Genomic DNA, 110,827 nt, shown 5'->3' with positions numbered 1-110,827 from the left:
AATAAATTATTTAAAGAAAAAAAACTTTTTAAAAAAAGATCTGTCTTTCTACTTCAAAATATCCAGAATAAAGGGCTTCTTCCCACTTCAAATAATTTAATTAAGAAGACTGTCTCTCAGAGGTGTATACCAGGTGTTTGGGTTTTGCATAATTCCAGATGTAGTCAAGTTGACAACTAAGAGTAACCATCAAATACTCTTCCTATTTAGTAATATTAATTAATTCACTTTACTTGAAGAAAATCATTTGCTGTGGTTCGGATATAGTTTGAATGTATCCCCACTAGGGTCATGTGCTAGAAAACTGGTCCTAAATAGAGCAGTGTTGAAAGATGGTAGAGGGCTGGAGAGATGGCTCAGAGGTTAAGAGGCCCTGAGTTCAATTCCCAGCAACCACATGGTGGCTCACAACCATCTAGATTGTGATCTAATACCCTCTTCTGGTGTGCAGTTGTACATACAGACGGAGCACTATACACATAATAAATAAATCCTTAAAAAATAAAAATAAAAGAAAGATGGTAGAACTTTTAAGAAGTTGGTGACTTGGTGAAAGGTTGGAGATGTTAGAAGAGATCCAAGTAAATTTCTTTGATTGAGTTGGTTATGACAAAAGAAGCAAGCCTAGTTCCCATGCTGTTCTGTTTGTTTGTTTGCTTTTTGTTTTTGAGACAGGGTCTCTCTGTGTAGCCTTGGCTGTCCTGCACAGGCTTTGTAGACCAGGCTGGCCTTGAACTCACAGCAATCCACCTGCCTGTGCCTCCCAAAGTGCTGGGATTAAAGGTGTGTGCCACCACATCTGGCAAGCCTAGTTTCCAAATCTCGCATTTCCAGCCTCTCCATGTGCTCACTTCCTAATGCTGGTCGCCCTTTTTTAATATCATACAGGAGCCCCAAACAATGGGCCACCTGCTGTTCAGCTATCAGTCTCTACAGCTCCATAAATGGCCAGGTTCAGAATATGTTTCTCAGCCATTTGAATTCCGTGTTTTCAGAACTCTGTTTAGTTCCATGCCCCATTTAAGTGGGGAATGTTCATTTATTGTTATTTAAATTTTTTAGTTCTTTATATAGTATAGATACTAACCCTCTGTCTAGTATATAAGTGGTAAATATTTTCCTCACTCTCTAGGCTGCCTATTTTTTAAGTGTTTCATGAGGTCCCATTTATTGATTTTTTTGATCTTCATGCCTGTGCAATCAGTATCCTGCTCAGAAAGTCTGTTCCTATATAAATGAGTTCCAGCATATTACCTACTTTCTCATCTTCAGAGTCAAGGTATCCTGTCTCATGTTGAGGATCTTGAGCTATTTAAAGTGTTTTGTGCACAGTGAGAGGTGGAAACTGACTTTCATTATTCTGTATGTAGCTATCAAGTTTGACTGGCGCCATTTATTGAAGATGTTGTCTTTTGTCCAAAATGTTTTGTTGGCATCTTTGTCAAAAATCAGATGGCTTAAGAGTGTGGGGTGCAGCCTTATATGTGGGTTCTCAAGTCTATCCCATTGATTGGTGAGTCTGTTTTTATGCTTATGCCATGCTGCTTAATTATTATAGGTCTATTGTATAGATTAAAATCTGAGATGGTGATACCTCCAGCAGTTGTTTGTTTGGTTGGTTGGTTTTGTTTATTTGTTTTGTTTTGCAATTCAGGACCGTTTTTGCTATCATGAATCTTTTTATTCCATATGAAATTAAATATTTTAATTTCTGGGAAGAATTGCATTGGGATTTTGATGAGGATTGTGTTGATGAGATATGGATTTCTTTTGGTAGGACAGCCATTTTCACACTATTAATCCTGCCAAGCATGATCATTTCCATCCCCTGGTATATTCTTCAGTTTCTATTTTCAGTGTCTTAAAGTTTTCATTGTACAGGTTTTTCACTTTTTTATTCAAAAGAAAGATATGATTCAAATTAATAAAATTAGAGAAGAAAAATGAGACATTACAACAAATACTAAAGAAATTCAAAAGATCATAAGAACATTCTTTTTAAATCTGTATCTTAACAAACGTAAAATATAACCTACAAATATTAAATCAAAACCAGGTGTGGTGGCACACTCCTTTAATCCCAGCATTAAGGAGGCAGAGGCAGGTGGATCTCTGTGAGTCAAGGCCAGCCTGGTCTACAAAGCAAGTTCAGAACAGCCAGGGCTACACAGAGAAACACTGTCTAAGGGGGGGGGGGGGTAAAATTACATCAAGATGAAGTGGGAATGAGAGCCCATGGCCACATGGATCTAGTTCAGATTTCTACCAGACCTTCAAAGAAGAAATAACACCAATATCTTTCTATTTCATTAATTTCTGTTCTGATTTTTATTATCTCTTGTTGTCTACTTGGTTTTGGTTTGGTCTGCTAGGATTTCTCTGAAATCTTAAGCTGCATTACAAAGAGTTTGGGTTTGTTTGTTTTGTTTTGTTTTGCTCTTTCTGGTTTTTAATGTAAGCACTTAGACCTATAATTTGTTCTTCTAGAACTGCTTTTATGTGTTCTAGAAGTTTTGTTGTGTTGTGCTTTCGTTTTCATTTAGTTCCAGGAATCTTAAAACTTCTTTCTTGGTTTCTTGTGTGACCCAGTCATCATTAGCTAATGAGTTGTTTGATCTCATGAGTCTGTGCACTCACTGGAGCTTTGTTTGCTGTTGGTTTCAAGTTTTATTGCACTGTGGTCAGGAAGGATATACAATTACTTAAATTTGTCTGAAGTTATTTAAATTTTCCCTTAAGATTTGTTTTGCGCTCCAAGGTGTGGTCTATTTTAGAGAAATTTCAGTGCACTGTTGAGTAGACTGTATATTCTTTGCTGTTTCAGTAGATTATTCTAAAGGTGTTCGTTAGGGCCATTTGATGCATATCTGTATTTTCTCTGTATTTTTGTACAGGTAACCTGCCTAGTGGAGCATGTTGTGTATTGGAATCACTCACTATTAACATGTTGATGTTAATCTTTATTTTTTATTCTAGTAGTACCGATTTCATAAAGTTGGATGCACCACAGTGATAGGTAGATAGATAGATAGATAGATAGATAGATAGATAGATAGACAGACAGATAGAGATTTAAGTTTAGAATTCCTGTTTAGAATTAAGTGTTCTCTTATCTCTTCTGGTTAGTTTTGTTTGAAGCCTTTTCTGTCAGTGTTAGGATAGCAAAGCCTGCTTTCTTCCTCATCCATTTGCTTGGAGTACCTTTTTTTTTTTTTTTAACCATCTTTTTCTTAAGGTAATGCCTGTCTTTAAAGACAACGGAAAGATGGATTGTTTCTCAATCCATTCAACTAACCTGTGTCTTTTGATTAGGGGGCTGAAACAATTAAAAATTAAACTTGTTATTGGAAAGTGTTTATTTATTGCAGTCATCTTTTTAAGACAGGGTTGCTCTGTGTAGCTCTGGCTTGTACTGAACAGATATAAATCAGGCGTGCCTTGAAATCACCTGTCTCTGCCTCCCAAGTGCTGGAATTAAAGGTGTGAGCCGCCAGGACCAGCAATATTTGTTTGTGGGGCCAGGAATGCTCTGGGCCTGCATGGCCGGGAATGCACATAATCTGATGACCCCCACCTCTGCCACCCTTGAGGTGGCCAGGTTTCAGGTTAAAAGTCCTCTCTCCTTATACGGGCATATCCAACCAGCACCTGGAATTCCTCCTCACACAAATGAAGCATTTCCAGCTGCAGGGGGCGCACACCCGTAATCTCAGGCACGTGAGAAACTGAAGCAAGGGGATTACTGTGAATTACAGGCTAATTTGTGCTGCAAAAAGAGACCCTGCCTCAAAAGAAAAACCAACCAACCAACCAACCACAAGAACAACAACAAAAGCCCACAGGTGTGTTTGTGTTGGGTTAAAGCCTGTGGGCTCCAGAATGAGTGGGCCTCAAAACCAAGGACTCTGAGAGAAAGCAAGGGGGCAGGCATCTTGGAGGGCTTGGTGGGGGCAAAGGGAAGGGGAAGAAATGATGTATTCATATTGAAATTATAACCAAGTTATGATTTCAAAAAGTGTTTTTAAGGGGGCTGGAGAGGTGGCTCAGAGGTTAAGAGCATTGTCTGCTCTTCCAGAGGTCCTGAGTTCAATTCCCAGCAACCACTTGGTGGCTCACAATCATCCATAATGTGATCTGATGCCGTCTTATGACATGCAGGTGTACATGCAGATAGAGCAGTCATATATATATATATATATATATATATATATATATATATATATATATATATATATATATATATATAATATGTAAAGTTTTTTTTAATATTTAGAAAATACAGGGGCTGGAGAGATGGCTCAGCAGTGCCGAGCACAGCTGCTTTTCCCTGGGGTCTGAGTTCAAGTACCCACAGGGCAGCCATCATTCATCTGTAACTCTTAACTCCAAGAGATCCAAAGCTCCTGCTTCTGGATTTTGTATGCACCAGGCGTGCACATGGTCAACAGACATGCAGGGAAAACACCCACAAGCAAGTAATAAAATCAAAATCAAACAAACAAACAACAAAATAAACTAAGCACTGAGCTAGAGAGAATGGGGTGGTAAAAAGCTGAGTGGCCGTTGCACACTCTTGGGGTTCAATTCTCAGTGACCATTTGCATTTATGTCTCCCAGTCTATGCTACCACAGGGCAATGGTTCCCAGAGTTGTCTACATGTGTGTACTTGGGGAGGTAAGAGGTCATTCTTGGCTGTCATTCCTCAGGTGCCAGCCACCTTGACATTTTTATAATTAAAATTAGAGGTATGTGTGTATAATTGTCTGGGAGTGTATCCTATTGTGTGCCTGTGGAGGTCAGATTATAATGTGTGGGGGGTCAGTTCTGTCCTTCCATGATGTGGGTCCTGGGAATTGAACTCAGATTGTCAGGATGGGTGGCAAGCACCTATACCTGCTGAGCCAATTACCTGGCCCCGTGTATGTGTATTGTGTGTGTGTGTGTGTGTGTGTGTGTGTGTGTGTGTGTGTTCTATCCAGGGTCTCACTAAATATCCCTGGCTGGCCTGAGACTCTTCACGTAGAATGAGTTAGTCTTAAACTCACAAAGGTTAAGAGCCTCCTAGGTGCTGCCATGCCTGGCCTCACGTGCTATACATAAGAACAATGGTAAATTCTTCCAAATAGAGAATAAATTATATTAAATGCCCTGGTTTTCACTTTGGCAGTGTCAGGGATTGACCCTGGTATGTCATATATGGAAATGCACAGTGATGCCGCTGTGCTGTGCCCCTAGCCTCCAATTCCCTGCAATCACTTTAGGGTACAGGAGCTATTGGTAACCCTGCTTGCCCCCTCTTTGACGCTAGCATTACTCACATACCCAAAAGAGGCAAAGAGTAGAAACAACAAGCCACTGTCTCCTATGAACACAAGTGCAAAACGCCACAAAATATCCAGTCATCGTCCAGGTGTGCTGCAGCAAGCCTACCACGCCAAGACGTGGGAGGCAGAGGCAGGAGCGTCAGGAGTTCAAGACTAACTTGAGCTTTATAGTGCGCTCGGCGCCAGCTTGGAGAAAGCAAGCTAGGGATTACAACCACTAAAGCACATCAGCTCAAAACACAAAAAAGCTGATACTCCGGTGGCTGCGGCTTTGCATAGGCAGTATCCTGTAGCCAGGCTGTCTGCTTCCCCTCTCTTGCCTGGTCCAGGGCCCAAGCCCATGGACAAATCCTGCAGGGCCTTGGGTGCCTGCAGGGTCATGTCAAGGGATGACCAGATAGAAGCAAGAAGGCCAACTGGACCCACGACTTACTGCACAAAGAGGTCGGGGGAGATTAGCGGTCTGGAGTCCCAGGCCCATTTCAAGGACTGCTACAGGTAAGGAAGATACATCTTTATGCCTTCTGGCTGACATGCTGTCCCAGCCCTGGAGTACAGACCCCACTGGAAAAGCCATGGAAGCAGGGTACACCCGGGGAAAAGGTGGGGTTGCAGGGATGTGAGGCTCACTGGAAAGGGGTGGGGCTCGCATTAACAAGGGGCAGGGTGGGAGTCTGAAGCTGAACTGTCCCGTGCTGGGGCAGCCAGCTAAACTGAAGCAGTAAAACGTGATGGACCATTTCTCCAGATCTTCTGATCTCAGCTGAAGCCAGGTGCTGTGGGCTTTGGGTCAGGAGGTCAAAGGACTGTAGGGCAGGAGCTGCTGGTGGTGGGAGGAGAAATCGGCGTTTGAATGGACAAGGGTAAACTGTACACCGTCCACAGGAACATTACGCTAACATGATGGTTTTCGAAGCATGCCACAACTACCTTATGTTCTCTGGCAGTGCTGGAGGTCCAGACCCTGCGTGAATGGCCGCAGAGGACCATGGAGGGTCCGAGGCCAGGAGGAGAGACAAAAACTACAGACTCATGCAAACTGAACACCTTCATGACCACTGGGTCAAGGAAAAAATAAAAAAGAAGTTAAAGACTTTCTAGAACTCAACAACAATTAAGGCAAAACATACCCAAACTTATGGAACACAGTGAAAGCAGTGCCAAGAAAAAAGTTCATAGCACTAAGTGCCTTCATAAATAAATTGGTGAGATCTCACACTAGCAAATTAACAGCACACCTAAAAGCTCTAGAACTAAAAGAAAAGAACCCAAGAGGAGTGGATGGTAGGGAATACTCAAACTCAGGGCAGAGAATCAATGAAACCAAGAGTTGGTTCTTTGAGAAAATCAGCAAGATAGACAAACCATTAGCCAAACTAACTAAAAGTCAGTGAAAGAATATCCAACAATGAAAAGGGGAACAGACACAAAGAAAACTGAAAGAATCGTTAGGTCTTACTTCAAAAACTTGTACTCCACAAAATGGGTGATTTTCTTGATATATACCACTTACCAAGGTTAAATCAAGATCAGGTAAACAATTGATATAGACCTGAGGAAAAAGGAGCAGTCACTAAAATCTCCCAACCTATAAAAAGTCCAGGGCCCACTGATTTTAGCACAGAATTCTGGCAGACCTTCAAAGAAGGGCTAATAACAATACTCCCCAAACTATTACACAATATCAAAACAGAAGGAACATTGCCACAGTCAGCCTGATACCTCAGTTACACAAAGACTGAACAAAGAAAGATAATTTCAGACCAATTTCCCTTATGAACATTGATGCCAAAATATTCAACAAAGGACTCACAAACAGAGTCCAAGAATACATCAAAAACATCATCTGTCATGATCAAGTAGGCTTCATCCCAGAGATGCAGGAATGGCTCAACATATGAAAATCCATCAACATAATCTACCATATAAACAAACTGAAAGAAAAAAATTACATGATTACCTCATTAGATGCTGAAAAAGCCTTTGATAAAATCCAACACCCCCTCAGGATAAAAGTCTTAGATCAGGGATACAAGGTGCATACTTAAACATAATAAAGGCAATATATGGCAAGCCAATTGCCAACATCAAATTAAATAGAGGGGAGGAACTTAAAGCAATTCTACTAAAATCAGAGACAAGACAAGGCTGTCCACTCTTTCCATATCTATTCAATATAGTACTTGAACTTTTAGCTAGAGCAATAAGACAAGTAAAGGAGATCAAGGAGCTAGAAATTGGAAAGGACAAAGTAAAAGTATTGCTATTTGCACCTGAAATGATGGTATATACAAGTGACCCCAAAAAATCTACCAGAGAACTCCTACACCAGAAACGCCTTCAGCAAAGTAGATGGTTACAAAATGAACTCAAAAAAATCAGTACCCCTCCTTTATACAAATGATAAACAGGACAAGAAAGAAATTGTGGAAACAACACCCTTCACAATATAAAATAAAAGTAAAAGAATAAAAATTAAAAATTTGGCACAAATCTGTTGGGGACGGGCTACATGGCCAATGTTCAGCCATCTTGTCAGAACCTAGGTTCCTATTTCTCCAGAAGTCTGCCATTCACCAGAAACTAGCTAACCTTGTCGTAGGTCGGCAGTTAGACACCTGTTGTGGTTTATTGTGGGGGCTGGTCATTCCAGACCCCCGAGCTACTCCTTTTCCGGAGGGACTACTGATAAGATCAGATTAAAGGCCAGCTGCCCGCGAGCAGCAGTTCCCGGAGCTTTTTCCTGACTAATCAGATCCTTCACGACTTTCCTGGAATTTCTCTCATGCAATTAGCAGCTGTAAAGGTAGATACCTACCTGCTGGAGCATTCCAGAGTTAGGTATCCATAGCAACCCTTGCTTACGCAAATACCCGTACCTCTGTGCCTATATAAACTCTGTGAAATTTTTCAATAAAGGGGGTTTGATCAGAATGCAGACTTGTTCCCTTCTTTGTGTCTAGTGTTCTGTCTCTATACAGGAAAATTTTCCTCCCGAGCGGCAGTTGAACCCCGGCGGGCTGGGGCACAAATCTAACCAAGCAAGTGAAAGACCTGTTTGACAAGAACTTCAAGTCTTTGAGAAAGAAATTAAGAAGTTATCAGAAGATGGAAATATCTCCCACATTCATGGATCAGGAGGATTAATATAGTAAAAATGGCCATCTTACCAAAAGCAATCTACAGATTCAATGCAATTCCCATCAAAATTCCAGCACAATTCTTTACAGACCTTGAAAGAAAAATACTCAACTTCATATGGAGAAACAAAAAATCCAGGATAGATAAAACAATCCTGTACAATAAAAGATCTTCTGGAACTTTCACCATCCCTGATTTCAAGCTGTACTATGGAGCAATACTAATAGAAATTGCATGGTATTGGCATAGAAACAGACAGCTTGATCAATGGAATCAAATCAAAGACCCAGAAGTAAACCTATGGACACCTGATTTTTGGTTAAAAAAAAAAAAAGCCAAAGCCATACAATTGAAAAAAGATAGCATCTTCAACAAATGGTGCTGGTCTAACTGGATGTCTACATGTAGAATGCAAATAGATCCATTTCTATCACCCTGCACAAAATTTGAGTCCAAGTGGATCAAAGACCTCAACCTAAAACCAGATACACTAAATCTGATAAAAGAGAAAGTGTAAAATAGTCTTTAATGCATTGGCACAGGAGGCAACTTTCTGAATAGAACATCAACAGCTCAGGCTTTAAGATCAGCAATTAATAAATGGGACCTCATGAAGCTGAAAAACTTCTGCAAGGCAAAGAACACCATCAAAAGGACAAAACAGCCTACTGTGTGGGGAAAGATCTTCATCAACGCTACACCCAACAGAGGACTGATATCCAAAGTATATAAAAACCTCAAGAAAGTAAACAGCAACAAACCAAACCACCCAATTGAAAAATGGGGTACAGGCGGGGTGTGGTGGCTCAAGTCTGTAATCCCAGCCCTCTGGAGGCAGAGGCAGGTGGATCTCTGAGAGTTCAAGGACAGCCTGGTCTACAAAGAGAGTTCCAGGACAGCCAGGCTATTACACAGAGAAACCCTGTCTCAGAAAACGAGAGAAAGAAAGAAAAGAAAAATGGTGTACAGACCTAAACAGAGAATTCTCAACAGAGGAATCTCTAATATCGAAGAAGCATTTAAATGTTACCAATCCTAGTCATCAAGGAAACACAAATAAAAACAACTCTGAGATTCCAATTTACAGCCTTCAGAATGGCTAAGATCAAAAACTTAAGTGATAACACATGCTGGCGAGGTTGTGGAGAAAGAGGAGCACTCTCTCACTGCTGGTGGGAGTGCAAACTTGTACAATCACTCTGGAAATCAATTTGACAGTTTCTCCGAAAACTGGGAATAGTTCTACCTCAAGACCTAGCTATAAGATGCTCCACCACACCACAAGGATACTTGCTCAGTTATGTTCATAGCAGCTTTATTCATAATAGCCAGAAACTGGAAACAGCCTAAGAATGGATAAAGAAACTGTGGTGTATTTTCACCATGGGATATTACTCAGCTATTAAATGCAATGATATCATGAAATTTGTAGGCAAAAGGAAGGAACTAGTAAAGATCATCCTGAGTGAGGTAACCCACACCCAGAAAGTCACACATATTATGTACTCACTTATAAGTGGATATTAGCCGTAACTACAGCATAACCATGACACAGTTCATAGACCCAAAGCTAAGTAACAAGGAGTGCTGGGGGGGAGGGTGGGGGGGTGGGGGGGCCAGACTATGATCTTGAGTTGCCCTGTGCCTCCATCAGGATGTTGAATCCTATGTCGCCCTCAGGAGGCTGACGGGATAACAACACTGCCAGAAACCCCTAGGGACCTAAGACCTTAAGGTTTGACCTCCTTCTTGAAACAGAGGAAGAAAGACCAAAATAGGGTTTGGGTGGCCAGCGCCCCGCGGGTGCAGGGAAGGAAGGAATCTGTTGACAATCGGGTTTGAGCTGATAAACATTATAGATCTTGAGGGTGACCTTGTGGTAGACGTGGAGAGGTAAGACTGTTCCCTGCCAGACTCTGTGTCTTTAGGGAACAAAGGAAGAGCTCAACGTGGAAACCCAGAGACCAAGCAAGATGGGGACGTGGCCAAGGCAGGGTTCCCAGAATAGTGGCAAGTGGCAAACTCTGAAAGAAGAAAAAGAAGCAGAAAAACAAGAAAAGCTACACAGGAGAACCCTCGGAAAATGGACTAGAAGATACTGATCGCATCTTAGCGAGGACTGAAGACAGCAGTGAGTCCAATCACCCAGGCTGCCCGCCACTGAGCTCCAGGAACAGTGAAGAGGAAGGAAAAGAAAGTCTCGGTGGATCCGCAGTAGGGAGAGCTGAGCAGGCGGTGAACAGCTGGTTTAGGGAACTAGTTGTTGAGGAGATGTTGAGGAATGACGGAAAAAGAAATATTGGAGATCCCAGCACATGCGGTACAACCTGAAGGTTTTAAAGCCCAGGGTAACTTTATTTTCTGTCTCTTTCACACCCTTACGTCTATCTGTTTTTGTCTCTGTCTTGCTTGCTGTTTATCTGACTCTCTTTGGGACAACCCCAGTAATTTACTTAAAGTGAAGTTCACTTTTTTTTCATAACAGATTACATCATGATTTTTCTCATCTTTTACAATCAATAGGGCATTCAAAAATCACAAAGCAAGAGAACAGTCTAACAAGGAAATACAAAAAGTTTTGTATAATCTACAATAAAGCATACAGCAAAAATCAATCAATTTCCAAGCAATGATCAGCATAACCTGATTATTATTTCTTAAATAAGACTCAGGAAAGTTTAATCATAAATTTCCTGGGCTAGAGCCATTGTGCTACAAAATTGTCATAGCAACATAGTTTGAGCTAAACGTTCTCTAATAAAGAAAAAACTTGACTTACTCCCAGTCCCAAACCAACAGGTGTGCTATCCAAGCCTAGGCTAACTGCCAAGGGGTCCTCTATTGTAAAATATCTGTAAAGCACAACATTCCAAGCCCACCTTCTATTGCTCTCAAAGCAGATTTTAAAGAAACGTTTCTACAGATAACAGTATCTAGCCAGGTACTGTTGTGTGAAGGTCTTAACTTTCCTTTATCCAGTTTCTGCTTGGGTGCTCACAGTCAGAGCAAAAAACTCTATTATTGTCTCAAGCCTTTGGCCAGATGCCCTCTTTTAGCATTCTCTATGGGGGAAAAAAAAGTTTTCTCTACATGAATTTCCTTAGGGCACAAGAACTACGTATGATTCTCTGTTATCCTCCCCATCCAAACTTTGATTTTAAAGAGTTTCAGACTAGGCCTGAGTTGATATTGGAGTTCCTTCAGGTTTTTGGTTAGCTATATTAATATTATATTATATTAATAATAAAAGATGTTAAAATGCAAAGTTTTCAGACATATTTCCCCACATATCCTCTCTGCCCCTTTCTCTCCTCTTCTCTTGATTTCCACTGTACATCTTTTATTCTACTTCCTATTACTCTCATGTTTCCCCATTAATTATTATTGTATAAAAGGTTTTCATTGTGTATCTGTGTGTAGGGATATGAACATGAGTGCAGGTGGCCAGAGGAGTCAGGTCCCCTGGAGTAGGAGTTACAGGAGTTATGAGCTCCTAATGTAGGTTCTGGAAAGCAAGCTCGGTTTCTCCGGAAGAACAGTACTTTCTCTTAAACGCTAAGCCGTCTCTCCAGACCTGCCCACTAATAATAAATGGTTTGGAGAAACACAAGCCAGTTGTCAAAGCCAAACAGGATACAGCTATAGCTATAAGGGGCATGTTATTTCCTGAGGTTGCTGAAGGACAGGACACTTTTATAGGGTAGGAGAGATGAGTTCATTGTTAAGAGCACTTGCTGCTTTTGTAGAGGACCAGGATTTGGTTTCCAGAACCCACATCCAGTGGCACACAGCTAATGCCTCAAATGTGGGATTAAGGAGCTGTGGTTCTCCTCTGGCCTCCAAGGACAGCTCTATGCATGTGGTGCTCGGACATACACTGAGGCGTGGACGCTCATACAAAAGTGAAATAGGAGCTCTTTGGGAAGCTGAAGTGTCCTAGAAAAGAAAACATTTAGATAACAAATGGTTTTGCTAGAGCATCGTACCTGGCAGCCAGATTGGAGTGGTAGCTAGACACTGCATCACTCCGCATCCCTCCCATGCTGGTGGAGGGATGGTGCTTACTGTGGGCTTGGATGTTTGGTTTGCGGGTCCTGTGTGTGGAAGATGGGAACAGCTTTCTGCCTTAGGTTCTCCCATCAGGCAGACGGTGATTCCATTGAGAAAAGGCAGGAGACTTGTCCATCTAAGAGTCTCAGGCCATGCATAGAAAGTGGTGGAAGTACACTGGGGCTGTCCCTTTGCCGTATGCGCTAGAGAGAGCCAAAGTCCTTAAAGTAGGAAGAGGGTTTTTGGCAGAAGAAAGGGGGGCAGAGTTTGAGGTTCCAAAGCCAGAGGTTGAAGGATGGGAGGAAGAAAGACAGGTACTGGAGGAGGGAGAAAGAAGAGATTTGCCATGGGACAAGAAAGAGCTGTGTGGGCCCAGAACTATGAAGTTCCACGTGGAAAGAAGTGGCCCAGACGGACAACATTAGCAAGTCCCTTGGGATTACGGCTGGGAGGTAGTTCAGATAGAAATTGTTAGAACAGGTGGCGCGGGAGAGAGGCTGAGAGCTAATGGAAGGTAGTTTAGGGCGTTAATATCTGCCATGCCCCAGGTGAAATAGGGCTATGCTAAAATATAGCAAGTGCCTGCGTCTTTATTGATTGCGAAAGCAGGTTCGATAACACCGCCTTATAATAAACATTTATTAGGCCATACCTTTAAACTAACAACAAAACTTTCTCTCTCTCTCTCCTATCTCCTTGTTTCTCCTGTGTCTTTTCCTCTCTGTCCCTTCTTTATCCCCTAGCTTTCTTCTCTGTATCTTTTATTACACCCTCGTTCCTCTCTACTTACTCTCTTCCTCCTCTCTTTCTCTTCTTCCTGTCTCTCTTCTGACTCTCCTTTCTGGCTCCCCACTCTCTCTCTCTCCTCTCTTCTCTGTCTCACTGTCTGTCTCTGTCTCTCTGCCATCTCTCTCTCCCTCCCCTTCCCTCCCCGCCTCCCTGCTTCCCGCCCCTCCCCCCAATCTCTCTCCATTCCTGTAACATTGAGCCAGGTTGGAGCCTTTACCTCTATTTCCATGTGTGTTCCAGCACTAGCACATATGTGTAAACTGCTGTTCATGATCATCCATGTGTTGTGACATACTAATAAATACATGGACATGCTGACTAAGACATCAGTGTATGCTGCGTCACTTTTGCACTAGTCCTTCAATATCTGGGTATATTGCTTTAATAATAATATTGCAACGCGTGCTGGTTTCTAATAACTCTGTGACCACGCTGTTCCCGCACATCTGTGTGTGCTGCACCAATAGCACAAGCATTCTTGCTGCCGTGCCTTGACTTCCATTTGCACTGTGTACTTGTCCACCTCAGTGCACAGCTTAACTCCTCAAAAGGTGTGTTTTGTGGTCCTGGTCCAGGCATGTTGAGAGTACTACAACTGCATCCATATGCTTTGGATGTATCCAAATGCACATCATTTTATGCCACAGTAGAAGTACGTCAGAATTTGCAAAGGTACCAATGTGTGGTGCTTTTGTAATGGATGCCAGTGAGCTGCTTCCCAGTGCATTCAATGCTGTCATGTGCTAGTATATTATTGTGTGTTCCTTTCTAATACTTCCAGGAGTGCTAATATACATCCGTGAGTCCTGCTGTAGTGTTACATTAATTTACATTCCTGTAATAGGACATGTATAAGGCTATGCCCAGACATACACATTTGCTGCTTTACCATAACATGCATGATCACTCCTATAACACTGAATTCATGTGTGCTCCTTCACTTGTATTCCATGTGTGCTGTCCTGCTAGTAAACCTATGTAGACTGCTGTAAATGAATATCTGTGTCCTCTGGTGTGCAGTAAATACATGAAGACACCAATACTAGGACATCGGTACACTGCTCTCCTTCCGCACTGGCGCTCCAACACTGCGGTGCACTGCTGTCATAATAGTCTCATGTGTGCTCTTTTCTAGTAGATCTTATGTCCACCTCTATTACTGTACTTCAGTTTGCATTGTATTAGTAGAACAAGTGCTTTTGCCGTTGCCCCACTACTTCCATCTTCCCCGTTTACTTGCCCATCCTGTTGCACTGCACTATTACTAAAAACTTGCACTACTGTTAGAGGCCAGGCATGTCCAGAGCTGGACAAGTGCATCCGTGGGACTTAATGTAAAGGCCCATCAGTTTATGCAGCAGTGCTACGGTATCCACTTTTTTGAAGATGCCATTGTGCAGTGCTTTAGTCAAAGTTCCCTGTGCACTGCTCTGTCAACACACTCACGTGCAGTGATGTGCTAGTGCACCCTTGTGTGTGCCTGTCGCGTACTTCCATGAGTGCTGATGTCATTAACCCGTGAGCCCTGCTGCTGTACTACATCCCTGTGCTTTCCTGCAATACTCCACCTGTGTGTGGCTGCGCTCCTGCATCCATATTCATGTGTGCTGCTTTAAGAGAACACACGTGAGCACTCCGTGTTATGAGTACATGCGCATGCCTTGTATTTCCATATGTACTGCTGTACTGGTACAACCATGTGGCCCGCTGCTTGTGGACACCCATGTTTTCAAACCAATATATGGACACACCAATCCTAGAATCTCAGTGTATTTCTATTTCTGCACAAGTACATGTGTGTCCGTGTGCAGGGCAATAATAGTATCCTCATCCGTGTTTCTTTAGTAGAGAATCTTTGTACACTGCTGTTCCAGCAGGCCCCTATGCTGGGCAGTACTAGGACATCTGAGTTTGCCGCTGTACTCTACAAAAGTGTGCACTGGTGTTCAAGCACAGGCATGTGCACCCATGTGCTCTGTTGTATTAATACATGCACACCTGTTTATGCTGCAGTGGAAGCACATCAGGTTTTCCTAAGGCACTGACGTGTGTAGTGTTGTTGTAAGTGATAAATGTGCACACACTATTTTGTATCCAAGTACAGCTCATCCTTGCCTGCTTCTGTATTACTATATGACCCTGTCTGGACTAGTACGTCCATGTGTGCTGCCGGATAAATACCTCCACGTTGTCACGTAATTGTATGTTAGTCTGTAGTGCCCCACTCATGCATTGGTGTGCGCTCTAGTACCAGGGCTTCCGTGTGCTCTGCTTTAATTCTACATCTAGGCGCTCTGCTGTGTTTCCAGGTACAGAACACTACGAGCAGTCCCATGCACACTGCTGTAGTGCTCCTGTGTACCATACACTACAAGGACAACATTGTGCTCTGCTGTTCACACACATCCATGTACTAGGCTATACTAGGACATCGGTGTGCAGTGCTCTACTCCTGCTCTAGTCTGTTCACGTGTCAAGCTGCATGAAGACATCTATCTGCGCTACTGTCAGTCTATTCAGGCGAGCTGCTTTATTAGTACAACCCTTAGCCTGGCTCTTGCAGGGTGTCAGTGTGTACTGCAGTAGTCATACGTCGAGCTTTGCCACTGTGCCAGTCCATCCATGTGCACTGCGGTTGTAGCATGACCTTACGTGTGCTCTTCTCTAGTAATTGAGCACTGGGTTACTAGAACATTCCTGTATCCTCTGTAGCGGTATACACATGTGTGCTTCTCTTATGGTACATCTGAGTGTACATCAATGTGTCCTGCTGTTTTCGGTTCCCCATTTGTACTGCTGTACAAGTAAGTACATGTGAACACTTACATTAGGACATCACTGTCTGCGTCTGTACTTCTGCACTAGTATTCATGTGTGCTTTCCCATAAATCTATGTGATCTCTTGCCAAAGCAGTCATGTTTGATTAAAATTCCTCTACCCCTGGGACAATGTGGCCACACATGTTTATATATGTGCCATGTGTGCTTGCTCACACACATTCTGGTGTGTCCAGCACCATCGTATGGTGGCATAGGCATCCTTGTTCTCATGTGATGCCTCCAGCATGTGTGTTCACAAATCATCCATGTCTCTGCAACATTATGTGGTGGCATGTGCAAACCTGCTCACATGTGTGTCATGTCCCACCACATTATTTTACACACATGCCATGTCCCAGTATCATCACATAGCATAGTGTCTTGTGCACACTATTTTACCCACATGCCATGTCCCAGCATCATCACATAGCATAGGAACATCTGTTCACATGTGTGCTGTGTTCCAGTAGCACCAATGGTGGAATGAGCATGACTGTTTACACACATACCATGTCCCAACACCGTGACATGCATGGGACATGCATGTTCACAAATGGGCAAATACCAGCATCATTACATGGTGGCATGTGCATACTTGTTCATACATATGCCATACCCAGCACCATCTGTGTAGTATGGGCAAGCCTATATGCCCATATGCCACTTCCCTGCAGCATAAAGTATTGGCTTGAACTTGCCTGTTCACACATGTTGTGTCACAGTGTCATTGCCTTTCATCTTGGATTCATCTGTTTACACACATTCCTTGTCCTACTGCTATCATGTGGCAGCAAATGTACATGCCTTTTTATACACAAGCAGTATCCAAGCCCTACCATGTGGCAGCATAAGCATGTATGTTCTCATCTGCCACAGGCACTTGTACTTACACACATATCATATGCCAGAACCATTGCATGATGGCACAGTCACATGTGATCACACACATACCATGTCCCCATCCATCATGTAGTGGCATGGGCAAAACTGGCATACACAGTGCCGTGACATAGTAATGCGAACATGCCCGTTCAGCCATGTGCTAAGTCCCAGCATGATCATATTACATCGTGAGCTAGGCTGCTCACAAGTAGGCCATGTTCCAGTTCTTGTCAAGTGGCAGTGCAGGCATACCTAGTCACATGCATGCTGTGTCCCAGCACTGCCATGTGGGCTCACCTGTTTACACACAGCCATGTACCAGCTCCATCACATGATGCCTCAGGCACACATGCATCACATGTCCCTGATCCATCATGAGAATGTGATAGGAATACCTATTTACATGCATTCTATGTCCCAGCCCTGTCATGTGGCAAGATAGACACACCTTTTTCACATAAGTGACATGTGCCTGTATTATCATAACACCACACAGACATGCCTGTTTACACATGTTCTGTGTCCCAGCACCATTACATCATGGGGTGGGCATGCCTATTTATATGCATGTTGTATCGCAGCACCATTGCCATGGAGATATACGCATATGCCATGTCCCAGTGCTATCACATGCTGGTGTTGCCACACCTGTTCACACACCTGCTATATCCCAGCAGGCACAGCTGCTTACACACCTGCCATTAAGTCCTTGCACCATTCTGTGATGATGTGTTCATGCCTATTCACATGTGTATGGTTTTCCAGTGCATGGACATGTGTGTTCACACATAAGCTGTGAGCAAATGCTATCACATGGCAGTGTGGCTGTGCTGACCTGTTCATACAAGTGCCATGTTCCTATATCATCACAATGCCATACAGACATGTCTGTTTACACATGTTCTGTGTCCCAGCACCTTCACATCATGGTGTGGGCATACCTATTCACATGCATGTTGTGTCCCAGAACCACTGCCATGGAAATATAAGCATGCCCGTGCACACACATGCACACACGCCATATCCCAGCACCATCCTGTGTCTACATGAGCATTCCTGTTCACGTGCATGTGGTTGCTCAGCACCATGCTGTGGCGGCATGGGTGTGTGTGTATACACAAAAGCCGTGTCGAATTGCTATTATGCAGGCATATTTGTTCACATATAATCCACGTCCCGTACCATCACATCATGGTGTGGCATGTCTACTCATGTGTACGTTGTGTTCCAGTACTATCAGGTGGTGGGCCTGTTCATATGCATGAACATCAGCACCTTGGTGGTGTAAGCATACCTGTACAAACCATGTGTGATTCTAAGAGCCCGGTTTGAATGCTAGGAACTGAACTTGGGTCCCCTGCAAGAGCAATCAATACACACTTTTAACCACTAAACCATGTCTCCAGCCTTTGGTTTTTTCACTTTTATTACATATTTATTTTGTGTGCAAGCACCTTTACTGCTGAGCTATCAGCTCCTTGAGTAGGTATTAATAACTAAAGGAGCAGTCTGAGAGGGTGGCAGAACTCAACAAGATGTAGACACTAGCCAGGGCTGAAGGGACAAGCCTGCAATCCCAGTTACTCTAGAGACTGAGGCAGGGGTAATTCAAGTTCAAGGCATGATGGGGCTTCAGATTTAGGTTCAAGGTCAGTCTGGCCATTTTAGTGAACACCAATGACAAAAAATGAAAAAAAATAATAAAAAGGGAACAGGCTGGAATATGTCAGTTACTCCCATAAGCCAGAGAATTAAAAGATGGTGTGAGAAAAGAAAACAGCATGAAATAAGCGGGGAATTTGAGACTTTAATAGCCAGGAGCTACTCTCTTCCTGCCAAGCAGCTGGATCATTTATTTCTAACAAACCACAAAACTCGAGTTCTAAATGACCTTCTGGGAGGAAGGGTCCGTAACCGCTTAGTAGACAAACATTTTATAGCACCATCTCTGGCAAAGGTATAAACTCTATAAACTTCCATCACAAGCAAAACAATACCCCACCCCTCTCTTTGTAATCCGGAAGACTTGAGCGAAAGTGGAGCTGCCTTATCCAAATGTATGCGCTGAGCCCGATCCAGGCGGGTGCTTGGCTCCTGCGGTGTCCAGCCGCTCCAATGATCCCACGAAGCCAAGACTCAGTCAGTCCTATGTGCACCGAGGGGAGGGGGCAGAATGTGGATTCGGAGGGCCCTTGGGGCTGCCACAACCATCCTCTTTTACTCTTTAGGCGTCGCAGTGCCTCCACCTCTGGGGTAAAATGCAACCGGGTACTTTCCCGCAGAGGCGAAAGCGTGGAATCCTTTATCATCTCAGCCCCGCAAAGAAATGGCAGCACAATCTTTAGTCTCGACTATGAAGGACCGTGAAGCCCGCGTCCGGTCGCCCAGGCCCCGCCCTCTTAGGGCTGGAGGACTACATTTCCTAGGGGCCTCTGGAGCTCCGAGAGGCGGGACCGACTGCGGTCTTGCTCTCTGCAGACGAGGAGTGGCTGTCCGGGAGAGGGGCGGGGTTTGTCGCAGCCAGTAAGCGAAAGTCTCGTTACGGCGGCGGAAGCAGCAGCGCTGGAGTGAGGGGTGGGGGACAGAGTGCTATCGGCTCGGCGGTGGCTGCGAGTCCGGAGCCCCAGGACATTAGCTCCAAAAGCGGAGAGCACACTGGAGCAAGCTACAGGCGGCGAGGCCGCGCCCAGGTAATGGCAGGACGAGAACCGGGAGGGAGGGGAGGAGTCAAGGGGGCGGGACTGCATGGCCAGTCCCGGTGCTCGTCCCTGGGGAAGGACAGAGCCGCCCCAGCTCTTGCGGTCCTGATTCCAGCTCTTCAGCGAGCAAGGCAGAGAGGCTGAGTCGGCGGCAGGGTCCGGGTGATCGGTGCGAGCAAGAGCGAGAAACCCCGAGGGGTGGGCAGCCCCGGGCGTGGGGGTGTGGCGGACGCGGGCCTCCGCAGGGAAGTCAGCGGGAGGGAGGACGGCCTAAGGGAGTTTGGCTGCTGGAGCAGTTTAAAGTGACTCTCCACATCCGGGCCCTGCGCCCGCCGCTTTTAGACCCCTGGCGGGGCGGGGCCTCCCGAATCCCCGCCTTTCTGCCAGGGCTTGCCTGTCTTTCCTTGCTATTGGTCTAGCCAAGGAGTGTAGGCTGCTCCCCGCCCCCAGCAAGACTGGCATCTCATTGGCTGGTGGCCGGCGGGAGGGCGGGGCGGGCCCAGAACGCGCAGGCAGCTGCGGATTGGTGCTGGGTAGAATGATGCGCCTCGCGTCTGGCCAATGGGAAGGCGGGGGAGGCAGGGGTAGGTTGGGTGGTAAGAGGACTAGGAGCGGAGCGGCGGCTGGCCGTAGGGTGAGTGTGGCGGGCGGGCTGAACTGAGGGCGGGCCCGGGACGCGTTCCGAATCGCGTTCCCTCCGTGCCTGCGGAGCCCCTCGAGCCCTTCGTGGCGTCCACAGATAAAAAAAAAAAAGGCACACTGCTTATCTTGCCAAAAGGGCTTCGTAGGACGTTTTCCCCGGGAGACAGAGTCCGGACACCCGGGGTGTCTGGAAACGTGTGTCCTAGGATCTCGGCGGAGGAATGGGGTTAGAGGGGAGATCGGCGAAGCCTGACTCCGAAGGAAAAAGTGGAAGACGATTTTAGAGATCAGGGAGAAGGTCTCGAATTCTACACTTGCCTCGGGTTGGGGGAGGTTGCCCATGATGAGGAAGAAAGGAAATCCTTAAATGGAGGCCTTTACGGAAAAGCCTCTGAGGATCCCGCAAGCATCGTGTCTTAATGTAAGATTGCCAATCCTTTCTTGGGGCTGGGCATTATGACATACTAATTAAGGTTCTATTTACCTTGGTGTGAGGCTTATCCTTTAAAAGAGCCATGATGTTTTCCATAAATTTTTACATACATAGCCTATGGTTCTGGTAATAACTACCATTTGGCTGCTATATAACATTAAGTATTCCACCTACCCCCACACCTCCACCCCGCCCAGTATAGCGATCCGTAAGTATTTTAGTAGCCTCCAACACTTGTAAAAAGGCTGTCATTATTAATTCAGTCTTAGTACATTAAAAGTCCTCAATAGACGTCCGCACCACTGATCGTAACTCACTGCTTTAGATAAATGAAGCTGTATTTGTATTTCTGAGAGATGTCATGAGTACTAAAGATGCATTGATCTCTCAATGTTGGTTCTCATTTCAGAATCTGGTAATGGCATTCGACTTATTTTGCAGGTGGAAATGAGTTCTCAGCAGTTTCCCAGGTTAGGAACCCCTTCCCCTGGGCTTAGCCAGGCACCGTCACAGATCACAAACAGTGGTTCCACAGGACTGATAAACCAAGTTGCCACAGGTGAGAACTTCTATATTTCTTTTTTTATTGCTTACTGTTTCAAGAGTGTTACTAACTTCAAATTAGCAAAATCCTGCTCATAATTACTAGTTTACTGACTTTGAGGAAAGGACATTTTGATACACTTTTAAAATAAGGCATTTTCGCTCTTTTTAAAAAATCATTTATATATGCTAGGTTAAGTGTGCAACTTTAGTAAATCATGCTTATAAGAACCATTTTTTAAGTGTTATGTGTATGTTACCATTTAATTAGCTCTTGGTGTATAGTTACGGTAATAGTGCCACGAGAGAACCCAACAGAGAGTGTGACAGAAGCTTTGCCTCTTAGCACCTTAAGATTAGGGAAAGAAAAAGAAAGTGAGTGTGTGTGTGTGTGTGTGTGTGTGTGTGTGTGTGTGTGAGAGAGAGAGAGAGAGAGAGAGAGAGAGAGAGAGAGAGAGAGAGAGAGAGAGAGTGTGTGTGTGAGGAGGGGGGGGGAGGCCAGAGGTCAACCTCAACCTCAAACATGCTTCCCCAGGAATGGCCCACCTTGTGTTTTGATCCAGGGTCCCTCACTGAGACTGGGACTCTGAGTGCTAGACTGACAAGCTCTTTATTGACTGTGCTATTTCCCCAGCCCTGGAAAAGAGGGCTGAAAAGTATATGTACATATTTGTAACTTGGGTTTTATTCGTAATATGTCCTTTGAGTGCTGTAGATTGGTTGATTCTCACTGATAGGTGATATTGCCTGTAACCATAATTGGCAATGTCTAGAGCCACTTGTGGCTGTCACAACTAAAGCACTTACATCTTAAAATGCATCAGATAAACCCCTTCCACCCTCAAAGAATTGTCAAAGCCTGTCAGCAATCTTCACGTTCTGTTTTCACTCTGTGTTAGGTACATATTGCAAGCAGAAATAAACACCTTTTCCTGGCCTGCTTCTTCACCATCCAGCTCTTACGTTCTCTGTGGCGAGCGTTGTTGCTGCTGTTTACTCATCAGTCAAGCCAAAGGCTCAAGCATCTCTTGTTATTATTTGTACTCTGTCTCTCACCTCACCCCCAGCATTGGCACACAGTGAAGCTCAGGCTAGCCTCACCCCCCAGCATTGGCACACAGTGAAGCTCAGGCTAGTCTCACCCCCCAGCATTGGCACACAATGAAGCTCAGGCTAGACTCACCCCCCAGCATTGGCACACAGTGAAGCTCAGGCTAGCCTCACCCCCAGCATTGGCACACAGTGAAGCTCAGGCTAGCCTCACCCCCCAGCATTGGCACACAATGAAGCTCAGGCTAGCCTCACCCCCCAGCATTGGCACACAATGAAGCTCAGGCTAGCCTCACCCCCAGCATTGGCACACAGTGAAGCTCAGGCTAGTCTCACCCCCAGCATTGGCACACAGTGAAGCTCAGGCTAGCCTCACCCCCAGCATTGGCACACAGTGAAGCTCAGGCTAGCCTCAAGATTCTCCTACCTCAACAGAGTTCTGGGATCCCAAGTTTGTCCCACCATGCCTGGCTGATTGTATCTAACACTGAGCTGTGGCCTTTATATACTGTTCTGGGCTCATTTCTATTGCTTTGACTACTTCCGGCTACCTTTTCAGTTATAGATCTGTTTTAGTTTCAGCTGCTCTACGCCTGCCACTAGACACTATGTACTGGTTTTCCTGAATATAATAATGTCTTCAGTTTCTGTGGCGTGTAGATTCCTCCCTATGGTGCAACCTTTCTTCCTTTCCAGGTTCATTTATTTGTCTGATTTTTCCTCCTTGAGGATTCATCCTTGATGTCATTTTTTAAATGTCTTTGCTGACTTTATCTTTTACAATATTTCCGAACCCGTGTGTCCCATGAACCCTTATGTGCATTTCCTTGCTATAGTGGATAGCACAAGTTGTAGTCAAGGTCTTGTACGGCCATATCAAGTTCTTTATTTCTTGTTAGGCGCAGTGATAGACACTTGTACTCCTAGCACTTGGGTAATTGAAGAAAGCTAAGCAGTTTAAAGCATTGTAGCAAAAGGCTGGCTACCAAGCACGTTCAAGGCCATGGGACACATGAGACAGGAAAAGAGATGGAGCTGAGAACGTTGGTTTTTGAAGGGAAAGAAATGAGAGTTACTTATGGAAAAAGGAGAGGAAGATTATCTTTGAAGCTTTGCAGTGAGTCTTGATACGAATCAAGACTAATCACTTTTCTAGACACTGTCTACAGTTTGCCCTCACGCTCCTCTCCTCTCCACATGTTTCAAGGCCCAGCCCACATCGTAATAATGGGTTTTTGAAATTTTGCATCAATAGTCTACCTCTTAATTTTTCACATCAGTATATTTCACCTTCTTTTTTCTTTTATTTTCTTAAGTAAATCAAATTTATTCTCCAAAAAGTATTGAGTAGAATTGACCAGTCCAACGTGATGTGACAACTCCTTGACCATCAGAAACCCAGTGTCCCTCTTTTCAGAAGTTGTTGAGGCAGTCTCCTTAGCAGTGCTTGCCGAGCAGACGGAGCTCTGGTTCCGTCCCTAGCCCCGCGTAAGTGGGACATGGGGGAACGTGCTTCTAATCCCAGCTCTTAGAAGGCATAGGCGGGAGGGCCAGGAGTCCAAGATCAACCCTTCCTACATAGCATATTCAAGGCTGTCGTGGAGTACGTGAGACCCTACTCACAATGGAAGAGGAGGCTGAGGAAAGAGAGGAAGTTTTCACCTAAGTAGTTACATATTTCTCTGTTTCACAAGAGAGGATTTGGGGTCCTAAGCATGCCAGGAATTTTAAGTATATGTTCAGCGTTAAGAAGTAGAAATAGCTAATGCTTCAAGACTCTGTTTTGTTGAGGGTGAACAGAAACATGGCTGGGGACGTAGCTCTGTGGCACAGTGCTTGTCTTGAGTGCTCAGATCTCTGGGTTTGATCCTCAACTACCTCCCCCACCCCAAAGTAAACTAATCTATGTAAGCACAAGTGTATGGAGGAAGCAGATAGATGAATGCCTGATGGGGAGTGATTAGTGCATTCTAGTTAATAGAGTGGTTAAAAATTAGTCTTCGTGGACCAAATAGGCTTTAGAAAAGCTTAAGAATTTGTCCATTTTCCTAATTTTTTTTTTTTAAACTAGGGAAAAATTGGTTTGGATAACCAAGAAAGAAAACAATGGAAAATGGAGAGACAGAAATTAAATGGCCTTTATTCATAAACAATATGATTAATATATACACAAAATCTTAATCGTATTTTGAAAAAGCTGTCAGAATAAATGACATCAGTAAAATTAGAGGCTACAAGATGAGTGCAGAAGTTCATTACATGGCTAACTTCTGGCAATAGACAGTGAAGTTTTTCATAATGTATGTATGTGTTTCTGGGGGTGTATGTATGTGTACCAAAATCAATGTCAAGTGTCTTCCTTAGTCACTCTCCGTCTTTCATTTTTGAGACAGTGTCTCTCTGAATCTGGAATTCATTGATTTAGCTAGGCTGGCCAGCCTCTGACCTTCAGGAATCTGTCTCTGCAGCCTCCATGCCCACCAAGAGCTGTGGTTACAGGTGTGCGCCACCACACTCAGACTTTTTGTGGGCACTGGTAATGCAAACTCAGGTCTCATACTTGCATAGCAAGTACTTTACTGACTGACCCATCTTCTCAGCTTAGACATGAGATTTTTATGCTAATGTTCATTGACAATAGCCACAAAAAAATTGCAGTAGGAGATAAGTTAAAGAACATATATGTGGGGAACAGGGTGGGGGATAAAAAAAAAAAAAAAAAAAAAAAAAAGAACATATATGTGGCTGGGTGTTGTGGCACACGCCTTTAATCCCAGCATTTGGGAGGCAGAGGCAGGTGTATCGCTGTGAGTTCAAGGCCAGCCCATCTACAAAGTGAGTCCAGGACAGCCAAGGCCAACACAGAGAAACCCTGTCTTGAAAAGCAAACAAACAAATGAAAAGAACATAAATGTAGCCAGGCATGATAGTGCACAGCTTTAATACCAGCACTCAGGAGGCAGAGGCAGGTGGATCACTGTGAGTTTGAGGCCACCTTGGTCTACAAATTGAATCAGGGATAGCCAGGATGACACGAGAAAACCCTGTCTTGAAAAACCAAACAACAAAGAACATGTATGTAAGGCTGGGTAAAGTAACACACAACTTTGCTCCCAACACTCAGGAGGCAGAGATAGGCAAAGCTCTGTGAGTTCAAGTCCAGCTTAGTCAACATAGCAAATTTTAAGCCAACCAAGACTACATAATGAGACCCTATTTCAACAAAGAGAGAAGGAAACAGAGAGAATATTTAAGACAAAGTTAAATAACTAGATAAATCTTGATGGTCACAAATTGATGTACTTAATATTTTCAACACCATCATTTATTCCCTAAGTGGTGTGTGTGTGTGTGTGTGTGTGTGTGTGTGTGTAAAAATCATCATAATACCCTTGTGTGCTTTTTGTAGAGTTTTGACAGCCCAGTTGTAAAGTTTATTTGGAAATCCAAAGGGTTTTAGGATTTCTAAAGCAGTTATAACCCCAGCAAATAGAAAATTATTATTGTCTTATTTCACAACTTCTCACAAAATTTCATAATCAAGATGGTGTTGTATTGGCATAATGTAGATGAATAGAGTAAAGTAAATTATTCCAAAACAGCCATGTGTTCATGGATGGATGGCCGGCCCAATTTTTTTTTTGTTTTTTGTTTTTTGTTTTTGAACAGAAATGTAGAATCAAATATGGAAATGAACCTCAGCCAACACACCAGTATGGAGGTAGAAAACAACTTTCTAAGATTTGTTTATTTTCTACCTTGAGACCTGCAGATCAAATGCAGCCCAGCAGACTTGCATGACAAGTGCTTTTGCCCACAGAGCCATACCACAATATGGGAAAAATAGACCTTGACCATAACTTTCCTCTTAGGTAAAAGAAAAATTAATTCACTATGTACAATGGAACCTAAATATAAAACAATTAATTTCTAAAAGAAAGCATAGGAAAAACAGTTTGCAACTTTTTGGTAAGCAAAAATTTCTAAGGTCACAAAAAAATACTGATTGTAAAATAAACAGTTGATACAAATTAAAAATAACTTCGTTTCAAAAGACGTCATTAGGGGTTGGAGAGATGGCTTAGAGGTTAAGAGCACTGACTGCTCTCCCAAAGGTCTTGAATTCAGTTCCCAGCAGCCACATGGTGGTTCAGAACCATCTATAGTGTGACCTGGTGCCCTCTTCTGGCCTGCAGGCATACCTGCAGCCAGAACACTATACATAAATAAATAAATCTTAACAAATAAAAATAAAAAAGACTCATTACCAGTATCAAAGAGGATGCCCAAAACAAAGGATAAAGGGGTATTTTTGATAACCATATTTGTAATGACTCATATCCTGAATCTAGAAAGAACTCCTATAACTAAATAATAAAAAGTTAAAGAGTCTCTTTATTGTAAGAAAAAAATTTTATTGTCTTCTTAATAGATCCCCAACCGTAAAAACTGAGTGCCAAAAGAAGTACATGAGGGGCTGGAGAGATAGCTCAGAGGTTAGAGCACTGTCTGTTCTTCCAAAGGTCATAAGTTCAATTCCAAGCGACCACATAGTGACTTACAGCCATCTATAATGAGATTTGGTGCCCTCTTCTGGCCTGCAGGCGTACGTGCAGGCAGAATGCTGTATACATAATAAAAAAGGAAAGAAAGGAGTACATGAAAGATGCTTAACATTTCTTTCTCATCCTCAGGACAGTAAACTGTTAACTACAGTTAGGATGGCTGAATATCGTGCATTGGTCTGATTTTGAAGCAATAGAACTCTCAGTGGTATAGCCACTTTGAAAAACAGCTGGGCAGAATCTTTAAAAAATAATACTAACTCAAAACTGACCGATCCTAACTCAGTGTTTAATGTGAAAATGTATGCTTATCCAAAGATTTGTACTCAGATGCTTATAGATTTTCTGTTTCTAATAGCCAAAAACTGGGAAAATTCAAATGCTTATCAGATGATGACTAGATAAGCAAATTGCACTGTATCTGTTTAATGGACCGCTCTTGTATAAACCAAAGCCCTCCGGGACAGCGGTACCCTTGCACACGCGCGTGGCTGGATTTTCCTACAGTGGTATACTGAGGAAAAGAACCACACGCTCCACAATTCGCTATGTGCAGAACCCCGGACGTCGCCAGTCAGTACTGTCCAGGGAGGAGGGGGTTGGTAGCAGAGGAGCATGAATGAACTAGTTACTGTGCAGTGACGGGCCACTGTGCTGTGACGGGCCACTGTGCAGTGTAATGTGAGTAATTGAGTCATGGTTACAACATTACAGACTGTGAGGTTGTTATTTTACACAAAGAATTGATTGGTTTAAAATATTTTTTTGTTTTGTTTTTTGAGACAGGGTTTCTCTGTAACAACTCTGTCTCTCCTGGAACTCACTCTGTAGTCCAGGCTGGCCTCGAACCCACGGAGATCCACCTGCCTCTGCCTTTCCCAACTGCTGGGATTAAAGGCGTGTGCCGCCACTGTCTGGCGAATTGGTGGATTTTATATGTAGATTATTCCTTAGTAAAGTAATTGATTATAAATGGATAAGAGATGGATGTGCGCTTCACTGAAGGCGATGGACTAACTTTGGGTCCTATAAGAACTGTTGAGCGTTGCTAGGCGTTGTAGTGCTACCCACCCTAGAAGGGCTGGGTGTGTGTCAGGGACTTGTGAGGGGGAGGAATGCCTGGCTCCCACAAACACGGCTGACAGAGACATAAAATGGTGCAGTTGCTTTGGAAAGCACATTGACAATCGCATAGAAAATTAAACATGAATATTTTACACCGCCATTCTGCTCACAAGAATGCTGAGAAAGTTTCCGTAAAAAGTCATTGAATTGAACTGGAGAGATGGCTCAGTGGTTAAGAGCACAACCTGTTATTCCAAAGGTCCTGAGTTCAATTCCCAACAACCACATGGTGGCTCACAACCATCTATAATATAATCTGATGCCCTCTTCTGGCCTGCAGATGTACATGCAGACAGAACCCTGTATACATAATAATAAATAAATAAATCTTTTTTTTTTTTAAGTCATTGGATTCTTTTCACATAGACACTATTGCAGTGGTTCTCAGCCTTCCTAATTCTGTGACCCTTTATTACAGTCCCTCATGTTGCGGTGAGACCCAACCGTAAAATTGTTTCATTGCTACTTCATAATTGTAATTTTGCTACTGTTATGCATTATAATGTAAAACATCTGTATTTTCTGATGCTCTTAGGCAATTTCTGTGAAAGGGTTGTTTAAGGGGTCGCCACCCACAGGTTGAAAACCACTGCACTAGGTTGTAGTTCAGTCAAGTAATTATATGAATCTCAAATGTAAAATTTCTGAGTGAGTGCTCTGGGAGACTCAAGTCAGATACGTGTGAAATAGAAAAAACAGTTGCGTCTGGAGAGAAGACTCTCCTAGAGTACTTCCTACTTTCCTAGAGCACCTAGGTTGAGTTCCCAGCACGCACCTCAGGTCAGTCACACTTGCCGGTAACTAACTCCAACCCCAGGAGTCTGCCCCCTTCAGGACTCCAAGGGCACCTGCACTCAACATGCACATGCAGACACATAATTTTAAAATAATACTTTTTTTAAACCTTAAAAAAAATCATTCCATCTAGCTCATGTTCTTTCAGAAGCATTTTCCTGAAGAATTTATTAGGCAAAGCTTTTGGGATAACAGAAAATAACCATCAGGAATACAGCAGTTTAAAAGACTGCAGTAGAGTCTCACATCTGTTCACAAATGATGTAGTAAGTTGGGATTAAGGAGGTGACTCGGTGTGTAGAGTGTTTGCTGTGCAAGCATGATCTGAGTTGAAGATCCCCCATACCCATGTGAAGAGCTAGTTTTGGGGGACTGAAACAAGCAGATCCCTGGGGCTCTAGTCAACATGCTGAGCTCTACCTGTCTCAAAACATAAGGTGGCGGAAGTAGAGGAAGGACATCCATTGTCAGCCTTGGCCTCTAGAGGGCACAAACCAAAATATGCATCTTCTCTGCACACCCGCATATACTATACACCCCTAAAAAGATGCCATATACATTACAGTCATTACTTAGCAGTGGTCGGCTTGTATGCAGGCGACACCAGTATCCAGTACTACCACTTACGATAGCAGAGCGTGAAAGCTATGCTAAATTTCTCTCGGCAGTTAAATAGATGACTTGTGGCTTATTCACACTGTTACGCATGATGTGACATTAAGAAAATGAAAATTTTATGGATTGTGCAGTAGTGTGTGTTGGTCCTATCTGTAAGTGAAGGAAAAGAGGGTGTGTTTGCTGTAAGTTTGGTTATGTCAAGCTCAAAGTGGCATGCTAGTTTTCAACTGGGTGTTGTTACATTGGGTGAATTCTGTTTGTGAAAGCCCATTGAACTATATCATTAGCAGTTACTTGCCTTTATATACATTACAATTAGCTGAAAAATAGTTAAATAAAAACCCACACCAATTAGAAAGAGGTAAGAAGTGTCCAGAGATTTTATTGAAACGTTAACTGTTAGTGTATTTGGTATGTAGATTTTCAAGGATCTTTATTTCAAATAGCTTAAATTTTCTGCTTATGTAAATGTTTTATGTTATAAAAATTAAGCGTGGTATTACTTTAAGAAGTTGGGTGAAACAGTGTACACCTCTAATTTTGACATTCAGGAGACAAGCAGACAGATGCAAGTTCAAGGTCAGCCTAAGCTATAAAACAAGTTCCAGGCCAGATTGCCTGTCTCAAAAAACCTAAAGAAAGAAAAAGAAACAAATGTGAATTAGTATTTTCACAATTATCATCCTTTATTATGTTAGTATTTGATCCTCACTTTTTATGTATTTAGAGACAAGGTATCACCACGCAACCCTGGCTTGCCTAGAATTTGCTGTATAGATACACTGGCCTCAGACTCCTGGAGTTCTGTCTTCAGAGGATAGTGACTAGAGCGGTGCTAGGCAAGGCTGGCCTCAGTCTTCCTGTCTTGGCCTCCTGATCGCCTAGATTGTAGGCTTGCACTACTATATTAGCTATTCTTCCATTTTCTCAACTTTTCAATAATTATGTGTCCAGGGAGTCCAAAATTCAAAAGAAAAAGGGAATACAGTGGGAAGTTACCTCTCATCCCTATCTCCACTCTTGAGAATTGAATATTCTTCATGTTGGGAAATAATATATAATATATATGAAATATTATATATATATTTAAACTCTCCCTCCTCTTTGCTCTATTTCTCTCTCCCCTTTCTTCTCACCTCTTCCCCCTCCTCTGTGGTTCTGGGGATCAAACCTAGGGGTTCATGCATACCAGGCAGGCACCTACTTACCATTGAGCCATGTCCCCAACTTTTTTTAACTTTTTATATTTGAGTCCAGGTTTCACTAAGTTGCTGAGGCTAGCCTTGAATTCACTTGACTTTTGTATGACACTGTTCCTGGGGAAGCATGAATAAACATTTACTCACATCTAGCAAACCCCTGGAAGGCCAAAATAAAAATACCATCAACGTCCACCCTGAATCACTGAGTTTATTGGGGTTAATTATAGAAATGTGGGTGAGGAGTTACTTAGAGGAACAGAATGACTCAAAGACAGAGCTACAGCACCAAAACCCACCTCAGCATGGTGTGATGAGCTGTGACTCACAAAAGCTGGAAACTGGAGCACACTGCACAACTTACCAACAATCCAACAGGTTGGAGAGTGTCCTTTCTAGACAGCCTGGCTGTTCTGGCTGTGTCAGGTGGCTTAGCTACTCTGAGAGAGCCTCTTAGCAATCCTTACAATACATATGTGCTCTAGGAGTAAGGGCCTGTGAATCTGGTCAGCTCCAGGGACTTCCTGAAACCTTTGAGTTGCTTACTTCCTGCAGAGTGGAATGTTTCACCTCCCATTAAAACATCCTGTGTCTTAGAGCTTCGCTTGAAGATGGAAAGCTTTGTTTATTACAGAATGTTGACTTAAGCATATCTTTTTTTAATTAAATCAAATTCATCTTTAATATTGAATTATCAATCTTATCAACAGAATAACTTGTATTTAACAAAGCATTTTTAGAAAGCAGATTTGAATCTTTTATAGGAAAAAATTCATGTCTGTCAACGCTAATATTCAGAGCTCATGGTAGATGGGAAAAGCCCTGATACTTACCGTTTATGAGACAACCTCTAAAGATGCTGTTGAGTCCTCATTTATATTGGCCATCTACTGCTGGGCATGCAGCCTCTCCTTAAGAGTGTTTTGTTTCCCCAGTGAGACTCCCTTGGAAAAAATTAATTTTTCATTTGCACATAGCTATCATCTGGAGACAGCTTCTGGGTTAGAGAGTGGGGGGGGGCATTTGTTCTCTTCTTTCACCTGTAGGAGCCCATATCTGTGCATGTGCCTGCCACAGTCTTTGTGAGTTCCTATGTGTGCCAGCCCTGTTGTGTCTCAAAGGCCTTGGTTCCTTGGTGTCCTTCATCCTGTATGGCTCTTACACTTTTTCTGCCTCCTCTTCCACAAGGTTCCATGAGCCCTGAGGAGAGAGATTTGATGGATTCAACCAATTTAGGACTGAGTGCTGCAAGGTCTCTCCTTCTGCATACTGCCTGGCTATGGGTCTCTGTGTTTGTTCCTGTCAACTGCAGGAGGCAGCTGTTCTGATAATGGCTGAGCAAGGCACTGATCTATAAGTATAGCAAAATGTCATTAGGAGTCATTTTATTGCTATGCTCCTTTAGCAGAACAGTATTATTAGGGTTTCCCCTAGTCCCTGGACTATCTAGTCACAGGTTCTTAGCCACCCAGGCAGTGTCGGGTGTGGGTTCCATTTCACAGATAACTCAGGTCAGATATTGGTTGGTTACTCCCACGGCTTTGTGCCACTACTGTACCAGCATATCTTTAGGCAGGGAACTCTTATTGATTGAAGGTTAAACATATCTTTTTTAGGGGGCACGGCGTTTGAGACAGAGTTTCTCGTGTATCTTTGACTGTCCTGGAACTGTCTTTGTAGACCTGGCTGGCCTCGAACTCAAAGAGATCCGCCTACCTCTTCCGCCTGAGTGCTGGGATCAAAGGCGTGCACCACCACGCCTGGCTCTAAACATATCTTTTCAATGTCAATTTTTTATAACTTTTGCTAGGCATGGTGTTGCATACTTGCAATCTCAACACTTAGAAGGCTGAGGCAGGAGGATCGCAAGTCAATCTGGCCTACAAAGTTAGACATTCTCTCAAAAAACAAGCAAGCCATTATAAATGAAGCTGTACCCTAGAGTGTACTTTTAACTACCTGAGAGTTTTTTGTTTTAATTTTGTGTGTCTGTGTGCATGCATGTGTGCAAGTCAGAGGAAAACTTGCAGGCGTTGCCTCTCTCCTTCTGCTATGTAGGTGCTAGATCAAACTCAGGCAGGCAGGCTTGGCGGCAGGTCTTTCTCTCTTTTCCCACTGAGCCCTCTCTCCAGCTACTGTTTGCACTTATTTTCACTGTCCAGGACCCTGTGTTCATATTCCCACATTCCTGACTCTTGGCTCCACTGGCCATCAGGACAAGCCTTACAAGTTGCTGGAGTGATGGCTCAGTAGTTCAGAGTACTTGCTGCTTCTGCACGTACCTGGGTTTGGCTCACAACCATCTTTAACTCCAGTTCCAGAATGTCCGAAGCCCTCTTCTGGCTTCCAGAGGCACCAGGCACACATGCGTGTAGCATACATGCGTGCAGTACATGCAAGTAAAAGCACTTATTAAAAAAGGAGAGAAAGACTTCTGTGTCAGTCGTGGGGCATGCTTATAGTCCCGGCAGTTGGAATGCAGAGGCAGAAGGATTGCTGCAAGTCTGGGTTTAGTTGGGTCTCTATAATGAGTTCCAAGTTAGCCAGGCTCTCTAAAAGCCTTACATGAGAGCTGGTCATGATAGATACATGGAGTCCCAGCACTCCGGAGGCTCAGTAAGACTGGAGGATCACAAATTAGAGGCCTGTCTGGACTGCAGTAGCATAAAGAAAACAGTGTCACAAGGAATTGGTCGCTATTTCATCCTGCTCTGTGTTGTATTGGTTAACCTTAGAAAGAACTGTAATATTCCTTTTGCATTTTAATATTTTCCCTAGTTAACGATGAGTCTGGCCGAGATGCTGATGTTGGTGCCAGGGAACATGTGGGCCCTAGCAGCTCCCTGCCACCCCGGGAAGAGAAGCAGGAGCCGGTCGTGGTAAGGCCCTATCCACAGGTACAGATGCTGCCCGCACACCATGCCGTCGCCTCAGCCACTCCTGTTGCAGTGACAGCCCCACCAGCGCACCTGACACCAGCAGTACCACTCTCTTTTTCGGAAGGACTTATGAAGGTAACAGAATTTAAAGTTTCACACTGAACCACGGCTGAAGACAGCTCACACATGTAGCAAAGCTACCAGAATCTTAGGTTGTGTCCTAACGTGCTCCTTCAACTTTTCCCCTCTGGCTGTCACTTGAGTGTTCCCTGTAGAGGTTTGCTGTTCTTCAGTGATGGGACTGCCCCGGGCACCAGGCACTTCTCTGTTACTCTTTTAATTGCTGCATTTTTATCAGTTTATTTGTTTTGAGACAAACTTTACACTATAGTCTAAGCTGGACTGGAAACTCCCTGTAAGACCAAGCTAGGCTCAAACTTTTGACAGTCCTCTTGGTTCTATCTCCTGGTTGCTGGGATTACAGGTGTGAGCCATACCTGGCTGCTAGATAATGTGATGTTGGTAATTGTTCCACTTACAGGGGGGCACCTGAGCATGTTGCAATGTGTGTTACTTGGGTTAATGCTTTAGTTACTGAGAGTTGTGTTTACTTCTGTGCAAATGTGCGAGGCAGGATTGGGTAGAAGGCAAGGCATATAGTGGGAGCTGTGCAAACCTGGGCTTTAGTCCCAGTTCTGCTGTGTACTTTCCATGTGGCTCCAAGTAGGACATTTAGCCATGCTTGTACATTCCGTCCTCTGTACTGTAAGCTGCTGGTAGTTCTGTAGCAAAGCTGTGATTCTGACAGGTGAACCATGTTGTACCTGTCTCATTCTGTATGCCCTCTCCAGGCTGGACTTTTAAAGCAAAGTGTGCATCACTCGAGCAAAGCTACTGACATGTCTCCTGTGGTTTTCTGTTTGCAGCCACCCCCGAAGCCCACCATGCCTAGCCGTCCCATTGCTCCTGCTCCCCCTTCTACCATGTCACTTCCCCCGAAAGTTCCAGGACAGGTTACTGTTACTATGGAGAGCAGCATCCCTCAAGCTTCCGCCATTCCTGTGGCAACAATCAGTGGACAGCAGGTTACTTTTTTCCTCCTCATTTGTTAGTTTTCTAACTGCAGTTCCAAACTGTTGATCACTATGTGTTTACTTTAACTCAGGGATACAGTAGGCCCTGCCCTAAATAATTAAATGGTTACTGATAACCCATAGAGGGATAGTAACACTGAAGGAGTAAAACCCAGGCTGCTTATTGGGTAGGCGATGTCTGCGGAGCACATAGCATTGCCAGGCGCTATAGTCATGAGCAGTCCATGTGCTTGGTTAGAGGGAGACAGGACTGGTGGTCAGGAACACCCCCGCAGTATTGCTGGAAGTGTCCTAGGTTTTCTTGGAGGATAGTACGTGTGTATCAGGTAGTGGAAAGAGAAAACAAATGTGAAAAACTGATGTTGCAGATATGAGCTACTAAGAATAAGACAGTCGGCTATCTCACCTTTCCCTAGGGTCTAGTAACTAGTTGGGCCTGTTGAAGTATACTTACTTCTGACATGCTTGTATTGTTATAATATGGGAAATGAGAAATCGATACTGAGGTACTCTCAGAACCCCTTTCCTGTGGGATGCTCACTGTCTGACAGTTGAGATTGAGTATGCTCAGGGTATTACAGTTGTAGATGATACTCAGTATCCAAAAGGAAAGGGCTGATTCAAGAGTGTAGACCAGTGTACAGCCCTTGAGTCATACATGTCTTTGCCCTGGAAATCACCACAACAGCAAAAAGGGAAGGAAAAGAACCTGAAAAACAATCTGATCCAATTTGAAGGGCACTGACTTTCTATAGGAAATGAATGGCTATGACCGTCCTTGTGAAAATTATGTTCTATCCTGATTGTTCCAGGGGCATCCCAGTAACCTGCATCACATCATGACCACCAATGTGCAGATGTCCATTATCCGCAGCAATGCCCCCGGGCCCCCTCTTCACATCGGAGCGTCCCACTTACCTCGAGGTAACAACTGCACGTGTTTCTCATATTCCGGAAATACAATAGCAGATGCACATGTGCCAGAGGGCAGGGTGAGCGAATGTGTGCACAGTCAACCTAAAGTCACAGGGCTGTGGAGATAAACCTACAGTGATACGGATTTCTAATGTGGCCTGTTGTGTGCTTTTTAGAGTTGCAGTAGATCCTAAGAGCTGTTGATAGGCACACAGCACCTCCCTTGGCTGGGTGTGTTGTGCTTGTCACAGGGTCTTGCTGTTAGCCCTGACGTGCCTAGAACTTGGTAGCATGCTAGCCTTGAACTCAAAGTAATTGTCCTGCCTCTGTCTACATTCCAATTGCTATGATTACAGGTTTGTACCATTCATGGCTTAAAATATTTTTTAAGTTTATGATAATGCTTATTTAATTTTTAATATCCATTGGGATAAGATTGACTTATTCTTATAAGTAAGTTCAAATAAGTTGTAATGTGTTTTAGGAGTTATAACCAGGTGGAAATTGTTGGGGGGGAAAAATCAAACTAATAAACAAAACCAGGTTTACTCAGTCCTGCCATAACCCAGCAGTTCCCAGCATGTCATTCAGTGACTCTTATGGGTCTGTGGTATCAAAACTACCTTCATGGCAACGCTAAGACCCTATCTGCCTTACATCTGCACTTAAGGAACAAAGACAGCATGAGAAGGTGACGACATAGCGTGGTGATTAATGTGTTTAGGCTTTGGCACCATACTGTGCCGCTCTTATGGCACCAAACCAAAACATTACTTTTGTACTTGCTAATTGCAATTTTAAAATGCATTTAAGCTGGGCATGGTGGCGCACGCCTTTAATCCCAGCACTTGGGAGGCAGAGGCAGGCAGGGTGATGTGAGTTCAAGGCCAGTGTGATCTACAAAGTGAGTCCAGGACAGCCACGGCTACACAGAGAAACCTTGTCTCGAAAAGCCAAAAATAAATAAATAAATAAGATGAATAAATAAATAAATGAAAACAAAAATGCATATAAACAAACTTCAAAACAAAACTTGGTAGCTCAGCCCTTGAATACACCTTTTCCTTGTGATAAAATACGAAGTGTGTGTAGTTAGTATACTGGAGCAGTCTCCATGCTGCCCAGATTTTGGCAGGCAGTGCCTTTCCTAGGGATTATAACTGGGAATCTCATTTAAGCACTGTGTTGGTAGACCATACTGAGAGTTGTTTTCTTTTCAGGTGCAGCAGCTGCTGCTGTGATGTCCAGCTCTAAAGTAACCACGGTCCTGAGGCCAACTTCCCAGTTGCCAAATGCTGCTACAGCCCAGCCAGCGGTGCAGCACCTCATACACCAGCCAATCCAGGCATGTTGGAGTCAGGGCTGCTCAGCCTGCATGTCTGCAGTGCCGTACCAGACACTGAGGGAGGTCATGACCCCAGCCGCTGCCCTCAGTTGTGCTTTAAGGCCCTGAAAAGTTCGGAGGATGCCCATTGGGTGGTGCAAGTGTAAAACAGGGATAAGAATTTGTGGGGAAAGTGACAGCTGAGACAGCTGGTGCTAGAAAAGTGACAAGGGACGTGAATGGTAGCAAGGAAGACAGTGGTGGCTACAGACAGTGTTTAAAAACTTGGGTAGAACTCTACAAACACCTAAAGTTTTTATGTACATTTTATCCATATAAATAAATATATGCAGATACTTCAGCTACTAAATACATTTCCGGTAGTACACATACACATTTTTTTCCATATTGAGAATCAGACCCAAGGCCTCTTGCATGCCAGGCAAGCGTGCTAGTAGCCAAGCTACACTTGAACGTCTTTTAATTCCAGCTTTTACTCAAGGAGTTCTATAGTCTCAGTACTAATAGAGTTATATTATTACTTCTGCATGAGAAGGAGATACAGTGCTCGAGATGGCTTAGTGTTTAAGAGCACCAGCTGCTCTTCAGGGTCCATTCTCGGTGCCACACGGGGGCCAGCAACCTTCCTTAACTGCAGTTCCAGGGGATCCGATGCCCTCGGCTGCCCTCCACGTGCCCTGTGTGTGTGCAGTGCACAGGCGTTCATACAAGCAAGACACCGTACACATAAATTGTTTGAAAATCTCAAAGGAAAGGGAAAAGATTTAGTGGTATTTCTAGCATGTAGAGTGTGATGTTGATTTAGTAGATAGTAGAGACCCTGCAGCATATGATCAAGTAATTTTTGAAAGGTGCATTTAGCTTAGTTACATAGAGAAGATGGAAATTCTAGTACTTTCAGGGGTCAAAAAAAAAAGTAATATTTGCAAATTAGCTTCTCTTAAAAAGCAGACAAGGCCTGTGTAGAGAGTACTGAAATCTCAAGGAATTTCAGTACTTGAGAGATGAAGGCTTTCAGAGCTCTGTGAGATCCAGGCCAGACAGACCTATAGAGAGACCCTGTCTTGAAAAACAAATGTGGTAGCCTGTGTCTGATCTGAGTACATTGCAGGTAAGGCAAAAGGGCCAGAAATTCAACACACAGGTATAGTAATAGGGTAAATATTTGTATGGAAACGTAGAAAACGTATGAACACCTGAAGGTGTCTTCTGCCCCGTGTTTGCCCTCCTCCCCTGCTCTGAGAGCCTTGACTCATGCAAGCGCAGAGTTCTGTCATCCTGTTTGCCTTTTGCATCCTGATTTGGCCTGAGAGCCAGCAACTCTAGCCAGTAGCCTCACAGGCCCTCTGTGGAAGGCGCTTGGGTGAGAGGTTTTAGATGCCCACTCAGCACCACAGTAAACCATGGGAATGCCGGGCCAAACAGTTAAATCGCAGTTACTGCTGAGACTAGGGCAGGCCCTTCACTCTAGTTTTATTACAGAGTCATAGGCTGTCTAAACAAGATAGCAGGGTTTGTTTGTGTTGAGGCAGTCTGAGCATGCAGCCCTGGCTGGCCTAGAATCCTCTTGTGTAGATCAGGCTAGCCTCAGACTCACAAATATCCACTCTGCTTTCTGAGAGCTGGGACTAAAGATTTGTACCACCATGTCATTTGAAATGGGAATTTTCCTGCCTTTTCAGCAGTGCTGGGAATTAAAGCCAGAGCCTTGTATATGCTAGTCATGCATTCCTCCCCTCAACTGCATGTGTCCTGTTTACTCTTCTTCCCTCCCCCCCCACTCTTGTTTCTTTTATTTGTTTGTTTGCTTTGCTTTGTTTTTGTTGCTGTTTGTTTTTTAGTTAGTTTAGGTAGCCCAGGCTTGGCTTAAGCTCCCAGTCCCCCTGTGTCAGCCTCTCAGGTGCTAAGGCTATAGGCATACAGAACAGCTCATGGCAGGTTTTGTGGTTCCACTCTTTGTCTTAGAATAACATACCTAGAAAAAAATGAGGAGAATGAGGACTTGCCTCTATTCTGGAGCAGGCATACTCACCTGGAGGTTTATGTTTCAAAGCTGAGCTTGAGCGTTTGCTTTGCTATAGTTTATATTGCCTTCTGCTCTAAGTGAAGTACTTGTTTCTCTCCCCTGTAGTCTCGTCCACCTGTGACCACCTCCAGTACGATCCCTCCTGCTGTGGTAGCTACGGTCTCAGCCACCAGAGCTCAGTCTCCTGTCATCACCACGACTGCAGCACACGCCGCTGACTCGGCGCTAAGGTACAGGGACCCTCTGCCATCTCTCTCCCTCGTTAAAATGGTGCTCTAGATCGGGGCTTCTTAAACATTTCTCACCAAAGAAATTTCACATGACCCTGGATATATAGGCTTATAAAATAAATACACAAACCAAACATTCACTGATAATAAATCTTAAACATATTTTAAGGTACTGGAGAAATAGTTCAGCAATTAAGAGTACTTGTTGAAAATGAATGAGAGAGTGAGTGAGTGAGTGACTTGCTGCTCTTTCAGAAGACATCAGTGTAGTTCCCAGCACTCACATCCGACAGTCCACAACCACCTGTGACCCCAGCTCAGGGCCCTAATGCCCTCTTCTAGCCCTCAAGGACCCACACACAATAAAATTACATCTTTAAAAAAAGTGAAATGTACTTTCAAACAGTTCTTTAGTGTGTACATAAAAATTTTACCAGTTACTAAAGATGAATGTAAGTTTCCTTAGTAATGAGGTGGATTTGCTATTTCTTTTTACATAGGGAATTGAATCTTGGCTCAGTACCTCTTTACCTGACACAGAGCATCTTGAGCACTTTGCAAACTTTGTCATGCTTTGATTTTATAGTTGTCATTGTCGAGAGAGCCTCTTTATATAGCAAGTACTACATTTAGTAATTTGTATTCTAAAATTTAAATCAGGAACTTAAACAGCAATTTTTTATGTTGTTGTTCTTCTTTGAATTTTTTGTTTTGTTTGTTTGATGGGCGTGACTGTCTTGCCTACATGTGTGTATGTGCACTACATGCATGCCTGTTGCTTGCTGTCATCAGGAGACAGCATTGGATTCCCTGGGACTGGTGCTGCCCATGGCTGTGAGCGACCATGTGGGTTCTGGGAACTGAACCTTTACAAGAGCAGGCAGCGTTTGTATGTGTTGAGCTATCTGCCTCTCCAGCCCTTTTTAAAAAATTAATATACGAGGTAATAGGTTTCCTTAAGGCTTTTCCACACACAATGTGTGTGTGTGCACATGCACATGTGTGAATGAGTGGATGAGCGTCCACCACAGCACATGTGGAGCTCAGAGGACAACCTCAGTGTCTGTCCTGACCTTCTGCCTTGTTTCAGACAGGTCTCTTTTTTCTTCTCTCTCAGCATATACCAGACTAGTTGGCCCATGCTCTTCAAGGAAGTCCCCTGCCTCGGTCTCTCATCTCGATGTAAGAGCCCAGGGCTCTAAACGGTTGGGCTGCACTTGCTGTTCTGTGGTCTGAGGGTTCGGAGAGCTTCCCATGGTTGCACAGTACGTGCTCTCACACAGGATGGTCTCCCTCGCCCCTAATTTCATGTTGGTGATTTTCCTCTGCTCTGCTGCCCTGTCCTCCCTTTGTCTTGCCACATCGTATACTCATCCGTCCCAGTTAGTTTCCTTTTTCACACTGAATCACATGTATCTTATTGCCTTCACTTACTCTAGTTTTAGGGTGTATACTCATACACCCACATGTGTATATACAAGAATGAAACTCAAGGATCTGCAGTTGAGAATGTACCTGTTATTTGAGTCTAGGTTGCCTCACTTAATAATCTCCGGATCCATCCAATGTCTTAGAAATTGCATTTTTTCTTTTCTTTTCTTTCTTTCTTTCTTTTTGGTTTTTTGAGACAGGGTTTCTCTGTGTAGCCTTGGCTGTCCTGGAACTAGCTCTGTAGTCCAGGCTGGCCTTGAACTCACAGAGATCCACCTGCCTCTGCCTCCCAAGTGCTGGGATTAAAGGCATGCGCCACCACCATCCATGCATATATGTATCACCTTTTCATTACACATTTATCTGTGGATGGGCATCTAAGCTGACTCTTCCTTCCTATAGTGTGAGTAGAGCAATAATAAACATGGGTATGCGCGTATCTCTGTGGTAGAATAGGGACGATGTCTTGGGAATATGCCGGGAGGGGTTTAGCTGGGTCTTATGGTAGTTTTAGTTTTTTGAGAAGCCTCTATTCCCCATTATTCCAGTTCATACGTCCATCAGCAGTGAATGCGGGTTCCCCTTTACCCACATCCTCATCAGCATTTACATATCTTCTTTCATATATAGATTACATTTTATTTACTTGTTTTGTGTATTTATGTAGCTGTGTGTGTGCCAAGGTACACATGAGGAAGTCAGAACAGCTCGTGGGAATCTACTGTCTCCTTCCACTGTGCAGGTCCCAGATATGGAACTCAGGGTGTGAGGCTTAGCAGCAAGCACGCTTAACCCTGAGCTATCTTGCTGGTCCATTTGTTTTCTTGAAGATAATCATTATGACTTGAGTGGAATGGGATCGCCAGAGCCTTAACTTGTATTTCTTTGATAGCCATTTGTGTTTCTTCTTTTGAGAACTATCTCTTCAGTTCGTTGGCCCATTTATAGATTGGAAGTTTCATTTTGTTTGCTGTTTGCTATTTGTAGTTCCTTATATATTAGCACCATGTCTAAAGTACAGCTAGCAAAAATTCCTCCCACCCCCTGTTCTGTGTGCTGTGTAGAAGCTCTTTAATATTATATAATCCCTTTTGTCACATCTTAAGGTTATCAAACTGCAATTTTCTTTTTTGGTTTTTTGAGACAGGGTTTCTCTGTGTATCCTTGGCTGTCCTAGACTCACTTGTAGACCAGGCTGGCCTGGAACTCAACAAAGATCCACCTACCTCTGCCTCCTGAGTGCTGGGATTAAAGGCATGTGCCACCACACCCGGCATCAAACTGCAATTTTTAAGGCAAGCACTCTTAACACATTAATACTAAAGAGACATCCTAATCTGATGCTTAGATGCTAAGGAATGGTAAGAAAGTACTTAAAAATCTTCGGTTTTGTTTTTTGTTTTTTATTAAACCAGTTCGTTTCTGTAAAAGCACAAAACTTTGTATGTCCAGTCAAGAAGTGCAGTTCTCAGCAGACGTTCTTGACTAGGAGCCAGCGTGTCTCAGGCCTCGTTCATTGTTGCCTGACACTGGCACATAGTGTGCAGAGAGCAAGTGCTGTGTCTAGAGAGGCCTGAGGAGGAGTGTTCTCGGGGAGAGTAAGCATCCGTCTAGACTGAAGGGAGTATAAATTCCAAACAAGGTTGGATATTCTACCCCTGAGCACCAGCACCCATTCCCAGGACGTGGTTTGTAGTGATGGTTACATATAGTTCGTTTTCAATCTGTAACATACAGTAGTATTTTAAAAAAAGAAAAGAAGTTTTGTAGTCAGGCATGGTGATGCAGGCCTTTAATCCCAGAGGCAGAAGTGGGAGTATCTCTGAGTTTGAGGCCAGTCCCGACTACAAAGTGAGTTCCAAGACAGCCAGGGCTATACAGAAAAATCATCTTGGGGGGGGGGGGATGTCTTCTTGAATTCTTTCCGTATTTCTATTCTATTTTATGTAGGAAGTGGTATCCAATTATCTATATGTTGGTTCTTTTTAAATACTTTTTCTCTTTAAGTTAAGCCCATGATTCTGTTTTTGTTTTTGTTTGGTTCTTTCAGATCAGGTCTCACTTTGTAGCTTTGGCTAGCCTGAAACTCACAGAGGTTCCTGCCCCTGCCTCCCGAGTGCTGGGATTAAAGGTATTGATCACTATCCTGGCCTCCTCTTTTTGTTTGAGATAGAGTTTTGCTGTGTTGCCCAGGCTGATCTCAAACTTCTGGGCACAAGTGTTTCTTATGCCTCGGCCCATCCTGAGCAGAACCAATCTTTACTCCCTACTGTATTTCCTACAGCATGGATTCCCAGGCTGACCTCTTAATGTGTCATCATTCCTGAAATAGCTGAACAGTTACCTCCTACTTCTGTCTTGACCTCTAGTATTCTATTTTTTTTTTCTTCCTGTGAGCATGTATTTGTTTTGTTTTCATTTCGTAGATGCAGTTACTTCCATGAGTTTTAAAGTTCATGACACAATCTTCACGTGCCAGAAGGTGGTGTGCTTCCTCGCTTTCTACCGTTGCCATTTTCATTCTCTACCATCTTTCAGTAGATCGTGCTTTCCTTCTGACACCACACACACACACGTGCGCACACACACACACACACACACACACACACACGCGCGCACACACACCTCTGGCCTTGTCCCCACCCCTCGCTCCTCATTCTGTAGCCTACAGACTGGTCTGGAATTTACTATGCTCCTTTGCTAGCTGGAACTCTGAGCAGTCCCTGTGCTTCAGCCTTTCAGCTGCAAGGATTTTAGGTGTGAGCTACTATGTCTGGCTTTGAGTTTTCACCTTTGATTTAACTTTATTCTAAATGAACCATTTGTAATTTGTTCTTTTTATGGCGAAAGCAATACACTGAAGTAAGAGGAAATTTCTGAAAGACCAGTTGTCCTCTGGTAGTTTTCTTAGGCACTACTTTTATCCTGCCACTGAAGATGGACCACTCAGAATGGGACAGCGTCGCTGCCCTGGGTCGCAGCACATTCTCTGTGGGACTCCACGGACCCTTATTGCAATACCTAGTTTAGCCCCATATCCTTGGCTTCTAGCCGTTGGGACTAGTCCAGAGCCTGCTTCACGGCCACCTCTCATCTCAGCAGCACAAAGCAGTTGGGGCCAAAGCAGGATAGTAATTCCAGAACCCACTTAGGTCATGTAATATGTTTGAAGCCAACTGAGCTGCATAGTTAGGCCCTATCTCAAAACAGACAAAAACTTGATTTCCTCCACCACGTGGGAGGGGAAAAGCTGACCACTTTATTATTTAATAATAAAATATTAGAGAGCTTAGCAAGTTACAGAGCAGTTTCTACCTGGATGGCCTTTCTTGATGACTGAATGCTTTGGTAAGAGCAGGCTTTCACCGAGGCCTGAATGATGTTACATACATCACTGTGTCTTAAAATCTTCAACACAGCCTTTCCTCCCGTTTGTTCTAGAAGTTGGCTCCTCTGCGCTGCTCTTCTGGCCTCTTGTGTTTTCCCCACTGTCGCTTTGAGTACTTCTTTTGCATATGTAATATCACAGACTCACTCTCACTCTCTCTGCTTCTCTGGTTTTTAAAATAGCAGTTCCTCCAGGCATGCTGTGTTCTAGTGCAAAGTGGTGTTTCAAAGCTAAGGACTAGATTCTAAGGGGGCTCATTGCGTCTGGGGTGGCATCCCTTTGGAGCCTTTTCTGTGAACCAAGATTTTCAGATGAAGTATATATTATGGGTTTTTCCTTTCTTAGATTAAAAAAAATAAAAGTGTGTGCCAGTGGGTATATGTGCCCACATCTAAAGACAACCTTGAGTTTCAGTCTCTGTTCAGGCACCGTACAGCTTCATCACATAGGCCAGGCTAACCGGCCTTTTATGCTTCCTGTCTCTGCCTCCAAGCACCACTTGGGTCCTGGGGATCTGAACTCAGGTCCTCATGCTTGTGAGGCAGACACTTCACCAACTGAGCGATCTCTGGCTTGCATTCTTAGATTTCATATTTATGTGTAAATGTTTCCTTAAACATTAACATAAGTATTTATTCTTCGTCATCATATGATACACTAAATCAAAGCTGTACTCGTACAAGTCTACTTGTAACTTAGTCCTTTACTCTGTAGATAGTTGCTGCTAATGAGATCAGTAGAGATCAAAGTTAGCTCAGTGAACACTTCTGTTCTCAGACTACACCCACTAACTAGAGGAGGAAATGTTCACAAAAATATTATTACTACATTGTATTTGTATGTTTGCGCATGCATGCTCACATGCATGTCCGGGCACAGATGGAAGTCGGAGGGTGGCTCATAGGAGTTAGTTCTCTTCCTACCTTGTGATCCTGTGTATGTAACTCCGATCCTCTGGCTTCTTGGCAAGTCCCTCTGCCTAAGCCATCCCCCACCCTCAGGCTTCTTATTCTAATCCGTATTCACATTTAAAAATACAAGGTATACAGAGAGTGGTGTCACTCTATTCTTGTCTAGTGTATGTTTGCGGGCTCTTTGCATTTTTTTTTCCTTGCAATGCAAGGGCACATTTTTTTTGTATGTTCTTCCACTGTTTCTTTATTGTAATTTAATATATAGCTGGGTTTTGCTTGTCTGAAATTGCTGTTCAGAGACCAAGCAGCATAAACATGGCCTTGCAAATCTGTCTGTTCCCTCCCCCTTGCCATCCGCTCTTGGCAGGCTGCCCCTAACTGTCATGCTGCTTGCCGTTCACATGGCTCCAAAGTCTGACAGCGTAGAAAGGTGTATAAAGGGTTCACTTTGCTCATCCTCATTTCACAGCTTTCTGCTTCTTTCTCTTCTCCATTTTTTTATTTCATTTTTCGTACGAGTTCCATTTTATTTTATTTTTTCCTGGAGGGCAGTTTTTCGGTGCTTAAGAAATGGGGCAGTACAAGCAGGTCTAAACTGGGATGTGACTGTTCACACTTTGAGCTTATAAAATTGATTCCTCACCACCTGTTGTGAACGGCATAACTCATACAGCATTGTCTGCTCAACCAGCTTGGGGAGCTCATGACGTTGTTGCATATGCTCACTCTGGAAATGTTCCTGGCACCAAGCACTGGTGTTTTCTCTTTCTTTTTTTATCTTGGAAGTGAGTCTCCTTTTTTCTCTTTAAATATTTTTTCTTCTTTCCTCTGCTGGGCACTTCATGTATGTGGTGCACAGACATACATGTAGCACCAACACAGATAAAATCTTAAACCACACAAAATAAGACAAACAAACAAATAAAAAAACCCAATAAAACACCTACTCTATTTTGCTAGGGATGATGGGTACTCTCAGCACTCAGGAGGCAGAGGCAGTCTGGAGTCTGGTCTACATAGTGAGTTCCAGGACAGCCAGAGCTATGTAGAAAGACCTTGTCTCAAAAATGAATACCTTGGTTGGATGGATAGGTGAGTGGGTGGGTAGGTACAGGCTCGGTTATTTACTTTATGAGTATATTTAATATAGAATGCTTTACAAATTGGCATGTCATCCAAACTTCTCTATATTGTCCCAGTTTTAGCATATGTGCTGCAGAAGCAAGCGCGTGTGTGAGTCTTTTGCCTGCATGTATATATGTGTTCCACATGTTGGAGGCTAGTAGAGGGTGTTGGATCCCCTGGAGCTACAGTTGAGAGACAGTTATGAGCTGCCATGTAGATGCTCAAAACCAAACCAGCGTGCTCTGCAAACCTGAGCTATTTTGTTTGGGGGGGGGGGAGATTGTTTGTTTGTTTGTTTGTTGGGGGGGGCGGGGGGTTGTTTTGTTTTTTTCAAGATGGGGACTTATATCCAAGGTTGGCCTATATGTAGCCAAGAATGACCTTGTACTTTGATCCTCTTGTCTCTCTCTATGTTGCAAGTGCTGGAACTCCCGACATGTACCACCACACCTGGCTTATGCACTGCTAGCTACTGAGTCCAGAGCTTCGAGCATGTCGGGCCCATATGGTACCAATAAGCTGTATCCCCAGCCACACTGTCTTTCTTTTGTTGTTGTTATTTTGTTTTGTTTTGTTTTGTTTTTCGAGACAGGGTTTCTCTGTGTAACCTTTGCTGTTCTGACTCACTTTGTAGGCCAGGCTGGCCTCGAACTCACAGCGCTCCACTCTGCCTCCCGAGTGCTGGGACTAAAAGCGTGCGCCACCACGCCCGGCTGCACACTGTCTTTCTAAGGCAGCCTGTCAACAGCTTTTCAAATCCTCTCCCAGTGTTTGTGTATGCAGATACATTCAAATTCAGATAAGTTCTCATTTTATCCTTCTTACCCCTAAAGAACATTTTTCATCCTGCTTTACTTGGCTTTTTTTTTATCATAGAACACATTGAAAGCTTTCCATTTCAACACCACAGCATTCTGTCCCATTTAGTAGCACTATAACAATCCCTTGTAAATAGATTCAAAGTGTGTCTAGTCCCATACTTTCATAGACAGTGTCATAGTAGATATGTGTCCACATTTTATACTGTGCTGTTTTTACGTGTTCAAACACATCTGTAACGTAAGCTACAAAAAATGATCGGGGCACTAGGTAATTGTAATTTTGCACAGCTAACATCTGGTTACCTGTCTTAGTTTATACCAGTTTGCATTCGATCATACTTTTAAAAGTCTGATAAATGAGCAGTAATATCTGTTGCTTGAGATAGAATCTCCCATGCTGCAGCTGGCCTGGAATGTTAGGATCCACCTCCCAGGTGCTGGGGTGGTTTGTTTCTGTACAGTCCAAGGCCGGCTTCGAATACTGTCCTCCTGCCCTTGCCTCCTAAGCTACTGGGGTTGTAAATATGCTTCCTGTATCCCTTTCTGTTTGTGTGTTCTTTAACTCAAATGACCACATTCCTAAAACACCTCCAACTCCTGATCTTCGTGCTAGGACTTCAGGCGTGCGCCACTTCACCTCTGAAGAGTGAGTGTGAGTTGCAGGTGTGATGTGCTCTGTAATCTCAGCACTTGGGAAGCTGAGGCGGGAGCCTAGACGCTTGGGATTTCTTGGGCTACAAAGTGAGACGTCATCTCAGAAGGATGATGATGAGACAGGGGGAAGGAGAATGGGTATTTCTATAAGTATTCGTTGTCTGTGTACACATATGTGGGCATGTGTGCCACAGCGCATGCACACAGGTCAGAGGACAGCTTCTAGGAGTCGCCTCTCCCTCCCACTAAGTGGGTCCCTCCACTGCAGCCTCGTAAAGAATTCTCCCATTTTCAAGTATATTTGCAGTTGCCAAAAGTGTTTGGTTTCTTTAGTATTTATCCTGGTAGACTATGAGGTATGAATCCAATTTTTTCTTCTCAAATAGCTACATAGTCTCCAAATAGGCTTGTTTGCTTGTTCTTTAGTTTATGAAAAGGAGTCTTAGTATGTTTCTCAGGCTGCTCTCAAACTCCTGAGCACAAATGATCCCTGTGAATCTTGCTGAGGCATAGAGCTATATATGCCCCACCCCTCTGGGTTTATACCCTCCTTTGCTTGAGAAGCCGCCTCTAGACGTTCACCATCATTACAGCGTTAGTACTGTGCTACCGGTGACTCTGGCTGGCGGTGTGTGCATGTGTCCTTTTCACTCACTAGTCAGTCACAGCTGCAGTCTGTATTTCAGTAATGCTCTTCCACCGAGCGCTTCCAAGTGTCTGCACAGAGCAGGCATGGTTATCTAATCTTTCCTTAAGAAACTTGTCAAAAATTCATGGCATGAGAACTTCGTCATCTGTCTTTGGAATTTTCCACGGTGAAGTGTGATGAATACAAGTATGTTCACTCAAATGTCACACGTATGACATTCACACTTAAAGGCAAAGATCTCAAGTTCAAGGCCAGTCTGGGTTACAGAGTAGACCCTGTCTCAAAAGGCCAAGGTCCTCAGATGTAGGTAGTGGTAGAGCCGATGATAGTGTATTCAAGCCCCCCTGGCTCCTCCTTCAGCGTGGGGGGAGGTGGTGGGCCAGAAATGTGCCTCAGTCTGTGAAGTTCCCCTGAGCTGATACCTGAGCTCAGTCCTAGAGCCCACATAGTAGACCGGTAACTCCTACAAGTTGTCATCTGACCTCCCACATAGTGTGGCAGTGTATGCCTATATACACAAATAAATGCAAAAAAAAGTCTTAAAAGTGTTAGCTGCGGGGGCTGGAGAGATGCCGCAGAGGTTAAGAGCACTGGCTGCTCTTGCCAAGGTCCTGAGTTCTATTCCCAGCAACCACATGGAGGCTCACAACCATCTATTATGAAATCTGTTGCCCTCTTTTGGCGTGCAGTTGTAGGGGCAGACAAATGTTCTATTCATAATAAATAATCTCTTTAAAGTGTTAACTGCATCATGACTAAGAGCTAGTTTATACATTTTTGGATGTATATTGCTGCCAACTTTTGAAGCAAGGTGGCAGCCACAAGAGAGAAATCCAAGGGCCATTTATTTCAGTATTAGCTGTAAATTCCACAGAACTATGGAAAAGTAAAGTTTGTATGATCATGAGGGCAGATACCTTTGCTGTGCCTGTGGAGAACTTGTAAGTCACTTGGTACCTTCTCTCCCCACAGCCGGCCCACTTTATCTATCCAGCATCCGCCGTCTGCAGCCATTAGTATCCAGCGTCCCGCACAGTCTCGAGATGCAACAACGAGAATCACACTACCTTCTCATCCTGCGCTGGGGACGCCCAAACAGCAGCTCCATACGATGGCTCAGGTACAACAAGGAGTGAGGAACCAGCTGTGGGATTCTTTGTGGGATAAACCAGAATTGTGCTGACTTGTTAAAGGGCCTGCCAGTGTGAAATTAGTTATTTTTAGACTGGATAGACTAGGAGTATTCTCGTGTATAACTGTGCTATGGGTACCCTCACAGAAAACCATCTTTAGTACTGGCACACCAGTGGCTGCAGCTACAGTAGCACCCATTCTGGCAACCAACACGCTTCCTTCAGCAACCACAGCTGGTAAGTCAGTGATGCTGCTCTTTGTACCAGACAGAAGGCAGGAGTGGTAAGTTTGATTTTCATTTTTCACCTTTGGGAGAAAACTTACTTTTTCCCCAAGAGCTTTCCCAAGGGTTTTAAGAGTCGTTGATGTGTACAGAGAAACCTGCTGTTAAGGAAATTTTTTTTACCCTCTTTTCAGGATCTGTGTCGCACACACAAGCTCCCACAAGTACAATTGTTACCATGACAATGCCCTCCCATTCATCCCATGCTACTGCTGTGACCACTTCAAATATCCCAGTTGGTAAGTGTTGCACATTTCTGCACAAAAGCCTGTGAGGAAGTTTCAGCCCATATGGCCAGGCCTTCGTGTTCACAGTGGTAGGATTGTTTTCATACTGTTGATTTTCGAAGAAACTCTGAATTTGACATTTATTTGTTTACTTGGGGTGTGTCTGTGCGTGCGTGTGTTTGGTATACATGGATACCACTTTTTTTCTTTTTTGAGACAGTATCAATCTCTGAACCTGGAGCGCTCTAATTTCGTTAGGCTAATTGGCAAGTGAGCCCCAGGAGTTTGCCTGTCTGTGTTGGAATTCCAGGACACCGTGCCGTACCCATCTTCCCTTCGTGGTTCCTAGAGCTAAACTGCAGTCCTCATGCTTCACAGCAAACCGTTTGCCAAGGGAACCACCTCCCAGCCTCCAACTAGACTATTTATTGGGTTTTTAATTCTAATTTACTTTATTGAAATCATTGATTATAGCTTGGCCCTTTCTTTTCTACAGAATCATAACCAGTCTAGCTTGCTTTTGATTCATCTGTTGTTTGTAATAATTTTTTATATTTTAAAATTACATAGTTTTTCCTTCCCTTTTCTCTTTCCAGCCCTTCCCATGCAACCCGCCCCTCTGAAATTACAGCCTCTTTATATATAGTACTAAATACAACCTGCACTGTTTGTATGGTCTCCTGTGTGTCTGTGCTCTCAAGGCTGACAACATGGTACTGGATAACCAATGGTAGGCGGGCAGCTCTTTGCTGGGGAAGATAATTTCTCCTGCTCCAGCATTCCCCAGTTACCAGTAGTTTGTTGTTTTGTTTTGTTTTGTCTAGGGTTTCGACACCACAAGTTTGTTTCCCCCTTCCATGTGAGCATGTTCGTTGGTGTAGTCATTGTTTAGGTCTTGTTTAGTCATCTAGGTTGATAAGACTTCAGGGGTGTAGGAAATACAATCTCACAGCTCTTATAAACGTTCTGACACCTTTTTCATAATGCTCTCTGAGCCCTAGGTACAGAAATTGTGTTGTACAGTCATCTGTGGGGACTGAGATCTACATGACCTCTTGTTCTCTGTACTTTAATTGGTTGTGGGCTCTGTTTTCTGTAATGGTTTTGGAAAAAGAAGTTTCTTTGATGCAGGGTGAGAACCAAACATATCTGGATATAAGGATAAATACTTAGTTGGGGATTATCTCTGGTTTATTAAAATGGTGATTGTAGATTTTCCTTCAAGATCCATGACTTTGCTGAGTGCAGTGGCACACACCTGTAATCCTAGCATTCTGCGAGGCAGAGGCAGGTGGATCTGTGAGTTCGAGGCCATCCTGGTCTACAAAGTGAGTCCAGGGCAGCCAAGGCTACACAGAGAAGCCCTGTCTCGAAAAAACCAAAATGATCCATGACTTTACTAACCCTGGATAATTGACAATTGGCTAGCTTTCCAGGACTAGGCATAGTTTCCTTCATGGTGAGTGGGCCTTTAGTCCAGTTAGAGCTGTTGGCTTCCACCAAGATGTGTGTGCCGTAATTGTACCCTTAAGGCCATCGTGCCACGCTGGCCACGCTGGTCATTGTTGTGGTTCATAGGCGTGGTAGCTGGGAAGGACAGCTCTGTGCTTTTCTCCCTTGGAAGTTTGCATGGAAACTTCTGGTACCATGAAAGCTTTCAGGTCAGACCCAGCGTGGGTCCTTTGGGTCCCGAGTCTAGCTGAAGTGAATGGTCCTTTCAGCTCTTAGGAGCAACCAAGGACTACAGTGGTAGTCATGAGTCTCTTAGACAAGGCTGACCAACAACCCAAAGACCAGCTTCTCATGCCCGGTGTTGGGATTTTCCTTAGATAGTATGTGGGTATTTTGGGAAAGCATTGTCAGCCCAGGTGGGAAATGTTATTCAAGCTCTGTCTGAGAGAGACAGGCAGACACAGAGAGAGAGGGGGGGGGACTTACAGATGTTTCATATACTTTTAGGTAGATAATGATTGATTCCTTATGACTTCTTCAAGTATCTTGAACTATTATTTTACTCTGCCCACTCCTTCCATATTTATCTCCTTCCCCCATCCCTAAATTGGTCCTCTATTTTTCCTCTTTTCCCCTTCAAGTCATTTGAGCCTTGCTATTCCCTCTCTGTTGTCTTCCCCCATTCCCCGTGGTCTCTTTTTCACTTCCCAGTTTCTGCAGTTACAGCAGGTTATGTGTATGTACATTCGCACCTGAAGACTCGAGCAGGAACTGTATTGCAGTGCGTGCAGTGTTAGCCTCTCTGGGTCTGGGTTCCCTCAGTCTGTGTGCTGTTTTCTAGCTCCATGCATTCACCTGCAGATTTCCTGTTTGCATTTTTCTTCACAGCCAGCTGAGTAGTGTTCCATGTGCAGATGCAGTTTGGCTGTTTACATTCCTTAGCTGATGTGAACAGAGTGGCCGTAAACATGGCTGAGCAAATGTCTTCAGAGTAGGACACCGAGTCCTTTGGGTGTGTGTCAAGGCATGCTATAGCTGAGTCATGTGGTAGGTTTCTTTTAGCGTTTTGACGGTTCTCCACACTGCTTTCAAAAATAGCTGGACCAGTTTGCAATCCCACCAACGGTAGGGAGTCTCTTTTCCCAAATCCCCTCCAGCATTTGTTGTCAACTGTTTTGTTGATATTTGCCATTTTGACTGGGGTAAGATGAAACCTCAAAAGTTGTTTTGATGTTTGCATTTCCCTAGTCACTAGGACAGTGAATATATTTTGAGATATTTCTTACCTGTTTTTATTTCTTTAGAGAATTCTCTGTTTAGATCCCAACCTCATTTTCTTGTCTTTTTGACTTTTTTTTTTAGATTTATTTATTTATTATTATGTATAAGCGTACACCTGCAGGCCAGAAAAGAGCATCAGATCACATTATGGATGGCTGTGAGCCACCATATGGTTGCTGGGAATTGAACTCAGAACCTCTGGAAGAGCAGCCAGTGCTCTTAACCTCTGAGCCATCTCTCCAGCCCCGACTCTTTACTTTTAAGCTTTATATATTCTGGATATTAACCCTCTATTAGATGAATCTCTGGCAAATATTCTCTCCCATTCTGTGGGCATCCTCTTCACCTGATTGGCTGTTTCTTTTATGTTGGGAAGCTTTTTAGTCTAATGAGACCATTGTGTCAGTGGTTCCTCTTGGTGTCTGGTCATATGTGGTTTTTATTCAGAAAGTACTTTCCTACACCTGTATCCTGCAGAGAGCACTGCCTGCCCTTTCTGTTAACAGTTTCAGGTCTTACATCCAGGGCTTTGATCCGTTTGGAAGTAGTTTACTGTGCAAAGTGATAGATTAGAAGAATGGAATTAGACCCTTATCTACCATTTGTCCCAGCTCCGTTTGTGGAAGCTGCTGTGTCTTCTCCCGTGTATGTTTTGACGTTTTCCTGGGTGGCTGTAGTTAAATGTACTCATGTTCTGTTCTGCCATTTTGTCTGTTGGTCTCCGTGTGTATTTTTGTGTTGAGCCTGTTTTCATTACTGTGACTCTGCAATGTATCTTGAGCTTTGGAATGGTAACCCCTCCAGTCCAGCGCGCCCCTTGTTTTGCAGGGTTGTTTTACTGACTGGGGTCTTTTGTGGTTCCATATAGTGTTTTCTCTATTCCTTTGAAGACTGAGATGGGGAATTTAATTGGAATTGTATTGAATCTGTAAATGCTTTTGGTACAATAGCCTTTTTCACCATATTAATTACACCAATCCAGCTGGGCACAGTGCACAGACCTTTAATCCCAGCACTTGGGAGGCAGAGGCAAGTGGATCTCTGAGTTCAAAGCCAGCCTGGTCTCCAAAGCGAGTCCTTTCCGTGTGCCTTCTGTTTTGTTTGTTCTCTCTTGCAGCTTTCAGTACTCTTTCTTTGTTCTTTACACTTAGCGCTTGATGGTGCTAGTTTTTGTTTTTATTTATTTGCTTTACATCCCTCTCCTCCAAGACCCTCCTACTCCCCTCCCCTCCCCTTCTTTAGGCCCCCCCCCCCCCCCCCCCGCCTGCATGTATGTATGTGTGCCATGTGCACACAGGGTCTCTGGAGGCCGGAAGTGGGTCTAGGATTCCCTGGAACTGGAGTTAGAGATGGCTGTGAGCCGCCACGTGGGTGCTGGGAAGCAAACCTCAGTCCTCTTCAGGAGCAGCTACTGTTCCGCCTCTTGAATTTGACTTCTACTACTACTTGTCATATATATTTGGTATTAAGAAATAGAGGAAAAACGAATAACAATCTCCTAAATACCTTTCTTGGATTTGACTGTTTATTTTGTATGTCTGCGTGGCAAGAGATGACAGCTGAGAGGACTAAGTCCCCTTCTTCCACTCCCTGGGTCCCAAGGATCAAACTCAGGTTCCAAGGCCTGCTGACAAGTGCCATGACCACTGAGTCATCCCACCAACCCACGTCAGATTTTCATCAGACTGTACTTCTTCCAAAAGTTTCCTGTATAATAGATAAGAAGTTAACTTTGTTGACATAGTCATAGAAAAACAAAACAATAGGAACATCAAGAGCTGAACTGAGGAGACCTTGAGCAGTCTGATGAACTGTTACAGTAAAATCTCAGTCATGTAGCATTAAAGGCTATAACAGTTGGTCACCCTCAGTTTCCATTTGAGTGCCACCCTGGGGTGCCTTATGACTCTCCTCTGATGTCTTCTAAACTCATTGTCATTTTATATAAAAAAAGTTTTCCTTAAGTGCGTGTGTGTGTATGTGTGTGTGTGTGTGTGTGCGCGCGCTGTGGAGACCAGAGCTCCACTTGGGTTGTTTCACAGAAGCCACCACCTTATATTTTAAGCATAGTTTTCTACTGGCCTGGAGTTTGGCGAAGTTGGCTAGGCTAGCTGGCAGGTGGTCTCCATGCCTCTTCTCATTTCTTCCCTTCCCCCGGAGGGCCGTCTCCATCTCCTAAGCTCGCGGCACCATGCTCATTTTTTAACTGCCAACCCTAGAGGTCCTCTTGTTTGCACATCGGTGAATCTCTCAAGCCTCTGATTAGTTCAGTCTTGGGATGCCTGCTTGCTGAGATTTATCTTTTAACTCACCTTTGACAAACAACAGTGTACATGCATTGAAATTAGTCACTCAGACTCATTTTTTTCTTTTGTTGTTTTCAGCCGGTTGTGGTGGTGCACACCTTTAATCCCAGCACTCAGGGGGCAGAGGCAGGCAGATCACTGTGAGATCAAGGCCAGCCTGATCTACAAAGCCAGTGCAGGACAGCCAAAGCTAACACAGAGAGACCCTATCTCAAAAAACCAAAAAAAAAAAAAAAAAAAGAGTTTTGTTTTCTTGAAACAAGACCTTTGTAAACGTGGCTGGCTCTGAACTCACAATCCTCTGAGTGCCAAGTTGTAGGCATGGGCCACTGCCAACTGTTGGCTTAAAACTGCTGTCATTTGGGGTTGGCAAGTGACGCAGCCAGTAAAGGCACTTGCCACAAAAGCCTGATAACTAGAATTTTATCTCTGGAACCTACATAAAGATAGAAAGAACCAACTTCGCAAAATTGCCCTCTAACCTCCACATGGGCGCCATGGTACAGATGCCCACACCTGCAAGTGATGTACACGCTGTCTCTCTTCCCTTTCCCACCTTGTGTGCATACACACACAGACACACACGGTAGGCATTTGTAAGGATGCTGCTCGCCATGTCTGGCTTGCCTGTGAGTAGTAATGGATTGATGCTTTACTGTCTGTAGCTAAAGTGGTACCCCAGCCGATCACACACACTTCCCCTCGGATCCAGCCTGACTACCCTTCGGAAAGGAGCAGCCTGATCCCCATTTCTGGCCATCGGGCATCTCCAAATCCTGTGTCCATGGAAACCCGAAACGACAACAGGTAGGAGACCATGTCTCAGTCACCCTAACTCTCATGTTACTGTTTTCCTTCTTCAGATTTTCTCCTCTAAAAATCATATGCTGTATAATTTCTGGTTGAGTGTTACGAAAATGTGCAGTTTTTATTACGCTGCTGTCCTGGTGGATGTTCTTTTATTACCCATCTCTTTGTTGTATTGAGTTTTGTTTTGTTTCTGGGTTTGATTGTTTTGTTTTGTTAGCCTTTGTCCATAAGTACTTAATGTTTGTGCCTCCTAAGAACAATATATTCCTTAAGCAATTATAGATACCTGAAATGACTTTGTAGCTGTCCATCCCTGAGCATTGATAGGCCATTTATTTTATAGAATAGTGGTTTGGCTTTGTCATATTGTTTATGCATTTTTGGAGCGCTGTGTTCTCACCATCAGAGAGTACATGCTAGCTGCTGGCCCTGTGCTTGGCTCGTTAGCATCACTTAGTAAATGAAGGTGGTGGTGTTCATCAGTCATTGTCTATTATACAGGCACTTGTTTCTTTTGTGAACAATCTGATGAAGTGCTTTGGTTCTTGTTGTTGTTGTTGTAGTAGTAATAGCAGGGAACTTCATTCAGAATTGGATATGCAAAGTCTGTACACTGCCAGGAAACGGTGCTGCAAGCAAGATGCTTTAGAGCTCTTTGAAATACTGAGACTGAGCCAGGCGTGGTGGCGCACACCTTTAATCCCAGCACTCAGCAGGCAGAGGCAGGTAGATTGATAGGAGTTCAAGGCCAGCCTGGTCTACAAAGCGAGTCCAGGACAGCCAAGGCTACACAGAGAAACTCTGTCTTGAAACAAACAAACAAAAGAAATACTGGACTGTCGGGGTGCTGGCACACGCCTTTGACTCCAGTACTTGGTTGGGAGGCAGAGACAGGCAGGTCTCTCAATTTGAGGCCAGCTTAGTCTACATAAAGAGTTCCAGACCAGCCAGGGCAACACAGTGAAACCCTGTGTCAATAGTAAGTAATAATAATAATACTTTGAGACTGAATAATTTTTGTTCAATCATTGCAGTGTTTTTGATAATTCATTGGCTGAACTAGTTATGATATTTGCAACTTTTCTGTTGCTTCTTCCATACTTCATAGTTGGCTTTCTGAGGTGAAGAAACTTTGCTACGTACATTTATTTATTTGAGTTTTGTTTGACTTTTTTTTTTTTAATTTAACATTCATTGCATGTATGTGCGTGTAAGGATGTCAGAACCTGGAGTTATGGACACTTGTGAGCTGCCATGTGGGTGCTGGGAATTGTATCCGGGTCTTCTGAAAGAGCGGTCAGTGCTCTTAACCGCTGAGCCATCTCTCCAGCCCCAAGTTTTGACTTTTAATCAGTCTGAGCCTGTGAATTTAGTTTAGTAATTAGCAGGCTAAGGACTTAGTTTTATTCATTGCTGCTATTTGTTTGGAATTCAATTGGTCTCCTCCTTTCAAATACCCTTAAGGCCATACCTGTAGTCATCCGTTCTAGTCCTTCCTTTATGTCCTACCGAGGTGTCTATGCATTGAACTCAGGAGACTGCTGTTGGAAACCTGCGTTTCAGCTTTGGCTTGCCTTTCGCTGTAGATTGCCCTTTGAAGCCTCTGCAGCAGGCAGAGGTCAGAAGCCAGTGACGTGTAAATAGAAGCATTTGAAACTGTGCGATACTTGCAGTTCAACCCTATTCTGTGTTTGTGGTCCTTTCCCTAAAGGGTAAATCTCTTGGGAATACTTAGGGCTTTTTTTAATGTGTTGCTTTTATGTCCATCTATCTGGCTATGTGCACTTAGTAGCTCTAAAAGTTTATAGGCACTTTTGGATTTCCAATATAAACATTTACATTTCATCCACAAATAGGCAGGACAGTTGTTTGTTTGCTTGTTGCATACAGGCAGTGTCTTTTCATTTTCCTTTTTGTTTTTGTTTTGTTTTTGTTTGTTTGTTTGTTGGGGGTTGGGTTGGGTGGGGTTTTTTTGTTTTTGTTTTTGTTTTTTTCCCCCGAGACAGGGTTTCTCTGTGTAGCCTTGCCTCTCCTGGACTCACTTTGTAGACCAGGCTGGCCTCGAACTCCAGCGATCCACCTGCATCTGCCTCCCGAGTGCTGAGATTGAAGGCATGTGCCACCATGCCCAGCTCATTTTCCATTTATTTTAGGGAGTAGCCGAAGCCTCAGTGTGATGTTAGTGTGACAGCTCAGCAGCTAGGGGCTGGTTGTTCTTCCAGAGGATCTAGGATCAGGTCCCAGCACCCATATGGCAGCTCACAACCATCTGTAACTACCGTTCTAGGGAACCCAAGACCCACTTCTGGCCTCCAGGGACACTGTGTGCCCATGATGCACATACATACATGCAGACAAAACACCCATACTCTTGAAGTAAATAATAATAAAATGAAAACACAGTGTTAGTGAGGGTGGTGGCCAGCCTTGTTTTACTCCTGCCTTAGATGACATTCTTTTGATAGAGTCAATTCCATACTGTCTTCAGTGTGATGAATAAAGTTCCTATTCCTTTCTTTAGCCTTTATTTCATGAAGGGTGTGCCAGTAGGGTTTTTTGTTTTGTTTTGTTTTTCAATTTTTAAAAATCGCTTCAAATGGTTGCTTTCTTTGGATTTTTAAATATGTAAAACACGAATGGAAATTGTTACTAGATTATTATTTTCACTCTGTGACAGACTTTGTGATAGACTTGATACTGTGCTTAATTCAGTTTTATGCAGAATTTTGTGGCCATCCTTTTTCACACTTTTGGTAATAAGACAATATTAAGTTCAAAAACAGAGATCTCATTGAATGTTTTCTGGCCTCTGAATTAGTTTCTATAAATTAGGTTTCTTTGTTTTATGTATGTTTTATTAAATTTTCCACAGCCGGGCATGGTGGCGCATACTTTTAGTTCCAGCACTCGGGAGGCAGAGGCAGGTGGATCTCTGTGAGTTCAAGGCCAGCCTGGTCTACAAAGGGAGCCCAGGACAGCCAAGGCTACAGGGTACACAGAGAAACCCTGTCTCAAAAACAAACAAACAAAAAAAAGTCCAGTAAAACCAATACAAATTATCTGTGTTTCAAGTGGAGTTCATCAGAAGAGGAGGCTTTTGAAGCCTGAGTAGTTGGTTGGCCGGCTGCTTGACGCTTAGAGAAGGGCTCCTGCTCTGGTACCCAAGGTCGTCTCAAGCTCTTAGACTCAAATGAACTTCCCGTCTCCTGGGTTTTTTGCCATTTGTTTTGGTTATTGTCTTTCTCAGACAATATCCATAAAGTTTTCAAAAGTCATCCACAGACTTTACTATAGTACCATTTGCTTGTTTACAGTGTCTTGGTTTTGTCCTTTGATGTAGGTTGGGACACAGTTTGGGAGATACTGTGCGGTTGGTCTGAAGATGTCAAGAGATAAAATCATCTGAATAAAGGGAATAACTTTGTTTGGTATAATCTGCTGTATTTCTAGGCCTTCTGTTCCTGTTCAGTTCCAGTACTTTCTGCCAACGTACCCACCCTCTGCATACCCGCTGGCTGCACACACCTACACCCCCATCACCAGTTCTGTGTCCACCATCCGGCAGTACCCAGGTATGAGCTCCACTTTTAGGAGACTACATGTTGATCAGAGTATTTCAGTAAGAGACAGAATGCATGTATAAGTCTATATACACATGTGTCCACAGAAGTTAGTAGTATGTCAGATTCCTCTGAGCTGGACTTAGCAGCATCTGTAAGCTGGCAAACATGAGTCTCATAGAGCAGGAAATACTTTTAACTGCTAAACCATCACTCCAGCCTAGAAAAAAAACCTTAGCATTCTCTTTGTATAACTTTTTCCCTAGACGTCAGAAAGCCTTGTCCAAATGGAGCCTGATATATTATATATGATAAAATCCTGGTGCACAGGACACTGAAAGAGGAGGGTCACACATTCAAAAGGAGCCTGGGTTACATAGAACATCTACACCCACCTGTGTTACTTTGCCTGACCCAGTCCACAAAAAAAAAAAAAAAAAGACTTTAGGGCTGAGGCTCAGTTGGTAGGACGTTTGCCTACCATGCATAAGGCTCTGGTTTAATCCAAAGCAGCATAAACCAAGCTTTGTGGTCCGTGCCAATATTCTGAACACCAAGGAGCATGGGGACTCAAAACTTCAAGGTTGTCCACTGCATAGAAAGTTTGAGACCAGCCTGGGATAGGTAAGATCCTGTCTTTAAAAAAACAAAAACAAAACCCTGGGCAAAGTGAGATGGCTTGGTGGTAAGGGTGCTTAGGCCAAGTTTCGTGACCTGAGTTTAATCCCAGGACCCACATATGGTTGTGGAGAAAACTGACTCCTACCAGCTGTCCTGCAACCACTACATGCTCACCATGACACATGTGTATGCATGTGCCACAGAATAACTGTGGGAGTTGGTTCTTTCCTTCTGCCATGTGGGGCTTTGGAGTAGAACTTATATAATCAGGCGTGGCCGTAAATGCTCTTAACTGCTGAGCCATATTTATTTATTTTACACATGGGCGCTCTATCTGCATGTACACCTGCACGCTAGAATAGGGCATCAGATCCCAGTATAGATGGTTGTGAGCCACCATGTGGTTTCTGGGAATCGAACTCAGAATCTCCAGAATAGGAGACAGTGCTTTTAACCGCTAGGGCATCTCTCCAGCTCCTGTTCTTATTATTTTGAAACAAGATGACCTGCGTTTTGAGCTGATGTGTTGTGTAATGGGAGATGACCTTGAACTTCTGATCTTCCCCCTCCACTTCCAGTATGTTGGGATTGCAGGCCTGGGCCACCACACCATGTTTCTGATGTGTTTGTCTTATTTAATTTATGTATTTTGACATTCAGAGATGGTATTTTTAAAGATTTAGTTTACTATTGAGCTGTGTATGTCTGTGTGTGGACACTGCATATGTGAGCCCGGTGTCCACAGAGACCAGAACCTGGCTTCCCCTCTCCTAAAGCTGCAGTTACACATGGTTCTGAGTCACCAGACATGGTGCTCGGACCAGAGTGCTGAGCCGCCTCTCCAGCCCCTATTTACTGTTTCTTTACTTTCATTTTTAATGATGTGTGTATGTGGGGTGGCTGTGTACATGTGAGTGCTGGTACCCAAGGAGTCCAGATCAGAGCATCAGGTCAGATTCCATGGAGCTGTACTTGCAGGGCACTGAGAGCCAAATCACAAGGGTGCTGGGAACAAACTCAGGTCCTCCTCAGGAGCAGGGTATGCTCCTAAGCACTGGGCCATCTCTCCAGCTCCTAAGCACTGGGCCATCTCTCCAGCTCCTAAGCTCTGGGCCATCTCTCCAGCTCCTAAGCTCTGGGCCATCTCTCCAGCTCCTAAGCACTGGGCCATCTCTCCACGCCCACTTTTTATTTTTCAGTGTGGCTACTGGAAAACTGAAAATTGTATGTGCATAGCCTTGGAGATGAGTCCCACCCTTCTTGGTTATTCCAATAACTGGAAAGAATTGCCATGTGGGGTGGAGCAGTGGTGCAGTGGTTAAGAGTGCACTGTTCTCACAGAGGTCCCAAATCTGATTCCCAGAACCACATCAGTCAGACAGCTCACATATGCCTATAACTCCAGCTCCCGGGGATCCAGTGCTTCTGGCTCCCAAGAGCAGCCACATATATGTGCATATACCCACACAAAGACCCACATAAGTAAAAGTAAGTTTTAAAATTATTACTGTGTGCCTGCATGTGTTCTGTATTGTGATGCTGAGACTAACGCAGCTCCTTCCATATGCTAGACAAAGTGCTCTGCTATTGAAATGCTTCCTTAAATCCGAGAATAACCTTTGTAGTTATTTTCTTTCCTCAAATAGTGAGGACTTTTGCTTTTACTTGGGTTTTAATGAACATAGTAAGATTTGCATTGTAGGGGAAAGAGTTCTGCTTGTCTCTATCTCCAGTAGATACAAGTTGTTGGAAATTTGAATCAACTATATATTTTAGAAGTGCCTTTGATGGTGGTTCTGCCAGTTAAAGCAAAGATTCTTGACCTGGTACCCACCCATGGGTTATTTCAGAAATTTTATATTATTTTTAGCACTATTGTCTAGCTAATTTTTGTTTTGTTTTGTTTTTAAGATTTATTTATTTATTGTGTATACAGTGTTCTGCCTGCAGGCCAGAAGAGGGCACCAGATCACATTATAGATGGCTGTGAGCCACCATGTAGTTACTGGAAATTGAACTCAAGACCTTTAGAAGAGCAGCCAGTGCTCTTCACCTCTGAGCCACCTCTCCAGCCCCTGGCTAATAATTGTAATTGAAAAGATCAATTTCTTTTTTGAGGCAGACACTTAAACTGGAGTTCAGGCTGGCCTAGAATTCACTGTGTAACTCAGGCTCATGTAGAACTCAAAACAATGCCTTGCCTCATCCTCCTGAGACTAAGATTGTATGTCTAAGCCCAACTTTCTTGTTTTCCTGTATTCCTGATAAGCAGCAGAAAGACTGTGGCAAATTAGTTGTTAGGGGAAAGAGAAACAATTCCTAGTGCGTAGTTTTAAGTAACAGCAGCTGAGAGTTGAACCCTGAGCTTTGTTGCATGCTGGGTAAAAAGCACTTTGCTGCTCAGATACAGCCCCAGCCCTGTGCTTTGTTTCTTAAAACCAGGATTTAGCCCTTACATAGCTAGGAAATTTTTCACTTTACTTACTGTTCCCTCTGTGTGTAGCCTGTCTAATTAGAGCTGACCTTCTGTGTTATTTTCAGTTTCAGCTCAGGCCCCAAACTCCACCATCACAGCTCAGACTGGCGTGGGTGTAGCATCTACAGTCCACTTGAACCCTATGCAGCTGATGACAGTGGATGCCTCGCATGCCCGACATATCCAGGGGATCCAGCCAGCACCCATCAGTACACAGGGAATCCAGCCAGCCCCCATTGGGACATCAGGGATCCAGCCAGCACCAATTGGCACACAAGGAATCCACTCGGCAGCCCCCATCAACACTCAGGGGCTCCAGCCAGCAGCAATTGGTAACCAGCAGCCACAGCCTGAAGGAAAAACCTCAGGTAGATTAATTAACTCTTTGGTGAAAAGAAGTGTTAGTGGGAGCTGGGGGAGCAGTGGGGGCTGGGGGAGCAGTGGGGGCTGGGGGGAGCAGTGGGGGCTGGGGGGAGCAGTGGGGGCTGGGGGGAGCAGTGGGGGCTGGGGGGAGCAGTGGGGGCTGGGGGAGCAGTGGGGGCTGGGGGCAGAGCTGGGGGGTTAGGGGGAGCGGTGGGGGCTGGGGGGAGCAGTGGGGGCTGGGGGGAGCAGTGGGGGCTGGGGGGAGAGCTGGGGTGTTAGGGGGAGCGGTGGGGGCTGGAGGAGCAGGGGCTCTCAGATCCAGGCCCTACAACCTGGGATTGATCCTCAGTAGAAGGACAGAACCAAGTCAAAGTTGTCCTTTGTGTATACGCACCCAAACCGAGTAAGTGAGTTTTAAAACAAATGCATAAATAGACTTAACTCTCGGCATGGAGGAAAAGAACTACACCTGAGTTTTAATCTTGGCCCTGCCACTTCCAAGCTTTACTTCTTCATTATTTAGTCTCATCTTTTAAGATGAGTTGCTTAGAATTTACCTATAGGTTCACATTAAAAATAGTATGTGTGAGCCCCAAGAGGTAGCACACACCTTTAATCCCAGCACTTGGGAGTCAGAGGCAAGTGGATTTCTATGAGTTCACAGCCAGGTCTCCAAAGTGAATCCTAGGGCAGCTAGAGATACATAGTGAGACCTAGTCTCAAAAAGAGTTGTATATAAAGCAGTAATATTGTTACTGTTCATGACAGAACACTAGTAGAATAATCATTATGAAAAGAAGAGTGATTCATTGTGCTTCAAGTGATTAGCTGTTTTTCTAATGTATTTTCAAAAAACCAAGACTGTAGTACTATATACCCACTAGGTACTAGGAAGACTGAAGCCGTCATACCTGCACCAAAAGATCCCTGCACATAAAAATAAGTAAATCTGTTTTGTTTGGTTGGTTTTGTTTTTTGTTTCTTGGATTTTTGAGACAGGGTTTCTTTGTGTAGCCTTGGCTGTCCTGGACTCCCTTTGTAGACCAGGCTGGCCTTGAACTCACAGCGATCCACCTGCCTCTGCCTCCCGAGGGCTGGGATTGAAGGTGTGCGCCACCACGACCAGCAGTAAATCTATTTTTTAAAAGAGATAAATAGTATTTTAATCTGCATTGGTAGACTTGGTGACTCTTCCCAGTGTGCCTAGTAGACAAATGAGCCTTGTGCTGTATCTTTTGAGAATAGGGGTTTTCTGAGGGTCAAACGCAAGACTTCAGATACGCTAGGCACATGCCGTATAACTGAGCCGTGTCTTGCGCTCCCTTAGCTTCTTGAAGTGGGGCGTTTACAATGTGCACACCTACGCCAGACGTGTCTTGTGCAGCATCTCAGTAAAGTTGTTCTGTTTCTCCTCTCTTCACTTCTCTTTCAGCAGTGGTGTTGGCAGATGGAGCTACAATTGTAGCCAACCCTATTAGCAATCCATTCAGTGCTGCTCCAGCAGCAACAACTGTGGTCCAGACTCACAGTCAGAGTGCTAGCACCAACACACCAGCCCAGGGCTCCTCTCCGCGGCCAAGCATACTGCGGAAGAAACCTGCCACAGATGGGTGAGTAGACGCAGAAGTGTGCGTGGCATAAACAGATTCTTATATCCATTGCTGGTAACAACTAAATTTCATCTCTGCTATACTGCAAATTTTCCTCAAGGGTCTAGAGAGAAGGCTCAGCAGTCACAGCACTTACTACTCTTGTAGAGGACCTGGGATCGGTTCCCAACACCCAGATAGCATCCACATACATGGCCATCTATAACCATGCTTCCGGGGATCCACCGCACTCTTCTAGATACCAGCCAAACACAAATATTTGTGCAAGCAAAACACAAATATTTTTTGTTTTGTTTTGTTTTGTTTTCAGACAGGGTTTCTCTGTGTAGCCTTGGCTGTACTGAACTCACTTTGTAGACCAGGCTGGCCTTAAACTCGCAGCAGTCCACCTGCCTCTGCCTCCTGGGTGCTGGGATTAAAGGCATGCACCACCATCCCTGGCTACATAATATTTTTTATTTTTAAAATTTTTTTAAATTTAATTTTAATTTATGTGCATTGGTGTGAAGGTGTCAGATCTTGGAGTTACAGACAGTTGTGAGCTGCCATATGGGTGCTGGGAATTGAACTTGAGTCCTTTCAAAGAGCATCTCTCCAGCCCCTATTTTTTAAATAAAAAATTCTCAGCCAGGCACAGTGGTGCACACCTGTAATCCCAGCACTCAAGGAGACATGAGTTCAAGGCCAGCCTGGTCTAAAAAGCAAGTCCAGGACAGCCAAGGCTACACAGAGAAACCCTGTCTCGGAAAACAAACAAACATACTTCAAAACAGTTTAGCCACAGGATTGCTCAGTAAGCTACTGCCCGCTCAGACTCTTCCAGTCAGGGGATGACAGTTCCAAGCATGTATTGTAGATTGTTTTAGGGATTCTCTCTAGCATTAGAAGTTTTAGTTTGCTTCTGTTGTTGCAGTAAAGACCATCACAAAAAACAACCTGGGGAAGAAAGGGTTTCCTTGGCTTACGCATCGCAGTCCATGTTGAAGAACATCAGGGCAGAACACAAGGCAGGAGTCCAGTGGCAGCAACTGAAGCTGAGGCCATGGAGGGCGCTGCTTACTGGCTTGCTCGGCCTTCTCTTACACAACCCAGGACCACCTGCCCTGGGGGTGGCAACACCCACCTGAGCTGGGCCCTCCCACATCAATCTTTAATCAGGAAAATTGGTACTTGCCCATAGGTCAGTATTAGGGCAATGTTTTCTCAATTGAGGTTCTTAAATAATTCCAACTTTTACCACTTTGACAAAAATCTCACACACACACACACACACACAAAGCACAGTCTAACCCTGGAACTGTACTGTGCTTATAATTAACTCATTGGAGTATCTTGGAGTTTCCTTATGTGGACTTTGTATTTTTTTTTTCCTCATCAACATGAGTTGTTCTAAGGACAAGCAGATTTTCAAGCATATTAAGGCTCATTTTTAGTGACAGGCAGCACTCGAGTGTGCTCCAGATGCCTTTGAGTGTAGGGAAGTGCGATGCTGTTGCCATGAGCACTCCTGCCTGAGAGAAGCGCGCTCTGTCCTCCTTGCCAAAATGATGCAGCAGCACCAGAAAAGTAAAGGACAAGGCAGGCTTCAATCACTGAACGAGGGTCCGCACCAGTCTTTCTGGTATACAACGGCTTAAATTACTAAAATTAGGCCCATACAGGCCTTTCAGGCGTGCAGTTCTTTGCATAGATCAGAGTTACTATTTTGTTTATTATGAATACTTTTTGTAAGGAGTTCTTTTTAAAACACAAGAGGAGGCTGGATAGAAGACTCTAGTTGTGAACTTGCACTTCAATTTTAATTTTAATTTTTTATTTTTTTGAGACAGGGTTTCTCTGTGTAGCCTTGTCTGTCCTGGACTCCCTGTGTAGACCAGGCTGGCCTCAAACTCAGAGACCCACATGCCTTTGCCTTTCTGAGCTGGGATTAAAGGCATGCGCCACTGCACCTGGCTGCACTTTACGTTTTTGAGACAATGGAAATGACTGAGAGAATATCCCAGTAGATGTGGTGGCACGAGTTAGCTACCGTGGCGGGAGAACCATGAGGTGGGCCAGCCTGGATGAAGGGTGTAAGAGAGACGAAGGCCACAGAGATGTGTTCGTCGGTAAAGAGCACTTCCTGTGGCAGCCTGACAGCCTAGGATGTAAACGTGTGAATGTGGTGGCGGGTAGCTGTTAATTCCAGTGCTGCTGCAGTGGAGGGTGGAGACAGGAGCACTGCCTAGAAACTCACAAGCCAGCCAGCTGGAGTATGGGGCAAAGTACCAGAAACCAGTTTCTGCCTCAGCAAGTTGGAAGGTGAGAAGTGACTCAGATGCTGTCTTAGGACCGTCACATGCCCGCGGTGGCACACAAGTATCCGTGCTCAGACGGGAATCTGTACAGGAAAATAAAGAAGCGAGCGCTTTCACAGCTTTAGCTAGTCTAGTACCGTATTACCTGCCAGTCTCTGTGCCTGGTGCCCTATCTCCCCCAACGTTCACTCTCAGAGAACACCTGTGTCTCCTTCCCTTTATCCACCTTCCCTTTATTGCCTGTTCAAGAGCAGACCTGACAGGGCTTCTTCCTTACTCTTACTTTATCCATTTTGAGATCCTAAGGGTAATAAGGGGTGTGTGTGTGTGTGTGTGTGTGTGTGTGTGTGTGTGTGTGTGTGTGTGTGTGTGTGTGTGTGTGTGTTGGTGCTAGGCACTATTCAGGGCCTTACACATGCTAGACAAGTGCTCCAATGCTGAGCTGTATCCCAGCATTGTACATTTCAATTGCTTTTGTTTTTAAAAACAAGGTCTCTCTGTGTAGCCTTGACTGTCCTGGACTCACTTTGTAGACCAGGCTGGCCTTGAACTCACAGTGATCCACATGCCTCTGCCTCCTGAGGGCTGGGATTAAAGCCATGCGCCACCACGCCTGGCTGCTTTTGTATTTTAAAAAAAATCCTTTTGAGCCAGGAAGTAGTTGTGCCAGCCTGGTCTGTAAAGAGAGTCCAGGACAGCAATGACTACAAGAGAAACCCTGTCTGGCGGGGGAAGGGGTGGGAAGCTATGTGCTTTCTTACCCAAGAAGCTAAAAGCAGGGAACAGTTAACAGTCAAATCAAAACCAAAGTTGGACCATGTAAAAAGCGTTGTGTCTGACTTCTGGGCCTCCAAAGGCCTGGAGCACTGCCACCTCGCAGACTCTGCTTCCCACCGTACCCACAGCTCATCTCATAGGCTCAGGTGGCCGCCATTCCTCTGCTGCTGCTCCTGGTGGTGTCCAATCTAGGATCCTGGTGTCTCCAAATGCTAGGGTCTCTGCTGCAGCTGGGTTGTACTTTCCTCAGTAGCCTCAACTGGTCTCTCTTTAGGAAGTCTGGCCCTGCCACCTGGTGCCAGTCCTCAACTTTTCTCCATGGCCTCTTAATCCTGGGGCTTTGCTACAACCTTTTCATACATTCAACATCAGGACCTCCTGGAAGATGCTTACATGTTACCAAGTTTGCCGGCGTGAGGTTCAACCTTGGCCAGCTCTGGAACACAGCTTCAATGTGCTGGCCCTGAGGAAACTCCTCCTGGCCTCAAGGATGCTGCTCTTATCATAGCTGATTCTTGAGCCCCGCTGGCCAGTAGCTGTTGTCCCAGCAAAGCAGATGTTTCGTTTTAGTGGCTCTGCTCTTTGTTAATCCAGACAATTCTCCAGCCCCCGCTGACCAGAATCACGGATTTTTAAAAAATATGTGTAAGTATTTTGCTGACTGTTTGTCTGTGTGCCATGTATATACAGGGCCTATAGAGGCCAGAGAAGAACAGTGGCTCCCCTGGGACTGTAGTTACACACCATGGTGAGCTGCCTTGTGAGTGCAGGGATTTAACCTGGCTCCTCTTTTAACTACTAACCATCTCTCCAGCCCATAGATTCCTAGTTAAAAGTATTTATCACATAAAGAGCCCTGATAGTCTTTGTTTGTCACTGAAACTTGATAAACCAGGCCTCCACTGTCTGCTCTGCTTTCTGCGTTATTTTCCAAGCTCTCAAAATAGTAACCCATAAAGCTCTGAGCACTCAGTGGCTTTTCGGGATCAAAATTCTAAAGTCCCTCCACATCTCCCAAAAACTCCATGGTCAGGTCTGTCACACCAGTGTCTCATGAGCCTAGTACCGATTTTGTCGTGGTTAGGTTTTTTGTTTTTGTTTTATTTTTTCAAGACAGGGTCTCTCTGTGTTAGCCTTGGCTGTCTTGGACTTGCTTTGTAGACCAGGCTGGCCTGGAACAGCAATCTGCCTGCCTCTGCCTCCTGAGTGCTGGGATTAAAAGTGTGCGCTACCACGCCCGGCCATAGTTAGGTTTCTATAGTTGTGATAAACATCGTGGCCAGAAGTAGCTTAGAGAGGAAAGGGTTTATGTGACCTCACAGATTACAGTCCTTTATGGATAGACGGCAGGGCAGAAGCCCAAGCAGAGGCCATGGAGGAGTAGTTTTTACAGACTTGCTTCCCAGGCGTGCCCAACAGTGGCACCACTTACAGTGGACTGTGCCACCTCACAGGCTTGCCTACTGGATGGAGGCTTTTTCTCAGCTGAGGCTCCTCTTCCCTACATAACTCTAGCTGATGTCAAATTGATAAAAATCCAGACAGGACAAGATAATCTGGACTTTGTTTTTGGTTTGTGTGTGTGTATGAATGCCTTAACTGACTTTTGCTTGGAAGTCAGAGAACAATTTGCAGCACTTGGATCTCCTGCCGCGTGGGTCCTAGCATAACAGTGACTCAGGTCATCAGGCTTGATGGCAAGTGTAAATACAGTCATGCATGTCCCAGGCAGGCTTCAAACAGCCAGAGGGTGACCTTGTGCTTTTGATCCTCCTACTTCCGTGTAGCTAGTGCTGGGGAGATTGGCGTGCATTAGCACGCTTGGTTATGGGTGTGGGGAGATGGGCGTACATCAGCACGCTTGGTTATGAGTGCTGGAGATAAAGCCATCTATTTCCCCAGGTTTTGATGCTTTTTTGAAATAGACTTTTGGACCAGGCATGGTGGTGCACGCCTTTAATCCCAGCACTCAGGAGGCAGAGGCAGGTAGATCACTGTGACTTTGAGGCCAACCTGGTCTACAAAGCGAGTTCAGGACAGCTAAGGCTAACACAGAAAGACCCTGTCTCGAAAAACCAAAAAAGAAAGAAAGAAAGAAAGAAAGAAAGAAAGAAAGAAAGAGAGTTTTGTTTAGCTAACTTCAAATTCCCATTGTAGCCAAGGACAGCCGTGAACCCTTCCCTAGCAGCCTTCACTTCCCAGCTGCTAGGATCATGGGCATTTGTCACTATGCCCAGCTGCTTGGGCTTAATTTGGATGGATGGATGGATGGATGGATGGATGGGTTGACTGACTAATCTTGAGCCTTGTGATTGCTAGCCAAAAGCTATAAAATTAAGCTATCCAAATTTTGATCATCACATAATTTTATTTGTATGTATTTTACATGTCTATTAGGATATACATACTTAAAAATAAGGGGGAAACGACATTAAATGTCCAATCATTGTTCAAATTTCTGCTGATTTTTGATATCACAAATTTTGTTTTGTGTTGTTTAAATCAATGTCAGCTTTTGTTTGTTATTTTGTTGTTATTTGGGGTGTCTTAGAGACAGTCTCTGTAGCTCCGGGCTGGCCTTGACACTCCTCTGGTTTCAGTCTCCCAGGGATCAAGCTACAGGTATATGCTACCACACCCAGCTGTCTTTGGGGGTTGAGGGTTGAGACAGGGTTTCTCTGTGAAGCCCTTGTTGTCTGGACTCTCTCTGCAGACTAGGCTGGCCTCGAACTCACGAAGATCACCTGCCTCTGCCTCCTGAGTGCTGGGATTAAAGCCATGTGCCACCACTGCCCGCTGCACTCAGCTTTTGTAAAGTTGGCTTATTAGAGAAATTGTCTTTTGATCCTCATTATAGATTTTTCTCAGAGGCCATCACTATTACATAAAGGCCATAAATTTGGTGGCTTAAAACAACAGAATGTATTACCTGACAGTTGTAGTCTCCCATGGGTGTTGGCGGTTTTGGGGTGTATGTTCATCCCTCCGTCCTGGTCCTCGTTTGCATCCCTTGGCTAGTGAACAGAGCACTCTAGTCTCTCCATGTTGAATGGCCTTCTCTTCATGTCTGTGTCTCAATTCCCACTCTTCCTTGAACTCAGGACCTTTGGAAGAGCAGCCAGGGCTCTTAACCTCTGAGCCATCTCTCCAGCCCCCACTCTCCTTTCTGTTCTAAAACACTAACAAGTACATTTAAGAAAGACTCTGAGCTTACAGTGATTTTACTCAAAGTGGGGTTTTTTTGTTTTTGTTTTTAATTGCACTTTCAAAGACCTATTCACACTTGCTTGGAGATATGGCTCAATGGTTAAGAGCACTGACTGCTCTTTCTGGGGACTTGGGTTCAATTCCTAGCACCCACCTGGTGACTCACAGCCATATGTAAATCAGTTCCAGGAGGTGTGATGGCCTCTTCGGTCTCCACAGGCACCAGGCATGCATGTGATACACAGATATACATGCAAGCAAAGCACCGTATGCTAAATTTAGCACCAAGATCCCACTCTCAAGTAAAGTTAGATGTACATGTAGAAATATTTAAGACGTACACATAATCTTTATTCCACCTACTTGTTCCGTGTGTTCTTTCCTGTGTGTTTCCTGAAAGTCACTACTTGTCTAAAAGTTTGGTCAGGGCCAGAGACTGTCTCAGCATGGCTGATGATCGTCTTGCCGTCCTTGGAGCAAATTCATGGTAGGAGGGCACACGCCGTGATCATGTGCAATGCACACACACAGTAGAGGTTTTTTTGTTTGGTTGGTTGGTTTGGTTTGGTTTTTTGAGACAGGGTTTCTCTGTGTAGCCTTGGCTGTCCTAGACTCACTTTGTAGACCAGGCTGGCCTTGAACTCACAGTGACCCACCTGCCACTGCCTCCCAAATGCTGGGATTAAAGGCAGGCACCACCCCAGCCTGGCCACAACAGAGTATCTTTAAGCCATGATGGTATAAAAATTAAAAGTTTTTGTAGCTTCAAATTATTATATATTTATTGTGTTTTCCCAGATAAATACGAAAGCAGGAGGCGGGGTGGCTGGTGGTCCCCCTTCTTGAGATGTTAGCAGCTCAGTGACCAGGCGCGGATAGGATGTGTTCTAGTTGTAGCCGGTGTTGCTCATCCGTTCTCAGCTGGCACTTGGCCCACCACTGTTTTCACACTAAAGGTATTAAGGTCACTTCTGCCGTCCGTACCACTGAAGCCAAGGATATATTCTCAACCAGGGTCTTATGTGACCTGTTGTACAGCGCAGTAGCTTTCTGACTCTTCCATCGAGGCTTCCAAACATTTGTTCTCATCTCTCTCGGCATATACGGCACAATAGTTACTGTGAGCACCTTAAAATGGGTTTTAATAATAACAAGAGAGAGAGGAGCTGTCACGTGCTGGAAGTGGCTCACAGTCACTGTGTGGTTGCCCTTTGGAGTTTATAGCAGGAAGTGAGTAGGGACAGGGAAGCTTGGCTGCATTTAGTTAAAAGCCATGTAGCTTAGTGTGATGACACACATCTGTGACCCCATTTCTCAGAAGGTTAAGACAGGAGGATCCACAGTTCAAGGCCAACCTGAACTACATAACAAGACTGTATCAAGAAGAGAGAAAAAACTGGGGGGCAGGGTGGGGGGCGTGCAGCTAAAACATAATTGATGGGTGTAATGCCGTACACATGGAATCCCATTATTCAGGAAGACAAAGCAGGGGAGTCAAAGCAAATCTGAGGCTAACCCGTTCTACATAGTGAGCCCAGGCCAGCCATGGGGCCGTACCTTGTCTTACACATAAACAACAACAAAAAGCTTTGTCACTGTCATGTTTTTATTTTAGTAGATTTGCTGGGCAAATGAATCTTGGAGTACTATTGTCTGGGTTTGTTTCGTTTCTTTCAGAATGGCAGTCCGGAAAACTCTGCTCCCTCCTCAGCCTCCTGATGTGGCTAGCCCTCGAGTAGAAAGCATGCGGAGTGCATCCGGGTCTCCTAGGCCTGCAGGGTGAGCTCTTAATGTTATTGGGACTCTTAGTTTAAATACACATCACTGTGAGCAAAGAGTTTAATGTGACCAACTTCACATGGGATTTGGTTTCTTGGTACTTGTCTCCGCAGTGGCTTTTCTAGCTCCATGCCCTGGACATCTTCTCAGTCTCTCCACTTACCATGTATACTGTTTATAATTGAGCATGCTCCTAATAGCTAACAGCTACCTTAGAGCATTCTGCATACCTAAATGAAATGTTTAAACACGTAACACGGAGCCTGCCCTTCTTACATCCAGTTGTTGCATTTTTAATTGGTGTCATGGAACACAAAAGATGGCTGTCAGTAAACTGCCTGCTTCGCAAACACCTGAGTTCTGACCCTCAGCAACCACAGAAGAGCCAGGCACTGAGTGACAGAGACAGCTGGACCCCTGAATAAATAATAACACACAGCTAGAGAGACTGCTCACTGCCGAAAAGCTCATGCTGCTCTTGCAGCAGGGTGTACGTTTGGCTCTCAGTACCCACATGAGGTAGCTCACAACCAACTGTAACCTGAGGAGGGTCCAAATAGCATCTCTACTTTACTGCATAACGCACAGAAGCAAACACAGCCACATAAGTAAAACTAAAAGCACAGGGTAGCTGAGCACTAAGGAGGCAGAGGCAGGTAGATCTCTATAAGTTAAAAGCCAGTTGCTGTACAGAACAAGTTCCAGGCCAGCCAAGGTGACACAGTGAGACCCTGTCTCAAACAAATAAAATAAAACCAAAAGTGGCAAGGAGTAGGCGGATGTCTCAGCAGTTAAGCTGCCTGCCATGCTTGCAGAGGACCCAGGCTCAGTTCCCAGCATCCACATGGTGCTTCATGTCCATCTGTAACTCCAGTTCCAGGGGAGCCAATGCGCTCCTCAGACCTCTTTGGACACTCAGTAGGCAGTCATATAGTACATTTACTTACATGCTGGCAAATGCTTATAAAATATTTTAAGTAAAAATGTCAATAAGAAAGATGGCAAATCATCAAAGAGGACACTGATACCAACCTTTGGCCTCCTCATCCACATGTGCATGTGCTCATACTGTCACATATATGTATGTGCACCCTATCCATAGACCACATACAAAATTGCATCATAAGCCAGATATGGTGAGGCGCACCTTTAATCCCAACACTCAAGGAGAATCCTCACCTTACATAATTCCAAAAGTAATGATAAATTATGGAAAAATAATCAGACAAAATAAAAATATTTAAAATATGAGAGAAAATCAAGTACAGTTCCATAATCATTTTCGTCCATGAGTTTTAGACCAGTCTGGGCAACCTGGTCAGATGATATTATTTGGTGTGGGGTGATAGGTACAGCTTAGTAGTTGAATGCTTGCCTGATATAAATGAAGCTCTGAGTTTGATGCCCTGAATCTCTCAAAAGTTAATAAAACCTTAAAAATAAAAAAGGCAAGTTCAAGCGGAACATGATGGCACAGGCCTTTAATCCTAGCACTGAGGAGGCAAAGGCAAGTGGATCAGGATCACTGTGAGTTTGAAGCCAGCCTGGTCTACAAAGCAAGTCCAGGACAGCCAGAGGCTACACAGAGAGACCTTGTATTGAAAACAACAAAAAACACCCAGGCATGTTCAGCCAGGGAGATCAATGAGGAAAAATGTTTGTCATGAGACCTGATGACCCACACAGCAGAGAGACAATTGATTCTTGCCAGTTGTCCTCGGCCCCTATATGTGCACCATGACACTCGTGTGTGACACACACACAGCCTTCCATAATAATAAATGATAGTTCTCGAGAAATGACTCAGCACTTAAGAGTACTTGCTACTCTACCAGAAGTCTATTTTGCTTCCTGCAATCACCAGTTCCAAGGAACCTGACACACACATACACATATGCACAAATAAAAAATATATAAGTCTCAGCTGGGCGTGGTGTTGCACACCTTTAATCCCAGCACCGGGAAGGCACAGACAGGCGGATCTCTGAATTCAAGGCCAGCCAAATCTACAAAGCAAGTCCAGGGCAGCCAAGACTACACAGAGAAACCATGTCTCAAAAAACAAAACAAAGCAAAACAAAACAAAACAAAAAAAGATAAATCTCTAAAAAAGAAAAACTAAAATAAAGTTAAAAGTAAAAGCAAATAAATTAAAATTTTTTAATGAAAAATTAGAGATATATTTTGTGTATATGTGTGTGTGTGCATGTATTTGTGTCTGTGTGTTTAAAGTATAAAGTCAGAATCATCCTGTTCCCCACCCATTCCCCAGCCCTACTCCCACCGTCATGTAGATTCGGAACACTTTCAGTGATCGTGCTTCTTCCCTTTTTCAGTTTATGCAAGAAGATAAGTTGATTTTGAACTGGGGTCTTAATATGTTTCCAGGCTGGTCTCCAGTGCATGGGTTCGAGGGTCCCTCCTACCTTAGCCTCCCAAGGAGCTGGACCACACATGTCCACTGCCTCACAGAGAAGTTTTGTAGGTTTTTAATACCAAAATTATCTAATTAGATTGTTGGATAGTCTGTACTTTTTATTTACTCTAATAGTAACTTGCCATGTTTCTGTTTTTAGATATGCTTTCTTAAACCTCATTTAGTAAGAAAATTTATAGATGCCTTCTGTCAAGTATCATTTTAGCATCTGGAGACATAGACTAACTAAAATAGATATGCTTATGTTCCCTCAACTTTATTTCTCTTGCATGTGAAAGACATGAGGACCGTGTCCCCCTCCCCCACAGAAAAAACACCAGAGTGAAAATGGAGACAGAAGCGGTAGAAGGAATAGTGACTCACGGATTCCTAGGTTCCTAGAGCAGAAAGTTTAATGAGTAAAAAATAGTGCATACGCTCCCTGGGGTTGGATGTATCAGGAAGAAGAAAAAGCAGGGACCAAGACTAACAGTTGTCACTGTGGTCTTTGCGCAGGATTATAAAAATGTCCACCATGCAAGATGAAACAGTACAAAATGATTTTCAGCAGTTAAAGAGTGTGCTTGGGGCTAGGTAGCTGGGTCTGTCATTGTGATGCTTGTCACACAAGCATGAATACCTGACTTCGTCCCCAATAGCCACATAAAAGCCAAGAGTGGTGCTACATCTGTGTAATCCTAGCACTGAGGAGGCAGAGACAGGAAGATCCCTGGGGTTTACTGAGCCAAAGCAGTACAGGCCAGATTCAGTAGAGACTGTTGTCTAGAAAAATGAGGAAGAAACACCTAAAATCGACCCCTGGCTTCCATGTGCATGTTTGTACATATGCAAGTGCAACCCAATAGATATGCATGCAGACACACACACTCACATGCAGATTTGAGATCCTGTGTGTGACCCCCAGTGCTACAAAAGTTAAAAGTCAAGTCTTTGAAAATACTAAATCTCAGCACTTGGGAGGCAGAAGCAGGTGGATCGCTGTGAGTTCGAGGCCAACCTGGTCTACAAAGCAAGTCCAGGATAGTCAAGGCTACACAGAGAAACTCTGTCTCAAAAAACCAAAATGAAAAAAAAAAAAATACTAAAGAACTGTTCTGTCAATTATAGTATGTACAGAAATACGGTGTGATTTGAAACAGTAGACACAGCAGTTGAAGTAGTCAAAGCCAAAGCTTGCCTCCACGTTGTCACTTATGACAGAGAGCAAGAGTTGTCCTAAGCCTTGACAAGTGACCCTCAGACAGAATCCACTCTTAACTGGCTTTGTATTTTTAATACTGTGAACTATTTCTAAATTCATTTAGTGGGGAGATTTTTGTGAACATCACTTCTAGAAAATAGCTTGCATTTATCAAAATTACTTGCCTTCCCTGCTGCTTGAACTTTGTGCACAGTTGTCTCAGCTGTGCTGCTAGCTCAGTGACTGGAACCCAGTCATAGGCATGCTGACTCTAAACTAATAATTAGCCTTGACTCACAGTAAAAAAGCTGCTTCATTTTCCTTGTACCTACTATTTTCTTGCATGTGAATGAGTGTGTGTGTGTGTGTGTGTGTGTGTGTGTGTGTGTGTACATGCTTGTATGCATGCATGCCATGTTGTGCACATGGAAGTCTAAGGACACCGTAGGGTGTCTTCCTTCTGTCTTATTTTTAGAGGGGATCTGCTTTTTTACTGCTGTGTGTGCCAGGCCAGTTGTCTCCCAAACTTGGCAGGACTTCCCCTATCTCCGTCTTCTGCCGTGCAATAGGAGAGCTTGAACTGTAGTTGAGCGTTAAATGTCCACTTTACATGAGTCCTAGGGAATCTGAGCTCAGGTCCTCACACTTGCACCAAGCCATCTTCCACGGCATAACTGTTTCTTCAAATTGCTGCTGCTAACTCTAACATGCTTGGGGCCGTAAGTTCAGTCTCTAGTATTAGCACAAAACAGAAAACAAAACAAAACAAAAAAAACAGTTGCCCTTTCAAAACCTAAGCAACTAGAAAAGCCTAATATCCTACAATCCCACCTTGTGGAGGCTAAGGCAGGATAATTACCATAAATTCTAGGATGGCAAGAGCTACCAAGAATGCTGTCTCCAAAATTAAAACAAGGAGCTGGGCATGGCGGCATACACCCGTAATCCCAGCACTCGGGAGACAGAGGCAGGTGGATCTCCAGAAGTTCGAGGCCAGCCTGGCCTACAAAGTGAGCCCAGGACAGCCAAGGCTACACAGAGAAACTCTGTCTCCAAAAAAAAAAAAAAAAAAAAAAAAACTAAATAAATAAATAAATAGCATTTCAAAGCCTTTGGATGTTTTCTAGTTAAAATAGAAATCCATTAGCACATTAAAGCATAGGGTTTGCATGATCTGGCTTTATTGTTTTTATTTTATGAGTTGTATATCAAAGGCCTCATTTAAACTAGGAGAACAACCTGATGTTTTTTAAGGGATTTCATTAACTCTGGCCGTAGAGTTTAGTGGTTGAGCATTTGACTAGTATGTGTAAGATCTCCCAAAACTATACACAAAAACATGATAAATGAATAAATCAGTTATTCTAGCTACTGTACTTTTAATAAGTTGTAAGAAAGCAAGGGTGAAAGCAAGACCACCAAAGAAAAGATAACAGACTCAATACTATTTTAACGGCTTAGAGAATCTTGAAGGTAAAGAAAGTTTTAAATGCAGGCGTGGTGCCACATGCCTGTAATCCCAGCACTTCAGCATAGATAGACAAGAGTTGTGATATAGGGCTGGGCGTGGTGGCGCACGCCTTTAAACCCAGCACTCTGAGAGGCAGGCGGGTCTCTGTGAGTTCGAGGCCAGCCTGGTCTACAAAGCGAGTCCAGGACAGCCAAGGCTACACAGAGAAACCCTGTCTCAAAAAACCAAAACAAAAAACGAGAAACAGTTGTGATACAGAAGTACCATTTGGAACCAGGCTCCACAATTCTATCGATCACTTTTCTATAATGGTCTCCATCTGTTGTAACAAAAACTCTCCTTGATTTTGATGCAGGGTGAGAGCTACATTTATCATTAGGTAAAAAGCTAAATATTTAAGTGTAGTTAGGGATTATGTGCTTTAACAAAGTGGCAATTGTAGATTCTCTCCCAAGATGTATGACTTTACTAGACCTGGTTAGAGAACAAGGTTTCTTTTTTTTTTTTTTTTTTTTTTTTTGGTTTTTCGAGACAGGGTCTCTCTGTGTAGCCTTGGCTGTCCTGGACTCACTTTGTAGACCAGGCTGGCCTCGAACTCACAGTGATCCACCTGCCTCTGCCTCCCGAGTGCTGGGACTAAAGGCGTGCGCCACCACGCCCGGCGAGAACAAGGTTTCTATTTCCAGGTATGATTTCTTCTTCTTGAATAAGCCTCAAGTCCAATTTAAAAATTGTTGGTTACTGCCAAGGTGTGGGTACCACCATTGCTCCCTAAAGGATGCAGCGCTCTAATCTTCATTGCAGTTCATAAACGTCACATGGGCTGTTGTTGGCCTCCCTCCTTTGGAAGTTTGCACAGTGCCTATTGGGACCATGAACACTAGGGAGACGGCCTTCAGGTCAGACCCAGCTCCAGTCCTCTGGGTCCTGTGTCAAAAGAATTTAACCTTCCCTCTGTGGTGCAATTTAGACCAAAAACAGTAACTTAGAATGTTCTGGGAGTACCTTGGACAGCCTTGACCAACAACTGAAGTTGAGGGGAGGGGAGCTTCTCCTGCCTGGTTTTGAGGTTTTTGTTTATGGCTAAATTATGGGGCTTTTATTATTGTTATTAATTTAAAATACTGGTTTTCTGTGTTTTTCCTTCATCTATGTATATGTACAACATGCATACCTAGTGCTCAAGGAGGCCAAAAGAGAGCATAGGCTCCCTTACATACGGCTGTGAGCCATCAAGGGCATGCTGGAAATTGAACCCAGGTCCTCCATAAGAGCAGCAAATATTCCTAACCATTAAGCCATTTCTCCATCTCTAAGTTTGGCTTTTTGTAACTGACTTATTTTGCTTAAGCAAAACATTTCCAAGGTTCATCTTCTTAGATAGAATTGTTTTTATTATCAGTTTTCCTTTATAGGGTGCACATTTGGATTTATATATAAAAACTCTTCATTGGGCTGCAGGGATGGCTCAACAATGAGGAGCACTTGCCGCTCTGTCAGAAGACGCAGGCCTGGTTCCCAGAACCCACATCACACAGCTCACAGTCCTGCAACTCCAGGTCCGGGAGACCCAAATACACATGCGCACAGGCACAGGCACACGAATAGATCAATAAGAATAAATAACCTAATCTCAGATACTCTCCTAAAAGTTTCATATTACTGTTTTTTACATTCATCTCTATGATCCAAACTAAGTACGTTTTTACATGTGGTACATGGTTTGGGTTAGAGTTCATTTCTTTATCTATGATAGTCCAATTGTTTTTTACCTATGGTGCCAAAGTAGGTAAACAATTACAGTTTAGTGAAATATTTACCAAATAACAATAATTTTGAGAATCTGGGTTCATTCCCAGCACCCACACAGTGCCTCATAACCATCTTAGCCTCCAGTTCCTGGGGACCCACAACCTCTTCTGGCCTCCATGGGCACCAGGCATCCGATTGGTACACAGACTACATGTGGGCAAAACAGCCATACACATAAAATAAAATTTTTTAAAACTTTGAACAAAATTTGTTGCATGATTAGGTTGTAACATTGGAAGATTAGGATATATGTATATATTTTGTTATGTGTGTTAGTATAGACACGTGCATGCCACATTGTATGTACTTGAATGTTAGAGGACAGCCTTGGGTACCTGTCTTTGCCTTCTGTGTTTGAGACAGAATTTTTTCCTTGTTCAGTCGTACGCCATGTTAGCTGACTCAGGAGCTTCCAGGGAGGCTCCGTCTCTGCTCCTCACTGTAGGAGCGCAGAGGTTTTAGCTGGACCTTAGGGCTTTATTTGGGTTCTGGGGATCTGAACTTGAGTCCTCAAACCTATACAGCCAGCACTTTACATGCTGAGCCATCTGCCCTGCTCCCGTTGTTTTCCTCCCTTGCTTTTAAAATAGTCTCACTTTGTAGTCCAGGCCAACCTTAGGCTCACAGTTTTCCTGCCTCAGACTCGACAGTGCTTCGGTTACAGACCAGTCAGCAGTGCCCAGCAGGATACACACTGGAGTGTATTTATATGCAACTGGCAATTGATCCTAGTGCCTTGAACACTCTCCTTTTATATCTTTTGGAACTTTGCCACTTGTGAAATTTTTTCTTTATAAAGAAATTAGGCTTGGCCAGGTGTGGTAGCACACACCTTTAATTCCAGCACTCAGGAGGCAGAGGTAGGGGGAGCACTGAGTTCCAGGCCAACCTGGTCTCCAAAGAGAGTCCAGGACAGCCAAAGCTACCCAGAGAAACGCTGCCTCGAAAAACCAAAAAAAAAAAAAAAATTTTTTTTTTAATTAAAAAAATCAGGCTCCAGCAGTCAGGAGGCAGAGGCAAGTGGATTACTGTGAGTTTGAGGCCAACCTGGTCTGCAAAGCAAGTCCAGGACAGCCAGGGCTACACAGAGAAAAACCCTGTCTCAAACAAACAAACAAACACAAAGAAAAACATAAAACTCAAGCACCTATGATATGTGAATATGACTATAGCTTAAAAGGAAGAAAACTCCCTTTTTTGAGGCACATGCCTTTAATCCCAGCACTTGGGAAGCAGAGGCAGGAACAGTTGTGAGTTGCAGATCAGGCAGAGAGTGCGATCCTGTCTCAAAGAAGAAAAAGTTGCAACAACAACATACGTACTAAAAATTCATAGTTCATGTACAGCAATATGCCTTCGGGTGATTTCTTTTTTAATGTTTGTTGTTTCTTAATTAAATTTAATTATTACATATAAAATTTGACAGGATGGGAAATAAAATTGTTGCTTGTTTTGGGGGTTTTTTTCCCCTTGTTTGTTTTTGTAGTGTTAGAGATTGAACCTGAGGCCTTTACCATGCTAACAAGCACTTTAGCACTCAACTGTATTCCCAGGCTTATAACATGGGCTATTTCAAAAACCTGAATTCTGAACTGGGGTATAGCTCAGTGCTACAACATGTAGTTAGGATGCCAAAAACCCTGTATTTAGTCCCTGGCACTGAGGTAAATAAGGAGCTGGTTTTCTTTCAAAGTTAACTTGAAGATGTTCATCTAAAATTAAAGAATAGAATGTCAGTTGTGTGTGCTCTATAAAAAGAAGTAAATGCTCCTCCTTCAGGATGCGTCAAGGTAAGATGGTTTTGTCGCAGTTGATACATAATGCTCTCTTTCTGTGTTTCAGTGCCAAACCTAAATCCGAAGTGCATGTGTCCATAGCCACTCCAGTCACGGTGTCCTTGGAGACCATATCCAATCAAAATGCCGAACAGCCCACCATCGCAGTCCCACCAACTGCCCAGCAGCCTCCACCAAGCATCCCAAGCATGGTTGCAGCAGCCAGCCCTCCATCCCAGCCAGCCCTCTCTCTCTCCACCATTCCTGGAGCGGTCCCCGTCAGTCCACCCATCACTACCATTGCCGCGGCACCAACACCATCAGCCCCTGTGGGTGGCGGTCTCTCCACTGCCCTGGGTCCTCCTGGTCCTGAGATCAAAGTAAAAGAAGAAGTAGAACCAATGGACATCGCTAGGCCTGTTTCCAGTAAGTTCATTCCCAGCCCACTAGTAGCCGTCCCGTCGCTAGTTCTCTCTTGGGACTGTCAGCCTGGAAGCCCACCTTGGGTGCCAAGGCTACTCTGGAACTTTCCAGTGTGTGCTATACCTGTCTTTTCTTCCTATTTAAGAAACAAAAGTCTACATTTGAAAAATAGTTTTTTATTACCTACATGTGTGGGTACACATGTCCCACACCACTCATGAATGCCAGAGAACACCATGTGGGAGTCACTTCTCTTCACCCTGTGGGACCCAGGGTCCTAACTCAGGTCACCAGGCTTGCCTGCACCACAGGCCCATCCCACAGACCCCTTGAGAGCTAAAGGCATTTCTCTGCGCTTTTATAATCTTAATTCCTAGGTATAATCATAAATTTCCCCATGTGTATCTTTCAGTATAGCTTCCTTGTGCTGATTAAGCAAATATTATTTAAAAGGATTTAAAACAGTTTAGCTAAATATTGTTAATTTATAACACGTTCCCTTGGTTGTTTTATTATGTAATAAAATATGATTTATGGGGGTTTTGTTTTGTTTTTGATTTTTGAGACCGGGTTTCTCTTGTAGTCCTGGCTGTCTTGGACTCACTTTGTAGACCAGGCTGACCTCCCTCACAGAGATCCACCTGCCTCTGCCTCCCAAGTGCCGGGATTAATGGTGTACACTACCATGCCTGGCTTTTAAAAATACTCTCTTCATACTAAACGTGATTAGTAAAGTCTTTGGGGGGAGTGCAGGGGTTGTTGTTTTTGTTTTGCGGGGTTTTGTTTTTCGAGACAGGGTTTCTCTGCTTGGCTGTCCTGGACTCACTTTGCAGAGCAGGCTAGCCTCGAACTCACAGAGCTCTGTGTGCCTCTACCTCGCCCAGTGCTGGGATTACAGGCATGCGCCACCATGAACTGTTGAGTATCCCTTTCCTCTTCCTCTCAACTCAGGGTTTCCAGTATGTGAGAGTCTAGTCAGCTTTTGTCTTCTTATTTTTATTTTCTGTGTGTGGATGCTGTGGCTGCATTCCTGTCTGTGCACCGTGTACCTGGAAGACCAGGAAGGGGCATCAGATCCTCTGGAACTGTTATGAGAGGCATGTGGGTGCTGGGAATTGAACTCAGGTCCTCTGGAAGAGCAGCCAGTGCTCTTAACCACTGAGCCAACTTCCCAGCCCTAAAACTTCAGTTATTTCAAGGGTTTTCTTTGTTTTTGTTTTAGCTTTTTCAAGACAGGGTTTCTTTGTGTAACCCTGGCTGTCCTGGATTCACTTTGTAGACCAGGCTGGCCTCGAACTCACAGAGATCTCCTGTCTCTGCCTCCTAAAGGCTGGGATTAAAGGCATGGACCACCACGCTCTGCTAAAGGTTTTCTTTGTTGTTGTGGGGTTTTTTGTTTTGTTTGTTTTGTTTTTTTAGAGTTTCTTTGTTGTTGGTTTGGTTTGGTTTTGGTCTGTTTGTTTTGGGGTGTGTGTGTGTGTTAAATATTTTATTATGGGATCATGTGTTTTCTGACTACTTATTGTAATTTAATCAGTATGTATATAACTTTACAAAATAGAAAATCTGATGTGGGAGTCAAATATTTTTGTGCTCAGCTATGCTACTTGCCTGTTTGGGGGAAAGGCCTCTGTTTGCCTGTGGTTGTGCTGTCTATAATGGCTTTTCAAACTTGCTGTTTAGCCAGGTAACATAACACCTATAATCTCAGGACTCAGAGCTTAAAGCAGGAGGATGGCCATGAGTTTAAGGCTAGCCTGGGTTACAGAGTGCAACTCCATTTCAAAAAAAAAAAAACATAAGCAAGCAAATAGCACCTGCTATTTTGCTTTTATTATAACCCCATGGATTTTTTTTTTTCCCTTCAACACTGCCATTGACAGATGTTATGGATAACACTGAAGGGAAATAAAACTGTCTCAATTCTTTACCTGGTTGTTGGCACATTTGCATAGACTCTGCCACCCGTCTGTGACAAGAGGCCAGTGGTAGTCCTGCGTCAACCTGTAAGGCTCTGAGAATTATTCTCAAACCAGTAGCACAACGTGATCAAACAAATGTGTCACCACCCTCTTATGTGTAGTAGGCTTATAAACTAGTGAAAGGGATGAAGTGTAAAAAGACACAATGAATGCTATAGATAGTTTATTCACCTGTGTCCTGAGGAAGGCAAAACAGGTCCCAGAAGTGGTCACTAGGGCTGAATACCTGAGAGAAACAGTTTGAAGGAGGATTTGCTTTGACACATGAGTTCAGAGGGTTCATCCATAATAGCAGGGAGGGTGTAGCACAGCTTATGTCATGGCGGCCAGGAAACAACATGCCTGCCTTAATGAGTTTTTTTCCTTTCCCTCCTTTTTTTTTCCATCCTGGCCCGCCAGCTGATGGGATAGTGCCATCCATATCCAGGCAAATCTTACCTCTTAGTCAACCCTCCCTGCTTCCTGGCTTCTATGAGGTGAGCAAGTCTATATCACCATACTCCTGGGCTATAGCCTAGAAACAGTGGAGCCAGCCATCGGCTAAAATTATGAATTAAAATAAGATTCATGGGGTGAAAGTGTGGCTTAGAGGTAGAGCATTTTGTTTAATGTGCACTAGGCCCTGGGAGTCTGTACCCACACCACCAATAACAACAACAAGAAGAAAATACATTTCTTTCCTTTTCCCCTTGGGTGTTTTGTCCTAGCAATGAATACCCAACATGAGAACTTAGGAGCCTCGTTGTGGGGCTGGAGAAATGCTCGGCTGGTGGCGGTGCTTCCTGCCTGTCCCGATGACCTGAATTCAGTCGCCCAACCCACATGGTAGTAAGAGAAGACTGACTCCCAAAAGTCTTCCTCTGATCTTCATATGTGCCCTGGCACATGTGCACACAAACAAACAAGTGCAAATTGAAATCGGAAGGAAAGGAGCTGGAGAGATGGCTCAGAGGTTAAGAATACTACCTGCTCTTCCAGAGGTCCTGAGTTCAATTCCCAGCAACCACGTGATGACTCACAGCCATCTATAGTGAGATCTGGTGGCCTCTTCTGGTGTGCAGGTGTACATGCAGGCAAAACACTGTAAACTTAATAAAGGAATAAATAAAATTTAAAAAAGAAAGAAATTGGAAGGAAAAAAAAGCTTCATTCTGGAGGTGGCCTTTGAGTCACGTGAGAGAGCTGAAGTGCTGACCCTCCTGGGATCTGGCACACAAGCCCTCCAGGTGTAGAGAGCAGTAAGAGTAAAAGCCCGGCACAGGAATGTGCAGATGAGCTTAAGTCTGGTGAAGAGAAAGGTAGTTGGAGCCAAGTGAGTGCTGAGTGATGCCTCTTGAACTCTGTAGCCAAGGTTAGCTCTGCAGTCCCACCCTCCTGCCTCTGCTCTTCCAGTGCTCTCATCACATACACCACATCCAGGCTAGGTTCCCTTCTCCTTACTATGTAGCCCTGGCTAGCCTCAAATTCACCATCCTCCTGCCTCAGATTGCCACATCTGAGGTTAGAGGCATGTTCTACAATGTCTAGCATTATGTGATTTTTTTTTTTTTTTTTTGAGACAGGGTCTCTCTGGGTAGCCTTGGCTGTCCTGGACTCTCTTTGTAGACTAGGCTGGCCTCGAACTCACAGCATTCCGCCTACCCCTGCCTCCCGAGTGCTAGGATTAAAGGCGTGCACCACCACCTCCGGCTCGCATTATGTGATTTTTATGCTTTACTTTTGAGATGGTCACACTGTGATTCCAGATAGCCTTAAACCACTGTTTAAGGATGATCTTGACTTTCCTGGTCCTCTCACCTCTCATCTCCCAAATGCTGGGGTGACCAGCATCCATCACTACACTTGGGTTTTGTTGTTGTTTCGTTTTGTTGTGTGTGTGTTGTTTAGGGGACTTCAACCCTGGGCTTCTTGCATGGTAGACAGCAGCACCCTAGCAACTGAGTAATGTCTCCAGCCCTTAGTTTGTTGTTTTGAGGTGTCTCAACTATAACTCAGCTGGTCTTAAATTCGTTTACCTATCTCAGCCTTCTAAGCACTAGCATTATAGGGTGTATGCCCAGCTCAAGCAATACTTTTGAGAGCTTTGTAATAAAGAAGGATGGTAGTGTGCCCACATGAGACACCGAGGAATGCCCCTCAATGGAGGCCAGATCAGCTTCTTCTACTGCTAGCAGGCTCATGCCAGAAAGGCCTGTGGACCCAGAGAGAGTAGGGGGAGGGTGATTATAGACCCAGACCAGCTTATGAAAACTATTTGTTTCATGTTGTAAAACATTGAACGGCAGAAGCTGCAGGTGCAGCTGAATGAAGTGGTTCGCACAGTAGGGTTTGCTGAGTGTGGGCTGGGGAGCAGGTGGGTGAAGCAGAAGATGGGGTCGGTTCTCTTGGAAAAGAGTCAAAGCACTGACTCGCTACACGGGGCTTATATTGGGCCCTTAGGAACATAAATTGAACAGCTGTTTGTAGTCTGGCAAAGCTTAATAACCAGTTAATTAAGCAATGCTCAATCATTAGGCCTAGGAGGGTGACTTGAGGAGCCACGGGGCCTGTGAGTAAGGCAGATTCCAAGTAAACCAGGGATTGGTGTCCTCTTTCTCGGCAGTTAACAGATACGGGCCCTGTCTTCACTGAATTGTAAGGCTATGTTTATTACAAGGACCAGCTGTTATTTGGATGCATAGCCGAGCACAACTCATTAAAGAAATCAGATTAAAAAATGTTTACAAACTTGTTACTCTTAGATACAGCAAAAGTTAGTAAAATGCTTCCGGTCATAGTCCAGTCCTGCTGCTAGCCATGTGGGAAGCGTTATGGCTGACACTACGATGAGTCCAGAGGGAGGAAGGGGCATCCTGCTCCTGTGCCTTCCAGGCTTGCAGCAGGAGCAGGGCTGAAGGGCTGACCCAGGGAGGCTGATCTGGTGGAGTTTTACAGTCCAGGTCTCTTAATCCTCTCTTGTTGCTTTCTTTACTTGGGTGTGGCGGATCCACGGGATGACACTTGCAATTTGGCATTTAAATGCATATCTGACTTAGGCTATTTAAGACTCTTGTGGGGACTCCTTACACCATCGGGGATGGACTCCTTGGCCCTGGGATTAGTTTTGCTAAGAGGATTGCAGTTGAAAGTCAAAGGGCATGGCCACTTGAACTACCACGCAGGTCCTGTACTAGTCAGGTGGCAGGCTTACGTACCTGGTTGCACTTTTCACAACATGCTTGTACAGCAGAGTTAATTGCTGCTTGCCTTTGTTGTTGAGACAGTAAGGATGTGGTTCAGACTATTTAAGACTCTCCACTGGGCAAGGGAACCCATCACTCTGCCATGTGACACACGAGTAATTCATCTGCCCTGTAGATGAGGAGAGGTGCTCCTGGACTGGCCTACACAGCCAGAGACAGGAGCCGCAGACTTTAGCAAGCCTATTTCCCCATGCATCTTTATCCTGTAAGGGCTAGCATGCAATTTATTCTTGGAGTCAGTGTCCTGCCCAAAGGAAATGGACTTGTGCTTAGGGGTGCCCAGCCCTGAAAGCATATAACCCTTACCCCTTCGCGCCCCCACCCCCCCACCCCACCCCACCCCCGCAGCCCCCGAGACAGGGTCTCTCTGTGTAGCCTTTGGCTATCGTGGACTCGCTTTTTGTAGACCAGGCTGGCTACGAACTCACAGCGATCCGCCTGCCTCTGCCTCCCGAGTACTCAGATTAAAGGCGTGCACCACCAGGCCCGGCTCCATAACCATTTTTAATAGACCTGATTTTGAATATTATGTTAAACAAACTTCAAGTTTATTTTTAAGCCTCTTTTGAGTTGCTTGCTTTAGGCTTAACTTCAACAACATATGTAGAGATTGCCTTGATTTCCTTTATTTATTAAGTATACAGTATTTTGCCTGCATATAGGCTGGAAGAGGGCACCAGATCTCACTATAGATGGCTATGAGCCACCATGTAGTGCCTGGGAATTGAACTCAGGACCTCTGAAAGAGCAACCAGTTCCCTTAACCTCTGTGCTATCTCCCAGCCCCAGAGTTATTTATTATAATTAGCATTAATTTGATATTTTCAGCATCCAGCAGAATTTAGCTAATAATAATGTTGGGTTTGTTTTTGAGAGATTTAGACAGAGGGTCCCTTTTATCCTTTTCATGTATGAGTATCTCATTATTTTTATTGTAATACCTTTATACCATAAAATAAATAATATTAGCCTCTGTTGGAAATAGTTTACCTCAGCTGCTCTGAAGTGTACGTTGCCTTCTTCCCAGGCTTTTCTTGGGCCTGACCCAACAAGGCCGTTGAAGGAAACTTTGAGAACATCTGAAGTGGTTTGGTTAGTTGGTTTGGTTTTGGTTGTTTATTTTGCTTTGTAAACAAAGACAAATGTATCCAGGCTTGGTGGTACAGAAACAAAGGCAGACCACAGCACAGGGCACAGTGATCCCAAGGACAGAAAGAGTGTTTTATCTCAGAGGAGGCAGGCTTGGAATTCTGTAGGAAGAACCACCATGGCTTCCGTCTCCAGTCCCCACTCAAGCAGTACAGGTAAAGGACACTCGTGTACAAACCTCTGGCCACTCAGAGGTGGGGACCTGGCAAGGCTGCAAGGATGCCTGGGGCCTCAGCACAGGTGGACAAGACTCATCTCCTCTTGCCTACACACACTGCAGCTCTTCTTCAGCTCATCCAGCCACACAGAAAAATTAAAACCTACCCCTTAGTTCATAACAGTACCAGAATTACAGTTAGGAAGTAGCAACAAAATAAATTTATGGCGGTCCCACGGCTTGAGGAACTATATCAAAGACAGGGTTAGGAAGGTTGAGGACCACTGTCGTAGGGAGGACCAGAAGGACTTGATCAGTTTTGGTGTTAGGAAACACAGCAGTCTTTTCAGGATCCAGGACTCCAGTATGAGAGTCATGGGGCCCTGGAATATCTCAGGGACCATCTCAGATGTCACAATCTACTGAGCAGGGGAGACCCAGAACAAGCCTGAGCCCCTTGCAAGGCAGAAATCTCACTGGGGCCTCCAAATACTGTTTCTACTCAGGATAGAGAATGCCACTCTCCCAGCACTCGGGAGGCAGAGGCAGGCAGATTGCTGTGAGTTCAAGGCCAGCCTAGTATGCAAAGCGAGTCCAGGACAGCCAAGGCTACACAGAGAAACCCTGTCTAGGGGGAGGGGTGAAAAGGGACAGAGAGGGGAGGGGGGAGAAGGAGGAAGAGGAGAGGTGGGGGCGGGGGAGAATATGCCACTCAAAGTCTTATTTGCTCATATAGAGAGGCTCATGCCAAGAAAGGCTCTCAAGTCAAGGAAAGGCCACGTAGGGTTTATAAGCCAGAAACAACAATCGCATCACACCAGAAGCAGGCCAGGGTTTGAACAAAGTTTCAAAACTGTCAGTGCAGTTGATTAAAAGCATTTGTTTTATGTTGTAAAACAATGGCCCTCCAGAAGCTGCAGGAGAGAGAGTGCTGCCGGGCAGGATGTGTTCAGCAGGGGCTGGGGAGCAGTTGGGTGAAGCATGAAATTAAGTTAGCTAGAACTAGGACAAAATAGAGGTACTTTAGGCAATTCTGAGGTAAAGGCATGATATCAAGAGGGAGGTTTGGGGTTTTGTGGGGCTAAGAATTACTTCAAGGCCTGCAATGTATGTGCCAGGCAGCTTTCCACCGCTGAGCCATGCCTTCATTCTAAGTTGTTTTTGATGAAGAAAGTGGTAACGGTTGCTTTGACCTCATTTCTTTGTGTTTGTAATGGGGCAGTAAATCCTCCCAGGAAGGTGTAGCTGAGGAAAAGGTTGAATTTGTTGGCCACAAAGCAGAGGACATTGCAGAGTTTGGGAAAGAAAATACGTTCTTTAGTAGCATATCCACCATAGTGACTAGTTGGACCCTGGTTATGGCAGCCTCAGAATGCCTGGATGCCTGAGGGAGAGGCAAAGCCCGGCAGCAGAGAGCCTTCGTTGTAGCCTTCCTTCCCAACGCAAAGCCTTCCCAGTGAGTGGACACTTGGGACCTGCAGCTGATTGAAGTTAAGCAGCTCCTGAGACACTGGCACAGCATTTCTCTGTAGGCCTTAGCATTTTTTTGTTTTTTGCCTTTAGATTTATAAAAATAAAACGTTTTTAACGAAACAGAATTGGAGCTTATTAATGTATTTTAACATAGTCGTAAATATCAGATTAATAGAGAATAGCTTGGGGGGAAAAAGGTTGTGTACTATTCCCAGGTGTGGCTGTAGGAGTCTGAAGAGTCTGTCTGTCGTGTTTAAGTGGCTTCACCATAACTTTAAAGGATTAAGGGCCCAAGTTATGTGAGAAGGTTTTAAGGGACCTAAATGTTCTGATATTCCTTACATGGGGTAACAGCTGGTAAGACAAAACCCCTTGATCCAGGGAGTTAAATTAGGTTTGGCTTGGTTTTTAGCCCCTCCCACCCCCCCACCCCCCCACCCCCCCACCCCCCACACAGGAGCTTACTACATGGCTCTAGCTGTCCTAGAACTTACTAAGATCCGCCTGCCTCCGCCTCCCAAGTGCTGTGATTAAAAGACGTGCATCACCCCCAGAAAAGATCCGTTTTCTATAACTTCTTTGCCTTTTGAATGGGGGGAGGGAGGGACACAGACCATACATATTCAAAGGAAAATCTCAATCTGTCTGATCTAAGGGAGAGATCAGAAGGCTTTACCTTGGATAATGGAGGGTCCTTCTGTGCTAATCTGAGCATCTAACCACATAAACAGTATTGCCAGTGGCTGATCCTAGCTTTAACCTGTCATCCATGAGATTCCTGAGAACAATATGTTAGTAATTGGCTAAATCACTAAAGCTTAAGACAGGTATGGTGAAGCCAGGCAGTGGTGGTGTACGCCTTTAATCCCAGCCCTCAGGAGGCAGAGGCAAGCACATCTCTGAGTTCGAGACCACCTTGGTCTACAGGGTGAGTTCCAGGACAGCCAGGGCTACACAGAGAAACCCTGTCTCAAAAAACAAACAAACAAAAAGACAGGTATTGGTACATGCCCTTAGTCTTAGCACTCAGGAGACTCTTGAGTTTAAGCTATCCTGCTCTATATAGAGACTTAAAAGCCAGCCAGGGCTACACAGTGAGACTCAGTTTATTGGTTTTGGTTGTTTGTTTGTTTGTTTGGTGTGTGTGTGTGTGTGTGTGTGTGTGTGTGTGTGTGTGTGTGTGTTTACATGCAGAGAGAGAGGTGAATGGATGAATGGTGGCAAAACACAAAAGAATAGTTTTAAGAAAGAATCCAATGATGAAGTATACTAAAAGGAAAACAGTGTCAAGTTGTGTTTCATTGACTATGCACCATAGCAACAGTACCTAAAAGGGAAATAGTGAAGCAAGCCAAAATGCAAAGGAAGATTGCTAGTGCTGCTCAATGTGTGAATGGAAGAAATCATTGCTCAGGGGCGCAAGAGATCCGGCCAGGTAGCTCCCTGCCTGTAGTGCCAGCTCCTCTGTATAAAGAAGAGATAAATTAGTCTTTTAATAGTTTGCAGGCATAAATGGCTTTGTCCTGATGATATTCTTGAGGCTGGGGTGAATTGAAGGGTTCTATTCTAGGAAATCACTTGTTAGGTTCTTTCAGCCTGGTGGAGGAGGCCTGTCCAGCCAGCAGTGTTTCAGAGATCGCCTGAAGCAGTTGGCCTTTGTTGGAAGAAATGGAAAAGAGAGAAGGAATTGTCACCATGCAAACAAGAGATAGAAAACTGGGATCTTGCTGGGCAGTGGTGGCGCCCGCCTTTAATCCCAGCAATTGGGTAGGTAGAGGCAGGCAGATCATTGTGAGTTCAAGACCAGCCTGGTCTACAAAGTGAGTCCAGGACAGCCAGGGCTACACAGGGAAACCCTGTCTCGAAAAACCAAGAAAAAAGAAAATTGGGATCTTGTAGTCATTTCCTGATGATAGCAAAGAATGGATAGAGATGTTAGGAGGTAGAAAATATAAACTATGGATGGCTGAGTACACATGGCACGCGAGGCCAGGTAGTGTTGGTGGTGTCTCTCTGTGCATTCATCTGTGTACATACTGAGGAATTGGGGACCCAGACTTCTTACAGATTTGCTGAGTGAGATGAAGCAAGAAGATGAGGCTGAAGTAAAGGAGGCAAGTGTGAGGTTAAATGTGGTGGCTGTGAAGACCACACAGCACTCATGGGGGGGTGAGTAGGCAGGAGCTCCTAGCGAGGCCTGAGGCTTGCTGGAAGCCGCTGCTCAGAGCCAGTATCTGGAGATACAGTGCTAAATGCTGGTGGTTAAGATAGATTTGCAGTTATTAGTGACAGCGGTCTAGGGTGTGGCTGATAGAAGGGAGCAATAGTTGCAGTTTGTAAGCCCAAGCTATACAATCTATTCTAGTTCAGACTAGTGTTGACGTCCTCCCTCCAAAGGCTTCTTGTCAGCACATGGTGCCCAATGGACAGTAAGAAGCAGTTCACAGCCCCTGCCTCACCCAGAGCATGTGCCATACTATCTGGCCATAAGAAACCTCGGTACTTGCTAGCCTTCCAAGCATCTTCATAATTCTGGAAGTTGAGGGAAGCCTTCCATGGTTTGGGTTCTCACTGGTGTCTGTGCTCCATCCCCAACAGCAGTCCCTCCACTGGCTACCAACACTGTGTCTCCATCTCTTGCTTTGCTGGCAAGCAACCTGTCCATGCCTACAAGTGACCTACCACCTGGTGCCTCCCCAAGGAAAAAGCCCCGAAAGCAGCAGCACGTGATCTCAACAGAAGAAGGGGACATGATGGAGACAAACAGCACAGACGATGAAAAGTCCACTGCCAAAAGTCTCTTGGTAAAGGCTGAGAAACGGAAGTCTCCTCCCAAAGAGTATATTGGTAAGGCCCTCGGGCTAGCTGTCTCCTGGCCCAGCCCAAATCAGAAGCCCATCTCAGCACCACTTTCACTTGCCTCTCGCTCACTGGAATTGGACTTCGAGGATTACTGAAAATACATAACATGCCGTTTAATGTCTTCTTGTTTTCTCTCTTGAATAGATGAAGAAGGTGTGAGATACGTCCCGGTGCGACCAAGACCTCCCATTACTTTGCTCCGTCACTACCGGAACCCCTGGAAAGCTGCTTACCACCACTTTCAGAGGTACAGTGACGTCCGGGTCAAAGGTTAGTTTCCTCAGAAACATCTAGTACTAATCACTTAATGGTATAACATGTAAGCTGTATTATAATCACAAAAGTACTAGAATTAGGGGCTGGAGAGATGACTGAGCAGTTAAGAGCACTGTCTGCTCTTCTAGAGGTCCTGAGTTCAATCCTCAGCAACCACATGGTGGCTCACAACCATCTATAGTATGATCTGGTGCCCTCTTCTGGCCTGCAGGTGTACATGCAGATAAAACATTCAAATTAAATAAATCTTTAAAAAACAAAAACAAAATATCAGAATCACAGTTCCCTAATTTCCAACAAAAATACACAAAGTCCAGTGAGTATAACAATGGAAAAGTCTTTGCCTCCAGAAAGCTGTGTGTTGATTGGAACCTCAGTGTCACGGATAAGGAGCAGCATTAAAGACGCAGGCACCACCTCCCGGCCTACAAAGAGAGCTTTCAGTCAACACATAGTGGAACACGTACAGTGACCTAGGGGAGGCTGGAGACATGACTCAGTGGTTAAGAGCACTAGTTGCAGCTGGGTGTGATGTCACACACCTTTAATCCCAGCACTAGGGAGGCAGAGGCAGGTGGATCTCTGTGAGTTTGAGGCCAGCCTGCTCTACAGAGTGAGTCCAGAACAACCAGGGTTGTTACACAGAGAATGCTACAACGCTGAAATGATCTGTGTGTCTCAAAAAACAAAAGAAAAATAGACACTGTTGGCTTTTATAAAGATCCCAGTTACTTCTCAGCACCTATGTGGTGTCTCACAACTACATAACAAAATAACTTCAGTTACAGAAAATCCAGTGTCGTCTCCTGGCCTCTGTAGACACAGGAACACATGTGGTACATAAACATAAAGTAAAAATAAAATTAAAAAAAAAAGGGACTGCTCCAGGGTAAACACTTGTTATTTTGTTTTGTTGGTGAACTTTACTATGACTTTGGTTTTTCGAGACAGGGTCTCTCTGTGTAGCCTTGGCCGTCCTGGACTCACTTTGTAGTCCAGGCTGGCCTCAAACTCACAGCGATCCGCCTACCTCTGCCTCCCGAGTGCTGGGATTAAAGGCGTGCGCCACCATGCCCAGCTTTTACTATGACTTCTTGTTGTTGTTGTTGTTGTTGTTGTTGTTGTTGTTTTGGTTTTGGTTTTGGTTTTGGTTTTGGTTTTTTGGGACAAGGTTTCTCTGTGTAATGGCCCTGGCTGTCCTAGACTCACTTAGTAGACTAGACTGGCCTTGAACTCACACCCATCTGCCTGCCTCTGCTTCCCAAGTGCTGGGAGTAAAGGCATGCGCCTCCACCGCCTGGCTTACTATGACGTTTTCTGATTTTTTCTTTTTTTTAATGTGCATTGGTGTTTTGACTGCACATGTGTTAGTGTGTGGATGTCAGATCTCCTGAAACTGAACTTGCTGCCATTTAGGTGCTGGAACTGAACCTGGGTCTCTGGAAAACCAGCCAGCTCCCGACTACTTGGCCATCTCTCCAGCCCTAGTATGACATTCAATAAACCCACATTCAATGAAAGTGATCCATAACTTTGAAATACTGCTACTTTGGTGGTCTTTTAAGTATCATTTATCTCCAGTATAATAAATACATAAAGAACTGTACATTTCCACAAAATAGGACGTCGTTCTTTGTTTTCATAAAATCAACTTGGGAACTTTTATAATAGTTTTCTTGGCCCCATAATGAGTCTGGTTTGAACAACTTACTGACTTATGACAAATCAAGGGTGTCTTAAAAAAAAGTCTAGTGTTTTAAGTAAGTTTTTTGTTTTGTATCAGGCCACAGTCACAGCTAATGTAATGTACATGCCGTGGTCTGACGTGATGACCACAACTCCCAAACTGCCACTGGCTGGGCACCAAGTGTTCAAATACTTGAGGCCTGGTGGAGTGCTTGTGCAGCATGCGCTAGACACGGGTTCAGTCTTCAGCACTGCAGAAAACCCAGGGTGGTAGGTGCCTCGTGCCTGCAGTCCCGGTGGCTTACGAGGCTGGGACAGATGGATTTGTATATTGGAGCTGTGCTAATGATGCAGATTAATGGCTAATTGTATAATATGTACAAAGTCCTGGGTAAAAACTAAACTTTTATTGTTCGAAATACTACCATACTACCCTGCTGTATATCCCAGACTAGCCTGGAACCTGTCTCAGCCTTTCCGGCTTGGCATTTCAGGTATAGGCCAGTGCATGCGGGAGGACAGTACATGAAGCCACATGCCTGTCACCCCGGTGCCCAAGCTGAGAAAGACTGAACTGATAGCCAGCCTGGGCTTCTAGGAAGTTCTAGACAAGCCTGGGGAACGTATGCCTCAGCTGGTAGAAAACTTCCCCACCCTGCAAGAATGCCTAGGCTGCTCAGTTCCTGGCACCACATAAAAGCGGCAGAGTAGCATACACCTACAGTCCCAGGACTCAGGAAACAGTGGCAGGAGCACCACGGGTTAACTCCCCAGCATGTCAAGCCTGCTGAGTGATATTGGTGGCTTTTTTGTTTTGATTTTTATTTGATTTTGGAGGTAGAAGCTTGTTATTGACCCTTATTCTCCTGATTCAAATGCAGATTTACGTAAAGTATTTGAGGAAAGAAATTCTGATAAGATAATGATTTTGCTTTATAACATATGAAATATACTTACTGTTAATCCATTTGTGGATCCAGAGGAGAAGAAAGCGATGCTACAGGAAATAGCAAATCAGAAAGGAGTGTCCTGCCGCGCTCAAGGCTGGAAAGTCCACCTCTGTGCTGCACAGTTACTACAGCTGGTAAGTACAGATCTGCCAGCTGTGTCATGCCAAAAAGGCAGCCCAATAGGAAGCCAGCCTGGCCTGGCACAGCCCTGGGTTTGATCCCCAGAACTGCTAAAGTGGGATGATAAACATACACAGGCCTGTGACCCCTGTGTGAGGATTGTAACTATTTATTTGTTTATCTAATAGAGGTAAGTCAGAGGGCAGCTCTGACACAGGAGTGATCTCTCCTCCCATGCAGGTCCTAGGGCATCTACCTCAGATCGTGCTGCTTGGGGCAAGTGTCTGTACTCACTGAGCCGTCTGTGCAGGCCTGAAGTTTGGTTCTGATGCTCAGATCCAGAATATATGCAAGTGCTGTAGTGTAAGATGTGAAGTCAAGGGGGCTGGAGAGATGGCTCAGTGGTTAAGAGCACCACCTGCTCTTCCAAAGGTCCTGAGTTCAATTCCCAGCAACCACATGGTGGCTCACAACCATCTATAATGTAACCTGATGCCCCCTTCTGACCTGCAGGTGTACATGCAGGCAGTGCGCTGTATACATAATAATAAATAAATCTTTAAAAAAAAAAAAAGATGTGAAGTCAAAGCGAATGTTACATGTCAGGACATAGGAAATGAGGGGGGCCTTAAGTGGCCTTCCCATGAGCCTCTTCTCCCTACCACTCTGCTTCCTCAAATAAGGTTCGGTAACCAAGCAGCCCCTCCCTATGGGCCACCACACAGTTTACCTCTCACCAGTAACAGACTTCAGGCGTAAGTGACCTACTAGTCCAAGTAAGGTACAAACTGTGCCATCCTTTAGAGAACAGGCAGAAATCCTCCACAAAGCCTGCCTCCCACAGTCCCTGCTCCTTCACTCTGTTCCCGAGGGCAGCCATGTTGGCCCCATATGGCACACTGTGTCATCTTCTCCTGGCTGAAGCATGCATGCATGAATATGAACTGTTTCCATTGTCGTCTGTTTATCCAGTGGTGGAGCTTATATGACTCGCCTTCTCTCCCCCACCCCACCCCCACCCTCCATTTCTACAGGATGGGACAGGAATCTCACCATCTGAGAGAAGGAAAAGTAGCCACAGTAGCCTCAAAAGAGGCTAGTGTTATCAGCTGGACATGGTGGCACATGCCTGTAATCCCAGCACTCAGGGTTGCAGAGGCAGGCGGATTTCTGTGAGTCCACACCTAGAAAGATAGTATATATTTGTGAGGCTCAGGTAGAACGGCTTTTATGTTAGAGGCCAGCCTGAGCTACCTAAGGTCCTATCTAAAGAAAAGGCTAGCTGGGCAGTGGTGGCGCACGCCTTTAATCCCAACACTCGGTACACAGAGGCAGGTGGATCGCTGTGAGTTCGTGGCCAGCCTGGTCTACAAAGCGAGTTGAAGACAGCCAAGGCTACACAGAGAAACCCTGACATACGTGAAACTGTCTCTTTCTCTTTTAACACCATTTGTATTGTGGCTAGGATTAAATTAATAAAATTATATTTCTGTAAGAATGATAGTTATTTTTAGGATTATGGGTTCGGTTGCCTTTGAGGATGGAGTGTGAACTGTGGCTGCTGGAACAGAATATGAAGTGTATATTGGTTCACTCCGGCACAGCTTGTGTCTGTTAGTGCCGTGCTCCTGCAAGCAAGGTCTTCACCACCAAAGCACCCTTGCAGCAGCTCAGAGTGTTCCCGGCAGCTTCTTCTTGCTTTGAGATTGACACAGAAAGGTGTCTGTGAAGTCACAGGGTTTCCCTCTTTGTGTGTTGCAGACAAATCTAGAACATGACGTGTATGAAAGACTTACCAACCTACAGGAAGGGATTATCCCAAAGAAAAAAGCAGCAACTGATGACGACTTGCATCGAATAAATGAGCTGATACAGGTGTGATGCGTCCTCAGCCTCCGGGCTGCCCACTTGCTCATGACAGCATCCTTCCCAGTGAGCCTGTGCCCTCCCCACCACAGGAATCTTATTTAGTCATTAATTTTTTATTTTTGAAATTGTGTTTTGATTACAACTTTTCTGTCTTCCTTTTCCTTTGTCCAAACTCTGCTATATCCTTCCCCACTACAAGAGTGTCTTCTGTACAGACTTGTTTGCTTCAGTGTGCATTACTACGAGGAGCTTAGGCGTTCTTTTTTAATTTACTTTATTATTTATTTATTTATTCATGCATGTCCATGCGCACGCATGTCTATATACAGCTTCCCTTTGTCTTTTACCGTGTGTGTGTGCGTGTGTGTGTGTGTGTGCGCGCGCGCGCGCGCGCGCGTGCGCTAACATGTGTCCAAGCATACCTGCGCACCACACATGTCTGCAGAGATGAGAAGAGGGTGATGGACCCCTTGGACAGGAGTTACAAAGAGTTGTGACCCACCAGACATGACTGGGAGCCAAATTCAGTTCCTCATAAAGGACAGCAAGCACTTGTAGCCGCTGAACAGCCTCTCCAGCCACTTTTTTCATTTTTTTCTTTAATTTTTGTCTCCCTCCCACTGATCCTTTCTTTCCAACTAGTATCCTTTCTATATTAATCTTTTTCATTCAGTAACCTCTTGAGTTTCATTAGAGTTGTTTATAAGGAGCATGGGTGGGTGTTTACCAAAACATGTGCACCTTACCTGTGAGCCTATGACCTCCCCAGCCACAGGTTTCTAGTCAGGTTTACATTATCAGCATGGATTCTGTCCTGTGAGACCACCACAGATGCAGTCAGAGGCAGTTCTTTGCCACTGTTGCATCACTAGGCTCATTTGTTACTGTTGCACACAGGGTCCACATGAGTAAGGCTTAAGTAATTGACTGTTGATAACAATTCTCCCAACAAAGTAAAGCGTAGCCAGCAAGAAGAAAGTCCACTTCCAGCTTGACTTCCCATTGTCCTTTTACCAAGTTATGTAGCATCTTTAGCAATAGGGTCTTCCAGATTACTTCTACAGAGGCCTCCCTGGCCAAGAACTCAAAGCAGTGTATAGTCAGCCTTGTTCTTTATGGAATGCCTCTGTCCTGAGCAAAGTCCTCTAAAAGGTGTTTCATCTCCATGGCATCCAGGTAATGATGTGCCTTCTTCTGTCCCAGGGAAACATGCAGAGGTGTAAACTAGTGATGGACCAAATCAGTGAGGCCAGAGACTCTATGCTTAAGGTTTTGGATCACAAAGATCGGGTCCTGAAGCTCCTCAACAAGAATGGGACTGTCAAGAAAGTGTCAAAATTGAAGCGAAAGGAAAAGGTGTAGACCCAGAAGAATCAGGACGTGGAAACGGAATTCATGAGAATGATGGTGCGGGGAGGGGGAGGGGCTTTGGCTACTTTGACAACGGCACATTGAGATGCGCGACAGTGCTCTTCACTCACTTGAGGAAACAGATCTGGTGGCACAGAAGGATCAGAACTTGACTGTCATGGCAAGTCCTCCTTCCTCCAGGCACACGCCATCACACCTCTATCTTCAGAGACTCCAGACACCGGTGACAAAGGTGGCAAGCTGAGTGTCAGCCTGTCAGTCCATAGACTCTATTTATCTGGTGGGTTCCTGCAGGGCCTGCGCTGAGCCTGGGCTGAAAGTATCCACCTGGACAATCTCTTATCTCTAGACTCAACATAAAACCTGTTCTCACCCAGTCAGTTCTTCTGTTGGACCGTCCAGTGCCCAAATCTACAAATCTGCAGTGGTGCCGCAGCACCCACAGAGCTGCCACGTCTCACACAGAAGAGTTCCAGCGATCAGTCCTTGTCATCTATTTTCAGGATAACCGTTCCCAAGTGATACTGTCACATTGTCTGTCCTGCCTGTCAGAGCTGGATTCTTGTGGAGGTTGTGAGCGGACAACACTAAACTGCTCTGGGATCCTGTTCTGGAGTACATTTTCGGTTATCTGTACTTCCTTACTGGTGTGATGCTGTTAATCATATGTACCACGCATCTCCAAGTGTTAATAAAGGACTAGAAGAGGTTTTGTAGATGAGCAGTTTGCCTCTTTCTCACGAGCATCTCTGAGGTGTTGACTCTGCTGCTTTTTACACTGGTGTTTACAGTGGCAAGTCTACTTGGCTACAGTTTTGTTTCACATTGAGTCCACTTACCCAGTAATCTGACCATGTGTTTAGTGGCTTAGTCTCTTGGCTTTTGTTTGTCTTAACTTAAAGGAGCCTGGAATAAAGCCAGGCATTGATACCATACACCATTAACCCAGCTCTGGGGAAGCAGAGGCGGGGAGAGCTCTGTGCGTTTGAGGCTAGCCGGGATTACAGAGTGAGTTCCTAGAGAGCCAAGGTCACACAGAGAAACCCTGTCTCAAGAAAAGTGATAATGGCCCAGCGTGGTGGCGCACGCCTTTAATCCCAGTGCTCGGGAGGCAGAGGCAGGTAGATTGATGTGAGTTCCAGGCCAGCCTGGTCTACAAAGTGAGTCCAACACAGCCAAGGCTACACACAGAGACCCTGTCTGGAAAAACCAAAAAGAAGAAAGAACGAAAAATGATAATGAAAACAAGGACTGTTAAGGCTGTAATGCTGGCAATGGAGCCTGGGTAAGTAGATTTTCTTCACAGGATTGAAGACGTCTTTGAAGGGATCTGTGTGCTACGATAGCCAGTCTTGATTACCTTACTGTATTTATTTAGGGATGGGGACGTGCATGATTGTGTGTGCCCATAACAGTTGCCCATGTGTGTGCAGGTGTAAACCAGAGATGAGTGTCACATCTGGTATCTTCATGTTTCATTTACACTTTTGGTTCTGGTTGTCCTGGCACTTGCTCTGTAGACCAGAATGGCCTCAACTCAGGGATCACCGTGCCCAGCCACTTTATATGTATTTACATATACATATACACATCTCCTAAATATAGCCTAACAAGTTTGTATAATGTTACTGGTGTATAGTTGCTTTCAGGGATAACTGTTTGGCACTGGAGAGCCAGTTGGTATGCACTTCCTGGGGAGGTCCACCTCTCCCACAGTCAGCTTTCATCAGTTGCCTAGCATTCTCTGGATAGGGTTGAGGTTTCATGGGCTTTTCTCCATGAAATTCGGCATGTTCATCGGTGTCAGCCACGTCCAATTCATGCTTGCATAGTCAAAGTTATATAGTCTTAAAAACACATCATCAGCCAGTCATGTGGCACACTCACGACAGAGGCAAGCGGATCTCTGTGAGTTCGAGGCCAGGCTGGTCTACAAAGCGAGTCTAAGACAACCAGGACTACAAGAAAAACCCTGTCTCAGGGACAAAAACCACAAACCAAAAAATAAATCATCAAGCCTGGCGATGGTGGCGCACACCTTTAATCCCAGTACTTGGGAGGCAGAGGCAGGCAGATCTCTTGTGAGTTTGAGGCCATCCTGGTCTACAAAGAGAGTCCAGATGAGCCAAAGGCTACACAGAGAAACAGGAGTGGGGAGACACATCAGAAAGCAGTTTAATGCCAGTTGTGGTGGCTTGCACTTGTAATTCCAACATTTGGGGAATGAAGGCAGAAAGGTTAGGAGTTCTAAGTCACCATCCAAGACACAGTAACTTTGAGACCAACTTAGGTTACATATGACATATATGCAGGTAAAACACTCAAAATAATCCCAGCACTCGGGAGGCAGAGGCAGGTGGGTCGCTGTGAGTTTGAGGCCAGCCTGGTCTACAAAGTGAGTACAGGATGGCCACAGCTACACAGAGAGACCCTGTCTTGAAAAACCAAACACACACACTCAAAATGAATAAATATAAAAATAAATAAATAATAAAAATGATGGGGTCAGACCCCTCTGTAACTCCAGTTCAGGGCATCTGGCTCTCTACTCTGGCCTCCCTGAGCACCAGGCACATACATGCTGAATAGACATACATGGAGGCAAAGCATTCAGAGAAAAATTATTTAATTTTTTTTTTTTTTTAATTTCAAGACATTTAAAAGTTGTTTTGTGGAGCCTCCTTACTTTGCCTTTCCCAAATCATGAGACAAAAATCGTCATGGCTGGCATAGGGGCATGGGATTGGAACCTGAACCCTAGAAGGCAAAGGTAGGAAAAGCATAAAGCCAACTTGGGCTACCTGATCTCAAGCAGACCAGGGGTAGAGATGGGTGGAACTCCAGTGGCAGAGTTCTTGTCCAGCACACAGGAAAGCCTGCCTGTGGTCCTGACACTGGGTAAGATCAGGTGTGTAGGTCAAAGACGGGGTCATCCCTGACTGCATAGTAACTTGGAGGCCAGCATGGCCTATGTGAGACCATGCCTCAAAAAAGAAGAAGAAGAAAAGAAGAAAAGAAAAACCATTGCTGTTTATTTAATGGTAAGGTCTAATGTTTATTATTGGGCTTATAATTATTATGATGGTAATATCTAACCCACTATCATTAAAAAAAAAGACAGACATTTGTTGTGTTTTAGAATAAGCCTTATTTTACCTGGAACTTGGCAGATATTAACCTCCTAAACTACCTTCCAATATCTCTCATCCTTTATCCAATGCCACCTCTTATATACGTGTGTGTGTGTATGTGTGTGTGTGTGTGTACACACACATATATACACATGTATGTATGTGTGTGCATATGTGTATATACATACATTATGTATATGAGTCCTCTGCATGGCCAGAAGAGGTCATCAGATCATGTTACAGATGGCTGTGAGTCTCCATGGTATCACGGGGAATTGAACTCAGGACTTCTGGAAGAGCAGTCAGTCAGTGCTCTTAACCTCTGAGCAATCTATCTAGCTCTGCTGTTACTAGTTCTGGTTTTTTTGTTGTTGTTGTTTTGTTTGTTTTGGGGTTTGTTTGGTTTTTTTGTTGTTGGTTTTGTTTTGTTTTTTGAGGGGGGTTGTTTTTGGTTTTTCGAGACAGGGTTTCTCTTATAGACCTGGCTGGCCTCAAACTCACAGAGATCCGCCTACCTCTGCCTCCTAAATGCTGGGATTAAAGATGTGTGCCACCAAGCCTGGCCCTTGTCCTAACAATTTCTATCTGGCCTACCTCCCATCCATAATCCCAAACACTTGCTAAGGTTGTTCACCCGGGCCTTTTTTTTTTTTTTCCCCTTCATGTGGAACTTCAGTCTCTCCTCTTTTCTATCCCATGGCGATTCTCCTCCTCCATCATCCTCTGGTCCCCTTTGCTTCTTCCCAGAATCCTCTTTGTCCCAAAAGTCCTTGAACCTTTACCATGCCTCCCTTCCTCAGGTCCGGCTCAGCTTTCTTATTAGTCAAACAGGGAGGCAAGGTTAAACAAAAATACTTGAGGCACATGACAATCTAAGGGGGCAAAAAATTAACAAAAACAAAGCACCAGACCATATTCGAATTAAATTTAAAAATTCAGAGGCTGGGCATGGGAACAAGAAGCCCTAAGTTCAGCCATAGAGAGAAAACTAGACGAGGAACTCCAGCTGGCTGCTTCAACTTCCGCAGTGGGTTATGGGAGAAGGTGTGCGCACCTGGTTTGATTCTGTTGTTTCTATCAGTTGTTATTCTTTCCTTTGGGAGTCTCAATGAAAAAGACGTTCAGCTCTGGCCAAGCCTTTCTGTCTGGAACACCGGCTGACTGCCTCAACAGAGCGTCCTCAGCTTCTGTTGGGTGTTTGAGCACCCAACTTGAAGCTACCCATATTTCACTATGTACCGCTTTCTAGTTTTTTGTTTTATGGGGTTTTTTTGGGGGGGTTGTTTTGTTTTTTGGGTTGGTTGGTTTTGGTTTTTGGAGACCAGGTTTCTGTGTAGCCTTGACTGTCCTGTTTTGTTGACCAGGCTGGCCTCTAACTCACAGAGATCCACGTGTCTCCTCCTCCTGAATGCTGGGATTAAAGGTGTGCACCACCACTGCCCGGCTCTAGTTGTTTTGTTTTTTTTAAATATTTATTTAATTTTAATTTGTGTACATTGGTGTGGGGGTGTCAGATGTTGGAGTTACAGTTGTGAACTGCCATGTGGGTGCTGGGAATCGAACCCGCGTCCTTTGGAAGAGCGGGCAGTGCTCTTAACCACTGAGCCATCTCTCCAGCCCCTCTAGTTCTTTTACTTTGGTTTGCTATATACTTAAACTCATTCATTCTAAATAAAAAACACTTGATACCCTATGAGCATATATAGGGGAAGGAGATCCCCCTCAGTCATACTCATAGGGGAGGGGAGTAGGGGGAAAGCTGGAGGGAGGGAGAAATGGGAGGATACAAGGGATGGGATAGCAATTTAGATGTAATATGAATAAATTAATAAAATATATAATAAATAAAAATAAAAGCAAAAAATAAAGTATGTTCCTTTTTTTTTTTTAATCTATCCTGGATCATTTTGAAGGCCATACAGAATATCCCCCCACCAACGGAAACAGTGAAAAATATGCTTAATGTGAATAATAACTAGAGTGGGTATATTATTGTTGGGCACACACACACACACACACACACACACACACACACACACACACACTGAGAGTTATGTATCCTCTCAGAGTCCATACTTAGACAGCAAAGACCAAGTGCCCACAGAAGGTGGTTCCTCTTATAGTGAATAAACATCACCTGCTCTCTCACAAATCTGTTCCCCAGCTCACACTTGGGATCCAAACAAAAACATGTTTACATCCACTACAGGTACTAGTATGGTTAATCACAGCGTAGAAATAGGCCTTATTTAAATAAGTATATTCAGATATACTATAGATAGATCGATAGATGATCTTCAAAAACCTCAGAGATCCATAGGATATGGCATTTAAAATGTTTTATGGATAAAAGGCTTTTTGACAGTGACACATGTCAGCTCCTGGCAGCACCTCCAGCCTACTTCAAAGAAGAAGATGGGCATCAAAGAACCTCCATGTAGAGTTGCTTCAAAAGTGGCAGGATAAGCCAGGCGCAGCGGTGCACGCCTGTAATCCCAGCACTTGGGGAGACAGAGGCAGGCAGGTCTCTGTGGGGCCAGCCTGGTCTACAAAATATGTCCAGGACAGCTAAGGCTACACAGAGAAACCCTGTCTCAAAAGAACAAACAAGAAAAAGGAGATGAAGAGAAGGTTCCAGTTAAGAGCACTGGCTGCTCTTCCAAACATCCTGAGTTCAATCCCCAGCACCCACAAGGCAGTTCACAACTGTCTGCAACTTCAGTTCCAGAGGATCTGACACCCTCTCACAGACATACATGCAGGCAAAACACCAATGGGGGAAAAAAGTGACAAACTAACCACCGGACAAGAAACTGCCCTTGCTACAGCTTGCTGTCCAAACTGGACAAACTGAATGCAGGGAAATCGACTGCCAAGCTTTGCCAAGACAAGGTAAGCAGTCCTCCATAATTCCTGCTTCACAAAAAAAAAAAAAAAAAGTCTATCTAAATTGGGCCAGATGAGGAATCTTGGGTGACTGTCCACACTGTCAGCTATCTCTGTCATTTCTATAATTTTGGAAGGTGCTTGCTCTGCACTTCCAGCATATTCAGGTAATATTTATTCCTTCTCAAGTCTCTGATGGGGTTGAAGACTAGATAGTTATAGTATCATAATTGTGCTTAAGTTGTTTAGGATTTAAGAGCATGTTTTAAAAAGATATTTTTAGGTCTTAGTAGATTTATTTTTAGGTTGATAAATGCAAGCTATGATAGAAAATTATTTACGTACAGAACTCTGATAGGAAAGATAGCAAAGTACTTTCTTTTAAGTTGCCAAGTACAAACAGACTGGACATTGGGAATGTAATTCTTTCATGATAATTTTCATAATTGTTCTTATTGTATATAATCTATTATTGTAAGAAAAAAAGAACCTTTTATGGGACTAAAATGGGGAGATGTTGGGGGATGGTCTTGTGCACCGTGCATTCAGATGCTGATTTCTGTGGCCTGAGAACTGGTTGCAGTCCAGGCATGAGGTCACCGTGAGGGCAGAGAGATACAGCAGAAGCTCAGATGAGACTGAGATTGCAAGTCAGGGGCACATGCCTGCGAGGTAGCCAGACTAGCATGATTAGGTTAGAATAGAAGAACATCTGTCCACTTATAGTGCTTAATGCTTCTTAAGTAAATCTAATAGGGCTCTGTGTCAATTCTTTGGAAGGTAGGACAGATATTAGAAAAGGCTCCTACTAATACTATAATTCAATATTAGTAAAGATTTATTATATATATATATATATATATATATATATATATATATATATATATATATATATATATAATATTCTGCCTGCATACCAGAAGAGGGCACCAGATCTCATTATAAATGGTTGTGAGCCAACATGTTGTTGCTGGGAATTGAACTCAGGACCTTTGGGAGAAGAGTCAGTGCGCTTAACCTCTGAGCCATCTTTCCAGCCCATGCATCTGACTTTTTAATATGGATACTAGAGATCTTCATGGAACCAGTCATCAAGGTACACATGGATATGCTCTTTAAGCCTGCTTTCTTGGGGACTCAGTTGTCATTTATTTGTTTATTTATTTATTTTTATTTTGGAGACAGGACTTCTCTGTGTATCAGCTCTGGCTGTCCTGGACTAGGCTTATACACCAGACTGGACTCCAACTCACAGAAATCCACCTGGCCTCTGCCTTCTGAGTGCTGGAATTACAGGCGTGCACACCACCTCGTGGCCTTTAGTTGTACAATTTTATGTGCTGAATGAACAATTCGAGCAGGAGGCAATAGAATCTGCGCAGATATGACTCCCTGCCAAGTTTCCTGAATGAGAAGGAGACACAAGCAGCCAGAATCAACTCCTGTTGGCAGGTCAAAAATAGGAATGGCTTCCACGAGACATAGAGTTGCCATTAGCTTAATTCTTTAAGGTCACTCTAGAAGACTGTATTTGGCACAACAGTCTTGGCGAAGTCATGAACAGCAATAAACTTAATGCAGGTTCATGGCTGTTGGAACTGTGAGTCGTTTCCTGGAAGTCCGTGTGAAGACTTTTCTTGGAGAGTTGATTTTCTAGAGCAGCACAGGAAGTAGTGGCCAATTAATGCTCTGGGGTCTGGAAAATCCTTCAGAAAACCTGCTGAAGCCTGGTGTGGTGGTGTACGCCTCTAATCCCAGCACTCAGGAGGCAGAGGCAGGTGGATCACTGTGAGTTCAAGGCCAGCCTGGTCTACAAAGCGGGTCCAGGACAGCCAAGGCTACACAGAGAAACCTTGTCTCAAAAAACCAAAAAAAGAAAAGAAAAAAGTAAACCTGCTGACTGGCGCAGCCTGATCTTTCCTAGCCTTTTCAGTTCTTTGTGTCACCAAGGGAACCGACTAGACAGTCCTTTAGATGAGCACCTGTTAGAGCTCTTGGGAGGAAGGCTCTCGTCTGGGGCTTGGGAAGACCTCTACTTCAGGTCTCACACACCTTACCGCATACCCCTGAGGGCACCAGAGTGACCTTGACAGCCCCCCATTCCAAGGGCTCCATCCACGTGAGGGCACACCACAACAATGCCTAGGCCAACCCCTCGGGAGGAAGCAGAGTAGGGCACTGGGCTCCTACAGGGCAGCACATTCTGATCTCGGACAGCTGGCCGGCTGGCAGAGATTTCACCTGTGAGAACCAAGCCTACGCCTCCTAAGCCAAGAAACACAGCAAACTAGGTCCCAAGGATCTTCTGGGAGGGGAGGGAGGGCGGGGGAGGGAACAGATCGCCACTCAACACATGGGAAAGACGCACTGGGGATAGTCCTCATCTGCTCAGCCACTTCCCACAGTGTGCCCTTGGCTTCTTGACCTATGAATGGCTGAAGCGTAGGCACCCGAATGTAGGGTGAGTTGGTGAAGGGAAGATGTGCTCAGCTTTCTGTTTCTTGAGCTGTTCTAGCGCAGAGGTAAACCCGGAACAGTCGTAAGTCTTCTAACAGAGAAAGGAAAGAAACACCACACTTGCTGGGTGGGAAAGGCTTGAAATTCAAGTAGAGGGCACCATGACTGAGCTAGGAGGGAAACTTCTGTGTTTGTGTAGGAAAGCTTCATTGGCTGCTGGTAACCTGAGGGGCTTTAGCTGTTTTCTAGAATCCATGTGGCTACTTGAAGTTTGTCCTTTCTCTTTCTTAGAGCTCTTTCTGTAGCTCTTTGAAAAATATGTGTATTTAATTATTATGTCTACAGTACACCTTGCGTGCATACCAGAAGAGGGCATCAGATCACATTACAGATGGCTGTGAGCCACCATGCGATTGCTGGGAATTGAACTCAGGACCTCTGGAAGAGCAGTCAGTGCTCTTAACCTCTCAGCCCTTCCATAGAGCTCTTAAGAATAGAATTAGGGCTGGGTGTGGTGATGCACGCCTTTAATCCCAGTACTCAGGAGGCAGAGGCAGGTGGATCACTGTGAGTTCGAGGCCAGCCTGGTTTACAAAGCGAGTCCAGGACAGCCAGGGCTACACAGAGAGACCCTGTCTCAAAAAACAAAACAAAAAACAACAACAAAAAAAAGAATAGAATTAGAGGGGCTGGAGAGATGGCTCAGTGGTTAGGAGCACTGTCTGCTCTTCCAGAAGTCCTGAGTTCAATTCCCAGCAACCACATGGTGGCTTACAACCATCTATAATGTGACTAATGCCCTCTTCAGGCAGGTGTAATGCAGTTAGAGGACTCATGCACATAAAATAAATAAATAAAATCTTAAAAAAAAAAAAAGAATAGAATTAGAAGCTGGGTATGGTGGCACACAACTTTAATCCCAGCACTTGTGAGGCAGAGGCAGAAATATCGCTCTGAGTTCAAGGCCAGCCTGGTCTACAAAGTGAGTCCAGGACAGCCAAGACCACACAGAGAAACCCTGTTTCAAAAAACAAAACAAAACAAACAAACAAAAGATAAAATTAAGATGGCCTGCACGTGCTGGTTAGTTTTTATATCAACTTAATAGAAGCTAGATTTAGTCCCCTGGGGAGAGAACTACAATAAAGAAAATGCCTTCATAAGATTGAGCTGAGGCAAGCCTGTTGGGCAGTTTCTTTTTTGTTTGTGGATCGAAAGGTTTGTAGCTGGGCTAGTGTTTACCTTTGGTAGTATGCAAAGGACCTTCAAGCACCATGAAACTAGTCCGTAGGGGTGCGGGCGCTAGGCAGGCCCAGTTCTACTTTGCCATGGTCAGTAAGGTTGTACAGGGATGGCTTCAGCAATAGGGCTTTACTACCAGTGTGTGGAGCACCACCAACAGCCTTGCCAATAATGGGGTTGCTGGGGTTTTCCACGGGATCCCTTTGACCAACATCGTGACTTTATGTAATCTCTTCCCGGTACCTGGACGCTTCATTTGGTGGTGAGAGATGTGTAATAGAAGCTCCATCTCTCCCGTTATTTAGCAAGTCTGTTTAGGTCACATACAAATATGTATATATTATTGGCAGCTTCTACTGTATTAGGTTTCCATACGACCTTGCATGCTTTCCCTTGCTGCCCTCTCCCCTTTCACTCCACATTTGGTATTTCCTGACCCTGTCCATCCATATCTATTCTATTTCCCCTTCTAAGATATGGTGGTGCACACCTGTAATCCCAGCACATTGGGAGGCAGAGGCAGGCAGATCTCTGTGAGTTCGAGGCCAGCCTGGTCTACAAAGAGACTCCAAGACAGCCAAGGCTACACAGAGAGACCCTGTCTCAACAAAACAAAACAAAAACAAAAAAAAACCTAAAACAAACAAACAAATGAAGACAGGGTTTCTCTGTGTAGTCTTGGCTGTCCTGGACTCGCTTTGTAGACCAGGCTGGCCTCAAACTCACAGTGATATGCTTGCCTCTGCCTTCCTGAGTGCTGGGATTAAAGGCCTGTGCTACCCCACTGCACCTGGCTCCATATTTGTCTTTCTGAATGAATTAATTCACTCAGAGTCATTTTGTCTAGTTCCATCAATTTACCTGCAAATTTCATTTTTTAATGGCTGATTAATATTCCATTGTATAAATTTACCACATTTTTTAAAAATCCACTCATCCAGGCATGGTGGCGCACGCCTTTAATCCCAGCACTCGGGAGGCAGAGGCAGGCAGATCACTGTGAGTTCAAGGCCAGCCTGGTCTACAAAGTGAGTTCGGGACAGTCAAGGCTACACAGAGAGACCCTGCCTGGAAAAACCAAAAAAAAAAAAAAAAAATCCACTCACCCATTGAAAGACATCTATGTTGTTTCCAATTTCTGGCTATTATGAATAGAGCAGCAATGAACATGGATGAGCGTCTCTGTAGTAGGATGTACAGTCCGTTGGGTAAATGCCCAAGAGTGATACATCTGTCTTGAGGCAGATCTATTCCCAGCTTCCTGAGGAACCACCACACTCATTTCCATAGTGACTGTCCCAATTTACACTCCCACCAGCAATGGATGAGTGTTCTGTTTACCCCACATCCTTGCCAGCATGAGCTGTCACTTGTTATTGATCTTTGCCATTCTGACTGGTGTAGGAGGAAAATCTCAAAGTAATTTTGATTTGTATTTCCCTTCTGTCTAAGAATGCTGAACACTTCTTTCTTTTATTTTTTATTTTTTTCCTTTTTTTGGTTTTCGGCACAAGGTTTCTCTGTGTAACAGCTCTGGCTGTCCTGGACTCTTTGTAGACCAGGCTGGCCTTGAACTCACAGAGATCAGCCTCCCGAGTGCTAAAGATTTTTCCCCCATTATGTAGCCCGATGCTTTTCCCAAATAATGGTGTCCTTTTCTATACAGTAGATTCTCAGTTTCACAAGGTCTCATTTGTAAGTATTGTTCGTGGTGCCTGTGCTATTGGTATCCTGGTCAGGAAGTCTTTTTCTCTGACAATGAGTGCAAGGCTATTCCCCACTTTTTCTTAATTCAGACTCAGTGCATCTGGCTTTATTTTTATTTATTTATTTAGGTTTTTTTGTTTGTTTTGAGACAGGGTTTCCCTGTGTAGCCTTGGCTGTCCTGGACTCTCTTTTGTAGACCAGGCTGACCTTGAACTCACAATGATCCGCCTGCCTCTGCCTCCTGAGTGCTGGGATTAAAGGGGTCCACCACCACTGCCCAGTTTATTTAGTTTTTTTGAGACAGGTTTTCTCTGTGTATCCTTGGCTGTCCTGGACTCACTTTGTAGACTAGACTGGCTTCGGGCTCACAGGGATCTACCTACCTCTGCTGGGATTAAAGGCCTGCACTACCACGCCTGGCAAGTAGATTTTTGATAAGCCTTAATGCACTGGGACTGGGCAGATATTAATCCTCTAAGCTATCTTTGTCTGCTTCCCAGCCAAACCCCCATAAGCATTCACACATGCTCCATTTGGGCTGCTTCTCTCCATCATGCCAATCCTCAGAGCAGCAGCATCCTGGAAACCTGCTTCTAGTTCATGCTAACCCATGGCTCCTTTCTCCTCCTTTGTCTCTCCTCCTCATGGTCTCTCTCTGCCACCTTGCAAGCTCATGAACCTTGGCCCTACCTACCTCTCTTCTGCCTAGTCAAGGCTGTAGGCAGCTGCCAATCAGGGAAGTTTATAACATGGCAGTTGAATATTTGAGAATTTGCTCATAAGGATCTTGGGGGGGGGCAAACAATTAACATTTGTATAAATAGTGGCTCCATATCAAC

At 44.4% G+C, this 110,827-nt stretch overlaps 1 protein-coding gene across 5 annotated transcripts; it reads left to right on the top strand.

Moving 5' to 3' along the window:
* Nucleotides 1-19,542: 19,542 nt before the first annotated feature.
* SAP130 (Sin3A associated protein 130) lies at nt 19,543-99,286 on the top strand. Of its 5 annotated transcripts, none has more exons than XM_084780571.1 (21): nt 19,543-19,697; nt 21,223-21,340; nt 33,455-33,690; nt 34,482-34,640; nt 35,462-35,573; nt 36,785-36,909; nt 39,041-39,165; nt 49,120-49,267; nt 49,427-49,517; nt 49,699-49,803; nt 55,496-55,637; nt 59,091-59,212; nt 62,363-62,665; nt 64,093-64,270; nt 72,229-72,330; nt 81,073-81,431; nt 92,030-92,278; nt 92,438-92,563; nt 95,236-95,339; nt 97,087-97,200; nt 98,398-99,286. In XM_084780571.1, the coding sequence occupies exons 2-21, from the start codon at nt 21,229-21,231 to the stop codon at nt 98,554-98,556; spliced, it is 3,171 nt and encodes a 1,056-aa protein (XP_084636697.1). In that variant the 5' UTR covers nt 19,543-19,697; nt 21,223-21,228; the 3' UTR covers nt 98,557-99,286. The 5 variants fall into 5 exon arrangements, with proteins under 5 accessions (XP_084636697.1, XP_084636696.1, XP_084636695.1 ...); XM_084780570.1 differs by lacking the exon at nt 19,543-19,697 and adding an exon at nt 20,296-20,340; XM_084780569.1 differs by lacking the exon at nt 19,543-19,697 and adding an exon at nt 20,367-20,769 and having other exon boundaries at nt 92,033-92,278.
* The last annotated feature ends 11,541 nt before the right edge of the window (nt 99,287-110,827 follow it).

Source organism: Acomys minous, assembly GCF_964271855.1.
Source record: "Acomys minous genome assembly, chromosome: 4".
NCBI classification, from domain to species: Eukaryota; Metazoa; Chordata; class Mammalia; order Rodentia; family Muridae; genus Acomys; species Acomys minous.
The sequence above is the reverse complement of the archived record's forward strand: the minus strand, read 5'-3'. Positions and strand labels throughout refer to the sequence as shown.

What these genes read in the sequence shown, in the direction of transcription:
- SAP130 (XM_084780567.1), top strand. Translation starts at nt 20,716, where the DNA reads ATGGAGGCCTTTACGGAAAAGCCTCTGAGGATCCCGCAAGCATCGTGT. An exon ending in TCCTTCAGCAACCACAGCTG is followed by an intron (nt 49,518 to 49,698) that starts GTAAGTCAGTGA and finishes CCCTCTTTTCAG; the next exon opens with GATCTGTGTCGCACACACAA. An exon ending in CATCGCTAGGCCTGTTTCCA is followed by an intron (nt 81,432 to 92,029) that starts GTAAGTTCATTC and finishes CATCCCCAACAG; the next exon opens with CAGTCCCTCCACTGGCTACC.